Source organism: Neurospora crassa, linkage group V, assembly GCF_000182925.2.
Source record: "Neurospora crassa OR74A linkage group V, whole genome shotgun sequence".
NCBI lineage: Eukaryota > Fungi > Ascomycota > Sordariomycetes > Sordariales > Sordariaceae > Neurospora > Neurospora crassa.
The window spans coordinates 4,455,368-4,588,442 of record NC_026505.1 but is presented as its reverse complement, the minus strand read 5'-3'; the positions used below and the strand labels follow the sequence as shown (position 1 = coordinate 4,588,442).

General features: G+C 46.5%; 29 protein-coding genes and 3 non-coding genes across 33 annotated transcripts in view; 16 read left to right on the top strand and 16 right to left on the bottom strand.

Moving 5' to 3' along the window:
- Positions 1–358, bottom strand: part of NCU17016 (hypothetical protein) — a 1,346-nt gene extending 988 nt beyond the window's left edge. Inside the window, exon 1 of the mRNA XM_011396539.1 lies at positions 1–358. This exon is cut by the window's left edge and continues 988 nt beyond it. The gene's annotated coding sequence lies outside the window, so the exon portion shown is untranslated.
- A 4,040-nt stretch (positions 359–4,398) lies between these two features.
- On the bottom strand, positions 4,399–8,415 carry NCU09556 (hypothetical protein). The gene is made up of 4 exons (XM_953682.2): positions 6,723–8,415; positions 6,533–6,670; positions 5,774–6,477; positions 4,399–5,710 (listed from the first exon to the last, which is right to left on the bottom strand). The coding sequence occupies exons 1-4, from the start codon at positions 7,403–7,405 to the stop codon at positions 5,052–5,054; spliced, it is 2,184 nt and encodes a 727-aa protein (XP_958775.2). The 5' UTR covers positions 7,406–8,415; the 3' UTR covers positions 4,399–5,051.
- Positions 8,416–17,885: 9,470 nt separating this feature from the next.
- NCU10951 (hypothetical protein) lies at positions 17,886–18,897 on the bottom strand (the record flags this gene model as incomplete). Its single annotated transcript, XM_001728481.2, has 4 exons — positions 17,886–17,893; positions 18,026–18,119; positions 18,537–18,673; positions 18,822–18,897. 4 exons carry the CDS (start codon positions 18,895–18,897, stop codon positions 17,886–17,888), a joined length of 315 nt encoding a protein of 104 aa, XP_001728533.2.
- A 382-nt stretch (positions 18,898–19,279) lies between these two features.
- NCU09553 (3-hydroxybutyryl CoA dehydrogenase) lies at positions 19,280–21,109 on the bottom strand. Its single transcript, XM_953679.3, has 2 exons — positions 20,757–21,109; positions 19,280–20,681 (listed from the first exon to the last, which is right to left on the bottom strand). Exons 1-2 carry the CDS (start codon positions 20,871–20,873, stop codon positions 19,848–19,850), a joined length of 951 nt encoding a protein of 316 aa, XP_958772.1. The 5' UTR covers positions 20,874–21,109; the 3' UTR covers positions 19,280–19,847.
- Positions 21,110–21,491: 382 nt separating this feature from the next.
- Positions 21,492–25,647, top strand: NCU09552 (topoisomerase 1-associated factor 1). Its single transcript, XM_953678.2, has 2 exons — positions 21,492–21,735; positions 21,796–25,647. Exons 1-2 carry the CDS (start codon positions 21,661–21,663, stop codon positions 25,426–25,428), a joined length of 3,708 nt encoding a protein of 1,235 aa, XP_958771.1. The 5' UTR covers positions 21,492–21,660; the 3' UTR covers positions 25,429–25,647.
- A 473-nt stretch (positions 25,648–26,120) lies between these two features.
- NCU09551 (MFS multidrug transporter) lies at positions 26,121–28,567 on the top strand. The gene is made up of 3 exons (XM_953677.2): positions 26,121–26,288; positions 26,347–27,215; positions 27,275–28,567. Exons 1-3 carry the CDS (start codon positions 26,136–26,138, stop codon positions 28,371–28,373), a joined length of 2,121 nt encoding a protein of 706 aa, XP_958770.2. The 5' UTR covers positions 26,121–26,135; the 3' UTR covers positions 28,374–28,567.
- Positions 28,568–28,714: 147 nt separating this feature from the next.
- Positions 28,715–30,136, bottom strand: NCU09550 (hypothetical protein; the record flags this gene model as incomplete). Its single annotated transcript, XM_953676.1, has 1 exon — positions 28,715–30,136. The coding sequence occupies one exon, from the start codon at positions 30,134–30,136 to the stop codon at positions 28,715–28,717; it is 1,422 nt and encodes a 473-aa protein (XP_958769.1).
- A 452-nt stretch (positions 30,137–30,588) lies between these two features.
- On the top strand, positions 30,589–33,982 carry NCU09549 (C6 zinc finger domain-containing protein). Its single transcript, XM_953675.3, has 4 exons — positions 30,589–30,824; positions 30,896–31,508; positions 31,587–33,533; positions 33,599–33,982. The coding sequence occupies exons 1-4, from the start codon at positions 30,781–30,783 to the stop codon at positions 33,704–33,706; spliced, it is 2,712 nt and encodes a 903-aa protein (XP_958768.3). The 5' UTR covers positions 30,589–30,780; the 3' UTR covers positions 33,707–33,982.
- Positions 33,983–34,189: 207 nt separating this feature from the next.
- Positions 34,190–36,554, top strand: NCU09548 (platelet-activating factor acetylhydrolase). Its single transcript, XM_953674.3, has 2 exons — positions 34,190–34,801; positions 34,859–36,554. Exons 1-2 carry the CDS (start codon positions 34,515–34,517, stop codon positions 36,399–36,401), a joined length of 1,830 nt encoding a protein of 609 aa, XP_958767.1. The 5' UTR covers positions 34,190–34,514; the 3' UTR covers positions 36,402–36,554.
- A 298-nt stretch (positions 36,555–36,852) lies between these two features.
- Positions 36,853–39,029, top strand: NCU09547 (U4/U6.U5 tri-snRNP-associated protein 2). Its single transcript, XM_953673.3, has one exon. It carries the CDS (start codon positions 37,013–37,015, stop codon positions 38,693–38,695), a length of 1,683 nt encoding a protein of 560 aa, XP_958766.2. The 5' UTR covers positions 36,853–37,012; the 3' UTR covers positions 38,696–39,029.
- On the bottom strand, positions 38,762–41,422 carry NCU09546 (translation initiation factor eIF4E3). Its single transcript, XM_953672.3, has 3 exons — positions 40,722–41,422; positions 39,720–40,565; positions 38,762–39,654 (listed from the first exon to the last, which is right to left on the bottom strand). The coding sequence occupies exons 1-3, from the start codon at positions 40,751–40,753 to the stop codon at positions 39,465–39,467; spliced, it is 1,068 nt and encodes a 355-aa protein (XP_958765.2). The 5' UTR covers positions 40,754–41,422; the 3' UTR covers positions 38,762–39,464.
- A 502-nt stretch (positions 41,423–41,924) lies between these two features.
- On the top strand, positions 41,925–42,837 carry NCU14083. Its single transcript, XR_897914.1, has 2 exons — positions 41,925–42,224; positions 42,478–42,837. It is a non-coding gene; the product is annotated as a ncrg6 (non-coding RNA).
- A 349-nt stretch (positions 42,838–43,186) lies between these two features.
- NCU09545 (methylenetetrahydrofolate reductase 2) lies at positions 43,187–45,950 on the top strand. The gene has a single exon (XM_953671.2). It carries the CDS (start codon positions 43,632–43,634, stop codon positions 45,675–45,677), a length of 2,046 nt encoding a protein of 681 aa, XP_958764.1. The 5' UTR covers positions 43,187–43,631; the 3' UTR covers positions 45,678–45,950.
- Positions 45,951–46,061: 111 nt separating this feature from the next.
- Positions 46,062–50,128, bottom strand: pod-2. Of its 2 annotated transcripts, none has more exons than XM_011396463.1 (6): positions 50,063–50,128; positions 49,777–49,977; positions 49,287–49,334; positions 48,845–48,892; positions 48,691–48,791; positions 46,062–48,227 (listed from the first exon to the last, which is right to left on the bottom strand). In XM_011396463.1, exons 2-6 carry the CDS (start codon positions 49,785–49,787, stop codon positions 47,053–47,055), a joined length of 1,383 nt encoding a protein of 460 aa, XP_011394765.1. In that variant the 5' UTR covers positions 49,788–49,977; positions 50,063–50,128; the 3' UTR covers positions 46,062–47,052. The 2 variants fall into 2 exon arrangements, with proteins under 2 accessions (XP_011394765.1, XP_011394766.1); XM_011396464.1 differs by adding an exon at positions 48,363–48,506 and having other exon boundaries at positions 49,777–50,103.
- Positions 50,129–50,653: 525 nt separating this feature from the next.
- On the bottom strand, positions 50,654–52,175 carry NCU09543 (PQ loop repeat protein). The gene is made up of 3 exons (XM_953669.2): positions 51,585–52,175; positions 51,303–51,515; positions 50,654–51,243 (listed from the first exon to the last, which is right to left on the bottom strand). Exons 1-3 carry the CDS (start codon positions 51,749–51,751, stop codon positions 50,766–50,768), a joined length of 858 nt encoding a protein of 285 aa, XP_958762.1. The 5' UTR covers positions 51,752–52,175; the 3' UTR covers positions 50,654–50,765.
- Positions 52,176–52,684: 509 nt separating this feature from the next.
- On the top strand, positions 52,685–54,499 carry NCU09542 (impact family protein). The gene has a single exon (XM_953668.2). It carries the CDS (start codon positions 52,897–52,899, stop codon positions 53,794–53,796), a length of 900 nt encoding a protein of 299 aa, XP_958761.1. The 5' UTR covers positions 52,685–52,896; the 3' UTR covers positions 53,797–54,499.
- On the bottom strand, positions 52,797–56,371 carry NCU09541 (hypothetical protein). The gene is made up of 2 exons (XM_953667.2): positions 55,527–56,371; positions 52,797–55,438 (listed from the first exon to the last, which is right to left on the bottom strand). The coding sequence occupies exons 1-2, from the start codon at positions 55,548–55,550 to the stop codon at positions 54,149–54,151; spliced, it is 1,314 nt and encodes a 437-aa protein (XP_958760.1). The 5' UTR covers positions 55,551–56,371; the 3' UTR covers positions 52,797–54,148.
- A 1,062-nt stretch (positions 56,372–57,433) lies between these two features.
- NCU09540 (hypothetical protein) lies at positions 57,434–60,560 on the bottom strand. The gene has a single exon (XM_953666.2). It carries the CDS (start codon positions 60,490–60,492, stop codon positions 58,687–58,689), a length of 1,806 nt encoding a protein of 601 aa, XP_958759.1. The 5' UTR covers positions 60,493–60,560; the 3' UTR covers positions 57,434–58,686.
- Positions 60,561–60,696: 136 nt separating this feature from the next.
- Positions 60,697–61,829, top strand: NCU09539 (putative mitochondrial 37S ribosomal protein SWS2). The gene is made up of 3 exons (XM_953665.2): positions 60,697–60,858; positions 60,925–60,969; positions 61,054–61,829. The coding sequence occupies exons 1-3, from the start codon at positions 60,856–60,858 to the stop codon at positions 61,363–61,365; spliced, it is 360 nt and encodes a 119-aa protein (XP_958758.1). The 5' UTR covers positions 60,697–60,855; the 3' UTR covers positions 61,366–61,829.
- Positions 61,610–63,739, bottom strand: NCU09538 (microsomal dipeptidase). The gene is made up of 4 exons (XM_953664.3): positions 63,649–63,739; positions 63,140–63,599; positions 62,877–63,089; positions 61,610–62,793 (listed from the first exon to the last, which is right to left on the bottom strand). Exons 2-4 carry the CDS (start codon positions 63,381–63,383, stop codon positions 61,862–61,864), a joined length of 1,389 nt encoding a protein of 462 aa, XP_958757.1. The 5' UTR covers positions 63,384–63,599; positions 63,649–63,739; the 3' UTR covers positions 61,610–61,861.
- A 595-nt stretch (positions 63,740–64,334) lies between these two features.
- NCU09537 (rho-GTPase-activating protein 8) lies at positions 64,335–68,648 on the top strand. The gene is made up of 4 exons (XM_953663.2): positions 64,335–65,331; positions 65,400–65,581; positions 65,662–67,114; positions 67,178–68,648. The coding sequence occupies exons 1-4, from the start codon at positions 65,286–65,288 to the stop codon at positions 68,134–68,136; spliced, it is 2,640 nt and encodes an 879-aa protein (XP_958756.1). The 5' UTR covers positions 64,335–65,285; the 3' UTR covers positions 68,137–68,648.
- Positions 68,649–81,799: 13,151 nt separating this feature from the next.
- On the top strand, positions 81,800–85,398 carry NCU09536 (hypothetical protein). Its single transcript, XM_952828.2, has 2 exons — positions 81,800–82,371; positions 82,434–85,398. The coding sequence occupies exons 1-2, from the start codon at positions 82,231–82,233 to the stop codon at positions 85,170–85,172; spliced, it is 2,880 nt and encodes a 959-aa protein (XP_957921.2). The 5' UTR covers positions 81,800–82,230; the 3' UTR covers positions 85,173–85,398.
- NCU09535 (hypothetical protein) lies at positions 85,228–87,646 on the bottom strand. Its single transcript, XM_952827.2, has 3 exons — positions 87,033–87,646; positions 85,982–86,965; positions 85,228–85,841 (listed from the first exon to the last, which is right to left on the bottom strand). Exons 1-3 carry the CDS (start codon positions 87,175–87,177, stop codon positions 85,489–85,491), a joined length of 1,482 nt encoding a protein of 493 aa, XP_957920.2. The 5' UTR covers positions 87,178–87,646; the 3' UTR covers positions 85,228–85,488.
- Positions 87,647–88,513: 867 nt separating this feature from the next.
- On the top strand, positions 88,514–89,709 carry NCU09534 (peroxiredoxin HYR1). The gene is made up of 2 exons (XM_952826.3): positions 88,514–88,889; positions 88,975–89,709. Exons 1-2 carry the CDS (start codon positions 88,661–88,663, stop codon positions 89,433–89,435), a joined length of 690 nt encoding a protein of 229 aa, XP_957919.2. The 5' UTR covers positions 88,514–88,660; the 3' UTR covers positions 89,436–89,709.
- NCU09533 (NAD binding Rossmann fold oxidoreductase) lies at positions 89,606–91,430 on the bottom strand. Its single transcript, XM_952825.2, has 3 exons — positions 91,098–91,430; positions 90,880–91,042; positions 89,606–90,813 (listed from the first exon to the last, which is right to left on the bottom strand). Exons 1-3 carry the CDS (start codon positions 91,122–91,124, stop codon positions 89,750–89,752), a joined length of 1,254 nt encoding a protein of 417 aa, XP_957918.1. The 5' UTR covers positions 91,125–91,430; the 3' UTR covers positions 89,606–89,749.
- A 1,886-nt stretch (positions 91,431–93,316) lies between these two features.
- Positions 93,317–94,741, top strand: NCU09532 (L-threo-3-deoxy-hexulosonate aldolase). The gene has a single exon (XM_952745.2). The coding sequence runs from the start codon at positions 93,492–93,494 to the stop codon at positions 94,473–94,475; it is 984 nt and encodes a 327-aa protein (XP_957838.1). The 5' UTR covers positions 93,317–93,491; the 3' UTR covers positions 94,476–94,741.
- Positions 94,742–101,950: 7,209 nt separating this feature from the next.
- On the top strand, positions 101,951–102,354 carry NCU09530 (hypothetical protein). The gene has a single exon (XM_952962.2). The coding sequence runs from the start codon at positions 101,976–101,978 to the stop codon at positions 102,297–102,299; it is 324 nt and encodes a 107-aa protein (XP_958055.2). The 5' UTR covers positions 101,951–101,975; the 3' UTR covers positions 102,300–102,354.
- A 23-nt stretch (positions 102,355–102,377) lies between these two features.
- NCU14082 lies at positions 102,378–103,015 on the bottom strand. Its single transcript, XR_897913.1, has 2 exons — positions 102,764–103,015; positions 102,378–102,675 (listed from the first exon to the last, which is right to left on the bottom strand). It is a non-coding gene; the product is annotated as a ncrg5 (non-coding RNA).
- A 1,665-nt stretch (positions 103,016–104,680) lies between these two features.
- On the top strand, positions 104,681–109,018 carry NCU09529 (hypothetical protein). The gene is made up of 2 exons (XM_952961.3): positions 104,681–106,740; positions 106,799–109,018. Exons 1-2 carry the CDS (start codon positions 105,822–105,824, stop codon positions 108,478–108,480), a joined length of 2,601 nt encoding a protein of 866 aa, XP_958054.1. The 5' UTR covers positions 104,681–105,821; the 3' UTR covers positions 108,481–109,018.
- Positions 109,019–110,398: 1,380 nt separating this feature from the next.
- Positions 110,399–111,363, bottom strand: NCU14081. Its single transcript, XR_897912.1, has one exon. It is a non-coding gene; the product is annotated as a ncrg4 (non-coding RNA).
- A 360-nt stretch (positions 111,364–111,723) lies between these two features.
- NCU09528 (nucleolar protein 16) lies at positions 111,724–113,418 on the top strand. The gene is made up of 2 exons (XM_952960.2): positions 111,724–112,008; positions 112,090–113,418. The coding sequence occupies exons 1-2, from the start codon at positions 111,893–111,895 to the stop codon at positions 112,670–112,672; spliced, it is 699 nt and encodes a 232-aa protein (XP_958053.1). The 5' UTR covers positions 111,724–111,892; the 3' UTR covers positions 112,673–113,418.
- NCU09527 (hypothetical protein) lies at positions 113,246–115,831 on the bottom strand. The gene is made up of 3 exons (XM_952959.2): positions 114,852–115,831; positions 114,569–114,789; positions 113,246–114,496 (listed from the first exon to the last, which is right to left on the bottom strand). The coding sequence occupies exons 1-3, from the start codon at positions 115,017–115,019 to the stop codon at positions 113,767–113,769; spliced, it is 1,119 nt and encodes a 372-aa protein (XP_958052.1). The 5' UTR covers positions 115,020–115,831; the 3' UTR covers positions 113,246–113,766.
- Between the last annotated feature and the right edge of the window lie 17,244 nt (positions 115,832–133,075).

Below are 133,075 nucleotides of genomic sequence, written 5' to 3'. Positions count from 1 at the left end.
AGACTAGCACAGGACCCGACCCAAGGTTGAACCATGCGGACTTTGGATCCCATATTATCCATCATATGTATACCTCGACCTGCCTCAACTACCTATAACCGGTAGGTGGTTTTCGCCAAGCCAGGTACTCGGGTAGCGAGAGCGAGGCCGTCCACTGATTCGGGCTGTTTGTCGTCTGATTGCCGTTGACGTGACGTGGTCAGAGAATTGACGTCCGGATTCAGGTCAGTATCGTTGGAGATGCCACTGTTGCTAAGCAGTGCCTGAAACCGTGATGCAGTGGATGATGGAAGAACTGAATCGTTCATACCTAGCGAGATGCCATGCCGGTCAGGTTACGTACGGCAATTGCGTCCTGCCAAATGCGTGCCTGCTCTCGGCTGGAGAGTCCATGTGGGTCGCATCCCGTCAAACAAATGGACAAGTGGGGCCAGGCACATACACTAGTGTAGAAAGATATGGTCTGTGCGCATATAATGACTGTGGTCGTCTCGGGCTCTTTCCGTACGATCGGCCCCGGGCCGTCAGGGTTGAAGGAAGCGCAACCGTGACAAATGTCAACGACGGCCAACAACAAAGGGCAATGACTACCTGAAGTAACATGACAAGCGCCATCTTGAGCAACTTGAGGGCAGCGACAGCTCGGTTTTGCAGTGACCCTCTTTCCTCCTGTCTTCCATCGACTGCAGTGTCGTCCAGTCGAACCGTTGACTGCTTTCCGGCTTCCTTCCCAACATCATCACACTCGGCTCCCGTCGTCAATTTCGGTGCCGTGTGTTTGCATTGAGCAGTTCGTCCACTGTCATCTTGGCTTCCCACCCATTTCCTGTCGCCTTCCTCTTTGAGCCAGTCGGCATAATCCTCTTCCTGGACACTACGCTACGTTCAACAGCGGACATCGACGGCAAATTCACCTCGTCTCGTTCATTCCAGCCACACCGGGGCTCACGTAGTAGTCATGCTGCCCCGGCTGTTTCAATCGATCGGACCAGCGCAGCACGCCGGCATGGCCGCTGCGCACACGACCTTTTTCGCATGAGCATGCCACAGTAGCCACACGGCAGCCATGTCTACCACTGCCGTAGTAGGGTGGGAATGCGCTCATGGACTTCGGACATGATCTCCGCGCCAGAGCCCGACGACAGCCAGCACCGGCCGCATTCCACTGACCCTCATGAACCCAACAACCCTCCGAGCTCGTCGGCAACCGTTGCCGTCAAGCCATGCCGTCTTCAGCTCCTCACTCAGCGGCCGCGTCTCTTCAAGTACCGATAGGCGGTAGGTAGCTTTCGTACGGTCCGGATCCTCATTTCATATGCCCATACGGTACGACAGACTCCAGACTCTTCTGTTGTTGCACACCTGGCCCGCCACCTCGGAAGCCTCATCAGCCTCTACCCCTGAACGATAATCGCACCGCTTTCCTTGGAGTGGCAGCGGCAGTATGCGCTGGGTACGGCTACCCACTACGCCCATGTGCCGTCTCAGGCTTCGGTTTGGCATGCTCCTCGTTCCGCTCCTGGGCCCGGATTGCTCTTGGAGCTGGCCCTGCCATGTTGTGCAACCTGGACCCATCCTTTATGTCGGTCGTCCACAGTACTTCTCGCCATGTTACCCTTCCTGTTAGACATGGCTGAGCGTCGTCGAGTTTGGATGAGGAAACGGTGTAGCAGTGTAACAAGTCCTCCCGTGGGGACAATCTGGTTGACTACAGCGCCATTCTGGACCAATCGATTTTCACCACTCCCTTCTCTGCCGGATACCAGCGAGTGACCCCTTCACTTCGGCCCCATCCTTTTCGTCTTGCCAAACTTCATTCCGAGCGGTGACACGGCATACCCTTTGGTGCTTGCAAAGCCCACAGCGAGATGCAAGATAGGCCACACAAATGCCATGCCCATGCCATGTTTTCTGCAGCTTGTCACCTACAGGACACCACATCCATGGACCAGTCCCGTCCTGGTTACACGAATCAAGCCAACGGGCTTGCAGAGACGCCTTAGCTTTCTCAGCGAGCCAGTACGCACATGAGGATAGCCGTTTCTGTGTATCTCGACAACTCACAAAGCTGAAGAAATGGGCCCTGCTCAACAGTGGCCCGTCCGACAATCAGAGCTGGACAGTGGCTCTCCCGATTCTTCGGAGGGGACGACAAAAAGTAGACCAAAACTGGTCACGGTGGCCCACTGCCCCATCAACCTGACTTCGGGTCCAACCGCCCACGTCGCATTTGCGGTATCGGTTAACCCGTCCAAAATCTGAGAAGACCAGGAGATTTGCCACCTTCCCCGGATTCTCAATAAAACGACATGAACTACAACCCCGTAGCCTCAGTCAAGGACCAGCAGCTATGATGAAGAGCCGAACATAATCATATTGACCTAGGAGACATACATACAACCTTGTCTGTCCCGCACCGATGGAGTGAGCCAGCAGCCTGTGGTTGCAACAAGTCGTCGGTGCTGCAGTGACATACTCCGCAAAACCTTCTTTTGCAGAGTAACCTATCACTGATGAGTAATGTAATGGCTCTGATGTTTCATTCCGCTGTGCTCATACAAATGATCATAAAACTCCGATCAGGGCTGCCGCAACCCGCCAATGGGTGTTTAATCGTCGTCTACATGCCAGGCTTTCCGGAAAGCAATGACGATACAGCAACATGAAGTCGTCTGGAAATTCTAGCACCAGATTTAGGCATGCATTCCGCATCTTCCGCAGGCATCTATCCATAAGAGCACTGGAAGAATCGCGACACGAGAGATTCAATCACAATCAGCTGCGAACAGATGGCACAAGAGAGAGTGGTATCGCCAGGCATGCTGGCATGCTGTTTTCCGGAATGGAAGCTTTCCAAAGTCCGCGGGATGTCCCGCTTACTGTTTCCTTTTCTTCCTCGCGGCATGGCGACTACATCAAACCCAAGACCAGGTTTGCGCTGGTTGTAAGGGATGAAGCAAGAGCCCATGCCACCCGAACAGCTATGTACCCCAACTCCCAATCGTCGTGTGACATTTGTGACTCTTCCATTCTTCTTCCCTCCCTCCCTCCTCCCGGGTTTCCATCACACACACCCCAGACCCTTGACCTCTAGCAAGCTCTTAAGCACGTCAGATCCAACGCATATCTCCCCAGTCTAACTCCTGCCCTTGCTAGTGCAATGCTTGTTTGAGCTGAGAGGATACGGCGTGTACAATCCAGCCCTGGTTTGTTTGTTAGGCTGGCACAAAAGAGTCAAAGCGTTACTGGATATAGTATAGCCTTCGGCTTTTTATCAGGGAAAACGCTGTGAAATTGAGGTCTTGAAGTCTTGAAGGCCCCGAAGCAGACGGACAGAGGTATAAGAGCACACCCGTCAGAGACTTCTGTAGCGTTATAACTCTTCTTATTGTTCTACATCGCTTCAAACAGAGGACCCTCCCTCTTCTGGAAGGCCATGAAGAACTCCAAACCTACCCTGCTCGAACCAAAGTCACACACACCGAAAAAAAAAAAAAAAAAAAAAAAAGAAAAAAAAAAGAAATGGTAGAAGATCAGGTCATCAGGTTACCCAAGGTGCGGCAATGGAATGAAATCACGGCAGACAAGCCATCGTCAAATGGGACGGTTTGTCATCTGCCCGCACTGCCTCTGGATGTCTGTTCCTGCTCCTCTCAACCCCCCAAACATATCACTCGCTATCCAAACACACACACCGTTGGCCCGATGGCCCGTCGTGAACATAAGCTCTCATCCTCGAAGTCTGCTGTAGTTTGAACGGAAGGAAGCATCCGACTCCATTACCAAGAAAAAAGCAGAGTACCATCACTCATCACAAAGCCGTTCGTACCTGGCATGCATAGCCCTTGCATGATATGGAGGCCAAACGAAACGAAACAAAGAGGTTACATCGGCGAGCCATAACCGTATTTCGAGGAAGCCAGATTGGGTTCTTGACTTTGTTTGAAAATTTTCGCGCTGCTACCCCGGACGTTGTCACATTTCCTTACGACGTCAAAGGAAAGGAAAACAAAACGGAGGAGAACGCCGGCAGAGCAAATATCGTAGTGTGTTTGACCAAAAAAGAGAAAGAAAAAAAGGGAAAGAAGTGGAGATGATCAGATTCTCAATGTCCAGTTGGCTCCAGCCAGCGACATTGACCAAAACGGAAAAACATACAATCCTTTGAGCTGTTCAGTCTAGCTCATTGGTTTCAACGAGCGTTACCGGTATAATCGTTCGTTCATGTTTCGGCTTGTGTAGGGTGCCGAAGTAGATCGATCAAGGAAAAGAAGACAATCGTCGCATTAGTGGCGACCCCTAGATGCCGGTAAACCCCGTCACATCGTTTTGTCCCGGCCATGGGTGACTACAAACATTCTTGATACTAGTAAAAAAAAAGCAATCAAGGGCCCTAGTGGAAGTTAAACACTGGAATTTAGGCTTGCGTGGAAACCAGTGCAGTGCTTTGTGGGTTGAAACTAGTACAGTACCTGTAAGGCACAAGCCATTGAATACACTTACGCCGAGTTTTGAACCCTGCTGCTACCACCACCCCCAACCGCCCAAGATGCTACTGACTCCTCCATATGGATCACCTCAAAGGATAGCTCTTGAAAAAACTACCCTCTCGAGAAATCCACGGTAGTCGTAAACTTTGCCACCCCGCGAGGGCCCCTCAATACCAAGCTCATACATATTGCGAAAAATGGTAAATCCATGGAGAGAATCCAAAGGACAATATTAAAATAACAAAACAAGGGAACTAGAGTAATTCGTGAAAGCATCCAAAAATCCGCCGTGGTATATAAATAATGATGCCAGCGAGACATGGGACAAACAAGCCGAAGTGTCTTTTCAGTAACCGTGAATATCAAATGCCACGATTACAACAAACCAATCGTCAACATATTCCACGTACTACTCAAAAGCACATTGCCACCCGACTCTCTGGTCAAAAACAACAAAACCTCCAGCAGTGACCCACAAAGACTGACCCGATTTTAAAGTATATATGGTCGTCCACGTCGATTCGGAAGTAGAAAGGAAAAGTGTCTGCATGTCGTAAATATTTAAACCGCCGCCCCATATGCCCCGATTCTCTGTGCACCAGCGCCAGTAGGCGCCGTTCCCGAATATCTCCGCTTCCGCTTCATGCCTAGGGGGTCATTCACAGAATAGTCATCGGTGGTGCGGTGGTGGCTTGCCGGATTGTTATGACCATGACCGTGACCTAGCCCCAAGACACTCGCACCAAAATTATCTCTCAATGACTGCGTATCCCTCGAACTTCCTCCACCATTAGACATGCTGCTGGCCTGAAACGCTTGCGAGAAGTCGTTGGGAAGGGCAATTGGAGCGCTCATCTGCGGGATGGTATAGTCTGTGGCCCCTGCCGATGGTGGTGGCCTGTAAGGTGATGTTCGGGAAAGGGAGTAATCGGCGGGCGCGGAGAGGGGTGCGGAAGGAAAGCTCGACGCAGAGTAGTTTGAAGGGGCGCCGCCACTGCCTAGCTGAGCAGTAGACAATGCACGGGTAGAAGTTGGCGAATGTGCTGTTGACTGTAAGCTGTTGGCTCCTACAGCCGAGCGAAATTGCGTTCGTAGATCGAGACCAAAAGGCAGGGAGGCCGAGGAAGCACTCAAGCGCGAATTTCTGCGAGAGTTGTTTTGAAGACTAGATGACTGGTAGTTGGGATAACTCAAGTGAGTAGGCGACTGGGCGGTCGATCCTATGTGAAGCTGATCAGCCATTAGATATGAGAAGAGTAAGGCTCAATCGAATGACAGCTTACCCGCATAGTGAGTTGGATCATAGCTTCCCAAGTTAGATGTGGAGGTACTGTTCATATGATCCTGGTGGTACAGGTTTTGCGGCCTGCTGTTCATTGTGGGCGAAGTGTTGCTACCGTGATAGGTTGTATAATCAAGGGACTCGCCTTTCCATGACATACTAGTTCGTAGTGGAGACTGAAGTGTTTCGGCGCGAGACCTATTTGTGGTCTCTCGAAGTTGAAGAGGTTGTAATGTGCGTATTTGGTGTTGTGAATGATGATTATGCATATGTACGCTCGCGTCGAGTCCAGGTTGTCGTGCAAATGGATTTAACGACCGTGCTCCAGCACTCAACGACGCCGAGAGATGGTTACTGTATCCGTATCTATCGGTAGAAGGGGGCGACATTGGTGAAAGAGTGTCTGGGTTGTTGAGCGAGTTCGAGGGATTGAAGCCTATACTTCCGAACGCTGGGCTCATACCGGTCGATGAGAGATGGTCATTGGTATCAGATCGCCGCACGTCCACCATAAGCGGTCTCATCATGTGGTCTGCATAAGACGAGGCAGCAAAATCAACGGGCGAGGTCAAGGGTGTCCCGAGACCGTGAACCGCTCCGTAAGGGGCATGAAGTGCCTGGACATTGTCGAAGTCGTCGGGAACCGCCCTCATTTTCATGACACGGTCCCTTTCGTCCGCTGTCAAGCGCTTGATTTTTGCTCGCCTGGCAATTGGTTAACCCACGGACCGAGCTATTGGCTCTGTATCGAGAAACTTACCGATTCTGGAACCAGACTTGCACCTGACGAGGGCTCAAGCCGGGTATTTCTCGAGAAAGTCGTTCTCTATGCGCGGCATCAGGGTGGGGCTGTTTAGCAAACTCGCTCATTAAGAATCGTGTCTGCTGGTGGGTGAGCCTGCGCATGTCAGTATCTGGTTCTATGCCTTGCGAGTTGCAGTCTGGATTACCTGAACCGCTTCATCTTCCGGCGTTGTGCTGTTCTCTCCGCTGCTGTTTGCGGCTGTGCTTGCGCCTGAGGCTCTTCTTCCACATCGCCATCTATCATTTCTTCATCATCCAACACATCGTCATCTTCATCTTTGATCGTCGACTGAGCTTCATTCACTGACTGTGCTGTGGATAATTTTGGTTCGTGCGCGGCTGAAGAGACCGAGCTTAGTGGATGGGAGCCGAGCGAAATATTAGGTGTTTCTGTCGACATATGGGATCCTCCGTGTGCCGTCTCAGAAGCCTTTTGAGTGTACAACTCGCTGTGATCTCCTACCTGCTCAACACCTGGGGATGGCCGCTTCGGTTGCCGCAGACCTAGAGGATCGGCTCTGTGTCCTAATGGCGAAATAACCCGCTTGAGCGGTTCGACCTTTGGAGGACTGCCTGGGCCAACCACGGATCGCGGTTGAGCTTGGGAATTCGCATTGTCTGTCGAGCTTGAGACGTGTTCGTATGACTGCGAGAAGAGACTGTTGTCGCCTGGCGGAAGGAATGAATACTGGCTCTGCCAGTCCGACTGCGTCGCAGGGTCAAAGTTCGACATACGTAGACTGTCTGCCGACCTTAAATAAGGTGTTCCGAACTTGCTGATAGACCAAGGACTTTGCTCCGTAGCGCCTTGCCTGGACGTAACGAGCATTGGAATGACAAAATCTCCCGGAGTATGCGACAAATCTAGGGCTCTTTGGTGAGATCACTGCTGGTCCTTATTGTGCCACGGGAAGCACGATACGCTGACTTCTGTTTCTCGGAGAGCCTTAAACAAGGTTGATGTAGCGAGCGAAGCCAACGGTATTAGGCTGATAGTGCTGGTTTTAGAAGTTCCAAGCGTACGTCGATGTCTGCTTGCTTCGCGATGGCAACTGCTATCCTGAAGGTTCGATGTTGCTGGGGACTAGTGCTAAGCTGGGATGATTCAAGGACCAAGTGATCATGGGATTGTGTCGACAATCTTGGGATCCAAACCCGTGGTGCTAGGTTATTGCTGGTTTAAACGAGACAGAAAGCTCTGGGGAACGGGGTGAAGAAGTGCTCGTCGTGTGTACAGCGTTTGGGTAGGTGTGTTGTACCAAAACACTAGATTTGACCAGTCAAAATGAAGATCGAAACGAAGCAGTGGTATGAGTAAACCGGCTGGTGAGACGGTTACTAGTCCACCGATTTACTAGTAAATGCTCCAACAAACCCTTGTTGATGCTGTAGTCGGTTGGGCAATGATGGTCTCTCTTTGACAGATAAAGAGGGGGGTGTTGGCAAGAGTGTCTAAGAACGGTTGGCGTCAAAATCCTTCTAGGATACTGTTCATCGTCCTTGAAGACCCTCGTCAAGGACAGCCAGATCCAGAACGTTCAAAATATTGTGGGGTGTCCGTGAAAATAATAAGGCCTTCGCTTTGATGTCTGTTTGGCTGGTAGGACAGGTGTAGGATTAATACCGGCGAAGCCCCCGATTCACACGGAGAAGGGTCGAGGCAGGCTCCAAATACAGACAGGGTCCGCACGGGAAGCCACAACAAAATTGGCCAGAATTTGGGTATGGGGTATCAGAGGACCAGGTACCTGACTACGGTTACTCGGTAAGGCGAGCCCTTTGGGGGCGTGTTTGAAAGGATCCCTGAAATAGAGGCAAGCCGCAACTAATCGCCTCTGGTATGTATAATGGGGGACGGTCGACGACGGACGGCACAGCTGAGCCACACCGTTATATGCGCTGGCTCTGATTGTCGACCTGTAACGACAGGGCTATATTGATCTGTCTAAGATCATAGCAGTCTCGGCTGAATGGCTAATGCTGTGCCATTAAGGTGTTTGGACCACCCGTGGCATCCCTCCATGGTATCATCCGTGAGCAGGCTATAACGGAACAGAAGAAAAACCAACAACTTGAACGGCGAGTAGCAAGGGAAGCCATATGGGAAGAGTAGAAGTCTGCTTCAGCAGCGAGGAAACGGTATGGCAAGCGCCGTGGTGAGCCCAGAACAAGGTTGCAAGGGGACAAGGAGTGCATGGATACTGGCCGAGAAATATAGGCAAGGGCTTGTGGGCCAATGAGGCTGGCGCAAACATCCGACACTCGCGGAGGCAAGACAAGGTCGTTCAACCGTAGCCTGCAGGCAAGCACTTGCGAGGACGCCGGTAACGCACCTCAACTTGCGTTATGGGCAGAAAGTGATCTCACTGTCTCACAGAGGAGACGGAACATAACCCAGCGCGGTCAGCTGGAAACCCGTTACCATAGCTTTGTAGTATGGGATCGGGGGGTGATTGCAGAAAAGGCATAAATCCAGGCCGTGTGTAGTATCTTTGGTTCGATCAGAGTGGACGGCTGATTGACCTTCCGTGACTGAGTCCTTTGTCGATTCCACGGAAGCAGGCATGACCGTTACAGAGTCGCCTTTTCCCTTGGGCCAATGAAGAAGGTTAACGGCCCAGAGCAAGGGTTGCGAGGCCAGTATTTCTAGTTCTTTGGTCTGCGGGTAAGAGTGATGATGAGGAGGACCGGCCATGAAGGCATATAACAGAGGACGAACGCAGATCAGTTAAGTAATGAGAATAGGGTTAAAATGGAACTCTCCTTTCAGCAAACCACACTACACTGTAAGATTACGACATCAGTGCTGCTCGAAGCAGTCAGTTGAGCTGGGTATGGTGGTGCGGGAGGGAGGAGGGAGCATTCGGTGATGCTGGGGAATCGAAGCCATCCTTGTAACATGGCACTTCCGAGTACTTTATGGCCGCAAAGCAGGGGGGTCCGATAGGGAGAGAGATCATTGATGGGCAGATCTTTCCTGTTGATGCCCCATCTACATCCACAAAAGGCTTGACGACCTGGAGCACTGTTGGGTTCGATGTCGCCCTGCCAGCATCTGGACCTCTTTACGGGTCTCCCTCAACCAAATTCCCAGCTTTGCAGACGCTAAGGCCTGTAATGTAGCGGACCGGTCTGAACCGAGCGGCATTTGCGTTTCGTTTAGCAACAAAAATCGGGATTGAGGCATACAGTTGAGTTGTGTGACCCTTATCTGTCACGTTGATGACAAGTCAAGGTACGCCTAGCTCACACGGCGCTAGGCCAGTGTGCAAGCAGTGTGAGCTACATCTCTCGATGGGCAAAACACCACCATTCCTATCCGTCAGAACTTGCCGAGGAGACACAGTCCGAGCGGCTTCATGGGTAAGGGAGGAAGAGTGCTGGGTCAAGCTAAGCATGACACTTATCCTGGGCCGCTATATCAAGATCTCCACCCCTCTTCCAGATATGCTCCCCCACGGTAGTTGATGCCGGTGTGTGCGAGGGCTTTGACAGGCGAGTTGACTTCCACTTAATGGGGAGGAATCTCGCGAAGAGAAGACCCTAGTACAGAAAGGTTCGACGTATGGGAGCCCATGAGCGGCGTGAGCGAGTCAGGAGTCGAGGGAAAGTGCGCCGAATAAGCCGTAGGCTGATATGATGTGTGACCTCCCAGGAAGCTACAAAGGCCGGGTCCGGTGGGGTCTAGTGTAACTGTACGATAAAAAGGATAGGAGGGTCCCGGTACCTAGAGGAGATACTGTGGACTAGGTAAAGGCGAGAAGGAGAGGCGTCTTGCAGGCGGAGGGTGGTAGTGAGAAGCTCTGCAGTCTGCGGTCTGTGTTCTGCTCGAGTGTGGACGGTGGACGCGAGAAGACGGTCGTGTCGTTGTTAATGCTGTGCCAAGACGAAGAGGACAGACGCAGTTGGGCTAGAAAGGTGGCTCAACGGTCGAATCTTCTTCGGGGAACACACTCCGTGGGCGTGGACGCAGTCAAGACGCCAGATCTCAAGCCGGCGCATGCCATGGCTCCCATGGCTTCGAGAGGGTGTCCGTACAGGAGACAGGGGGCTGTATAGTAGACAAGGGTCATGTCCCGTTGCAGGGGCAACAAGGTAGCTGTATGGACAAGCGTAAAGGTAACGGCAGGGTAGCCAGGTGAGCCAGGCGAGCTAGGGGTGCAGCCCACCACCACCACCATTTCCCTGACAGCGAGAGCCACGGCTTGCACAGTTTCAATAGGGACTGGCATTTGTGAGACGCGACGGTGGCATCCAACAGCATGGGCGTGTTGCTGCCCGTACCATGCCGAAACGGACCAAGAACATGGACTGCTCGCCGACGGGGACCGTCAACGATCCCCCATCCGTTCTTCTGCCCTAGGAGCAGGGCCTGGCAGCCGTTGTGCTTGTCTGGGGGACCGGCATTCCAGCTTTATCCCGACAACTGGGCACAGTGTTCCTGAATCTTGCCTAATCCGGATCGCCAATTGTCGAGGTTTGTCCAGAGGGTTCCAAATACTTGCGACCTGGTTTCGAGTCAAGCAGTCAGCGAGTGACACAGCCAAAGGTGCATGATTCCGGTTAACCTACTTGGCTGCCCAGGATGAGGCCGTTCAGAGAAATCTACACTTGAACAAGGACCGGAAGTGATGGGAGAAATTGACCCGAATGCAGTGGGTTCGGGGTTCAGGAGGGAGAAAATGGTTTCTGTGCGTCCACGAGCTGGAGTTGAGATGATCGACGCTGGAAAATGGTTCCAAATTCCGTCCCGTCAGAATGAAGGAGTGGATCCAAGACTATGAGAAGATTCCATTGCAGTCACTCGACCGATGTTGTGTGAGTGAGGGAAGGTGCCTTTCTTTCACTTGTACTTACCTACCTACCTTACCTCCTTCCTTACCTTGATGCTCTTGGTTGCTACCTTCCCTTGGTGGGCACTTGCCATGTGAGTGTTCTGTTTTGAGACCTCACGCTTCAGCTTGAAGCACGCAGATCAGAAATGGAAGTTTCAGGAGATAAAGTGGACCAGACATCATCGTTGAGGTCGTCTTCAAATCATCTCGATTCAGTCAGTCACTTAAGTTTCCTTTTTGCGTTCCTGAAGGCCATGTGCGATCATTTGCGTTCTGTTGGGGAAAGAGGGGAAGTGGTTCATCGTAGCGAATCGGGCAGCCAAGATGCGCTCGAATTGGGAAGGTGGGTTGCGCCATCTGGGTCGATCCAGATTTCCCATCACTTTGCAGTACTACCTCTATCTATAGAGCATCAGAGCAGAGCGTCGTGATCCAGAAAGCCAACTTGAAGTGAGGTGAGAACCAGCAAGTACCCTCACTCCGGATCGTCTGAGACCGCGTGTACGACTTGTATTCTATATCGTTCATTAGCAGACGGTTTCATACCATGGAAGCGCTGCCGGAATATTTTCAAACCGTAACCTCTGTTTGGCATGGTTGACTTTGCACCAATATGCATAGGGTTGAGATGGAGGCACAGATGCGGCGGACGAGGCGGGCAAGGCGGGTAGCTGACAACTTAAGGTCAAGGTGTAGTATTCCTACCACTGCCTCTCGCCTTTTTCCACATGGCACACAATAGCAACTTGCTTGATTAAACGAACTTGAGGTGCGCAGAGGTATTCCTGCAGCTACCCCTCAGATTAAGGGCTGCAACGGAAAAAAAAAAAAAAACCCCCCATACACACAATGCCCCATGTGGTACTGTGTAGCAAGGCCCAAGTTTGTCTGCACGCAACCCCCTGGCCGGACCGAGTTTGCTAGGTCATGCTAACCACTCGCTGCTGGAGCATGATTCAGATCGTGAATACGAGGACAATGTGGAAATTTCAGGTCGCTGGTTGTGTCTGGACTCCCGAGCTCGGGTAGATCTGAAAAATGTCTGTACCTGCTGCTGCGTGTAGTTTCCAACCAGCTCATGATGGACGGATGTGACGGGTGTGACTGGATAACATTGTACAAGACTACTACCCGGAGGCAAAAGCATTCAGGCATCACCTCTGCTTCCGTCGCACGCCGTCGTCTCAATTGTAGCCGATTCTCGGCCCGTTCCATGCTCGATGGCTCCTTGGAGATAGTGCGTGACCCTAGAGTCGCTCAACACAATGCGAAGAGAGTTGTCTGGTTGGTCGATACCGCCCGTCTGCATCTCGGCTCGACATCCTGTGACTGACACTCAGTCTAGTACAAGGGCTCCTGGGTATATAGTAGGACCGACACAACTGTAAATATGAAGGCGGGCGTTTTGTTCACAACCTGACCAGCGGTACTGATTGTCCAGTCAAGCTTCTGTTACCAAGGACCAGGGCACCAAAGACAACACCAGATGTACGAATCGGTGCGATCCGGGATTATATGATTGTAATTTGTCGAGCCGAAACGGCGCAGCACCCGCTCAATCTTAGTAAGAACGGAAGGACAATGTCGGATGAGCCGTCTGAACATGAGGTGCTGGCTTGGCTGAGCCAGGACTATTCCCAAAATTGACGCGACGGTTCATCATCATCGTGATGTGGCCCGCTGGCACGGCTCTCACCGTAAGAGGTAGCACATGAAGACATGTCGAAAGAAGACGGAAAGCTTCTTTGTTTCAGCATCCGGCTTATTGATCCGATAGTAGCTGCGTTGGAAAGACGGGCGCGGCGTCAAACCAAACCAACCATAGTCGACAGTGAGATACCGGCATTGAGGAATGTTGAGGGAAGTTTGGGTCGCAGGCGTGATTGCCGAACTGTGCACTCACTTGGATCGATTGCCCAGATGCCCGCTGCGCCACATGTCGATGGCTTTAAGCTGGCAGCTGCAAAGGTGGCGCTTTGCAGCTGTAGCGGCAGATAGTTGACCCAGCTGTGCTAGCTAAGCTTTCATTGGTCAGCTATATTCAACGGGCAACTTCCCACAACTTGATACTCGCCAGGGGCAACTTCATCAAGTGAGGAAAGACGGGATGGGCAGGAGCGACTGGATACAGCACACAACTTCTTGCACGATACCTGCAGTTAGGAGGCTGACGACTGGAAGAACTGTTTCTTTTCTAATCAACGAATCGAAGCGGGACAAAAGCCACTCAGCTCTCCGTTCTCCCCCTACTCCCGTCCTCTCACACAAAGCATCCTACTGGCAATGCATATATGTCCGTGACTGAACCACCACAGCCGACTACGACGTCATCCTCCATAATGCCCGACGTGCTGCCGGCGCCGCTGTAACGGGCGCATATCTTCTCGGCTTTATTCTTGGGGCTTCTTCTCCAAGTCCGGGCCTCCATGCTGCCCGAGCCTGGACACCTTGTCACGCGATTCATTGCAACAGGACAATACATGGTGGTGTCAAGCAGAGTCTGGGCACGATAGTCCTGGCCGAGGAGTCCTCAGTAAGTACCTAGCGAGCTGAGGAGGTAAACAGACTAGTTCGGGTTTCACGAAGTCGAGGTCAGCTCTACAAGCTGCCTTTGCTGGCGTGAATGGTGTGGTGCGGACATGGCAGGTCTGTTTATCGACTGTGGTCTTCTCCCGTCTCTGATGTGTGTCGGTCCCGATAACGCTTCTTGACTTGCCATGCTCGCAGTTGCGGTTCCAGACAGGGGCCTCTTTATTCTACTTGCCCGCCGTTTCTGATACCCGGCCTGGCCATGATCTACCAACACCAACACGGTCTATTCGGTTCTGCTCCGTACCTGTCTCTACGCGAACCGTTGCCTTGGGTATGCGTTCTGCTGTATGGCCTGGTCCAAATTGCAGCTGAGACGGCACATGTCTGGATACCTCTCCCTCACTTGCCACCAAAGGTGCGTATAGATGATCCCCATTTATGTATACCTACTCTCTGACACCTAATCTCGACCCCGTCATTTCTTCGAATGCTGTCAACCTGGCACACGCCAGTAGGCATCATGTCAAGACGTCAGCCGCAAACGCTATGCATACCTGGAAGGCTTTGTCCGACTTGCACACCTTCTATCCACCGGTACCACATACATACGGTGGAAAGGAAGCCTCGGACGTACATGTCCTGCGGTTTTTTTTTTTGCCTGAATGTTCTTCTTGGAATTGACTGTCGCTGAGTATGCTAAACCGTCACGGGGAGAAGCCGCTTGACCGAGGCTTTCGCCGAGCTGGCCTTGCTGTGAGTCACCGTAACACAAACAAGACGTTGTCCTCGCACAATCTTCCGTCTCTCACTCAATACGTCCCTTGAGCGGCCAGCTTCTGCAGACCTTCGGCATGGAAACCTCTTGGTGTGAACATGCAGCAATCCGCAATATCGAGCCAATGGCTTGGAACCCTAGCCATAGTGCCCAACTCGTCACAAGTCAAACTCCGGACAAGGGAGAAGTCAATGGGAACCGCACAAACCTCTCACACTCTCGTTATTTGCTACATCATGGCCTTGACCGTTGGCGGCGTCGAAGCCATGTGTGTCGGCTGCATGCCTGCATGTGAAGCACGCGCTCCACTCGCGAAACCAAAATCCAGCCGGCAAGAGCATGGCGAGTTTGTTCTTACGATCCACGACTGCAATTTACGGGCATGTCAAGATGCTCTGAGAGTAGGCATTTTATCTGTGCTTCGATGATGCGGGCTATGGTTATAGCTCGGTCTCCTCTCATCTTCACATTTTCCAGTTCTGGGTTGACTCAGACTTTCCACTTGAAACATCATATCGTCTATCATGGGACAGGGGTGGAGTATAACCAGAAAGACATATCGTCAATCGTCCAATCCTCCAAAAAAGCTAGTATCCTTGGACAGACGATAACGATATCTGACCTTCTGGTTGCACATGTTTCGATTGGACCTTCTTGCGAAGTGATCTACGCCAACCATACCATACGCGGCTTTCCGACGTGTGACATCGTGCAGATGCAGTTGATGTGCTCCTCGCACGTGTAGAAAGCTAAAAAGTGGAAGTTCAGAATGTCCGCGAATGCGGTCCACCGTCAAACACGAGGCCGATTCTGTGGCGTCGGGGTTCACATCAAAGCGAATTACATGTCCACAATTCACGGCTCAACGGCTAAACTATTAGGATCGAGCACTCCGGTGCCCTGGAACGCAGTTTGAGCTGTATGTTGGTGGCAGTTGAGCATAGTTACCTCCCTAGGTGTAGGATGCTTATCATGACAATTACGACAAGGACAATATGTCTTTGTTCGCCATCATTACCACAGCCCAATATCAATTTGCGCCCCAACACAAGCGATGAAAGTTTATCCCGGCTTTTGTATCTTCATCAATGCCCCCAACCCTCGCGATGTTAAGCAGGTGAGTTGGGAAGCACCGGGGCTCGAAAGATGGAAGGATCCATTTACAAGGCCATCTTGATGAGAGAAGCACTTTGTGACCTCGGTTTATGTAGCTGGCTCGCGCATCAACACTCCCGTCGGCTTCAGTTACCACTGGTCCTATCGATCATTCAATCAGTGAGCATGGGTTGATGCACAACACTTGAGGTCCCGCCTGGTTGGAGGCAACAGAGCACACGTATCACAACAAGGCCCTGCGTTTTAGCAGTCCAGCAGCAACCCCTTCAGCTCCTTCTTTTGCCTTATTTCGATGACACAACTTCAGATGCCCTCAATATCAACAGAGCCCACATCTCGCCCGAGAAGTTGATGCGGATTGAAAAAGACAGCAAGTGGCAACTAATAGCATTTGACTGATGCTCGTCCTGGTCACAGATGATCCTGATGCTGTTGCCGCGGTGGCAATGCCATCTTGTCTTCATGATTGCCCTTTGTTCCGTGGCGGCTACATGTTTAGCCGCTGGATTACCACCCGCCATGCAGCAAGCTTTGATCCACCTTTTCCTCTACAGATTTTCGTCTTCGGATACGACCTGGCTGTGGAAGGGCGGTATTCACCATTGCAGATATTCGCGATTATGTGCCATCCAAACAGTTCGTGATACTTTTGTCTTGATCATGGGTTAACGCTGTCCAGATACCCACATACGTACCGTGTACATTTTATTTTACCCAAGGGGGTGGAAAACTTCAAGACTCAGCCGTGTAACAGTCACGCCCGAGATCAGAGCACTCTTCTGTCCGTCGGTCATCATTCTGTGGCAGGACGGCTTGCTTTGGCGTCTGTATGATGGTCGATGAGATTCGTCATTGAAAATTTTCGTCGTTCCTAGATGAATTTAACCACCGATCTTGCCATACATACACCTAAAATATACATATCTCATGCTTTCACCTGCAATACGGGGAGTAAACCCAGATAGGACACCTCGTTACTGGGAGCAGGAGACCAGCAGAGAGAATCACATCAATTGTCTGAGTAATTTCATACTTTGGGGCTCGTCCTCTCGATGTTCAAGCGCATCACATCACTTAGAAATTCACCCAGAATTATCACCCGGCTCATACCCTTTCAACATGTAGATTGCATTATTCCAACAGACCTAGCGTTGAGGGCTAACCTACAGTCAAGGGAAAGGGAATACCTCTAGTCTGATGCACTCTCGGCGCCGGTCCCGAACATCATGCAGTGCTGCTTATGTGTTGGCTGCTGAGTCTTAGCAGTTATCGACGAGGCCCATCGAGACTTTTGCTCATTTCTTGATCGGACAGGGATCATCACACCCACTATGCAAACCAAGGATGGTTTTGTTCGACAGATTTCTTGCCCTCCATAAGTGCGTAGAGGTAAGGACGGAATTTCAACCTATCGCCTCTCACACACCCCTTTTGCCCTTGTCTGCTTGGCCACGGCTCGCTTCTCGCTTCCGGCCCTCCATTTTCGTCACATTGCTTTTCCCCGGCATGCTTCCTCAACATCCAATCTCACGCCTGAAGAGAGGGAGAGGTGTGTAGACACTAAGCAACAACGTGGGGAGGGAGCGAGAGCACATGACAGACCTGAAAGCTCACCCAAGTGGGTGAAGAAGGCATGTCGTCTTGCAGTTACTGGTCTTTCCACTTGCATATGCTGGTGGTGATGGACTTGACATGACCTTTACAACTCCGGCCCCCTTCTCTTCGCCATTTTAAGGAGCCACTAGTCTTGCGAGTGGTCATTTTTTACATCCTGCCCGTTCTGGCAGTGGAACTTATCAACGTACCTAGTGACAAAGCCTCGGGTTGTTCCGTCCAAAGACATGGAAGAAAGTTGGTTGTGATGAGGAAGGGGTGGATGAGGTCAACGTCTTTAGTCTTAGGTTACCGTCTCGAAAACAAGATTGCGAGGTTGCTTTGACATGGCCGAAGTATCACCACCCTTACCCCGACAGTGTTGGGGCTGGCGCGCCATTTGTGAGATGATAGGACGTTATCTCACCCCCTCTTTGTTTTTGTTTTTTTTCGGTCCGTTAGACACCTGTGTACTATTAGTCACGAGCGAGTTGGAAGCTCCCAAAACGTCATCTGATTCGATAGAAGTAGGAAAGAGCGTCGTCTACCTCGTTGTTTCGTGACACGGTTGAGTCTTTGGGACAGAATAACTAGTTACACGCAGGATGAGCGAAGACAGAGAGACCGGCGGCCATGTGGATCTGATTGTATACATTCTGGGACGCATGCATGAGTGCCTTTGAGTTATGGACCTGATAGTTCGTCAGTTGTCAGACTTACCCTGGATAAAGCAAGTCTCGCTACAGCATAACCCGGTTTTGACATTTGACTGTGCACTAGAGGTAGGTTCCGGTCACCTGTCCTTGCTGAAGTCGACGGCTCATCGGAAAGTGTTTTTCGCGTCCGTCGTGTTGAATTTTCAATGACCGCTATTCCTGATTCCCTTTCCTCGATGGACACGGTGCCTCGTAAGAAGGCATCGGGCATTGGGCCAAGAGCAAGCTATACTGCCTACTACGGTAGTCAAAGAAGTACTCTCATCTCTTACCGCAATAGATACGTGAGGGAGGGTGACGGTATTTTTCTATGAGTTTACTACATACCCTACGTAGCGTAGCTTCCATCTACCAGGTACGTATGATACCAAAACCACTCGCAAACAAGCATACCTGAGCCAACTGGACATTGATAGATGCGAAACTTGTACGGCCAGGGGCATCCAAATCTTCATCATGAAGGTGAACACATCGGACGAAAGCATATCCGCCAGTCGCCGCGCTCCTTCCACTTACAATGTACTCATCCACTATCGAGCCACGTGAATTACCATTAGCAAAAGCCAGAAGTTGTTTATATACTAGGTTTTTCACCGTATCTCTTATCCCATCCAGATGATTCAATGATCAAGCGGTTCAATGAATCTTACCTACTTTCCATCGACAGGCCAGACTCACCGGTCCAGGCAACCCTGTGCGTTCGCTTTCCAGCGACGGCAATGGTTCCGACAAGAGTTTCCCATCCCTTCTCCATTGTACTCTTTCTCTCTTTCCATAGCACCTTGTCCTCTCCATTCTGTCATCGAACTTTCCACTATATAACCACAAACTAGGTACTGACGCTACCGCCCCGGACACCCCGACGGCGATAGAACGTTACGATGACGATTCGGCATACGGCGGCAGACTGATGAGGAGGTCTGGTGAGGGTTCTTGGGACGTCGCTTTACAAAAACCTCTTTCAATCTTTCTCATTTTTATTTTCTCAGTTTCTTTTTTGCTTGAAAAATTCCGTCTGCGTCATTCCCTTCTCACTTCCAATCTCTTTGTATCGTTTGGGCAGCGACCATTAGTACTTTACCTGTGATTGAAGTGATTACTTGAGAGTTACCGTTGCTTATCGTGAGATATTTGTTGTTATATTGGCCTATATCGCTGATCCGCGCTGAAAACAAGATTTGGAATGAGGATGAATATCGTTTTTTGTCGGCGAACAGCGATGCTGCGCTGCTTTGCGCACGCTTGGGATGGCGATCGCGAGCATTCATTAGTACGAGAGGCGACGACTGAGGGATCGCATTGCGGAAGCGACGAATGTTGCTTGATCCTTGGTGAAGGACCTTGGTAGGATTTGGCGATGCTGGAACAAGTATTGAAAATCTGACAAAAGTGATGCATTATCCTATCCAAATTGACGTGCTTTATATATCCCAACGTCTATCAGAACGCTCGTAGCTGAAACGCAGCCTCTTGCTGGTCAACTCTCGAGTGTCTCGAGTGAGCTTCTCTACCTGGTGCCGTTCCCGGTCCTGTTGTATTGTGTACATATGTCCTCGTTTGGCTGTGCGTGCTGACATCGCTTGGTATAGATGGTACCCATTCCCCGGAGTCCATCGAAGATGTTCAAAAAACACGCCTCTCTTCAATTCATGTCGCCCATTCCTTGCTAACACACACTCCCCTTCGCATATTCTCGTCAGACATCTATTGGTAGTCATAGAAGCCCTTGCCACTCTTCTTGCCCAACCAGCCAGCATCGACCATGTTGCGCAAGTGCACGCTCGGCCTATACTTGGAATCGCTCGTCTCCTCGTACAATACTTTCATAATAGCCAAACAGGTATCGAGACCGATAAAGTCAGCCAGCTGGAGGGGGCCCATAGGCACGTTGGTGCCGTTCTTCATAATAGCATCGATAGAGTCACGGTCGCCAACGCCAGTCTCCAGGCAGATAATGGCCTCATTGATGTAAGGCATCAAGATGCGGTTAGCCAAGAATCCCGGGCTGTCCTTGGAGATGGAAGGGATCTTGCCCAGCTTCTTGCAAAACTCGACGGCCGTGTCAAGCGTCTCCTGACTGGTCTGCAGACCGCTGATGATCTCGACTCCCTTCTGAACGGGCACGGGGTTCATGAAGTGCGTGGACACGACGCGCGAGCTGTTGGAGGTGTCGTTGGGGTCCTTGGTGGTTGAGGCGGCGATGCGCGTGATGGAGATGGAAGAGGTGTTGGTGGCTAAGATGGCGTGCTTAGGGCAGATCTCGGCCAGCTTGGAGAAGATGTCGAACTTGAGCTTGGGAATCTCAGGCACAGCTTCAATCACAAAATCGACGCTGTCCAGGTCCTCGAGGATGGTGGTGGGCTGGAGGAGCGCGCGGGCGGCGTCCGCCTCATCCTGAGTGATGCGTTGCTTGGCCACATCCTTGCTGAGGAGCTTGTCGGCGAATGCAAGGCCCTTGTCTAGAGACGTTTCAGAGGCATCCACAAGGGTGACGGGGACTCTGGCCTTGGTGGCGGCGACGAGGGCGATGCCCAGGCCCTAAAGGAGAAGGAGGACAAGTCAGCCGTTGCCGTTGTTGAAGACATGGGCATGAATGATATGGGCCGGACTCACCATCTGGCCGGCGCCAACGACACCGAGCCTCTTGACCTCGGCAGCGTTGCGGGCGCATGTCGAGCTGAAGGCGCGAGCGCCCATGGGCAGCTTCTGGACGAGGGTTCTAGCAAGCATTTTGCGAGATCGTCACGGCGAAAGTAAACAAAGCAGACACTGTGACTGAGAGAGACTGAAAGGAAAGGGACAGAAAAATCGGAAGACTACACCTAGGTAGGCAACCAGGGCACCTCTAGAGAATGCGAATGCGACGATGTGAAGTTGTCGGATTCGGTTAACCTCGGCCGTCCTCGTCTCCAACTCGACGTCACAAGCCCGACCCGGGCCACGGGGGGGACATAACATACTGCCGTACAGGAGCTACGGGCGGCTCTAGCCTTTTCTTAGGCGGGGAAAATGGGGTCGGTTTTAGCGCGTATGGAGTACTATGTACGCTACCTAGAGGTACAAGCATGTCGTTCAGGGGGGGCAATTGCGGGCATGATTCCCGCGCCAACTCAAGATCCTCGGCTGTCGTTGATTGCCCGTCCACAGGGGTAACTCCGCAGCTCTCCACGAGGTCGAAATCGGGGTGCACAGGTACTGCTGCAGAGGTATCTCTAGTAGGTAGCTAGGTACATTAGGTACCTACTTACCCAGGTATCTTAAAACAGTCCGACAAAACGCTTGGGGAGATAAGCAGGCCAAGACCAAGATACCACCAATTTCCATTAAAAAGTACGACACGGTCGGCGCGTCTCCCACCACCACAAACGCGTGTCCCGTCCCGACAAAGTGCGCCCGACCAATGCCACCATCCATGCGATAACAAAACGACCTCCAAGACAAGCTGAGAGTTGGGGAGAGTCTGTCTAGTACTCGTATGACTCCGTTCTGGTCTTGGACGCCGTGATTTCTGCGCAAAATGGAGGCCGCAGACATCAACGACGATGTCGTCCATCCGGAAGTGCGGGCGCACATCACCAACCTGGTTTCTGCGGTATGTCCACTTCTGGACTCGTTATATACACGGATGTACTGACTCTGGCGACCCGAATAGCTCGGTGGTTACAGCGCGGACGATGATGGAAGCTACAAGCTCGGTGACGAAGCGCTAGACGTCTTGCGCGACCTGAAGAAATGGATCCGATTCTACGATGAAAAGACCAATCGCATGGACGTCGCCAGATGTCTGGCTGAAGCGAACCTCGTCGGCGGCGATCTGCTCCAGATCCTGACATTATGGCCTCAAAGCGAAACCGACAGCAAGTACAAGGCCCGTATTGCTCTGGCGTGTTTCGAGGTCATGGTGCCCCTTACTTGGCCCATAGAGAAGGAGCGCGCCGAAATGACCATCAACCACCATCGTCACATGCCCGTTCTGCAGCTTGCCCAGCTTGGCTACAAGCGCGCCATCATAAACTTCGATGCGATACCCATCCTCAACACCGCCGTCAGGGTAGCCCTTCCCTCCATGGCCATGCCTATCGGCGAGCGGACACCCCGTGACCAGGCCATCATCAAGCTCATTCTCTTCTTTTTGAGGAACGTTGCCATGATCGCACCCCCGCAAGGTGTCAAATGCGAAGGCGACGAGACACAGGTATCCAGGTCGGCAACCATTGATGCCTTTTCGTATCAAGACATATTTCTCACTCTGCTGACCCTTGCCTCCAACATGGGCGAGGACTTCCGCACCGAAGATGTAGTTATCATGGAAATCATCTTTCATCTTGTAAAAAGAGTTGACCCCAGCTCGCTCTTCGTCAGTGAAAAGCAACTCAACAAAGCCAAGGGGCAAGAGCTGGCATCGGAGATGCGCAAGGAGGCTGCTATGCTAAAATCCTACAACAAAACCACCACCACTCGGCACAGTCGATTTGGGACCATGATCTGGGTGAAACGAGCAGATGGCAAGATGGTGACGGTATCTGGCCAAGAGGCTCTTTTGGACGCAAAAACGCGAGAGAGGAAGATGGATAACTCCAAAACATTCAGACCGCCAAGAAGAGCGAGGAAACCCGAGATGGAGCCCAAGGACCTTGGCCCTCCGGTGACGCTAGATGAAAGAGCTCGTCAGCAGCTGCGATCATTCGTCCAAGACTTCCTCGACTCCGGTTTCAACCCCTTGTTTCTGCACGTGAGGCAATCGATCGATCGGGAGGCATTGCATGCATTGAACCAGCATAAGAGCCAGTTCTTTTACCTTGTCGCCTGGTTCCTCGAAGCCGAGCGGATGCGGAGAAAGGCCAAGAGGGACGAGTCGAAGTCGACGTCCGCAGCCGGAGAGGAGGTGAACAGTTTTAACCTCGTTGCTGCTGTGCTCCAACAGGAAATGTTCGCTTCCATGAATCGTGCGCTTGACCGGTCCTATAGTGATAAGGATTGGCAACTGCTCACGTCCGTCATGCGCTGTTACACCCAGATCTTCCTCACAGTCCAGGAGATGTCAGAGTCTCCCAACGAGGAAGACCAGGAGATTGCCGAAAACACCCTGAGCCGTCTCTTTTACGAGGAGACAACCCACGACCTTATCGCGAATATTGCTCGAACATACAAGGATCAAGGCTTCGAATATCTTGATGCCGCGACCGAGCTTGTCCACACTTTCCTCCGCATTTTAGAAGGTTACTCTAAGCAAAATGTCGATTTGCAGGTGCGCTCACGGAAGCGAGCTCGCCGAAAGAAGAAGGCTGCCAAAGCTGCTGCTGCTGTTGCTGCAGCTAGAGCCGCCGGTGAGGAAGCAGAAGACGTTGGCGTTCCCGAGGACAATGATGCCGATGATTCTGGGGACGATGAGCAACATGCAGAGCGGGTCACTCAGGAGCGCAAGTTCGAGTTTGGGAAATTCGCCATTCGATTCGCTCCCCAGGGTGTTGTCGACACATTTGTCGCCTTCACCAAATTCTACCGGGATTTGAACGACGCACAGCTGAAGCGCGCTCATCGCTACTTCTACCGCGTTGCCTTCAAACTCGAGCTGAGCATCATGCTATTCCGACTAGACATCATCAATCTCTTTTACAACATGGTCCAAGGTCCCGAGCCCCTCGACAAAAGCTCGCCGATGTTCAAGGAATGGGAGGAGCTCTCCAAGCAGATCATTCGGAAATGTGTCAAAAAGCTTCAAGAGCGGCCTGCGTTGTTCACCGAGTTGCTCTTTTCCAAGATTGGCAGCACGACGCACTTCCTTGAGCACGGCTATGAGAAGCCTGTCACCACAACTACGCCACGACCTGGTGCCGAGCTGGAGTTCAAGCGAGCCACAGAGCGCGACGAGCAGATTGGCATTGCGGTCAGCGTACTCATCGACAAACAGCAAGTCGAGCATCTGCAGTGGCTCAAGGATCAGCTGACAAGTGCAATGAGTGAGCGGCAAGCATGGGAGAACGTAGACAAGGCCATGGCAGCCACTACCGAGGGGGCGGCTGATGGTGAAGCTGCCGACGAGAGATCCAACAAATCAGCACCACCACATATCACGATCCGCCCTGATACCGAGGCTCGCCGCACAGCCATGTTCAAGAACCCGCACCTCCGTCTTCTCATGCGTCTAGTCGGTATGGAGCGTCTCACGCCTACTCTCGACGAGACCCCCGACTCGACCTGGATTCTCCCAGGCAGCCACACCGCCGAGGCGATCCAAGATACCATCGACCTCATCAACAAGGCCGAGTTCTCCCCTCCCACCTTTGAGGACGGCGGCTCAGCCGAAGACCAGCTCCGGCGCAAGTCCGCCGCCGCTTCTCGCAGGACGCGTGCCGCATATGACGATGATGAGGAAGAAATTCGCGGATTCCTCGGTGACGATGACGACGAAGACTTTCTCTTTGCGCCCGGCGGTCCTACCGCTCGCAAGCCGGACGCTAGGCCGCAGAAGAAGCGTCAGCGCAAGCGCCGAAGAGAGGCTGGTAGTGGAGACGAGGAAGATGAGGGGGTGTCGGATGAAGTGTTGGCTGCGCGTGCGAAGAAGAGGAGGGAGAAGGAGCTGGAGAAGATTAGGAAGATCAAGAGTGAGATGTACGTGCACGCAAGCGACGATGAAACGGACGATGAGAGGGATCGGGAGTTCTTTGAGCGGGAGAGAAAGAGGCAGGAGACGAAGGATTCAAAGTTCGATAGCATGCTTGGGGCGTTGGGGTTGTCAGTGTTGTCGCAGGTGAATGGAGGGGAAAAGAGCGCGTGGGAGGCGGTGCTGGATGATGAGCCCGAGAGTGATGAGAGTGAGAATGAAGGGCGGAAGAATGCGAAGCGGAGGAAGAAGCAGGTCGCTTCTGGTTCCGAAGAAGAGCAAGAGGAGGAGGAGGAAGAGGAGGAAGAGGAGGACAGCGATGAAGAATTGCCAACGAAACAGGCCAAGAGTAAAACCTCGAAAAGGAAGGCGGCGGTACCGTCAAAACGACCGGCAAGGAGGCCTGGGACAGCCAAGAAAAGGGCTGTCGTGGAGCTCAGCGACAATGATGAAGATGAAGATGAGGAAGAGGATGCCATGGACGTAGATTCGGCAAACGAACGCACGACCAGAAATGAGGCACCCTTACCCTCTAGCCCTGGTGAGGGGCTAGGGAGGAGAATAGACAAGATGGCGATGGATGATGGAGACGAGGATGAGGATGATCAGCCGGTGGTCGCTGCTCGCCAACGGCCAAAAGCCAGGGGTGGATTCATCATTGACAGCAGCGATGAGGAGTAGATCAGGATGTGGTTGTGTCTGTGTATCGTTTGTTCTCCCAATGTACTACACCTATTGTTTGGTTGATAGGGGTATTTATGAGGAGCACAGCGTGTTTTGGGACTTGGGGGTCTGGTTTGGCTAAAGAGACCAGATGTATAAAGGACTGTACGAGATACCATGGGATTAAAAGCAGCCATCATCAATCATTTAGGTACATTAAACAGCAATATGTTTGACGATTCTGTCATTATGCGCGTGTTGTACACAGATCTTGCTGTGTGACACTGTACCGTATGTACTTGGCACAATGTTTGTTTATTTTACCCCTGAATTGCACGATCCCGCTCTCCAATTTACTTGGCGTCACTGTAGGTCTCTATCCAACCCTAACCCGTATTATGCTTCTTTGTCGGACCGCGTCATTGACAAGACTTGGGTAAACAACCGGCTTCAACGCGGTTTTCATCATTGACGAGTTTGGTGACCAACAGCTTGATGAGTATCCACAAGCTTACCTCTACACCGTGATGCCCTTCAACAAACAAACAAACAAACAGTGACTGACAGAATAGCTAATGTCCGAGACAAAGTCGTACTCAGTGAAACAGTTGAGGAAATTGCCCCACCCGACTTGCTCACCAATCCGGATATCGCACTAACTATTTACGGTCCACTGGAGCCGTGAACGGTATTGGCCGCCGGTATGTAACGCCATATCGGCTTGCATGTTGCGCGTCCGCATGTCTTCAGTTTTCATCTACACTCTCTTCTTGAATGACAAGAGAGGACGACCGACAACCTCCGTTACAAGAGAGAGTCGCACAACAGCACCTCCCGTCATCGATTGTCTCGGACTCGGGCCTTCCGGTGATACCAAGGTACATTGATATTCCCGAGCTTACACTGATGACCACATAGATACTAAATTTCACGCAGGAGATTGGTATTAGAGCTCAAGGTGTTGTGTCTCTGAGCTGTGCGCGGGATCCTCTCTCCCCCTCGCTTCCTTTTTTCCTTTTTACTTCGGATTTCTCTTCTATTCTCGGGCTTGACTCAAATTCATCGCTTGGAAGGGCAACATACACCATATTCCCGAGCATGACGGGCAAAATAACTGGCCCCGGCAGTGGGAATCGGGTCCTTGCCGCTCCCGGAAGCAGTCGTCACGTCCACGACGAGACAACACCACTACTGAGCGAATCCGCCCTCGAAGCCAACAAACCCACCGACGAGGCCGTCAGACACGGCGACGGTGTCGACATTTTTGATGATGGCGATACTACCGTCGTGGACGATGACTACAGCACCGGTGATGGCGAAATTTCTGTCGTGGCCGATGACGACAGCACCGGTGATGGCGAAATTACCGTCGTGGCCGATGAAATCTCTACCACTCGTCTGGTCGTAATCTTCGGCACAACCTGGGTGGGCGTCTTCCTCGGTGCCATTGACGCCAGCATCATCGCCACACTGTCGGCCCCCATCGCGAGCGAGTTTCAGTCCCTTAGCTTGTTGTCATGGATAGCTACTGCCTATCTCATTGCCAATGCAGCCTGCCAGCCCTTGTCCGGTCGTATGACTGACATCTTTGGACGGGGCCCTGGTTTGGTTTTTAGCAATGTTTTGTTCTCGATGGGCAACCTGATTTGCGGCGTGGCTAAGAATGAGCAGACGATGATTCTCGGTCGCGTCGTTGCGGGTATTGGTGGCGGAGGACTGATGAGCATCAGCACCTTTTTGGGATCGGATTTGGTTCCTTTGAGGAAGAGAGGTGTGGTCCAGGGGTTGGGTAATATTTTCTATGGGTACGTTGTCATTTCTTGCTGGCTCCCTAAAGATACTACTTACTGACACAATTCTGCAGAGCCGGTGCCATGCTAGGCGGTGTTTTTGGCGGCTTTCTTAACGACACCTCATCGTGGGGCTGGCGCCTTGCCTTCCTCGTCCAAGTCCCCGTCAGTCTCGTCTCGGCTGTGCTCGTCTACTTCCTCGTCAAGGTTCCTCCAAAAATCTCCAACAAGTCGCTCGTCTCGCGCATCGACTTTCTGGGCTCCTTTTATATCATCGCCTTCCTCATCCTCCTCCTTCTGGGTCTCAACGCCGGCGGCAACGTCGTGCCCTGGACGCACCCGCTTGTCCTGATCAGCATCCCTCTATCCCTCAACATGCTTGCCGGCTTCATCTACTGGGAGTCCCGCCCGCGCAACACCCAACCTGTCATCCCCGTCCGGCTGCTCACCCACCGCACCGTCTTGACCGCCTGCCTCACCAATTTCATGTGCACCATGGTTACCCTCATGCTCACCTTTTACATTCCCATGTACCTGATCGTCCTGGGTCACACCCCCACCCAAGCCGGGCTCCGTCTGCTCGCTTCCCCGCTGGCCATCTGCTTCACCAGCTTCGGTTCGGGCCTAGTCATGAAGTACACGGGCAAGTACAAGATGCTGGGCATCGCCCTCGTCTCAACTCTTGTTCTGGGAGTTGCCGCCCTCACCACTCTGGGCCAGAACTCTCCCGGCTGGATCGTCTTTGTTGCCCTGTTCATGATTGGAGGCGGCTACGGCGGCATGTTGACCGTCACCATGGTCGCCTGCATTGCGGCCGTGGATCACTCGCAACAGGCCGTGATCACCAGTGCTACGTACGCTTTCCGGTCTCTCGGTGCGACGGTAGGTATTACGGTTGCGTCGGCGGTGTACCAGAATATCCTAAAGACGGAACTGTGGGCTCGATTCGGTGATTGGCCGGGCGCGGCGGAGGAGATTGGCAGGATAAGAGACGATTTGGGCGAGCTGAACAGATTGCCTCTGGCGTGGAGAGAGGGCGTGATGGAGTCGTTCATGACGGCGTTTAGGGGCGTGTGGTTCACGGCGCTGGGGATGGCGGCAGTAGGGTTGGTAGCTGTTTCGTTAATGAGGCAGCATAAGCTGCATATGACGCTCACGAGACAGGAGGATTGAGGGAGTTTGGGAGTTCAGAGCTTTTCAGATCTAGGGAGTTGTCTTAGTGACGGGTATGGATGTGCTATGCTAGAACAGTTGATCGAGCTTGGGTGCGTGGGAACCTCGCTTGATAAGGAAAAAGTTGTTTGGCGTTGCTGATGCAGTTGGGTTTTCTTTTCCTGCCTATTTTTTTTTTTTTTTTTTTTTTTTTTTTTTTTTTTTTTTTTTTTGGCAACTCTACCTAACATCCACGAAGCTCATGACCGCGGTGCGTTTATGGTACAGGAATCGAAGGTGTTCTTGGCAACCAGTTTGGCCTTTCTTTCTTTCCGATTTGCAACTGCCTGCCTCCCGCTGTGTTACACTCTTCCGAAAATCCCCTGCGGCGTCATTATCTTGGTTGCAATTACAACCAGCCCACCGACAAGACACATGACGCCGCTGAAGATGGACAGCTCGAGATATCCTCCATACACATCAATAAGCTTGCCGTTGATCGGAGGTCCAATCAGCACAGCAATTGCTCCTAATGCCATTCCCATACCGATATATGATCCAAGATCTCTCGGGTCTCTCGGGCAGACTGTCAAAGCGGCAGATGCCCCCGAAATGATCATCCCAGAAGAAAACCCATAGAAGATCGAGTACACGATCAACCCAGCCGTCGAGACCGCCTTGTTGAAGCAGAGAATGCTGATCCCGCTCGCCACTCCACCCACCGCCAGCATATTCAGCTTTCCTACCCGATCAGCCAGAACGCCGGGGATGATGCGTCCAAAAGTCGACGCCGCATTGACAATGGCCAGCAAGTAACTAGCCAGCGTAGCATCGACCCCTCTGTAGACGGCATACGTCGGGATGAAAAACAGCGGCGTCAACATGCCCAGAAACAGAAAGAAAATGGCAAACACCAACATGACAAAGTCTTTTTGCTTCAACGCCTTGACCACAATGAAATCCGTCGTCCGTGGCGGCAGTCGCGGCTTGATCGCCAGACTCGCGAAAACCAGAAGGGGCAACATCATGAAGCCGATGATCCTGACCGACCAACCGAACCCCAGATGCCCACCACCGGCAGAACCACCATTCAGCATCCTGCCCAACGCAATCGGAACCACCACGCCCCCCACCGAACTCCCACTAACCGCCAGACCCAACGCCGCCGCCCTCTTCTTATCAAACCACTGCGCCACTGCCGCCATAGCAGGAAACATCAACAACCCCATAGCAACCCCGCCCAGAACCCCTTGCGCGAGCATCAGCTGCCAGTACTGCTTACACAAGCTAGTCATCATGATGGCAAACACAAAGATCAGGGCACCGGGGCGCACGGTGGCGACGGCGCCATACCGGTCGAAGAGGGGACCGGCGAAGAAGCCGGTGAAAAAGGTGAGGAAGGTTTGCAGGGAGCCAATCCAGGCTATCTTGGAGGAGGACAAGGCGGAGTGGGCGGAAGACGAGTGGAGGGGGGAAAAGGGGGAGGTGAGGTAGTATTGCTCGAAAACGCCAAAGGCGTTGGTGTAGCCGAGGGTGCAGAAGAAGGTGAAGGCGGCGGCGGCGGCGACGAGCCAGGCGCGGGGACCGCCGTCAGGCGCGGGGGAGATGGTGGTGGTGTCTTCGGGGTGAAGAACGTCTGGGTCGGACTCGGTGGCAATGGGGTTGGGGTCTTTGTCGGAGTTGTCGCCGGTATCGAGATCGGTTGAAGGTGGTGAGGAGGGGTATTTGTCTTTCAAGGCGATAGACTGCCGATGAGCTTTGGTGTGAGGAGATGGGTTCGACATGGTGAAGTTGATCTGGAAGGGTACTTGATAAGGTCTTGAGTGGGTATCAAAGGTAGAGTACACAACTTCTCATGAATCCTTCTGTTTTTGTTTTGACAATCGTATGACTTGGGGTTTCACACAATACATATATATATATATTACACTTCGATCTCGATATCCATCCACGGCAACTTGTATAGCAACCCTAATGGCTACTACGCAAAAGGTAGTTCGAAAGGATACCATACCATCACCAACATGCCCGACTCCGTTCCGTTGGTCTGAAGGACGGCGAACATTTCAGATATTCGGAGTTTGCCTCGAACTCGGAGCAGCGAGCCAATCAGACCCCGGTCATTTGGTGTAAGCCCGGAGTGTGGCGGGCGACAGGTACGAAGTGTGAAAATTTAGAGACTGCGACTTCGGACAGCTCGCTGGCAGTACTATACCCGTTCTTCAATACACTTTTACAATTCTTGTCTTCTCCCGAGATTCTTTTTTTTTCCTCCCCAGATTAACTCCCGAGAATTGGTGTCTCGCCCGAAAACCCCCAGCAGATCGAGCTACACCGAGATCGCTCCTTCGGCTTGGCGCTTTTCGGAGTGGGCCTGGACTACACGGAAACGACTTGCACGGCTTTCGGAGGACACCCCTTGCTGACTATGGCGGAGCCCGAACGTCGGACCCCGAGGCTACGGCCACAAGTGTAAGTGCTCCGCGGTATCCCCACTCATCGTTGAACGAACATGCGACACGCGACGAGACTAACTGATCCAGGTCGTGTGCTCTTTGCCGGAGGCGTAAAATCCGGTGCAATCGGGAGACACCCTGCAGCAACTGTATTCGCTCCAAGAACATCCACGGCTGTGTGTATCAGGTCCGCCAGCCTCCTCAACCCTTACCGCCGCATAGACCACGTCCGCTTGCTTGTGATACCCCCAAAGACCAAGCCCCGAGCCTTGTTCGAACGGGTCCAGTTGTCCGGTCGGCCCCAGTTCCGGATCCTCTCATCACAGCACTGCCGTTTTCTACCCCGTCAACAAGCGAAACTTTTACTGTTGTCTCGGGCCACTCCTCAAAAGCTTCATCCTGCGTTAGCTACCCTAGCTCAGCTCACTCGCCTGTCGCAACAAATCAGTTCACGACCTCAGTCTCTAGCTCGGATCCCGATGTCCTGAGAAGGAGAATTCGGGAGCTTGAGGAACAGTTGTCTAAAGAAGCACTTTCACGGTCCTCAAACCTAGAATCTTCTTCCAATCCAACAGCTACACACGAGTCCTCTCTCGCAGGAACCTTCGTTACTCAAACGGCCAGCACCTCCCGAACTGTCAATGTTTTCCACAAAAGCCGTCTGTTCGGCCAAAGTCATTGGTTCAATGGAGTCATCTTGGTGCGTACAAACCTCAATAGACATCCTTTTGTCCCTCCTAGCACTGTAAGCCCTTGTTGACCATATGCAACAACACAGCTGTTGGACACTTTCAAAATGTTCGAGCCCCTGGTCCGCAACGGCACCGCAAATAAGTCCGTGGCCGGCGTGGAAAAGTGCAAAGCCTTGGCTAGAGCCATCAAGGGTCAAAGGACTCCGCCATGGCCGACCATACCAACTCGTAACCTGCCCCCAAGGGAAATTGCCGACCAACTTGTCGACTGTTATCTCAGGACTTTTGAGTCCTTGTACAGGGTCCTGCACATCCCCACCTTCAAAAGAGACTATGAGGCGCTCTGGCAATCAGTGTCGGCGCAACCACATCCGAATCAACAGCTGCAGCATGTCGACATGGCCTTCCTGGTCCAAGTCAAGCTTGTGCTTGCCATTGGCGCTACCGTTTACGACCAAGAGTTTTCTCTCCGCCCCTCTGCCATCCGCTGGGTGTATGAGGCGCTCACATTCACCTCGGAACCAGAGTTCAAGTCCCGATTGAACATCAAGTCCCTACAAACCGATATCTTGCTATTGCTAGCACGTGAAACGGCCGGTCTGGGTGGAAATTTGACCTGGATCTCGGCGGGTTCCTTACTGAGGACGGCGGTGTACATGGGATTGCACAGAGACCCGGCGCACCTCCTTAGAGGGACAATCTTCGCCGCCGAAATGCACCGGCGGCTGTGGAATACCGTGCTCGAGCTAACAGTCTCATGTAGTATGAATGCCGGAGCACCGCCGCAGATATCGCTCGATGACTATGACACAGAGCCGCCGGGTAACTTCCACGATGAGCAGCTTGTGGAAACTCGTGCAGACGATGGAAGCGACCATTCACCCGCAGTTGCGCAACAGGAAACTGAGTTTACGCAAACGTCCGTTGCAATCGCCATGCGGAAGATTCTTCCCATCAGGCTTGCGATCGCCAGATTTCTGAACGACCTCGGATCGACTTGTCGCCAGGGTGATATGGCATCTGCATATCATGAATCATTGAGACTCGATGCGGATCTGAGAGCAGCGTATCGAACTCTCACTCGAACCTTTCAAGTGCTTTCTCGCAACTTGAACGAGGTTTGCTGGCCGGGGTCATCGTCATCCGCTCTGCTCTTCCCGTCTAAGTTCATCGATCTCGTCATCAACCGTGAACTCTCCGCCCTTCACATTCCCTTCTACAGCGCCGCCCTCCACGAAGCTGCCTACGCCTTCTCGCGAAAGGTCGTCGTGGAGTCCTGTTTCAAGATCTGGCGTGCCATCAACCCTTGGCCAACCTCCCCTTCCTCGTCAGATGCCACTAAGCAGGATACCAACCCCGAAGGAGCTGCCAACCAAGACATTTGCCGCCTGGCTTCCCACGGTGCCGGCTTCTGCCGGAACGCAGGGATTCAGGTAAGCATGCTCCTCCTCGGCGAGCTGCGCGCCCAGCTCAGAGAAGAAGCCGAAACAAGTCTTGCTCCAGTAAATCGATCACTGCTGCGACCGGACCTGCTCGCTATGGTGACCGAGGCCAAGGACTGGACCATGCGCAGCATCAAGGTGGGCGAGACCAACGTGAAGGGACACCTGTTTGCTAGTATGGTGTCGGCGCAGATTGAAGGCATGATGAAAGGCCTGGAAGGAGACGAAGCAATTGCGCAGGTACTGGTCAAGGCGGCTGATGAGGTTGTGGATAAGTGTGTGCCGCTTCTGGAGGAGATGTTGGAGAGAGAGACAAGGATAAGGATGGCGAGCGGTGGAGAAACCGATTCTGGGCAAAAGCACGGATTTGGATGGGGACAGGGAGAGGCAGAAGAGGGGATGGAATCACAACGACAACAACAACAACAACAACAACAACAACAACAACAACAACAACAACAACAACAACAACAACAACAACAACAACAACAACAACAACAACATAAACAACGGCAAATTGAAACAGACGGGGTATCAACCACATATGAAACAGAAACGCCGGTGTGGATAATGGATGACTGGGATATGTCGGTGAGTGTTCCATCCTTCACGGTCGTCTTGGTCGCTTTGCTGATAATTTGACGCCTGCACTGCAGCTGCTGGATGTTCAACACATTGGCGACTTTGGGAATATGCCCGAATTAATGAGTTGGGCGCTTGCCGGAGCCACATCTTGTGGTACAGGCGGCCCATTCGGATGGTAAAGCAAGTGCTTGTGATGAGATACGATGTTGAGACGAAGTTGTTGTTTGTTTGTGATCTTGGCTGATGGGACGGGAGACGGCCGCCAGACGTATGTATATTACTTATTGTACCCTAACCCTCAAAACTCCCACTTCTTTTCAGCAATCTTGCATCGAATCGGTTGTGTTCCTTCCAAAAATGGACACAGCCACTCTACCGCCCTGCCTGTTCCTGAGCAGGTTCCTTCCCTGCCCATTCAAATCAGATCACTGCGCCTTCAATGGAAAGGAAATGAGAGTACTTACGAAGAACGCCGCACGACGTGAACAAAACCGTTTGGAAATAGTCAGGTAAAAGCATTTCCTTGGTTGACGCGGTGGATGCCAAGACTTGACGATGAAGTGTACGTACCCGCTTTCCCAAAATGTTTGGATGACAGATGAATCTGGGCATCCAGAATGGGAACAACGACCGAGGCTCCATCGACAAAAGCTGTTCCTGTTCTTGCCATAAATTAGGCCGAGGCTCTTTTTCTAATCTGAGACCTCCGGAATCTCTTTTCACCGATATCCCTGGAAATTCACTGGGTTTATGCTCAACATCCTCCTGTCCTGTCCTGAGCATCTCAACATCAATATTTCCTAAATTCTTACCCCTGGACCACAGTCAGTCGGCGTTGTCTGTACGATATCAAAACCACTGCCGCCAACACCCAGAAACTACGCTGTTGACGGCATTATTAGATATTTGACGAGAAAACAATCCTTTTGATACAACGTCCCTTTGTCGCTTTGTTGCGACTGACCCGCTAGCCACTCTGCAGCAAAGATGGTCTTCTCTTTCCTGTCGAGCATTGTCCCGGCCTTTCCAGAGTATACGGGACCCTACAAAGTGGGCACTGTAGATGTCGAAATCCCAATATCGAAGATTGGCTCGGTGAGCGCAATGCCAAACGAAGCTGATCACATCCACACCATTCAGTTCAGGATATACTATCCCGCTACTCCTGACACAAACAAGGAGAGCATAACCTGGCTCCCGCCTCCTCAGCGTCTCGCTGTTTGGGCTTATAGCCAGTTTCTTGGCCTGAGTTCCCGAGTTGCATCCGTTCTATCGTCAGTATCCCATTACTCGTGTCACTAATAATCAGATTTAGCTGACTTCGTATCCAGATTCTTGCCAAGGCATCTTCATTACATCAAAATCCCGGTTCACGCAAATGCTACGCTGTTGTCTCCTCAGTCAGCCGGTAATCCGCAATCTCGATGGCCCACGATTCTCTTCTCTCACGGACTCGGCGGTAGTCGGAATGCTTATAGCCATATTGCCGGATCCCTAGCGTCTCATGGCATGGTGGTGTTCTGCCCCGAACATCGGGATGCCAGCGCAGCCATATCCATAATCCGCGATCCCAGTGACCCCAAGTCGTCGCATATCGTACGCTGTCTTCGCATCGAGCACAGCCATACCCCGGAGGTTTGGGCCAAGCGCGAGACACAAATCCGGATTCGCGCATGGGAAATAGGACTTCTCATGGAGGCGATCCACCATATTGACCTTGGCAACAACGACCTCATCAAGGCCAACCTCAGCACCCCGAGTCCCACCCCGTTGTCGGCTCTGTATCAGTTTACTGGACAACTTGATGTGCATGAGCCTGGCAAGATGGTCTTTGGGGGACACTCTTTCGGCTCTGCTACCATAGTTCAGGTGCTCAAGAGCACATACTATGCAGATCATCCGGACATCACCAAGTGGGATAATCCTCTGTTCAGGCCAGTGGAAAACTCCGCCATCCGTCGTCAGATCACCGAAAACACACCAACGTTCCTTCTCGACATGTGGTGTTTCCCTATCCTCTCGGCCGCCTCTGCCCCTCTCTTCAACTTGCCGCTTCCCGCTTATTCCCCTACCGCTGCCTCTCCTGTCGGTGGCAACGGCATCCTGGCCATTGAGTCGGAGGCGTTTTACAAGTGGAAGGAGAACATGCACAGCACAGCACGAATTGTGTCGCCGGATCCTTCGGCCAAGGTCGTTTCGCAGGCGGCGTTCGAGAGATTAAGTGGAAAGGAATCCACGAAGGGATCAGTGACAAAGCTGAGCGAGCCTGGCGTTTTCTATGTCCAAAACAGTGCCCATCTCAATCAGAGCGACTTTGGTGTGCTGTTTCCGTGGGCAGTGAAGAAAATCTTCAAAGGAGAGCAGCCGGAGCGCATTCTCCGGTTAAACACCCGCGCGATCCTGCAGTTCCTGAGAGAGAATGGGGTCAGCGCTGCGAGAACCTGGTATGGTGACCTAGTGGAAGGCGGAACAGAGGAAAACATTGACCTCAAGAAGGAGAAGAAGGGCGTCGATGGAGGTATACACGAAGATAAGGCCATACTTGAGAAGAAGCCTGCCAAAGAGAAGGAGGGAGACACCAAAAATGAAGAGAACGGGGAGAACGAATCCCTTTGGTCGATCGAGGCATGGAGGTGGATTGACATCATCGGCATGGGCGCAGAATCTGGTCCTAGTGAGGCTGGATTACAGTCCGGTGAGGCCACGGCCCAGGAGGCAGAAGAGGCCGAACGTGATGAGGAGGAAATGGAAGGACAGATGGAGCCAGGAATGAGCCATGATGATGTTGCGGAGCCTGCGTCGGCAGCAACCTTCCCTAGTGAGGGCATCACCAGGGATACTCGCGCGGCTGTGGACGACCGCATAACGGCTTAGGACTGCCTTGTGATGTGAAATTGGCTGGCCCAGCTGGAATAGAAAGGAAAAGGATAGACGTCGGCCCTTTTGGCACATACCAAAGGCTACTATACAATCCGTATCTGATTCGGTATGAGAACCTGTCTGGGCATTTCGAAGAATGTTGAACTCATGAAAACCATTCTCCTTAATAATGGTTCTGGTGCAGTGTATGGCCGGAATATGTGCTTGGAAGAGTGACACGGACTGGAGATGGAATAGGTTGAAGTTGGGGAAAGTGCGGTTGTGACGGCGGAGGTGGTCTGCAGCTGCCGGTTGGTTGCCGGAGCACGGTCTCACCCGGCAGGCAACTGGAGCTGTGGTGGGGCGGTTCCAGCGTCATTCACATCCATTCGCTAGTGCACTGCGTAGCAGCCCAGCCGGGATGCGCTTCGCTTCGTGTTGACGGTGTCGTGCCATTGATCAACTTGATCTCGAAACTTTCCCAAAATTCTGGCTGTACACCACACTTGAAACATCAACAGTACTATTAGGCCCACTCCCCACCTCCGACGGCAGCACGACGAGACGAAATACATTCAGCTACGAGCGGTAGTCACCCTCAACTTAACGATCATCAACCATTTACCATGTCGAACCTCAAACGCCCAGCGGAAGAGGCCTTCGACGCCGTGGAGGGCCTCTCGCCGTCTTCAAAGAAGTCAAGGATCGATGATTACGACAAAAGTCTCACTCCAGCAAGCGCAATCGCGAATGGTGCCGAAACACGGGAAGGGTCAAACGAGGAGAAGGCGGAACAGACCAATGGCGAAAACAACAGCAACGAAGTAAAGGACGAGGAGGATGACGACCTGGAGGCTGGCGAGGAGGTTGAGGTGAAGGCGCCAATCCGACAAGCCGCCCCAACAGAAGGCTACGACGATCTCTACCTCGACACAATCGACCGTAATGTTCTCGACTTCGACTTCGAGAAGCTATGTTCCATCAGTCTCTCAAACATCAACGTTTACGCCTGCCTCGTATGCGGCAAGTACTTCCAGGGTCGGGGTCCCAAGTCGCACGCCTACTTCCACGCGCTCGACGAAGGCCACCACGTGTACATTAACATGAGCACCCAAAAGGTCTACGTGCTGCCGGAGGGCTACGAAGTCAAGTCCAAGTCTCTCGACGACATCAAATACGTCTCGGACCCGCGCTACACGCGCCAGGAGGTTCTCGACCTGGACCGCAAGCCGCACGTGTCGCGCACGCTTCTAGGCAAAGAATACGTGCCGGGGTTCGTGGGTATGAACAACATAAAAGATAACGACTACCTGAACGTGATCGTACAGGCATTATCACACGTCTCCCCCCTCCGCAACTTTTTTCTCCTCGAAGACTTCTCCAATGCGCCCGAACTAGTTAAGCGTACTTCCATCCTCTTCCGCAAAATCTGGAACCCGCGCGCCTTCAAATCACACGTCTCGCCCCACGAACTGCTGCAGGAAATCTCCCTCCGCTCCAACAAGAAATTCACCCTAACGCAACAATCCGACCCGGTCGAGTTCCTCTCCTGGTTCCTTAACCACCTCCATCTGGGGCTCGGCGGCTCCAAAACCAAACCCCACTCCTCTGTCATCCAGCACATCTTCCAAGGGAAACTCAAGGTCGAATCGCAAGCCATCACCGCGCGCGCCGACCAAGTGCACGACCGACTACGCTTCGAAGAAGCCGCGGACGTACAGTCGTCCGTCTCCCGCTTCTTGCTTCTCACGCTCGACTTACCGCCGGCCCCCCTGTTCCAAGACGAACAAGAACGCAACATCATCCCCCAAGTGCCCCTAACCACGATCCTAGCAAAGTACAACGGCGTAACCGCCCAAGAACTCAACGCGCAGCGCAAGCGGTACCGACTTCAACACCCCCTGCCCCCCTTTCTGGTCTTCCACATCAAAAGGTTCAGCAAGAACAAGTTTGTCTCAGAAAGGAACCCTACGATTGTAACTTTTGACGCGCGCAACCTGGATGTTAGCCCTTACGTGGAGCCGGATCCGAATTCGCATCAACACGGGGAGCCGATCTGGTATGATTTGGTGGCCAACGTGGTGCACGAGGCGGTTAGGAACAAGGAGGACGTGGCGGATAGTGTCGGGGAGGAGCGAAAGACGTGGAAAGTGCAATTGCGGGATAAGGCGACGGATGAGTGGGTGGTGGCGCAGGATTTGTTTGTGGACAAGGTGCGGAGCGAGTTGTTGTACTTGAGCGAGAGTTATTTGCAGATTTGGGAGAGGAGGAGGGAACCTCCGCCGGGCAAGGGGAAGGGGAAGGCGTGAGGATTGAATCATGCGAGTGCGAGTGGGTAGGAAGAGGTCGAAAGGAGGACACTTGATGATTGAGCAGGGGGGTCTTGAATGGATAGTGTTAATGGAGGCCCGTACGAATGAAAAGGCATGTCCATACGCAAAGTCAAGACACCATGATAAGAGATTTTCTGACGTCCAATACTTGGGATCAAGCGTTCAACGAGATATCTGACATACCCCCTGCTTCACCCCCTTACAGTTTCGCATGCTCAAAGAACAATGGACCATGCCAGCAAGCATCATATGCATGCATGCACAGGTTATATATTTCCCTCCGCCTAATCCACGTCAAGATTCCATCCCATTTGATCCAGCCGTCCCGTCCGTTCATCCATCCGGCCTTTAACCCCGTTCCAAACCCGCCATGATCCCATCAAAATGATACGCCGTGCGGGTAAATGAAGTGCAAGTGAAAGAAGGCGCAGGAAGAGGAAGAGGAAAACAGCCGTTCCCAATCCGAAGACCACCTCTTTTCCGCTTCTACCAAAAAGGGTTGCCCAAAACTCAGGAACGCATGCTTGCTGCTGCTTTTTCTTGTGGATACTGTACATATCTCTTACTTTAAAGAAGTATGAGGGGTACGGAGGTAGCGCTTGATTTCAAAACGCTCTATGTCCGACGCGCGCTAAACACGTCCTGTAACGTTATTGCCTTCAGCATTGTAAATGGTGCGAATCACCGCACGATGGAAAACTGACGGAATATGCGTCACGTGGAACCTCGCCGAGGTGTTCAGATGCTACGGGCGGCTATCCGTCTGCTGCTGCTGTCTGTTGGTAGTCCGCTTATCGCCCTGGCTATGGTCGCGGTTGTTCGCCTTCTCGCGACGCGACTCCTCAATGGCAGTGCGCTGCTGAATGCTCGAGTCGTGACTCTTCCATTCCACCTTGGTCTCGGAGGGGAATGAGAGGGTCCGGCGCATCGTTTCACTGTTTAGCCAAAGTCAGCTCGAGATCTCCAAAGGGGCTATCCGGGCAAGTGAGTGAAAACATACCGAATCTTCAGGACCCGCTGGCCATTAGCCCGAGCCCAGATGCTGAGAATATCCTCGCCATTCCGAACACTGAGAACAATGCCGCAAACATCGTCGCTGGCATCGCCAAACTGATCACCGATCAGAGCCAGCAAAATGTCCTCCCAGTAGCGATCGGCAACACCCTTCCGCAGGCGCACAATCCACTTTCCTCCGTTCTTGTTCTCTTCGTCCTCCCATATTGGCCGAATTCCTTTCTTAAACAGATGATAGTCGGACACCAGCGGCAGACCCGAGGGGCGCTTGAGGTGCTGGTAGACAGCGAAGAACTGCTCAGCCGTCTCGCAGGTGGCGATAGGGTGCAGAGTCTTCTCGTACTCGATGAAGCCGTTAGCCTTCGAGATGGGGGGCCGATACCAGAAGACCCAGCTGTTGCGCAGCTGGTGATTTAGGCCCGAACTCGGGGAGTTGGACACTGCGCCCTGAGCCCTCTTGTTGGCATCGGCAAGAGAGGCGTTGGAGGCAGTCTTCCCAACGGTCTTGCCGCCCAGGCCGCCCTCCTTGCTAGATTTCTCAGCGGAGGGTGTCTTCGCGGAATGACCGATGAGGGTGGTCTCGAACGGGTTGCCGGTAGTCTTGGGAGTCTTGGCCGAACCGAACGAGGCGAAGGCGCCAGACCCAAGGCCAAAAGCGCTCGAAGCGCCGGCCGTGGGTGACACCAGCCCACCTGGGGTAGTTATAGAGTTGAAAGGGTTGGTCTTTCCGTGCGACGAGCTATCACCGCCGAATCGCTTGGAAAATGTGCGTGAAGACGAATTATCGACCTGGCCGCCGGATCCAGGTGTTGTCAATGAGAGCTTGCTCGAGCTATGGAGCAAACGAGGGTATGTCAGTCAGCGGTTCGGAATAAGTTGGCTTGGTTGCCGTTCATAGCCATGTGTGATCGACCTCGCGGTGGGGGAAGAAGGGGGGGGGTAGGTAGAGGGGAAGTGCTGGGGTAAAGGGCAAAGAGTTGACACTCACTTGGTACGGCGACTCCATAGGTTGGTATCCATGGAGAAGTCGGAAACCAAAAACTCGACGAACGAGAGAAAAGAAAGAAAAAGAAAATGGAAGAAATTGGTCACCGGAAGACTAATGCAACACAGTGAGCGGCGGCGCAAGCAATTCTTCAGATGCAGTACTGCAAGAAAAGCTAGCCTGTGATTATGCGGAAAGCCGGCGTGTATTGGTCGTTCGAGTTGTCGCGGGAGCAGGCACAGGGGCGGCAGCGACGACGAAAAAGGATGACGGAGTTGGTGGTAATAGTAGAACGGTAGTGCAAAGGATGTCAGGTAAGGATCTGGGGGCCGTAGCGGTGATAGACGGGGATTCGTGATGGAGTGAGACCTTTCGACCGTGAGGGCGGCGGGCAATATTTTGCAGTGACGACGATTACTAAGGTAGTCAATCCGTCTCGTCACTGTCTCAGTAGTATCTGGTGGTGGTGGTGGTGGTGGTGGTGGTGGTGGTGAGGTCTAACAGGGTATCGAGGACGGGGACAGGCGAATGCAGGTGCAGGCGTTTCCTGGATTGCAGAGGCGAGCAGGTCGATCCGGACGTGGACGGGAATATGGGTTTTGGGATAATAGATGGTGGTTGAATGGTAGGATTGGCTGGTGGGTGAGGTGGAATGACGAGTTTTGGTTTTGCTTGGGGCGTTGGATCAGATCGATGGAGTGGATGGAATTCGGAAATCGTGAAAAAGGAAGAACAAATCTTGACCTACGGGCAGCAGGTATGGACCGCAATGGCCCCGAGGCGAACAGTGGGCGCCCGCCGCCTGCGACCGACGGGACGACTGCTTGCCAAAAAAGTGGCCAGTGGCAGCGACCGAGGGCGAAATGGCCCGCGCAGTGGCGGGTCCACCATCCACTGTCACGGGCCTCTCTCCCTGCCCTGCCTGCCTGCCCGTTCCCCGAGAACATGGCCGCTGGATGGAAGCTCGGAAAGCCCCACCCTGCCAGATGCTGTCGGGATTCCATGGAACATGACTGGTCACTTTCTGGCAAAGGTGCACGCTGCAGGGCAGCAGCAACGTTATGGGCGGTGAGAAGTGGCAGTAAGTGCAGACCCGCCCGTGGAACAGGCAAGATTTCAACTCAAAATGGCGCGACAAATTTCGTTCCCCCTTCCTTTTCTTCTTCTTCTTCTTCTTCACAACCACGACCACATTTCCATAAAACACCGTTGGGCTGCACCTGATCGCTTCCGCGCAACCGACGATACGGATTGTGAAAGTCAAGAAGAACTCCTCTAAATTGCCCTTGTTTAAAACCATCATCACGAGAGCCCCATTTGCGCGGCGTCCATGATGCGATGATGACCTGAAGCAAGATCCGGACATTCCATATCCTTTCATCACTACAATATTTTGTCTGGCTCGCTGCTGGTAGTTGTAACAGTACTGCGTATCCTATGCTGCCAGGGTGAAACTGAGGGAATGAATGCCTAGCGCATGTTATGAATCCTCCTACTTACGAAATTGTAAGTTCCAGTGTGCCTCTCGTTTTCTGCGGCCCAATGCGCGTTCATGATGATACGAACATCATCCGGTAAACCGATTCAGCAATGACGGAACCCGTCCGTGTTGCTTTTGCGACATGTGCGCGGGTTCATCATCATGGGTTGAATCTGAGGAGTCATTATGGCATTCACAATCTGAATTGCGCGATACATGGAATTTCATCCCAACCCTGCGTGTATAAGTTGCTTGAGGCTAACTCGGCTGCTTTTCTAGATCCCTTAAGTCTCTAGAAACACGGTCACGTTTTTAAAGTGCCCAGACAGAATACTATGACCGGCCTGCTACTGATTTGGGGCGTAGCAAAGAACTGACTCGGATGAAACTGACATGAAGGGGCCTTGATCTCAAGGAAGGAGGAGGACGGCAGGCCACTGAATCCGTGTATCCTCCCGTGTAGCGAGTAGTCGACACAGGTAGGCAGATGCGTTCAGTGAGTTTTGTCATTTCGTTGCTGTCAAACATTTGGTTCTTTTCAGTAGAGGTATCAACTTCCGTCGGTCACTACGGATGGAACAGTGACTTACCTCTATGTGGTTAGAGGCGACAAGGTGTCGTCGCTACATAGTATATTTGACCTACTAGCCAGTTAGACCAGTGTACACACTATCTTGCTTTGATATCCCGATGTAATCAATGCCCGGGTCGGGTTGCCCCAGCAGCATCTCGGCGCAAACAGAACTGCCGTTCCCCACACCTGCGAGACGGAACGCACTGTCACCGCGACCATTGGCCGCTCAGAAGGGCCGCCTTACGTCAGGGAGCTAAAGAAGCCAAGGGTGATTCGACAAGCTACCCCACGCTGCAAGCTTCCCTGGAGTGGGGTAATGTCTTTCCCCCACCGGCTCAGTCAAGGTACGTACCATTTGGAGAAGGGATGGCAAAGAATTATTCGTCTCTTTTTTTTTTTTTTTTTTTCCTTCGTGGTGACCACCTGACCGGGGCATGGCAACTTATTTCTCATCTGCGTAGATCTCTCTAACCTCCTCCTGTGCTTTCATCCATTGCAATATCTATGTTTATACAGACGCACTGCCTTTGCAACTCAAAGGCGAGATAGACTATCAACTTATCAGTCAGTACTTACCTAGCTGTAGGTACCTCCGACTGCGGAGAAAGAAAGACCCCGCCATCCCAACAATCGCTGGAGACCCGAGACGGTCTGTACCTGCAACTCCTGCGGCAAGGGGGAATTGCCGTTTCTACAAAGACACCAACCAAACCACTCTTCAACACCACAACCAATTCTATCCCACTACACTCACAAACAACACATTACCGTTGAGGTTCAACACTCCACGGTCATTTTAACAACATACATACGCAGAACATCACCATACCGAATCCAATCACACACAGTACCGTACGCAATGGAGAAGATCACCGACAAGGTCGCGGCCTTGCCGCCCGACAGCAACTACTTCTCGCTCGAGTTTTTCCCTCCAAAGACCGCTATGGGCTTCGCAAACCTACGCGACCGTCTCGAACGTATGGCAAGAGGACTTAGGCCGCTTTTCGTCAACGTCACTTGGGGCGCCGGAGGTTCAACCGCCCAAAAGTCTCTCGAGCTTGCCGAAATCTGCCAGCGCGAGCTTGGCCTCACAACATGTCTTCATCTTACCTGCACAAACATGAGCCGTCGCCTGCTAGACAAGACCCTCGAGGACGCAAAGGTCCTTGGAATCCGCAACATCCTTGCCCTTAGAGGCGATCCCCCGAGGGCTGCCGAATACCACGATGAGAACGACCCCGAGCCGACCGATGACGAGGAATTCTCTTGGGCCGCCGACCTCGTCCGCTATATCAAGAAAACTCACGGCGACTACTTCTGCATTGGTGTTGCCGCTTATCCCGAGGGCCATGCAGAGGAGGCCCATCCTCGCGAGCAGAGCTTGGAGCATGATCTCCCTTATCTCGTTGAAAAAGTCCAGGCCGGTGCCGATTTCATCATGACACAACTCTTCTTCGACATTGACGCTTACGAGCATTTCGAGAATACTCTGCGAGACCACCCTAGCGGTGCCTTCAAGGACGTCATCATCATCCCCGGCCTTATGCCCATCCAGAGCTACCAGATGATCAAGAGAACGACGAAACTTAGCCACGCCAAGATCCCGCCGGCCCTCATGGCCCGCCTTGACGCTGTAAAGGGAGACGATGAGAAGGTCAAGATGGAGGGTGTCGCGATTGTCAGTGAGATGATTGAGCGCATCAAGGAGATCAAGAGCAGGACACCTGGCCCGCGAGGCTTCCACTTCTATACTTTGAACCTGGAGAAGGCCGTCGCATTCATCGCCGAACGCACGAATCTCATACCCCCTGGAACGCCCGATGAGGACGAGTCTGCCATCCTGCCAGACATCCCTCAACTCAGGATTAACGGATCTTCGGTCCCAACTCGATCGATTCAGGACCTGTCGACTAGAAAGGGCTCAATTGGCTCCGACCCGCGGGATCGGGTGATTGTCGCCAACCAGAGACCCTCGCATCCAGACTACGAGGCTTCGCCTTCGGAGGCCGGTCTTCCGGCAGAGCCCGTCAACACCAGAGCTAACACACTGGCGATCTCTGAAGGCGAGGGTGTCTTGGGCCGAGAAGCGACTTGGGACGATTTCCCCAACGGCAGATGGGGTGACGCCAGATCTCCGGCCTACGGTCAAATTGACGGCTACGGCGTCAGCCTGCACGTCACCGTCCCCCAGGCGCTCCAGCTGTGGGGCTCCCCCAAGACCACGGAGGATATCAACAAGATCTTTATCCGTCATTTGAAGGGCGAGCTTTCCGCCATCCCCTGGAGTGAAGAGGGTTTCAACGACGAGACGGAAGCCATCCGGGACAATCTGATTGAGCTCAATTCCAGGGGCTGGTGGTCGCTTGCCTCCCAGCCCGCCGTGAACGGCCTGCGATCGGACGACGGCACCTTTGGCTGGGGCCCCGAGAACGGCTTCGTCTTTCAAAAGGCCTTTGTCGAGTTTTTCATCCCCTCGGCCGACTGGCGGGTACTCGAAGCGAAACTGAAGCAGCCAGACATGAAGGACACCGTGTGCTTTTTCGCCACCAATGCCGCCGGGGACTTTGTCAGCACCGACACTATTAACTTTCGTGCGAGAATGGCCGCCGAAGCGGAGGGAACTGCTGAGGCCGACCACAGGCCGCATGAGCCTAGCACCAACGCGGTAACCTGGGGCGTGTTCCCCGGCAAGGAAATCCTGACGCCGACCATCATCGAGGAGGTCAGCTTCCGCGCGTGGAGTGAGGAGGCGTTTGGAATTTGGAGCGAGTGGGCCAAGATCTACGGAAAGGGATCCGACACCCAGAAGTTGTTGGAGGACTTGAAGGAGGATCTTTGGCTGGTTAATGTGATTCATCATGATTATCTTGAGAAGGACGGCCTTTGGAAGTTGTTGTCTCAGTAGATATGAGCGCCAACGAAGAAGAGTTGCGGTTTAGTGGGAGAAGTGGCACAGCATTGAAAGGAGTTTCACAATGATATGGGTTGAGATGCATCTAAGGCGGGTTGGATGGGACCAAGCATTACCATAGAAAGTGATGGGTTGTGGTGCTGTACGTTGAAGTAAAAGCCATGTGGGGTTGCGTTGCCTTTGACATTTCTGATAGACTTATAGGTGTAACTTGTAGTGACTAGATGTATGATGAGCGTAGAAGAAATACCAGCGGCTTAGTGGTCACGTTATAATCCTTATCTGGTCTTCGTGCCCTTTTCCCAAGTGTGATTCATCGTTGTAGGTATGAGGTTCGTTGACGAGAAAAACACCAAAAGCCGAGACTGCTCTTACACATCGGCGACAAATGTGCACATCAAATTGGGAGTAAGTGTGTCTAAAAGCCGAACCATTCGAAGTGCAGATTTACCTGGGTACGTACATGACTCTCTACAAACACTGAATCTCTTGAGGAATCGCAAAGATATCCCTCCCATCATGCACCATTCGCCATGCGCCATTCGCCGTTCACCATTCACCACCGCCCCCATGTTGGATGACTTAGTTGCATTCCCGTCCTCAACTAAAGCCCTTGAATACCAATGCAGGTTGACTTGGCCCGCGATGATTGCGTAGAACGGTATCTCTTGCGTGCTCATCATCTACTGCTGGAGGAACATACCTCTAGGTAGGTATCCTTCGCCGGAAAGTAGCTTTGATCTTCAGGTCCCTGAGGATGTCCGCGAGCAACCATACACCCCGAGACGCAAAGTTTCAACCACCAAGATCTATGTAGCGTGTCTTTGTCGAACCCGGCCCCGTAGATGGTAGGTCTCCTCGTTGCCGTAATCGTGGTTGAAATCCGGGCACCCTGCTGCTGACCTGGTACCACAACTGTGTAGAGGTAGACATGGTTCCTCATGAATCAAGACGAACTATCCTGCACCGCTCCATGCCATGAATGTTTTTTTTTTTTCTTGTGTTGTTGTTGCTTTGTAAAGAGTATGGAAGCAAGTTGTTATATCCCTCATTGTGAACCTGAATGTTGAATGGAAAAGAAAAAGAAAAAGAAAATGGGGGGAAAAAAAGAGAAAAGCAAGAAGGAAAGGGGCAAATGCAGATTTTGGGAGGATCCTATACCTCTAGAGACACCGATGCGCCGTTTTTCTCTCTCAGTACGTCGTTAAGCAGTGACCTTGGAGGTAGCTGTGCCGTCAATGTCTGCCCACCTCAAGTTTGCGACTGCGGGTGATCGATCGGGTGAGGAGGGTGAGGTGCCCCGCCTTTGCAAGACAGCACCAGGGAAGAGAGAGAGAGAGAGAGAGAGAGAGAAAAAGGCCAACTCCCTCTAGATCTCATATTGATCCTCATCCACGTAGAAGGAACCGATGTCACCATTACCACCACCACTACCGTCCCCGGTCATGGTGCTCGGCAAGCCCATGCCGCCCATGCCCGGAGTCGCAGTAAAAGCCTGGCTGAAATTTCCAGAGCTTCCGTGTCCTCCTCCTCCTCCTCCTCCTCCCAGGGGACGGACGGCAGCGCCAAAGAGACTCTGGGACTGCGTGTAATCATCTTCGTCGTCACTAACAATGTTGATGTACCCAGCAGAGTTGTTGTTGTTGTTATTGTTATTGTTGTTGCTGCTCTCTTGGGTGTTCTGTTGCTGGTGAAGGTATCCGCCGGTGGTGGTGGCGGTATATCCATTGTTACCGCCAAAGATGCTGGTGGTAGCGGAAGCAAAGCTGGTGGTCACTCCACCGTCGAAGGACATGCCGCCGTTGTTGTAGGAGAGGGCCTCCTGCTTGATGTTGAAGCCCTGGGACTGGGACTGGGACTGGCTCTGGCTTGTTTGTGCAGAGGCATTGGGGGGAAACTCTGGCGCAGGCGTGTGATACTCAGATGCGGCGCGCTCGTTTCGCGCCATACCGTTGGTGAAGAAGTCGTTATTACCACCAGTAGCAGTAGAAGGCAGCGGCGGCATCGGAGAGGGAGAAGGCAGCCTATCGCTGACCTCAAAGATCTCATCGAGGGCCTCGGTCTTGAAGACTGGCTGAGAGGGCGGCGCGGCAGCACCAGACATGCGTCTGGGCGGCAAAGCAGTCTTGATGGGCGTCGTACGCGTCTTCTTCGCCAAGTGGCCGGTGGGAGAGTCATCCAAGGCGTCGTAGTCGACAGACGCAGCCGACTCGTCCTTATCCGTAGTCGTTTGCGGCTCTACGTAATTCGCCTTCTTGGCTGTTGACCTCCGCGGCTTGGCGGTAGTGCTCGTGCTTTTGCCGGTAGCAGGAGTACCAGCTCCAGCGCGGCTTCTGCCGGAGGCTGGAGTACCGGCTGGACGGCCACGCTTGCGGCCTGAAGGCGTTTTGTTGGCTCCTGAGCCGGAGCCGACGTTGTTGAACGCTTCAATGGGATCTTCGCCGTTGTCGACTGCGTTCTTGATGGCTTCAGCGCCAGCTTTGATGCTACGGAATTGGAACTGGAGGCCGTCGGCGGTAGATTCGCCAAAGTATCTGGCAAGTTCTGGGGCGAAAACAATGTTAGCGATGTTCAGAAAAGCCACGATAATAATCTGAGACGAGAGTGAAATTGGAAAGCCCAGATAACAAAGTCTGATGACGAAGTGACAGGTGTTGATGTTGCCAAGATGCTTCATACCGCCGGTTTCGAGGATGTCAATCTCCTCCGGATCATCGCCCCTACTGACAGCAAGGCGCAAGCATTCCGCCTGTTTACGAACAGGGCGGAAGCGATGCTCAAGGGCGCTCATGGTTGCGGACTTGCCATAGTGCTGTGCGATTGCTGGAATCTCATCAGCATCTTGAGTTGTGACTCGACCACTGGAAGAGCTGAGACTGGTGATGCCGTCGTGACACGATCATGTCGGAGGCGCCGAGTAGGTGAGATAATGGAGAGCCATGGAGCAGAACAGGCACGTCGAAAGACGAAAGTGAGAGGAAAGGACACAAAAATCATGGGTTCTTACCCTTGTAGTTGAGCCTGAGCTCGGGATGAGCCGCGATCACTGCGGCCAAAAGGCGCGCCTGGGCCTCGTAGGTCTTGAAGTTTGCCGGCATTTTACTTCTACTGCAAATTGTTAGCCAGTATCGCGGCGCGAGTGTGATTGGGAGAGTACTAACTGATTGGTATGTCTTGAGAAATTCCACAAAATGCCGAAGTTCAGTCGGCTAGTTCCAGTTTTGGGAAAGTTAGCGCGATTTGTCCGAGAGGAGAGTGAGCTGTCGAAGACGGTATGAGAGTGTATATATATATATATTATATATATATATATATATATAACCCGGTTAACCAGTGAATGGCCTGCTGTCCTTGGTGATGTTCTTCCTCGGGATCGTGGATGGTGGAAAGAGGAGAGAGGATGTGAGAGTGAGGACAGTGGGGTGGAATGTAGAAGTCCAAACAGCGAGGACTTTATGCGAGAGAAGATTGAGAACGGGAGCCACAGGCAACAGGAGGGTTCACATCGGATAGTATTTTTCCGAAGACTTCTGTCATCCGATGTTCCTCGAGGTCGATAGATGACCACAAGTGGAAGGCCCAGAATTCGAAAAACCAACACACCTGCCGGTAAATTTGAATTGGTCCGACTCGAGGCCTGATAGGTAGCCACTGGTATGCATGGTTAGCACAAGTTCGTTTGTGAAGGTCCGATGAAAAAGGACAGAGCACAAGTTTTGGTGATCAGGAGCAAACAAATCCAAGGAGTGCAAATGGGGAGAGAAAAGCCCTATAACATGACTCTCAGACATATGGGTGGTTCTGACAATCTGGGTTGCATCAACTTGAGAGCTATATGAAGGCACTAAATGCAATTGAGAGATCTTGAAGGTATACAAGAAAAGTTTTGATCTTTAGAGGTGCCGGAAGAGCAGATTTCCATCTCAGATATGGTCCACAGAGGTAGGTATGTAGACATGCCCATATCTAATACCGAAGACGAAAATGCACATTTGGACATGGAACATTAGAAAGAAAGCGATATAGTAGAGCAACGCAAGGAAAGCGAATTCTTAGAAATACACAACTCAAGTTCAAATCGATCATGACTTACCTATAAGTCATCCAACACGCCAAGCGCGCATCCAGTCCAGCAAGTAGACACGATACTGGGGCCTGTCAACCGTCGAGGTGTTGCCCTACCGTAGATCCAACACCCAGCGCAGAAATTGTTGTTCGGAATTGAAAGGGGGCATGTAGAAGCCGTATTTGTTTGCTAGTGAGCCCGAAAGGTATTGACTGGCCCGCAGCCCCCCTTTTGGCGATATAAACAAAGAGGTATTGTGTCAGTGTTGTGTGATGTTGCCCGGAGCAATAAGCTTGGCCGCGGTTTTGTTTACTTTTTGTCAGCCCCCACACTTCGTCTCAGGGGAACTTTTTGGCTGCAATCGAATTCTGGAAAGAGGGGAGAATGGCTGAGGGTGAAATAAGTGGACTGCCCGCGCTCTTTTTGCACTCCACTCGGTGGTAGGAGTTGGTTCAAATTTGTTTGCCCGAGACTTGGACGGACAGATATCAAACGGTCATGCTAACATAATTCTGGGGGTTTCCTGGGAGTAAAGGTAGTTGAAAACCATAGCAATGCTAAAAATTAAATAGAACCTTTTCCAGAGCTGATTTTGGAGAGGTTGAAGTATCTCCAGTCGGAATTCCTGACGTGGCTGGGTGTTGTCCACTATCAGAGCTTCACCAGCCAAGGGGAAAAAAGACAAGGGTGAGCTGCCCATCCCTGACAATTTCGCGACCCAAGGCTTCGTCCAAATCCATGCAAACAAAAAAAAACCAAGATCCTGGGAGCATGATTGGTTGCACAGCTACTCTTGGAACAGCAACCAGACAATTCCCGAACAGGGCAGGCCATCAATCTGGTGCAGAGGGATGAGAGCAAGATTTGAGACGGAATGAAACGGACGGTCAAAGAGAAAATGCAAAGAATATTCAATTATAACCAGCTCTCCAAGCTGATGCTGACCAGAAGCAATCGAGGATCTTCTCGCAGCAGTTCTACAATGATAGAATACCAAACAGTCCATCTTCTATCCTCTACGATATCCTCTTGTCAGCGTTCGACGTCCGCCTCGCCGCAGCACCTTCACGGCTAGTGACCACGCTATGGCTCCCAGACACGGGGTAGTCATGGAGAGGATGATCCTTGATAGCGCTCGAGACCCCCTCGCCGCTTCCATACATCAGATACTGGACGCCAAGATACGAGTCGCAGCAGGCCTGGAAGATACCGCAGCTCTTGAAGGACCAGGGGATCTCGCTAGACGAAGTGAAGAACCAGAACATCTTCATGGCGTCACCGGCCAACCACATGGCCAAAACCGACAGGCGGAAACCCTTGCACGAGCGCGACTTGTGGTTGATGAGGATCTGGGGGATGGGAAGGGTCGCTTCGATGGAGAGACCAATGTAGCCGATCAGAGAGGAGTAGGACATGTAGAGGGACTCGAAGGGCGAGAAAAGGATCTGGCAGACGACAAGGCCGGCGAAGAGGTACAAGACGAATTGCCAGTACCTGTGTGTGTTAGCTTTTACGTCGTTATGCAAACGGACAGCAGCAACTGGTATACGTACGGCTTGGGCGACTTCCACTGCCAGAAGTTGTATGGGCGCTGGTACTCTTCGTCTTGCGCCTTCGCGAAGGGAACAGCGGCGTCACCTCCCCTGGAAGATGGGGCAGGGCGGTGGTCCAGCGCGATCTTGAGGAGCACGACCTGGACTCCGACCATAACGAGGGACTGGATGAGCAGGGCGGTGTCATACTTGGCGCCGGGATAGTAGAATATCCTGCGAATCACGGGTGTTAGCTAGCGTCGCAAGTCGCAATGCGGACCATGGGCTTGAGGCGCAACTAACCTGAGCAGAGAAGCAACAAGCATGATCAAGGGAATGTCCAAAGAGAAGCCGGCGCTGGACTTGGCCTTGTGCATGGAGTGCGCTTGGTCGCCATAGGAGAGGATGGGCGAGAGGACGAGGAAGAGGGGAGTGATGCTGCCCGAGAGGGCCGTGAGCCACCACCACATTGTGTAGAGGCGCGTGGTAGGCCGGATCGAGATGTGTATAGTTAGGCGTCAAAGATTATGTATCGTCGCGCTTCGCGTTGGTGTTGCGATATCCAAAACAAAAAAAAGACTTGCGACGAAGAAAAAGGGGGTTGAACGGGATCGTCACAACGGATTGGCGAGTGCTGAACTGGGCGCGTTTGGTAGTACACTACAGTGCGTAGATCTCGGGCCGTGTATCGTGGTACCGTCTCTGTACGCCCGTGGAAAAAAAAAAAAAAAAAAAAAAAAGATTAAAACAAGAATATCACCAAAGACAGGAAGGAATCAACCAGATGAGGTGGTGTTTAAAGATTTGTTGAGTTCCCTTGACGGTTCACCGATCCGCCGGACTCGAACTCGGCGTTGAAGAGGAACCTCAAGACCTGCAAGCCAGGTCCGGGTCCATGGCGGGAGTCCGAAACGTGGGGATTTTTTGGCCGCCTCCCCCCCTTGGAAGACAGGAAATGGAACCAATTGGCGTCGATCTCGGACGGGGACAGGCCCTGATGCCCCTGGAACGCGATTGGCGATGTGGACCCGTCATTGGAGGTGACGAATGCGACGATTGCTTCTATCGGTATATTTCAGGTACCTGACTGATTTGGGGTATGTATAGTCAACATCTTTCGTCACGATATTCGATGCGGTTGGGGTGTGAGCCGGTGAGGTTGAAAGGGGAATCCCCGGCCGTATAGGTAAGTAACCTTGACAACTAAAAGTCAACAGTTCACATCGCACTTACGCGGCATACCTACAGATCGGATGTACTGTCCATTCTTGGTCACAAGTCGAGGTACAAGGTACATGGAAAGCCGGATACATAAGGAAGGAAGTGGATCCGCACTTTAACGGGTACCTACCCCTCCACGCCATTGCATGTTCTGTCGGGTAGTGTAAATATCTCTGAACGGACTGGATCTCACTTGACAGGCCTCTGACATGATGGCGTTTACATCACGTCCTCAACAACTTTTTGCAGTACGGCGATATTGGGTCACTTGATACGAGTAGCGAGACAAAGTAACCTCAATGACCACCGCCTCACATTAAGTGAAAGCAGTTTACAGCCCAGGCAGCAAACAAAACGGACGGTGTGAAGCTCGGCGCTCACACGAGACATCACAATGTCCGAACAACTAGCCGACGAGCTCGAGGCCATCAACTCCATCTACGGCGACGGCACTCTCTCCCCATCCGACGACGACTCACCCGCCACTTACATCCTGACTCTCCCCGGCGACATCACCTCATCCACCCTGCGTCTGCAGTTCCCCCCAGCCTACCCCGATGAACCACCCGTCGTTCTCGGCACCCACTCCTCCGGCGAGCATGCTAAGCGCGGCGCCGCTGCTCGAGACCTGGCTCTCTTCCGCGACGCAGTCGGCGAGGTGTACGAGCCGGGCCAAGTCTGTCTGTTTGATGCCATTGAGCAAGTGAAGGAACTCATAGCCGCAGTCACCACGGCGGAGAAGGAGGATGAGGAGGAGGAGGAGGACGTGGAGGAAGGAAATGGAAAGAGGGTATCCTCATATGACGCAACAGCAGCAACTCATGATACACAGACAGGAGGAGGGGGGGGAGGAGATCTCCTTGGCCCCGAACCTCCCTGGACGCTCTCCCTTCCCATGATCGAACTCAAATCGACCTTCATCGCCCGCTGCGCGCCAGTTACCTCTCCGCAACAGGCGGCGCAGTACCTGCAACACCTGCTGGCGTCGGACAAGCGGGTCCGGGCGGCTACGCACAACATCACGGCGTGGCGGATCCGCGGGCCAAACGGCACGTCGTTCCAGGACTGCGACGACGACGGGGAGACGGCGGCGGGCGGCAGGCTGCTACATTTGATGCAGCTGATGGACCTGTGGGACACCATGGTCGTGGTGACGCGGTGGTATGGAGGCCAAAAGTTGGGGCCGAGGAGGTTCGCGCTGATTAACGGCGCGGCGAGGGATGCGTTTGTTAGGGCGGGGTTGGTGGACGAGGAGAACAAGCAGGAAGGGAAGAAGAAGAAGGGTGGGAAATGAGTTGGCTGGTAATAGTCTCGGGATTGCCCAGCTTTGATTGCTGACAGTAACTACCACAGCAAAAATAATGAGATAAAGATCTCAAAAGGCCTATTTTGCAGATACCAAGATGAATTCATTCGCTACATCGCAGCCAAAACACCACGCAGCTCCGTCCAACCATGCAACTTTCTCCAAAGATTACAGCCAACGCAAAATTATCCTCCGCCGCGCCGATTTTTGACACCACGATATGAAGGAGTCGAAATTGTACAAACTTTTGGGCCTTTTTCACCATGAACGATCATCCCCAAAGCCGGGCCAACGCAGCATGTCCTTCTCAGCCACGCATCACAATCGAAAACGGCGTCACTCACCCCTGGCTTTTCAGCAACGGTTCCAAAATTCCCAGAGCCGTCACGGCTTGCTCACAGGACAAGATCACAGCGCCGGCCCTCGCCGTCGACAAGTACGACAGCTCCACGCTCTCCGCCATGGGCATGTCCTTGACCAACCTCCCGGCAACCCCCGAAACGATGCCCGTTGCCTCGAACGGCAAGTTGACCAGGTCGAGAAAGATGGGCACCAGCGTGCCCTCCGTCGGTCCCACCAGCGAGTCGCCAAACATGTCCACCAGCGCCTTGTCCAGCAGCAGCGAAGGGGGGTCATCTTGCGCCAGGGTCACCGAGAGGAACCGCGGCTGCGACACCAGCGCCGAGATGATGCTCGTGTACAGCTTGGTGTCGACTGTGTCGATCCAGCTGTTCCTCCTTCTGCGCGGGTAGTAACCGGCGCCGCCATTTGCGCTACCATCCCCATCAATCTCACCGCCGTAGCCCGTCCCGTTGCCTCCACTATGTCCATGGCCACGTCCGCCCTCGCCGCCCCCGCCGCCGTGGATACTCGTCTTCTCCCTCCCCGAGCAATGCACCAGCCTCAAACCGGGTTCCACAAACGGCACCACGTTCCGCCTCTTGAGCGTCTCAAACGTCTTGAGCTGCAGTTCCCCTGCATCTGAAGGGGGCGGCGTGGTCGGCATCATTGGGGTCAACATCCCACTAAGCCCGCCATTTCCACTCGATGCGCTGGCATAATGATAACCCATCCCGGACGCCATAGTCACCGACCCCCTCCTCGATCCATACCCATCAAACCCGTTTTCATCTCCGCCCTCCTCCTCGACAAATACAAATCCGCCCTTGGCCCTCAACGTCTCCACCACCGCTCTCCTGTCTTTGGTCGGCACCAGGATGAAGTCCGAGTAATACGTCGTGATGAAGAAAATCGGGATCCCTGCCAAGGCAAGCGGGCAAGTCAAGTCGACGACGCGCGAGCCGGCGTCCATGCCGGCGCTGATGACGGAAAAAACGGCGTAGGCATCCTTGGAAACCGAAATCGTTTTTGCCTGGTCTTCTGGTAGGCGCGCGATGGCGGGCTCAAAGACGGCGCGGGCCCAAGAGGAGGGGCAGACGACGGAGCATTCGAGGGGGGTGATGGAGATGTTTAGAAAGGTTGTTTCATCTTGGTGGTGGAAGTTACCGACGGGTGGTGAGGGTGTTGCTGATGGTAATGGTTGGCTGGGTGGAAGAAGGATCTGGAGGATGGGTTGGAGGAAGGTCGAGTAGAGAGGGAGGGGAATGTGGATGAGACGCAGGGTTCCATCCTGTTATTTTGGTTTCCGAGACAAAGAATTAGTGATGATATTGTGGGGTGAGAATGGTATAAAAAATAAGGAAAAGGGGATGTCTTACCAGGAAAGTTATTTGTGCGTTCATAGCAGTGAATGTGTGAATTGATTGCTTCCCTTGATCTGGAGTTCTCTTTGATGGTTTTCCGTAAAATGCCCAAGGCACACCTTGGTGGTTTTAAGAAAGACAGCCAAGATGGAACCCTTGTCACTTCTATTTCCTGCGATGATTCTTCCCCTTTGGAAATAAAATAAAATAAAACAAAGATCAAATGAATGGCGTCGAAGGAGTGATGAGAAATGAGGTGATCAAGGTGTGACCTTGTGACGTCTCGAAAAAGAGGAGTTGAGCTTTAAACAGTTTTTGGAGTAACACCTGGGTAAGGCGAAAGTGAGGTGCGTTTTGAGGGGTCCACTGGATCGTTTGGGTAGGTGACTGTTCCGGACTCCCGATCTATTCCGTACAATCAAAGCGGAGTCCGTCGAACGTCACGTCACAAAATGTCAGTTCTTGGGTTGTCGATCTGAAAGATAGGAGATAGATAGGTGGATCAGCAAGTAGCTATGTGAAACAAAGTAGGCTCGGTCGGACTGATAGAGACGCGAGTCCAGTCACCGAGGACGCGAGATGGAAAGGGAACTCTATGGGTAGGTGGGGGAGTATCGTCAAAGTATACAAGATAGGAGATTGTGGAAGTGGAAAGGATGGATGAGTCAACGAAGAGAGCAAGGACCAGAAGGGCCAGGATACATGGAGCTATTAAAGAAATTTGGGATGGATAAGCGAAGGTTCAGAAAAACAAAAGAGGGAAAAAAGACATGGGGATATCGAAAACAAGTGGAAGTTCGTTCGTCAAAGTGATGAATGTAAGAGGAGTGAGCGCTTCTCCAGTTCACACTTCCTTCTTCAGTTCTCCATCTGCTGAGTACAGTATCTACTTGCTCTCTTTGTGACATTGTAAAGCTTGGCGGGACAGAGGATGAAGGGGACCCGACCCGAGATCGGGGGGAAGCGTCTGGGTCCGGGAGAAGAACTGATAAGGTAGAGGTACCTTACCTGCCCGTGATTGTGCTATAACCTAAGCCGGGGCCCTGGCCATCGTGTTGGAGAACCTCTTTCGAACCCCACGGTGGTAGAACCTAAAGACGAAGTCCGCCGGCATATAGTACTGATGCCTGCATGCGATGCAGTATTTAGTGCTATGGCGATCGATGCAAGTCCTCGATTCAAATATTTGGATAGATCACCAGGCTGCATACCCAGGGGTTGACGATAGGTGTAGTGTACCTCTATGTTAGTGTACGCATGGAGTAGAACCTTAGGTCCAGTGCAGGTGGTGGGGTAGGCGATGTGAAGAACAACAGTCCGGACACGCTTCCGTTATAGGTATCGAACCAGACCCAGTAAGGGTCCGAGAGCTTTCTATCACATGAGATCGCCTGTGGGGGTATCTATCGGTCGGTCAGGCGCCTTGCATAGGTAGCTACGTATGTGTGATAGAACTCGACAAAACATAAAAAGAAAATGTCAGAAGAAAAAAAAGGAGTGGAGGAAACCCGGTGAACAATGTCTTTCTAGTGTATCAGAACCAGGGGGGGCAGGTGTCTTCGGCACATCACTTCAAGTTATCCACCTCCATGCTCGCGCACCTGCAGGTAACCGCGGGCGCTTGTCATGTCAAGCACCTCGGGTGCATCTAGCGTTCTCGAAATACTGCAACCGATTCCCATCATCTCTGTCTCACTTTGCCTTCTTGATGATGGATGTTGATTCCAGCGTACAGATTGCGGTCTTTGCCGGACTGCACTAAGATTCAAGATCACTCCGATTCGAATCATTGCCAAGCACATCATGAGTGGAAGATGTCGTTAGGAGAGGTGTCTACTTCTTTCTGTTTTGCATCTCCAGCTCCACCACTCTGGGCAAACGCCAGTAAGACAGATGGGTTACAACGCATACCTCCCAATGTACCTACAATGCCGGCACTAAGCAATGTAGTGTACTATACATGTAAAGCAAAGTCAAAGGACGAAACGCAGGTACCTCACCTCTGCTTGCGCCCTCGAGGTTGCCTGCCTGTCAGCCATGGGTTCTTTCACAGCCTTTCAGTTTCACCTCATTGCTGGTGACCTGGCGCCACCGCAACAACAATTAACTCTCGCAAAAGAGTTATTGGTTCTTCTCTTTGGGCAGCAGAAAGTGTGGGGGAAGCCTCTCTTGTGGAGTGGCGCAAAAAAAGACAGATCAAATCCCGAGAAGTGAACCCCCCCTCTCCTTCTTTCCCCTCTATTCCTTTCTAGTAGTCAGCCTGGATTGGATCACTATAGCCAGGAGGAAGCACATGTCGACCATCTTCGGAAACAGCCAACTTCTCGAGCCTTCGCCAGCCTTCACCTGATAGTATCCCTTCCAGTTACACACCGGTCATGTCGAGAAAACGCGGCACGTCAGAAGCCACACCGAGAACTTGAACTTGCCTTTGTACAACAAGAGACAAGAGATAACGCAGAAAAGAACGCCTCTGTTTCAAAGCTTTGTTCGTTCCCGCATGATTGGTCAAAAAGGTTCAATTGTATGTTCCGGTTTGATCTGCTTCTGCTTGACAGGTCGCGGTACCCGAGCTTGTGCCACCTGGAAGAGAAGGTTTAGACACCGATCATCGGACCGAGTTCTGGCTTTCACTTTGTCTGGTGACAGCGTCTGTCCGGAAGCAAATTATCAAACACCATGCAAGTGACTAGGGGATCCGGCATACCAAAGACCATGCTTGATGATCATCGGAATGTCGAGTCTTCTTATTCGGCTCAACATGCAACGGCAAACTGCAAGAAGGCTAAGAGCTCTCCGATCTAGGGGTAATGCTGCTGCAGCGTGGGACAGATCGCTTCAACCTATTGCGACATGCTGAATGGCAGTTCCCCATCGAAGAAGGATGCGACCATTAGCCGAACCGAAGGCGTGCAGAAATTCGGAACGACAGTCCTGCAACTCTCTCCATTTGCGGAATAAAACCCCCGGGATAGGTAGACATAGGGTATAACCTGGACGGACACAAAAATAGATATATCAGGTCAACAAGTCAAATGTCTTACAACATCCCGCACAACCCCAGGGGTACAATATCCGAGAGATTGCTGTATAGGTAGGTATGCGTGAAAGACAAAGGTGGCTGGGGAAGAGGAGACAACTCATCCGACATCGTTTTATTTTCCTACACGTCTTCTTATTTCTTGATACCCACAACGACGAGATTTCGAGGGCTCTGGCCATAGTCAAATACTGTCTCCACCCAGCAGTCGCGAACAATATCGGAATGTTCCTTGAGGAACAGGTACCGGTCAGTCACGATAAGGGACTCAACAACGCACGCGCTAAAGGCCATCAGGCTCCAGACTGCGCTGAGCTCCCGCTTTCGGGGCAGGTACGCGGCCTCGTACTTGGCAATCTCCTCGTCGGTGATGTCACTTAGCTTCTCGCGTACAATCTGGCTGTACTGGCTAAAGTCCGAGTTGGTCGTTAGCTTCGTGATCGCTCCGCGGACGTAGGCGCTGAACGAGGTGTAGCATTGCTTCCTGAGTGAGCCGATCACGACGGGGTTGGTGCTGAAGTTGAACGGGCTCTCGTTGCCATCCTCGCCCTCGCCCTCGCCCTCGCTTGGCCCGTGGTAGACCTTGGAAATGACCCCCTTGTCGAGGAATATCCTTTGCAAGACGGCGCGGTAAAAGTGGCGGGTGAAGAAGGCATCGCTCTCCTTGTCGGTCCAGTTCCCGGGTGCTTGGCACGCCATCATACGCGCTGTAATGTTGAGTCGGATGCCTTGGTCATTGTAGGTGGAGAGTTTCTCACTCATGGGGAAACCCTGGGGATCTCGTCTCTCGGACTCCCTAACAACACGAGCATTCAATGGCTGAAGGGTTGGCCGACTGAAGCAAGGCTTGAAAGTCGGAGGACCCAGTTTTTCGGTGAGAAGGTTGTAGCAGCAACCCACGATTGCAACGGCGTGGATAGACGAGTTGAGGACCATGGACCGGATGCCGTAGTGAGAGAGGTTGCCACATGAGTGGATGGACACAGCCATCATGCTGAGATCATCCTCGCTGTGAGTTTCCGTGTACTCCAGCTGGGAGATCACAGGGGCCAAGTCGGCATCTCCCAACTTGGCAACGACGTACTCAATGCTGCCCTTTCCTTCCTCCCGCGCATAAGTGGCCTGAAGCTCCTTTCTCGATCGGAGATCAATGGTAGCAATATCTTCGTCTGTCACACCCAGTGCCTTTGCGGCGCGCTTCAGTGCCTCTTCATCGTTGGCTTCTGACGGATCTACACTTTCCATAATGCGGTGGTAGAGCTTCTTGTTGCGGATTCTCTTCTCCCGCTCAGCTAGACCGGACAAGATATCGAGATCCTTAGCGCCTGCTGTGTTGGCCTCCTTGCTCTCCACGGCAACAATATGCTTGTTGTACGGAGGACTCGCCAGAGCGCGGCCTAGATAATTCTGGCCACTGCCAAAGTCTACCAAGTGCGTCAGTTCCTGTCCCCTCACCCGAGCGACGTCCTCCGAGAGCCTGTCGATGTATCCGGAAAAGTGAGTGACTTCGTGAACTTTCTTGGTGTTCATTCCCAAAGCTACCTGCCGAGGAAGCACCGGTAGTTTTGGCTTGCTGGGCTGGAAGGAGCGTCGTAAAGAAAGTTTCCTGATATCCTTGACATATTGAACCAGCGTCTCGGGAGGCTGTCCCGGGCCAGTTTGCGCGGCAAGTGTGTCAAGATCATCTCTCATCAAGAAATCCAAAAGGACCATGGGCTCGGTCTGCACCAGGTACTCCTGCCATTCCTTGGGAACGGCAGAGACAAATAGGCCGGGCTCGCTGGTGAAGAAGTCAAGAATGTGGACACCACCACAGAGAAACTGGAAAAGGTGGGAATTGGTCGCAAAGTCCAGCAGACTGTCGACATATTGGTCTGCAGATGAAAAATCATCCGAGTATGGAAGAGGCTTTTCTGGCCTCGCAGTAAAGTCGATCGTCATGATGTGTATGGTGAGTGGTTGTTCATCTGCATTTTTGGCACATCGCCATGAAATTTTGGCTTTCTTTTCGCAAGACTCATACGGTAAAGTGTATGCATGAGGTACAATCGCATGTGTATAACCTTTATGGCGACAGCTGGCGGAGCATGGGATGCCAGCTGTCCCGCACCCCAAATGCTCCGCTGCGGATTTGCACCGGCCAATGCGGGCTCCCCCACGATCCGCCGCCTGCCCGGCAAGTCTGCACGCCCGGTTCCAAATCGCGGGTTGCGGGTTGCTGAGAGCTGAGAGTCGAGACTCCTCCGCGATTCCTGAACCGAGTTATGCCCATTGCGACAAGGTGACTTATCGTCGGCTAACAAGATGGTACCTACAACGGCCTCTGCGATTTCCGGGAATATTTGTCCAAAAGTTCTAACATTTTATTGCTAGGTGTTCATCCTGGGAGTCAACTTCAATGAGCACAAGCTCGTCCAGGTGCGCTCTCCTCCTCGTCCTCGTCCTCGTCCTCCTCTGCGCTCCAAGAATCACCCTGGTTAACCTTCCACTTGCGAACCACAGAAAGCTCTCGAGAGCTTCTACGGCCTAGGCCAGCAGGCCTCTGCCCGCATTCTCGCAAAGTATTCGATCCACCCGCGCGCGAAGATGGGCACCCTCCCGCCCAAGATCGTCACTGCCCTGACGGCCGAACTGTCGACCATGACAATCGAGAACGACGCCAGGAGGCTGGTGCTGGACAACATCAAGCGCCTCCGTGATATGGGTACCTACCGCGGTCGTCGCCATGCCATGGGTCTGCCCGTGCGCGGTCAGCAGACGAGGAACCAGATCGCCAACGCCAGGAAGCTCAACAAGATCGAGCGCCACGGTTGAGCGAGTCGATGACGGTAATGGTGACGGGAACCTTGGAGAATACCATGACGTCTGGATATTTCTGGAGCAATTCTGCTACGCGACATTTGCTTCGATAGCTGTCGGACCATGGGATCGAACGCATGGACAGAGAAGAAAGAGATGTGCCTGACGTGGCTCGGCTGGGTGTTGTCGAGCTTTTAGAGCAGGCAGGCAGGCAAAATCAGTGTACGATACGTCAAGCCAGAACGAAGACACGCTGGGACGCAAAAGGAATCAGGCGCGGCGTTGTAGAGCAATTCATCGGATCAAGTCAAAACACGGGCAACTTTTTGCTTATTGACTCGAATCACGACAGACATTTATGATACCCAATTCCCGAGTCTATATGCTAGCCAGATCTTGTGTCTTTATATAAGCAGCTTGCCATCTGCAGGCTCATCTTGGAGCTATCTACGCTGCCACAAAACTTTGCGGAAACACGGTAATTTTCTCTACGTGCCGCCCATTCAGATGTCTACTCCTCGGGCATCAAGTTAGGCAGATCATCCTCCAGAGCCGACTCACCAGCAGCTTGCATCGTAGCCGCCACGAGCTCAACATCCCTCCACACGCGGAGTATGTTACCGCCCACGACCTTGCTCACATCCTCATCACTAACACCCCGTCGAAGCAGCTCGGCCACCAAGTCCGGGTAGCGCGAGACATCTTCCAGTCCCTTCGGGACGACTGGAATCCCATCAAAGTCACTACCCAGACCGACATGATCATATCCAATCAGCTCGCCAATATGAATGATATGGTCAGCCACATGCTCCAGAGTCGCATTGGCCGGGTAAAAATCCGGCAGCCCATCGTCCCTGTCCGGCGCCGCCACGCACGAGATAAAGTCGGGTGAGAAGTTGACCATAACCAGCGAGTTGCGCTCCTTGACCAGACGAAGGACGTCATCCGGCACGTTGCGCGGGTGGGGGCACAGCGCGTAGGCGCTCGAGTGGCTGAAGATGACAGGGGCCCTGCTGCCATTCCAGTCCTTGCCCGAGCCACCCAAAACATCCTTCATCGTGTCGACGCTGGTGTGGGCCAGATCCACGATCATGCCGATGCGGTTCATCTCGTTGACTAGGGCTTCGCCGGCCGGGCTGACGCCGCCCCAGTGGGACGGGGCCTTGCGGAATGGGTTCTCCTGCAGGGCGGCGTCGGCGTACTTGTTGCCGCAGTTGTGGACCAAGGTCGCGTAGCGGACGCCCAGGGCGTGGTAGCGCCGCAGCGTGGCGGCCGAGTTGCCGATCTGGTGCAGGCCCTCGATGCCCATGGGCGAGATGAGCTGGTTGTGGTGCTTCCAGGCCTTGTAGGCGGCTTTGCTGGAGACTGCCGGCCCGAGGTCCTTGGGATAGGCGGCTTTGAGGCGGTCGACTAGGTCGATCTGTTGGAGGGTAGCCTGGACGGCTGTGTGGTTGGAAAGGGATAATGTCAGACTCTTTTTCTCTTGACGTGCTATGCAGTAAGGCTGCGTGAAAGGTTGAACCCACCGGGCAGATAGTTTTCATCAGAAAAGTCGGAGCCGTTGGCAGGGCAAGGCCAGAACAAGCTCCAGAAGGCCCCTCCGTTCATACCAGCTCTCAGGCGTGCAAGGTCGACATGACCGGGGAGCGTGCCGTCTTCCCAGCCGGTGGTAAAGTTCTTGTCATTGATGTGGTTCTTGAAAGCGGCTCGCAGCAGGATTGGCAAATCATTGTGTCCATCTATACTCTATGTCAGTATTTGGTGAATAATTATTGATTTGTGGTCGTACCGATCAATGGAGTGTGTGACAGGATACGCTTCACGCGTTTTTCAATGCTCTTCTCCCTCGGGTAGCTGGGCAGGCAACCCGACATGCCATAGCTGGCGGGTCGGACGAGAAGGTGAAGCAATAAAAGAGAGATGATCACGGCGGCCCAGAACTTGCGGCCGAATCCTCGCCGTTGACGGCGCGTGTTGGGGGCGGATAAACGCTCAACATCATCCCCGACATCGCGGGTCTTTTCTTCCTTCATCTTCTCAGGGACGACTGTTTCACCAACGTTATGGCCGAAAAAGCGATGAATGAGGGAAAAGGGAAAAGAGATGCGTAAGTAGAAACAGGGGAGCGTGTTTACGGTGTTGTCGTTGAAGGATTAGAAATCGCCTAAAGCTTAGCGGGGTTACTTCATCTTAGTTGATAGTCCGCGGCGTTGTCATGTCATTGATGATGCGACCTGGAAATGCATACACTTCTTGAGTTAGATGCAAAAGAAGCGTGTATACTTAGTGTAGACCTACCGGTGCGTCTCAAGCGACTACATCTAGAATCCGAGTCAAGGCACGAATAGGTAATGTCGAAAGGAGTCATGAACAGTTACTCCAACTGAGATCTACACGTCTACTGAGTGGTTCGTAGAGTGGGTATCTTGGCGTATATGTATAAAGTGCAGCATCCATAACTGACGGGACCACAGCCTTTGGGCCGTGCCAGTTCCTTCATCTCCCATCAAAGTACATGACGAGCCCGAAGCACAATACTACTCAAATGTTCATATTCTGTTGTATCTCATCGGCGACCTTAACTCTGCTGGCGGCGAAGCTGCCCGATGGTGATGCTTTGCTACACTTTGTGGTCTGGACATCCAACGAGAGAGCGGTCTTGGCATGGACATCCGAGGAGGGACAGTGGGGTTCACAGCCCAAGTCTCAGTCATTCAGTTCAGCACTAATCCGCAGACCATTCACCTTCAAGTAGTGTAGAAGTGTAAAACTACGTTTCCAGAAAGAAACAGACACGGGAACTTGAGTTTGATAGGCTCCATCCCGTCTCAAGACCCCTCGACCCCTACACGAGGAGGTTGAGGTTACCTATTTTAGGGCGTACTTGTACCTCACGTGTGGATCCTTCTGACGCTGCCCCTCCTCCAATGAAACTTGGAACTGAATGAGTGAGACTTGGCTGCCCGATGACAGCCAACCCACCATGACACTTCTCGGTGGACACCGTCCCTGCACCTCCACCACTTCCACTCGGCCTGCCCGTACCTACCTTACCAGACTTACCTACCTGCAAGCGCACCACATCCTGCCGTCCACCTCTTCTAGTGTAGGTAAAGGAAGTGCACCCATCTGCGTGCTGTACTTGAAGAAGTTTGAGTGTGTGTTGCCCCTGTTTCACGAATGCCCGTTCGTCCCTTGTGCTCACTGACTGCTATTTCTGACTGCGACATCGACAACGACTGGACTTTTGCCTTGTGTCTTTCCAATTTGGCTGCCGGTGCTTCTCCTTCCCCTCCCCTGAAGCCCCCCCCCCAGCGTTTCTTCAACTTCACTTCTTTTTACTTTGACACTTTAGCAGGCCACTGCATTTTGCTCTTGTTGTTCCTTCCTAGTTCCGTCGGCGATCACCGCCAACTTCATGCTCATCACCCAGGTACCTAGTCGACTATCCAGGTAGTGATTTGGTCCCATATCCGGATAGTTGGATCCCACGACAAGGAGACCGGCATTGAGCTCCGTTGAAAGAGACCCCCGCTGCTATCACGGTGCCTGCGTCGTCTCCATCCCCAGGCCACTCGGCGGCGCTGCGCCCCCCCTTTAATCCCAGACCCGCCAGACTTACCCACCTTCCCGCCGCCTAGTTCAACTGGCTCTTCGAGAAACGACACTGACGGGATCAACCACCCCGGACCCCGACTTGGACTACCCTGACGGATCGTATACCGTATTCACCGGCCTCTCCTCAATCAGACCTAGGCGAGGATTATCAGCTGGGATCCTGCTTGCCTCAGCCTCACTCCAGCGTCGCGCGCCGACCAAAAACTCTCGCTGCCCCTGCTGCCACAAGTTTTCCCACAGTTAATTCATCCCAAACATCATCGTCTCTGCTACATACCACCGACTCATCCTATCGAGCGATAGCCCTCCTTACCACAATGCCGGGCTTCGCGGACTCCTTCTGGTCCAACGACTACGCCGCAGGTAAGTAGTTTGGCTGTCGCCAGTAGATCCGCTGTCGTTGTCGGCCGTGCTGACGCACACGTGCTCAGGCCTCGGGGTCCTGTTTGGCAAGCTCCAGCAAGGCGTGGTCGAAAACCGCCAACTCCTGACCATCGCTCGCATGCGCGCCGAAGCCGAGGACGTGTATGGTCAGCGTCTATCCGAAATCGCCCCTGCCGTTGACAAGATCCCGAACGGCTTCAACCGCGACGATGGCGCAAGTGTGCGCAAGGTACGAATCACATGCCAGCAAAGCCAGACCAGGCTTCATCTTGGCCGAGACAGCGTTGACTGACTTGTCTCCCCCGCCAGGCTTATGAGGGTGTGCGGACCGAGATGGAAGACGCCTCCAAGAACCACAAGAAAATTGCGCAAAACATCCGAGATCTAGTTGTGAACCCCTTTACGCGCTGGTGCGACGCCCACGAATCTCGGCTACAAAATTCGCAGGAAGAGCTCCAGGCAAAGATCAAGGCCCACGACAAACAAGCCGAACTCGTCAAGAAGCTGCGCAGCAACTATTTCAACAAGTGCCGCCTGGTAGAGGATCTCGAAGAAGAAAACAAGTTGGCCTTCCAAGACCCCGAATCGGCAGCGAGCCCGAAACCCAAGCAGCCAATTCCCGAAATCAAGGTTGAGCCCGAGGAGGAGGAAGATGACGAGCCGTACGAGATTGGCGATGAGACCTATTCGCCTGACCAGATCAAGAAGATCCTCGCCCACATGCTCAACAACATCAAGATGGGCGAGACCAAGGTCCCGATCCTGGGAACGTACCAGAACACATCGGCTGGTACGGATATTGTCGAATACTTGCAGCGGCATATGGGCACTACGAGCATCAGTTATGCTGAGAGAATCGGCCAGGATCTCATCACCCACGGCTTCCTGCGTCTGATCGGTAATGTCGGAAACACTTTCGCCAACAGTTCCAGGATGTCCTACCAATGGCGCCCTCAGGCGTTCAAGCTGGCTGGTGTTCCGGAAAAGAAGGCTCCCGTTGGCCGAACATTCTCGATGCCCCTATCCAACGGATCCGAAGGGAACGACTCGCCAGTTGTCGGTGTCGTGAGCGAGTACCTTGCCAACTGGAACATCCCCGGTGTCAACAATGGACGCCCCAACGAGACTCCGTCTGAGCGCATGCGCCGTGAGGCCAGAGAAGCTGATGAGAAGTACAAGGCTGCCGTCCAGAAGCTGGATGAGATGCGGTGTGAGCTGGAGGAGGCCATCTTTCTGCACCTCAAGTTCCTCGAGCGTTGCGAGCTTGACAGGCTCAAGGCTATCAAGACCGTGGTGTTGGACTTTTCTGGTACCATCAGCAACGTCATTCCCAGTCTGCAATCTACTGTAGACAACATGATGCTTTACCAGGAGACGGTCCAGCCATTGGGCGACCTCCGTTACCTGCTGGAGAACTATCGGACTGGCAGCTTTGTGCCCAAGGTTGTGACCTACGAAAACTACTACAACAAGGTTGATGAGCAAACATTTGGTGTAGATCTCGAGGCCCGTGCTCGGGCGGATAAGAAGCGTGTGCCGATCATTGTCACTACTCTGCTAACGTACCTGGATCACCACTACCCGGATCTAGAGGGCGATGAGGCTCGACGTGGGGTATGGCTTCATGAAGTCTCCCTCAAGGACACCCACAAGCTGCGCGCCAAGGTCAACAATGGAAAGCCTCCCTCGTTGGAAGTCTTTGCCGAGTTTGATGTTCCCACCGTCGCCAGTCTGTTGAAACTCTACCTACTCGAACTTCCTGGTATGCTCTCACCAAACCCCCCACTGGAATATTGGTATTGCTTTACTGACACGGATATTTTAGACTCTCTGGTATCCTCTCATGTCTACGAAATCATCCGGACCATCTACAACACAACACAAGATAGCAGCGAAGACGCCCGCATCCCTGTTCTCCAACAGACTCTGTCGCAGCTACGGCTCACCAACATTGCTACCCTCGATGCTTGCATGAACCACTTCACCCGATTGATCGAGCTCACTTCTGCCGACGAGGAGTATGTGGCCAAGCTGGCAACTACCTTGGCCCCATGCATTCTCCGCCCACGTACCGAAACATCACTCACCATGGAAGAGAAGCACGCCTACCGCTTGATTCGCGATCTGTTCGCGCATAAGGATGCCATCTTCAGTGAATTGAAGCGCATGTCCACTCTTGGCGCCTCTGCGACCATTTCGGGAAACAACAACCGTCCACGCGCAATTTCCACCGACGAGAGCAACCGCAGGGCGAACATGGAAGAGCGAAACCGATTGATTCTGGAGAAGGCCAATGGTGGCAGAAGCAGAGCTACATCGCCGGCACCGGGACCACGCGCTCACCGTCGCGACAGGAGCGTTGGCGGACCTGAGACCCGATTCCCCATTTCCCCCAGCGGTATTACGAGCCCTACTTCTAGCCAGCAGCATGGCAAGAGGCCAAGCCTGGGCCCTGTATTGCCCAAGAGGTCCAGTCTCGAGGTTCCGGAAGAGGCTGGTTCAGCCATAAGCCACCCAGCCGATGGAAATTCGAATGGCGCTGCCCCTGCTGAGGCCGGGACGCCTAAGTCCGAAACGGCTGACCCCTTGGCGGATAAGCGTAGCAGCTTAGTAGAGAAGCGCAACAGCCTGGGTCGGAGTGGTGCACGCATCTCGGTTGGCCGTCGCATCCCTGTGGTTGCCTCGACGACAGCCGCCTCTCAACAGCCAAGCGGAACCGAAAAGGAGAACTTGAGTGGCGGCCACGCGCCAGTGACGCTTGTGGACGCTCCAATGGATGACTAGAGGCGAGTGGTTGGAGCTAGATAGAGGTGGTCGGTTTGGTTGGGTAGCATTGGAAAAGATGGAAACTTGGTAATTACGAATCGAATGATAAACTATGACATTTTTATCCATACCGTTTCTACACTCCCCTTTCGTTGCTTTAAATATCAAAACGTGTAGAATCAGAGCAGGCCATGAAATGGAAAGTCCGGCTGGGAAGGTGACGCCAAGATCATCGGCTATTCTGTTGTCGATGAGAAGCCGCCGTGGACGCATTCACTTGCCTCGAGCGAGAGAGTAAGACTGACAAGACCGAGAAGATACTGAACATACACACAATGACGACTGAGCACTACCTTCCTAGCCTATGAATAAAAATCTCGTACAAGTGAGATCTTTCCCAAGAGTGTAGGTATTGAAGGGAAGGTTAGGTTTTCAATCCTTGTAAAGTGGAAAGGTCCACTCGGCGAGGAATATGATAAGACGCTGTGTTGGACTAGCGAGATTGGAGAGATGTGTGTAGATTGGAGAACTATCTATACAAGGGAGAGATCCCTGCTAAATACTAGTGGTTTGGATATGGAAGGTAGTGTGGGTTATCTAGGCACAGGCCACCCTTCCTACACACCCCCACAAACCAACCAGCTAACTAACTACTACTATAAAATCTCGTAATACTTTGCTTAGTGTTTATACATTTTACTCTTTCTTATTTGACTAGGGGATATCCTTCTTAATTATACCTAGTATTTTAATAAATTTAGTATACTTATCTACTTTTAAACCCTTAGTAAGACCGTCGGTAGCTATATTCTTACCCTTAATATAGATGATATTAAATTCCTTCTATTTAATTTATTCTATAATTTATTTATATCGAATATTGATATAACGGTTCCTTATAGCGCCTAAACCGGTTATTACAATATCCTTCGTATTAGTACTATTTATAAAAAGAATTTTAAGAGGGGGTTAGGGATAGCTAAATTTATTAAATATAGTAGAGAGTTATTAATTAGTCTTAGTTGCTAGGATAAGATTAGTAAACTCTACCTCTATTATATTCAATGTAATAAAAGTTTACTTCTTTAATTTCCAATAAATTAGACTACCGGCTAGGAAGGCCATATATCCAACCGTACTATACTTCGTATTGATATCGTTAACGAAAGACGCGTCTATATATATACGAAGTTGGAGATCGCTAGAGAGACTAACTTTACCTCCCAAAAATATACCTAAATCGGGGGTCTCAATAAAGTAATAAAATAAATACTTTATTACTATTTTATAAAAATCTATCGATTTAGCATTACCCTTATATAGTTTATTAACTGTAAAAGTAATATCTAATCTTATACCGGTTAAAATATAATTAAAAGAATTAATCTTCTTAATAAATATCTTTTATTTATAGGGTTGTTCAATACCCCTATAGATTTTAAAGTCTAGTATCTATAGAGTCTTAACGCCGTAGAAACTATAATAATTAAACTTCTTAATAATAGATTTAATATATTATAATTATAAAAGAAATACTATTTTTTAATTTCTATCCCTTACAATATTATAACTTAAGAAAGTCCTAACTAGCCTAAAGTATTTCAATTTAAAATAAAATTCAAATTATTACTTAATATTAAATATAATTATTTTAATAGGGGTAGTAATTAAAAAATTATCGATGTAAAGTATAATAAGGGTATTAATATAGTTGTTAATAAAAAGGTAAATATTAGAGGATATTAGGATAAATCCTATATCCTTCAAAATAGGTAGTAGAATCTAAAACTAATACAAAGGACTCTTCTTCAAACCATATAAAGCTCTATATGGAATATAGACTCTATATTTATCTTTCTCGAAGCTAATTAATTATTTAATATAAATAACCTCGTCTTTAAGGATTATTATATTTAAAAATACTATACAGAAATCAAATTACTTACACTCTAAATTGTTAATAGCTATAATAACTAGAAATATCTTTATGCTTATAGTATATACGATTACTGTATAAAGGTTTTGAATATTCTAATTATTTTATTTAAAATTACTATAAATAACCTATCTAATACGGGTAAAGGTCTACTTATTAATATAATTAACTTTCTCGTCATATACCTATTTACCTAGCAAAACCTCTATATTAAGCGTACGAGGTATAAGAGAATAGACTTACTATTATTCGAAAGCTTTAATTTAACGTTTTATAACTGGTAATTAATATAATTAATAACGAAGGTCTTTTCTAATTTAATAATAGTTCTTAAGGATTAATATAATTCTTATTTTAAAATCGTATTGAACTTTCATTACTATAAAGCAAAATAGGTAATCTTTAGGAACTCTATCTCTTTCTATAAAACCAAATAGAAAATTACCAACTCTTTTTACTATATTTATTTCGTTAAAATAGCCTAGTACGGTTATTAATCTTAACTGTAGAAAGTAATGTACTAGCGCTGGAGAATTTAATAGCGGTATAATAACTACTATAATTACTTTATTAAATTCTTATTTAACTTCTATAAAAAGGTTATTTTTAAATAAGATTAGTTCTTCTTCTATTAAATCTTTAATATTAACAAACTTATCTTCGGAATCTCCAACATATTATAAAACTTCATTATTTTACTCTAGGGCTTAATTATTTTATTATAGGGTCTCATCAACAAATTTATCGAGTAGGATATCTTTATTAATAGGATTGTTAAATAGTAGTATACTTTATTCGATTATAGGGATAATTATTTCCTAGGGATTTAATTATATAATTAATTCAAATAAAGAGGTTTAAATTTATAGAATTAAATCTAATAGTACTATTAAAGTAGCTAGAGTCGGGTAAAAGACTAGATCTACTTACTTTAGTAATAGCGCTAATTCTAATATACTACTTAATAAAGATTCTTCTTAATAGGTATTAATACTAATTATAGTAATCCAATACTAATTACTGCTATCAAACACATTAGCGACTTCTTAAATAAATTAATTTAAAAAATAAATACTGTATTAAATACCCTCCTCGTTTTTTATTAGATACTTATCCTCTTTTTTAATAAATTTAATTATATTAACCTTTACAATAGCGCTAATCTCTAAATCCTAAATAGTATAAATACGACTATAAAGATTATTGTACGCGATAAATCGACCTTTTCGAACGTAGGGGATAAATTTATCGCCTTAGACTCTCTTTTATAACTTTACAAAGTAATATACAACGTAGAAATATAATTGTAGATATTTAATAAAAGGTTTAATTAATAGTTTAAGAAGGTTAATTGTTACGAGCGACGTAGTCACGAGAGACAAGCTAAACACGTTGATTCTAGGTCTATTGTAGAATTATAAGATAAGTAAGAAAAGAAAAAATAGTATAAAGGTGCGCGCGGGATCTAGGGTTTTAACCTAAAATCCCAGTGCCTTATACGTTATACCAGTCGTAAATACAACTATACTGTCCTAGTACCTACCCAGCAGGCACTACCGCTAGTACTATAATATTACCCCCCCCGGTAGAAAAAGACTCGTTCCAAATTGTATAAAGATATAGAAAGAACTATTATATATATAAAGTAAGTCCCCGGCCTAATCCCTCCAATTAAAAACCGGTAAAAAAGTCGTTGTTACTTTAATTCGAATATAATTGCTTTCTAAATAGAGGGGGGGTATCCTTAGGATTCTAATTAGTTAATTAGTTTTAGGCCCCTGCACTATTACTAACTACGCTAACTATCTTCTATAGTATATTAAAAAGACGTCCCTCAACCCTACTTAAATTAGCTAATGCTGTTTAAGTTACTTTCTTATACTAATATATTATTTTATTATTTGTATCCCTTTCCCTACGGTTATATTATTGTCCTTATAATTTTAATTGATATTTTCCGTCTCTATTGCTTTTAATTAGTTGTTGAGCTTCTTCGGGGGTCCTAATTAATTTGGGTATTAGGAGTAGAAATTGTAAAGAAGGGTAGGCGAATTTTTAAAATTCCGTACGTTATAGTACTTCGGATCCGGATTATAGCCCCGCTAATTTATTCGGTACTATAATCGGCCCTAATATATTCTAGCTATTAAGATTTCTCTAATTTCTTATTTAATATTGTTATTTATATATTCCCTTACTAATTCCTTTAAATATTATTCTAGTAAAGGGTTATTTAAGTATTTCTTAAAATAATCTATATAGAAGATATTGGAGCCTTTCTAACTTTCTAATACTTTAAAATAATATAAGTAGCTGTATTTCTCTTTAATTTGGAAATACTAATTTATTACTGGAAAATCTAATTTATAGTTCGGTTAGTCTAATAATTTACTCTTCTTAATAATAACGACCTTATCCTTTATACCGAAATTTAGAATCCGGCGGTATTAATTAACCTATTTTATTATTTATATTTATACAACTATAATAAATTCCCTTACCTTTTTAATATAGCTGTAGATTCTTTTTATTAATTTTTAGGCTTCGCTTCGGTTAAACTGCTTTTTTACTATTAGGCGGGTTAGGTTGGAATACGATTCCTAATTTAAAGTACTTAATATCGGAAATCCCCTTAAAATTTTATACGGCTATATATTTCCTAAATTATTGTATAATATTCCTATTTAGACGGTATTTATAGTTAGTATTATATCCGATTAATTATTTTAAAAGTAATTTATAAAAGGACGCAATCTTTAATCGAAGTATTTATTTATAATTTTAGCTTAGCTAACTATCTAACTATATCCCGACGAAGCTAATTTTTATTTAATATTTAATATTTTTATTAATTCGTTTGTAAAATCGGTAATAAATTATAATCCCCAATCCGAGACTATTTCCTTAAGTAAGCTATATATGTAATAGGGACCCTTATAGTATATTTGGGCTGCATTTTAAATAATTATATTAATATAGTAAGGTATTATTTAAGTTACTTTACTCAAACGGTTGATTATTACTAATATATTATTAAAACTTTAATAATCCTTAGGTATAAATTTAAAATCTATTATAAAATATTACTATATTTAATCTATTAGGGATAGTAGGTATAGTTTGCTAAGAGTTTTATTATAAAGAACCTTCGAGGTATAGTATATTAAATAGTTCGCTATATAACGGTCTATATCTCTAATTATACTAGGCTACTAATATTAAATTAAGATTAATTATTGTATTTTATTGTAACTTAGGTATATAGTTATAATCTTTACGTACAACTCATATATCACCTAGGCCTGTAATATTCCTAGTAGGACTACTAACTTACTATATTATATTAAGATTTTATTATATGTAACGAATTGGTATTTATTTTCCCTCTAACGAATTATATTCCGATAGATTTCGAATTTAATATTCGTCTTATTCTCTAGGATTAAATAATTTAAGAGGATATACCCTTCTAGGCAATCCTCTAATGAGGGTGTAGTACCGACTATTTTAGGATTTAATTCTATAATAGTAGTATTAATAATTATAATAGTATATAATAGTAATGTATTAATAATTGTTATTAAAGTAGTATTTATTTTTAAATAGACTATAGAACTATTTTTTAAGATTTTAAAGATACGCATAGTATAGTAAGCTTCCTACTTCGCTTTCTAAATCTTTAAATCCTTAAATTTTCTAAAAAGTACGTCCGTAATACTATTCTCCCTATTTAGCTAATAAAAAATAACGAAGTAGTACTATATTAAAAACTCTACCTACCCCGTTTAATATAAATTTAATAACTACTTTATACTAAAATATTTTAAGGCCTCGTAGTTAGTAATAATTAGAAATAGTATCTACAACCCTACGAATTCTACCCTCTAATATTATAGGGCGTAGATAATGGCTATTAATTCCTTATTGTAAATAGAATAATTATATTTAATTCTGTATATAGTTTCTAAGAAGAAGGCTACTAGTTTCTAATTGCCTTCTACCTCCTATAAAAGTATACTAGTAACTATATTATTAAAAGTATCCGTTTCAACCCTAATTAGCCTATTATATTTAAAGTGCCCTAGGATAGGCATACTTAATAACCGCTATTTAAAATCCTCGAACGTATTCTAATAATCTTTATTCTAAGTATATTCCTCCCCCTTCTTAATTAAAAATATTAAAAGTTTTACTATATAATTATAATTTTTTACAAATTTATAGTAAAAGTTATAAAATCCGAAGAAGGATTATACCCCTCTTATATTCTTAAGGACCTACTAATCTTTAACTATAATAATTTTTTAGGGGTCTACGGCTATACTATCCTTCCTAATAATAAATCCTAAGAATTTTATCTTCTCGATATAGAATTCGTATTTATCGAAATCGGCTTATAAACCGGCTACTTCTAATTGAATTAAAACCTTTTTTATATAAATTTTATACTCCTCCAAACTATTCGAAAAAATAAGGATATTATTAATATAAGCGCTATAAAAATTATTTAAATAGCTTATTAAAATATTATTAATATATTATTAGAAAGTAGAAGGCCCGTTTGTAAAGCTAAATAGTAAGACCTTATATTTATAAGCGCTATACTAAATATAGAAGGTAATTAATTCTTTATTGTCCGGATATATACGAATATAGTAAAAAGCCTACCTAATATCGATTTTTATAAAAATCTTAACCTAGCTAATCCGGGCAATAATCTCTTTAATTAACAATAAAAGATATCGGTCCTTCTTAGTAATAGTATTAAACTTTTAGTAATTAACGCAGAATTGTAGTCCTCTATTCGCTTTAAGTATAAAAAGAATTAGTACTACCTAAGGCGCTAAATTACTCTTAATAAATCCCTTTACAAAAATTTTATTAATATATTTTTAATAAACTTCTAATTTATTGATTATTATTTTATAGAGTAGACTATAATCTAAATCTTCTAAGTAGGTACCTCCTTCCAACTCTATTTTATAATTATTAAAACGGTATTTAAGGAGGGTATCCGATTATTTCTTACTAAATATATTAAAATATTAATAAATATATTTAGGCACCTCCCTTCTAGCCCTCTCTCGGAATTCCTACTTATTTTCTACTATTAATTAATCTTTTCGCTATTAATCTTTAATAAAATAATCCAATTTATAAAGATTAATTACTTCTATATATTCTCATTCAATAAATTTAAGAAAAGCTTCTACTCCAACGATAGTAAAATTATTGTAATACTTATACTAACCAATCCTATTTCGTTTTAATTAATATTAACTATATAAATCTTCGCCTTAGTAAGGATCTTATTCTTATTTATAATTAAATATAGTTATATATTTATAATAAATAGGTAGTTACTTATCTTCTTCCTTTAAGGAGGTTAATTAATTATATAATTTATACTCTATTTTAATTAGCTCCTCCTTTTCTCTGTATTTCGTAGGCCAAATCTTCAACTCTTCGAAGAGTTCCGTAGGGCGGACCTAAATAGTAGGAATTTCTATTTTTAATTTTAATTATAGTAATTATTAATTCTCTAATTCTATAATATAATGGTTAATTTCTACTAAAATCTTAATTTCAACCAACTCGACCTTCTCTATCGCTAGTTCTTCTTCCTTAATTTTAAGGAAAATAAAACGTTAGTTACAAATATCTACCAAAATGCTATAATACTACATTTAATATTTTCCGAAAATAAATTCGTACCCCGAATTTACTACTATTATAATTTTATTGGGTAGGATCCGATTTTAGATCTATAATATACCTCGCAAATATAGGTTAATAGTTTTACTATACTAGCCGTTATACCCTCCTACAATATATAATTTAAACCTATAGATTTATTCGATAAGTAGATTAATAAGACGATTAACGAACTTTCAATTTATAAAGATATTTCTATTTATTCCCAAATTAATAAATATATTAAATATAAATAATAATTTACTATTGCAAGCTATAGTATAGTAAATAAGTAATACCTCTCTACTAAAATAATTTTTTAAAAAATCCTTATCTACTTTAATTTCTACTACTTCCCTAATAACTACCTCTTTTAAATCTTTTAAATAGGTATTTATTAATTTATCCCCTAGGAAGGAATTTATAATTCCTAGGGTAATTAATTTCCCTACTCCGCTTTCTCTACTTCCTTATAAGCGGATTATTTAATGAGCTTATTAATGCAGTAGGAGTTATTGTACTAATTTAAGCACTCTCGGAAGTAGTAACCGGTTTATTTATAAATAAAATATTTATTCTCCTTTAAAAGCTTATAAGCTTTATTTCTAAATATATTAGGAGGATAGCAGCTACTATCCGAACCTTTAACTCCGAATAATAATAATAAAGTAGAATTGGAAGACCCCCTAGCCTTATTAAACAAATTTAAAAAGGAGGTTAATAAAGAAGAGTTTTTATTTTTACCCTTATCCTTTTACTTAAACTTCTACAATTTCTAATTATTCTCTACTACCTTCTTAATTATATAAATAAAAGTAATAAAATTAATTATATCCTTACTATATTCGAATAATAATATATTTTAAATATTAATAGGAAACTTCTAATTAAACTCCTATTTCTAAATATCGGCCGGTCTATTATACTCGCCAACTAAATATACAAAGGTATTATAGAATTCTTAAAAGTCCTAGCTCATTTTATATTAAAGTTTATTGAATTTAAAGATAGTTTTCTCCTTATAATTATAATTGTAGTACTCGTTTTTTAAATAGTCTAGTAGCTCTTAGAAGGTCTTAATATAATACGGACTATTTCTAAAGTAGGGCTCCAAATCCTAAGCAACTTTACTTACTATATAGTTCTTAATATATATTTTTTTAACCTTATTATCCGAAAAGTAATTAATATTCAACTTCAATTTATTTTAAATATAATAGTACTAAATATTAAAGGATACTATATCCTTATCCTTCTTATTATAGAAGTATAGGAGCTCCTTCTCCTTAGTTAATAATCGACTAAAGTTGCCGGTTGAAGTATTAATATTAGAAGTGCCTTTATAGACGAAGTTAGTCTTATCTTCCGAATCGTTTGTGTATTTGCAATAATATTAAATTAGGTTCTAAGAGGTAACGTTCTAAAGGACGGGGTCAATAGTAACCTTCTTCTTAAATTTACGAAGGTTTATATTTTCCCTAGTGAGGCAAGTAATTACTATATTCCGATCGACAATCTTACCCTCCTTTAATATAACTTCTATTCCTAATTCCTCGGCCTAAACTATTATAATAATTAAGGAATCCTATATTTTATTTAATTCGTATTAAGTTTAGAATAAGTTATTTTAAACTTTATTTATTTTAATTAATAACTTTATATAATTATAATATTCTATTAATGGGATAATAGATTCTTCGTACTTAGGGTTCTCCTTACTATTATCGCTCCGACTATTAAATGGACCTTAATAATTAAAATAAAAATCTTTGTTACGAAGCGCCTTATAATTATTTTTGTCGTCTAATTGTCTATTTTCAATTCGGATTTAACTTCTTATTATAATATTTAACTTCGCTATATTGAAAATAACTTCTTCTTATAAATTGTAATTCTTTTTATATAAAGCGGTATTCTCTTAATGTAAATGAATTAATTCCTCGGTATCGTCTAACAAAATTATCGGGTTGCGTTTGGAATTGATAATAATATTTTCGAATACTATTATTTTATTCTTAAGTTCGAAATTCTCATCCTCGGCTACCTTCTAGTAATTTAGGAAATTTAAGGCATATTCGTATATTTTATTTAAATTAGTATTTAAATTAATAGTAATAATTTAGTAACCCTACTATTAGGTTAAAATAGCTTCGGCTAAAATCGTCCGTAATTTAATTTCTTAGAATATAGCCTCTATATTAGCTTTATCGCCTCTATAAATATTTTTAAAGATAATAAAGTTAATAAAAAGGGGACCGGTATATAATTTATTATATTAAAGATAATAGGATTAATAAATTTAGCTAGCCTTCGTAAGAGGTTTAAAGGCGAAAGTAGGGCCGTTTCCCTTCTTCGAATAGTATTTTGCAATTGCGCTAATCTTCGTATATAGGAATATATACAAATCTTCCTTTTTAAAGGTATAGCGAACGTTAACTATCTTAATAGTAACTTCCTAATTAAAAAATGTAATAGCTTTATTAATATTATTTAGGGCGTCCTTATCTTCGAAGTTAAATATATTAAGGGTACGAGACTAGGTATTCTATTTATTTTTAATAGTAATAATATTAATCGATTGATGGCGGAAGGTATTGTCCTACTCTATTACCGATTCTAAGGTAATAGGTATATTATTGATTTCGAAGGTAACCTATTCAACGGCAACCTTATCTTTCTAGGCTCTAATAGCCTACTTCTAAGCCTTACTAGCTTGAGTACTTACAGTAGCAATCACTTTTAATGTAGACTATGAAGTAGACGGTTATCCCTATTTCTTCGGCGAGGCCTTACTTACCTTTTCTTCTATAGTATACGCCATCGCGGGGTAGTTAATCGGCGATTATTCACGATACAATACGATACGCTTTTCTAGGTAGTAATGGGATGTTTGGCTTCCTCTTTGGAAGTATATAAATTAATTTTATAATTATTATAAGCGATGTAGTTACGAGAGATAAGCTAAATACGTTGATTCCAGGTCTATTGTAGAATTATAAAATAAAGAAGAAAAGAAGAAATAGTGTAAAGGTGCGCGCGGGATCTGGGGTTTTGACCTAGAGTCCCGGTGCCCTGTGCGTCGTACCGGTCGCGGGCACGGCTGTGCTGTCCCAGTGCCTGCCCGGCAGGCACCACCGCCAGTGCCGTGACATTAATTATCTGTAAGAACATTTTATAAGGACTTTAACTATCGGGATTTACTTTACTAAGAAGCAAATTCTATACTCTTACAATTGTAGTAACTATAAAAGTCCAGAGGTAGGGTAGGATTTTAAGCTTAATAATAATAGTTCTTAATCTTTTAATAAGGGTACAATTAATTCTCTCGAGTACGCTGTTTATCTATAGAGAGTAGGCTATTATCTTAAATATTTTAATACCCTTTTAATAAGACTATTTAACGAATTTACTATTTTAAAAATCTTTAATTAATAAATTAAATTCTAGACCGCTATCGAATTTAATAACTTTAATTTTAAAACTTATTTATAATTCGATAAATATCTTAAATTCTTTAATTTAATTAAAAGCATTACCTTTTTCCCTATAAAATCGAACCCAATAGAAATAAATAATAATATATATAAAATAAACGATATACTTATTACCTATATAACCGGGGATATTATAAGAAATAACGTTAACCTTAATAAATTCAAGCGGTTGAGTAGCAACGGGAGAAATTATTAATTTAAGGATAATATTGGTTAATTTACTTAAAATATAAACTTTATAAAATATATTATCGGTCCCTTAAAGTATAATACCTACGTCTTTACACGCTTTAAATACTTACTCTTTACCAACATATATAAAATAATAATATATTATTAAATAGTTAATTAATACTAATATATAATAAATTAGGGTAATTTAAGTTTAATTGAAGTTTAGTAGTAGCGAGATTAGTAGTACTAAAATATTAGAAACGAAATTGTATTAGATTTATTATCGATTATTGAGAGTAATATAATTTAATTTCATTAACTACTCTATACTAATATCGAAAAGACCTCTCGTTAATAGTAGATTTACTAATATAGTAGAATAATAATATACATCTTTAATTTAGATTCTTTTAATTATACTATTAATAGTCGGTATAGTAAATTCAATAGTACCGCAATAATAAGTATAATTAAAATTATTATCGCTATAAACATAAATATTAAGTGTAATAAAGGGATAAAATTCTATAAACTATTTTATATAATTAAAAATATTATCGGCGGCTCCTAAATTGAATAATACTAAATTTATTGTAAAATATACTTTAAGAGCCTATTAGACTTCGATTAAATTTATAAGGCTATTATAATATTTAATTATAGGCTCTACCAAAAACCCTCCCTCTTAATATAAATAAGGTTAAAGTTAGTAATACCGTAGATTAAATTACTACGTAGGGTAGAACCGGTAGTAAGATTACTAAAGTTACTAGAATTACTAGTACTAAAGGTAGCGGCAAGGGTATTAGTATTAATATTAGTCTTAAGGTTAACTTCCGCCTTTACTTTATTCTTCTATATACTAAACGCCTTATCAAGATAATAATACTAGCAATCTTTTATAGTTGGAATACAATAATAATTGTAAAGGAAATAAACCTAAACGTTAAGGATATTCTTACTACAAATCGGGTAAGAAATATAATTATACTTCTACTTACCTCTACCTTTCTTATTAGTCGGAGTTAAAATTATATTATTTAATTATAAAAATACTATAATATTAAACTTAAGTATATTCTTTTCAATATTAATAATAATAGCCAACCTACCTAAAAGCTTTTTGGTATTGAAGTCTTTATTAGCGAGATCGTTAGCCTAAATTATTAATTTAGTAGGATACAAGCGCTTAATAGCGTTAAAGAGGATTAATATTTCAACCTTATTGTTAATGTCGATACCGAAATCTTTAATACAATAATGCAATAGATTGTAGTATTAAATAAATAAATTTATAGAGTTAAAATTAGAACGCCTTAATAAAATGTACTCCTCCCAAACGTTAGCGATAGCTTCCGGAGTAATATAGGTAATTAATAAGAGAATAAAGTCGTAAAGAACCTTAGGATTATTCTCTTCTTAGTCCCAACCGTAAATAAAAAGAATAGTTTAAACGTTCTTATCTTAAATAATTAAACTAATAATATATAATACTTTAGTTCTATTAATTCGCTACTCCTTATACTCCTTAATACCCTTAGTTAGCTTCGTAATATTATTATTAATATACTTAAAGAAATTATTAATATTAAATACATAACAAAGGTTGAACTTCTAAGAATTAAGGTTCTAGTCTCCTTTAAGAGATTCAAGGTTAGTAGGGAAGTCTATTATAATTTTAATTAACTTAGGTTTAATAAAGGAAAGGTTATTATTAATTATTAATGTAATGCGCTTCGCCTTACGATAATGTGGGGTTAAGGTTTTAAGGTTTAAATTGCTTAATTAAATTGCTTTCAATACCTAAAAGTCGATAGATTTTAACGTAGACTAATTCAAAAAACCTCTAGAATCGTCAAAATAATAAAGGAGATAATACTTTAATAGCCTTAATAATGTTGAGGGCTTATAACCTATTAGACTAGCGAGATTGGAGAGATGTGTGTGGATTGGAGAACTATCTGTGCAAGGGAGAGATCCCTGCTAAATGCTAGTGGTTTGGATGTGGAAGGTGGTGTGGGTCATCTGGGCACAGGCCACCCTTCCTACACGCTGGCTTGGCTTTCGGCGAGCCCATTCAGTTTCAGCTTGTACCTAGTCTATAGTCGTCCGATACTGGTTGGATTGTTAGCTCGAGACCTCGGGTCAAGTTCCATAGGCGTTTTCGTATTGTCAATACTTATGCTTTGTCCAATATCGAAACACCGTATCAGGTCTTGTGAATGCCTATAGATGTCTATGTAGTTCTGTAAAAGGTTACACTCCAGTAGTTAGTAGATTGCATGGCACACTACGTACACAGTGATTTGGGACATTTGGAGCACTGTGGCCGTTTTTGCAGCTCCTGACTTTCCAACACAACGCAAATGTCAGCAAAAACTGAAGCAAATGAACCAAAAGTGATACCATGCGTGACTGCAGTATGTCGGTCAACCCCATCGCGATGTTCTGGCTGCTCTTTCATTAACTCATATGCTTGACGACGCAAACACGTTGGACGAGGAAACTGGAAGCAGGTAAGGGTTACGCACCCGACGGGCAAGTCTGGCCGGTTGACTCACCAGTCACCACTGTGTGTACTGCAAAGCAAACCTGCCCGCCTAGTACGCCAACTCGCCGGTCCCAAATCAGAAGGTAGCTAGACCTCTTCATTAAGTTCGCCGTTGACTGAGGTGGTATTAGTCTTTCGCCGTGGTGTTGGCGCTGCTTGCAGGATGGCTGTAGTTTCCCAAGTTGCCTCGCGTCAGGAAACGCTCCTTCAACATGAGAGAAAACACAAACTCTCCTCGTTTGTGGCAGTGACAGACGGGAAGCATGCGATACCTCTTCAGTAGAGTACATAAGGGCGGCCGCCCTCCGCTTCGTCTTCCATCTTTTCTGGTCCAGACACATTCAGCCGCAACTCCTCTTTTTTGGTTACCCACTGATCGCCAGTATCGAGCTCAATCGTCACCAGTAAGTGGATAAACAACGCGGAAAGTTTATCCCCACTGGCAAAAGCTTACCACTTGTCACAGTCAATTCTCTCTACATCATATCAAAGTCAGCATACACGCTTCTTCGGATCAACACCCGCAAACATGGCCGCCTCTTCAGAAGTCCTCTCCCAGACCCTCTCCTCCATCACCTCCATCAAGCTGGACCAGCTCCAAAAGCAAAAGGATGCATACGAGTCGGCCAAAGACGCTCTGCTCTCCGCTGCCGACAAGGAGGCCGACGTCCGCAAGCGTGCAGAGACTCTTCTTGATGGTCGCGAGAAGCTGCCATCCATCAGAAGAGCTGACAACCCGATGCTGTCGGCCGACAACATGAAGCGGTTCGTCGAACAGGCGGCTTTCGATCCGTCCGTGTCGAAGGATCTTCTGCGCGAGTATGAGGAGACGGTGAAGAAGGAGTTGGACATGACAAGCAACAAGTACAGATTTGCCAGCATGTACGGCCGGATGGTCAGGGAGTGGACCGCTGCGTCTGGGCAGGATAAGAAGATGTCGGTCACTGAAGGGGGTGACAAGGCTGATAAGGACGACTTTGTCCCCGTTGGGAGGAAAGAGATGCATGAACAGAGGAAGACGTGGGAAGAATTTGTTTTTACCCCCAAGGAGACCGACAAAGACGCCATCAAGCGGTATCTGGAGGACGTCTTTGCCGGGTCGTCGAAGGACTGCAAGCGCGCTTTGGCGGAGCTGAGAAAGAGTTTTGAGGAACTTCAGGACAACAAGCATGCGAACTGGTCACACCCCTTCACCGTGTTACAGGTCAAGGTATGCATCCAGAGCATCCTGCGAAGCAACAACATTACGGGTGAGAAGCGCAGCACCCTTCGCGACTTCCTGAACAACTCGGTCGTCCTGCAGGAGATCGCAGATGTGCTGAACATGCGTATGGATGCGCGCGCGTCTTGGACATGGGAGGCGCCTGTGGTGGTCGAGCAGCGTCGGGCTCTGAATGGGAAGTACAGATTCTTCCTAGACGAGGACCTGCTGCATTCGCTGCTTCTCGAGTACATTTTTCGCCGATGGGCAGTATTGATTTCACAACACTTCGGGAGATTCACCGCAACCGCAGGCGTGTGGAAGCCTGACACGAAACCCATGTCAAAGCAGGATGCGAGACGTCGACAGTTTTTTCTGGATGAAAAGAACCCCCTCTCCAAGGTCGATAGCGTCGCCCATGAGCGCGAGGATTATTTCCATGACAAGATTCTGCTGGATCATCTCCCCGAATGGATGTCGGAGGTCCGCGGCGGGTATGATTCATCAGAAGCGGACAGCAAAGAGGACACAAGAGACTCGCCTCTGAGAGTTGTACAGGGTCTCATGCACCGGCTTGAAGCTGACATTCTCGTCCAGACGCACATGGGTAACGAACTAACCGTGCTTCGGTCTGATTTTCGATGGTTTGGTCCTGGACTGCCGCACTCGAGCATCTTCGCCGTGATGGAGTTCTTTGGCTTCAACGAAGAATGGCTTGACTTCTTCAAGCGTGTGCTAGAGGCCCCTCTTCGGTTCAAAGGCGACCCCAACCCCGACACTCCCTTTGGCACCCGCAAGCGTGGCACCCCGATAAGCAGCACAATCTCCGATGTCGTGGGCGAGTCCCTGCTGTTTTGCCTGGACTTTGCGGTCAACCAGAAGGCCGATGGAACGCTTCTCTACCGGCTTCACGACGACATGTGGCTTTGGGGTACCACAGAGAAGTGCTCCAAGGCATGGAAGGTAGTGACGGAGTTCAGCGAGGTCATGGGACTGAGCCTCAATGAGGAGAAGACCGGATCAGCGACTATTCATCCCAAGAACAAAAAGGTGGGCTTGGAGTCAACCAAGGAAGAGGAGACTGCCAAAATCAGTCACAACCTTCCGACCGGCCCAGTTACCTGGGGTTTACTTAAGCTTAACGCCTCAACGGGTCACTTCGAAATCGACGAGTCGAAGGTTGACGAGCATATCGACGAACTCCGCCGCCAGCTGGGTGCTTGCCAATCGGTATTTGACTGGGTGCAAGCCTGGAATATCTACGGCGACCGCTTTTTTACCAACTATTTTGGCCGCCCCGCCACCTGCAGTGGCCGTGCCCATGTTGACAGCATGCTTGCCATGTTTGCGCGGATCCAGCAGAAGCTCTTCCCTGACCACGCCGGCGGGGTGGGCGCCTACGTCAAGGATATGATCGCCTCACGCTTCGGCATCTCATCCATCCCGGATGGGTACCTATTTTTCCCCACTTCAATGGGCGGTCTCGGTCTGCGCAATCCGTTCGTCTCGCTCTTCCTGATTCGCGATGACCTGGAAAAGACGCCCGAGGAGATGCTGGCCGACTACGAAGAGGAGGAAGAGCGTGCGTACCGGAGAGCGAAGGAGAGGTTTGAGACCTACGAGATGGAGCGCGCCGTGAACAAGACGGCTGGTGGCTCGACCAGAGGACAAGACTCATTTAAGGACCTTGAGGGAGAACCTTTCATGAGTTATGAGGAGTTCACACGGTACAGGGAGCTGACGTCGCCGCGGCTTAAGGCGTTTTACCAAAACCTATTGATGGAGCCGAAGACGAAAAACGTGGAGCTCAAGGGCGATATCAAGGCGGCGCTGGAGGACGAGGATGATTGGGAGGACATGAGCAGCTACGACAAGTGGGTGGTGCAACTGTTCCATCGGGAGGTGGTGGACATGTTTGGTGGACTGACGGTCGTTGATAAGGCGGCGCTGCCCATTGGGTTGATAACCATGCTGAGACAAAGCCGGTTCCATTGGCAGGGCTAAGTGGGTGATGACCTAGGTTACTAGTGGTGGCAGACGGGCGACGAGGAAGGATTGTGGTGGATAATGTATGATTATGACTGTATAAACCAGGAGAATGCGGATGACGAGGAACGAGTAGGATATTATAGTCATGTATGCTCGCCGCTCTGAACATTATTAGGATAGGTTTAGCAATTTTGAAAGCAGTGAAGCATTGCCTTAGTATATGGTAATGTTGTAAGCCGTGTCCATTACTTCATGTCTAATGCTCGCATCACCGCTCCGCTCGTTACCTTGCCATATGTGACACCCCACCCTCATAGTCCTTATGAACTCTTTAAACCTTGAACTTCTTGGGATCCAGCTTGTCAATGTCCGCACTCTTGGTCTGTCCATCAAAAATCAGTTCAGACATCAACAAGCCGGTGGCTGGTCCGTTCTGAATCCCCCAGCACGTATGTCCGGCCGCAATCCACAAGCCAGGCGTAGAAGTTTGGCCTATAAGCGGACCCCTCTCCTCTCCGAACCGGACATGCTGAGGGAGGTAGCAAGCCTGCTTGGCCCTGACGGGGGCAGACGCAAGAATCGGGCTGACGGTAGCGATGTAGGATATCAGGTCGTTGCATTGGTCTTCGTCGCATTGAACTTGGTCTGCTGTTTCGGGGAGAGGAATGGTTTTGTCTGGTTCGCCTGTTCATTTTGATTTGTTAGTCATACCCATATCAAGTCGTACAGACTTGTTGCCAGGAAATGGAATGAAATCAGAAACGAGAGGAGGAAAAATGAGATCAAGGATAGAAAGAAAGAAAGAAAAAAGACCATTCACATACCACAAGCGTAAACCTCCCCAAATGGCCTCGCATAAATCTCGGGATCCACATGTCCCCTATGCTTTCTCTTTTGCCCCTTTACCCGCCGATGCTCCGGCGTCCAGTCGCTCGGCAGCTCAATATCCGTAAACACCGCGTACGGACTGACTTCCGCCTCGTACACCACGCTGTGAGCGCGCAACCCCTCGATCTTGGACCGAGGCAAGATGTTACCCGTCCAAGGGCCGGCGGTCACAATCACGTCTGTTACTCCCGTAATGGAGTTGATTTCGTCGTTGTTGTTACGGTCCTGGTATTCGACTGTGTCTACCCTGCCGTTAGGGGCTGAAGAAGAAGAAGTGATGTTGGTCACCTTGGCGCCCAATCGAATGTCCACGCCCTTGGCGGCGGCTAGATCCGCCATGGCGTTGGTGAAGTGGAAGGGATGTGCTTGCGCCGTCTCGGTCTCCCCGCGTCGGCCCATGACATCCCATGAGCGTACGAGCGAGCCGTCAACCCAGTCAAGATCCGGGGGCAGGACGGATTTGGAGAGGAGGGAGGTTGCGGCTACGTCTTGCTTGGGGAGTTTCTCCCAATCTTTAGAGGTTTTTTCGTCTTCGGCCTGGATGGGGAGGTGGGCGTTGGGGGCTGCTGCCGTGGTGTCGTTCGGCTCCTTCAAGTCGGATGTCGTCGAGGCTGATGTTCCCTGGCCGCGAGCCTTGAGGTCGGCATTCTTGACGACCGCACCGATGGATCCGCAGCCGACCTGGCGGTAGCCCCAGCGCTCGGCACCGTTGTGCTCATCGGCGAGTTCCCGGTGCAGGCGGTAGGAGAGGGGAACAAGACATTCGGGATAAGCCCAGAGGGCGAGGAGACCGCCGGCTTTTCCAGATGCGCCGGCGGCGATGGAGCTGGCCTCGAGAAGAGTGATGGTGTGCTGGGCCGGGTCGAACTTGGGATGGCGGGTGAGGAAGTAGGCGGTTGTGCAACCGATGATGCCGCCACCTGGTGATGATGTTGTGTTAGTTGAGAGCTGTCGTATGCGGGGAATGGAAGTAATCCCTGAACCTACCGACAATGACAATGTTTCTCTTTTGTTGCTGGGCAGCCATGATGACGAGCTGGTTACAAAGCGAAAGGTTCATCAACTTCAGTTTGGAAGCTTCGACGCCAGTGTTGAATGTGTTGATGCTTCGTTCTGCAAGTGAGGAAATCATGTTTTCCAGGTTTGAACGACGTCAACTCCAACTGGGGTGGCTATCAACGGCCCACCCCATCCCACCCACGAGCTACCCGTTAGGTCCCCCACGCTTTCATTGCTGCGGTTTCTTTTCTGTGCGGGAATGTCGATTTTCAAAGAGACCGTGATTCAATGCCCCGCACTTGACCCATGTCTTGATGTGTCCTCTGCTACCATCCTTCGTTGAAGCTTCACAGATCATACATTCAAACGGTTGTTCAAACTGTATTGTTTGGGTTCGCAAAGACAGATGCAAATTCATAATCACTCGCTAATGCAATGATGATGTCAAAGCCAAGGATCTGTGTTCCCCGCCATCAATGGTGGTTCGTTCATGTTGGTGTACCCACCGGCTTGCCGGACAACCGAAAAGAATGAGCGTCGCAGAATTCTCGAATCCGATGGCGTGATGGGACCGTTCGGGTGCCTTTTCACCGTGGCTGGAGTTCATTCATATGAAGAGTTTCAAGAGTTCGCTCCCGATCTTCAGAACATTTCTGCGTAGCGGGGCAGTCGTCAGCGATCGGAAAATAGGCGGCGCATGTCAACGCCGACGCGGACTTTAGCGCTCGGTTGGGGTTCCCTGAACACATCACGGTCCCTGCCGAGGTCCCTGCCGAGGTACCTGACTTGCTGCTTAGTAATTATCGCAGCATATCACAACACCAAGCAAGGGTGCCGAGTACCTATCACCATGAATCGGCCGTAACAAACCGAAGACTGATATGGTGCAGAGAGTTGAGATACGCGTAGTTGTTTGTCTGAACCACAAAACTACAAGCACTGGATGAAACATGAGGACGGGATTGGAAACTCGACGGGGTTGATGCTGAGGTGAAGTTCAACCGGACATGTGCCACTGTCGTGATGGAATGGAACCACCAAGAAGGGGACCGCTGTAGCCAATGACCCCACGCGGGAATCACTCCGTCGGAACCACGCTGCTCGGGAACTTCCAGACCCGCGCCGGGGGTTTTATGTCAGTCCAGTGCTGGTTTGTCTGTTAGCTCGAGACCTCGTTTTAACCTTCCTGTGTGTTTTGATAGCTAATCAACGCGTGATACTACTTGGAAAACACCATTTCTGATAATCAATATATCTAATTAACTCTCGCCATCCAATGCCTTTGTAATTCGTACTCAGCCGTTTTGACTTGTCTTGGTTTGTGAGCTTTGAGACTATTCGGGATAGATTTCGTCTAGTGTACACTGCCAGAAGTGCCTAGAGGTACCTACCTCTAGTGTACCGAGGTAACAAACTAACTAGCATCGGACTGTACACTAGTGTAGTGTACCTGTCTCACCTCACGATCCTTGTTCTCTCCGAGCGAGCTAGGACCTTTTCAAACGTCGGACGGAATTCTCGCCGCCAGTGCCCATTCAAATATCAAGACCACCTTTCGCCTCTCATTCGTGTCATTCTCGGCTCCTTTGATTTTTGTCCTTGCTTGCACATACCATATGATACCCCGCTACCATCATCGCTCAGTAGCTACACTTGCTCGCACCTCACTCACCACTCGTCATTTGAAACTATCACCGATTCTACCTCAACAACAACAACAACAACCTCGACTGCCAGTTTCCAAACCAGCATTCCGTTGCCAGCCAGCCATTTCCAGACGCTTCGCAACAACCACACTTAACATGTCTTCTGCCACTACTATCTACGACTTTAAGCCCCTTGACAGTAAGCAGCCCTCGCCCTTCTTTATCTTAGTCTCTCACCACCACATCATCATCATTATCACCACCCATACTAACCAAACCCACAGAGAAGGGCTCCGAACTCCCCCTCTCCACCTACCAAGGCAAGGTAGTCCTGATCGTCAACGTTGCCTCCAAATGCGGTTTCACGCCTCAATACGCCGGCCTGGAAAAGGTCTACAAGGAGATCAAGGAGAAGTACCCGGACGATTTTGAGATCCTCGCTTTCCCTTGCAACCAGTTCGGCGGACAGGAGCCGGGCACCGAGGAGGAGATCCAGTCGTTCTGCCAGCTCAACTATGGCGTTTCCTTCCCCATCATGAAGAAGGTGGAGGTCAACGGCGACAATGCTGATCCCCTCTATGAATGGATGAAGAATGAGAAGCCTGGCCTGATGGGATTGAAGAGAATCAAGTGGAACTTTGAAAAGTTCTTGATTGGAAAGGATGGAAAGGTCAAGGGACGGTGGGCGAGCACTACGAAGCCTGAGTCTCTGAAGGAGGCTATCCTTAAGGAGTTGGGCGAGTAAACTCCTGTTCTGTCTGTGAAGGTTTGAAACGGATGGAAGGTGGCTAAGTCGCCCAAGGATTGTAGGGATGGGGGCTTGCTAAACTCCAAGTATGGGATGGTTGAGTGCATGATGGTGTGATGCTGTCCTGGGATAAGATTGTCTGGGCCGCGGGAAATGCAAGTTTATACCCCAAGCCATACGTGCTTAATCATCTGTCATTAATGCGATGGGCAAGATTTGATGACCAGTTATGTGAATGTTAATGCACAGCACTAATTTTTGTGAAAGTGAGGCAAAAAGGACCAAAACTAATACTCGACAACTAGGTATCATCAAACAAGCCTCCATTGCCCATCCTTCCTCTCAATTTTCACTTCCCTGTTCTCATCTATACTCCTTCTCCCCGCCTCCAAGATAGCCGTAGTAGCAATGGTGTTCCTCAGCGTCGGCAGTCCCTTGGCATCCAAATCCCTGGGTGTCAACGTACCCGCATTTACAGCACGACACCCATCGACAAACTTCTCTATCGACACATAGCCATACCCAGACTGTCCGGCAAAGTTCCCGTCCTCATCGGGCGCATACTTCATATAAAACGGGTTGTACCACATCAACTGGCCGGCCGCGTCCTCCGCGACGTCGTACCCGCGCTTGGCCTGGTCGATGCGGATCTCGCCGCCCTGCGCCAGGTAGTGGAAGTACTGATTAGAGTGCACGCCGGCCTTCTGGGGCGCCGTCCACGAGGCCGTGTACACGCCCGTGGCGTGCTTGGTTGGGTCGTCTTCCTTCTGCCAGTGCACAAGCAGGCTGATGGTGTCCTCGGTCTTCTCGTGACACCCTAGGCTGACGGCGACGCCGGTGGAGGCCGAAGCCGACACTTTGACGGGCACGTACCCCAGCTGGGACACCATCGAGTCGCAAATGTCGACGTGGTGGCTGTTTAGGTAGTACGAAATGTCCGAGTCGATACCGGCCCAGGCGGCGAACGTCTGCAGCTGGCTTTTCGGTTGCGACATGTAGCTGTAGAAGTAGTTGAAGTCGCCCAGCTTCTTGGCCCGGTGCTTGGCGTCCGCGTAGGCTGGGTCGAAGCGCTTGTGGTGCTCAATGTAGACGTACACGCCATGCTTCTCGGCGGCCTCGAGGAGGGCGATGTGGTGCGCAAGCTCCTTGACGGCTGGCTTGGTGATCATGACGTGGATCTTGCGCTCAATGGCGTACAGGGCGATGGGGTAGTGGGTGGTGTCGGGGGTGAAGATGGTGATGGCGTCACCGGGCTGGAGGGCGTCGATGGCGGCCTTGTAGGATTCCGGGTCTTTGGCATTGTCGGCGGGGAAGGACTCGAACGAGGTGTCAAGGTTGTTGTAGACTTGAGTAATGTTCTTGTTGAGATGCTCCCCTGGAGGTTTGGCAATGGTCAGTATGTATACTGGATCCGCACTTCCTGCCTAAGGGGGGGACTCACGAATTGCTGGAAACTTTGTGCCATTGACGCCAACCATGCCGAGCTTGCCGACCTTGCCTCTCCGACGCAGATCAAACATTGACAGTCCAACAACACCAACCTTCTTGTCCGAGCCTGAGGCACCGCCGCCGACAAAACCGGTGGTGTACTCACCAGTACCAACCTAACCAAGTAAGACAGTGATTGTGCCAGTCAGGATCTGGATATGGCGAACTTACCATCAACACATTGAGAGGAGAGGCCATGTTGGGCGATTTGACAGTGACAATTGGAAGAGAACGGAGTTCACAGGAAAAAATGGCAGTCAGTTTTTGTCTTCCCAAGGTGAAGCTGGTTGCTGGATGCTTGTTTGTATATAGATGGAGCTCAACGGGAAGAGCTTAGCCGGGGTTGGATGGACCGACAGAGCAACTGCATTTCTCGTGGTCGGAATAATTATCGTGACACGACTTTCAACCTAATACACATCGGGCCGTTTGTTGAGTCTCTGACCAAGTGACCGTCAAGAATGGTCTTCCACTACGATGTATAGAGCCATCCAAGTCATCTCGAACTTGGCTTTTCGGGAAACTGATGTCCATACTTTAGTGCTCCTCGGAAGAATTGATATCATTGGAGCGCATAGAAGGAATTGCTCAATACACGGTCTACAAATGGGATGGATTCTGTCGATCGGGTCCCGCGAAACGGGTTGTGTACCTTGATGGCCTCGCGATCTTGTGAATCCATATTCAGTGTCCTTGAACTTTCACTACATTGCCAACTTCATTCCGAGGTGGCAGACCTGTAGTTGCTTAATTTGTCCCGTGTAATACCAGAAGATTCCAGGGGATTTACTTGTAGACATTGCCATGGCTTTGGTGGCTTGCGGGCTTCATGAAAAGATTATAAAAAAAATAAAAAAAAATAAAAAAAAAATAGAGCTGTCATGGTCACGGTACGGACCTCGAACGCGGGGAAGCTTTCATTGGCGGGGTCGTGGCTCGTGAGGGGATGGGGAGGGTGTGCGAATCTAGTGTAGTGGACAGAAGGTGGGGTGCAACCCCCCCAGCACCCAGCACTCAGCACCCCTGGCCGACCCGCTCCTTCCCCCACGTCAACTTTTGGGGTTGCCTTTTCCCCGCAATTCACCCCCCCCCACCAGAGTTCGCATCTTTCCACTTCCTCCCTTCCACATTTTGGTCATCGAATTACTTCTCTCGACCGTCCATGCTTTCAGGCCTAAACTGAGTGCCCTTCTACTCCTCGGACAGGACCGCACTGCATCTTCCAAAAACTACCCCATTTTCACCGAGTCAGCCTCTTTTCTTGCCTGGTTGGAGATACTCCATACCTAATCTGATGGTGGGGGTGTGCATCATCATCCTTGCCGTTGACTTTTATGAGGCCATCTTCATTGGAGGAAATATTCGTTCCGTCTCGTGGTCGACGACACCAGAAGGCGACTACATACCTAGCTAGCAGGCCTCCCCAGGCTACTTGGCACATGTGAGCCTTCACTTGACGTTCTCGCCGCCATCGGATACATAGCGCATAGCTAGTGTACGTCTAAAGCCATGATGCCAGAGTCAAACAGCCACGCTCGCACCATCTCCCCTACAATGCACGGTATTTGGCGAAGTGACATCAGCTCAGCAGACTCCCTAGGCGGCGGGAGGCGTCTTCGTGTGCAAAACATCTACTTAACCTCCAAGAGCAAACATATTGGTGACAAGCCGTTAACCAACAGATCGCATGCGAAGTTGGCATTTTATGCACTTATGTCCGCAGATCTCCAGACCATATTGCTGGGTATCAAATTGACGAGGTCACTCCGAACCCTTCACTCCCAGTATCCTACACTTACAAAAGACATTTCAAAACAAGTGTTTTTGGACTTGAGCGGTCTACGAGAATATCACCCCAAAAGTTTCTGGATATATCTCTTGGCGAGGCCCAATGACCCGGCATCCTCAACTTCCACCACCACCGGATAAGCCGCCGCCATTCCCCATTAACCCCATCCTTTTCCCGCTCGCCGCCATACTAAACCAAGTCAAGGCGGCGTTTTGGACAAAAATGAGGTGAATGCGTGATTTGTTCCCCATAATCCCCAGTCCCCCCGTCCGGCTGTAAATGTCCTTGGGGTAAACCCCTCCATTACATCTCCTCCATCTTCCTCCCCCTTCCCCCCCCCCCCCCCCAAAATCCGGGTCCATCTAATGGTCCGCTTCATGAATAAGCCGCTGTCTATTTGCCTTGCCCTCTGTTTTTACCGACTTTCGTCTTCATCCAACAGGAACCGCGTTGGCTAGTGCCTTTGGTTGGCCGCCTCGGACCAATGTCCGAGCGAACTGCTCCTGGTTTCTGAACATTTTGCTTCCACGGCACGCCATGACACCCCACAGTTGGGGTACCGAGTCGGGCAATGCTGGACTGTATGTTACCGTGAACCTTTCTTTCTCAGATAAGTAAACGGCGTTCCCTCACTTGCTTACGCCTACTCCTTCTGCCCATTGCCTCCTTTTTTTCTGATTCCTCTGCCGCTACTTCCGTGCATCACGCCTGTTCAAAGCCTCAAGCTTCAACCACCTGAGTTAGCACATATCATTTTGCCCATATACACATCCATCATGACTGTGTCCAGTGGTGCCACGAACGGCCAGCAGGCCCCGGGAAGACCTCTTCCATGCGGCATCTACGCCCCAACCATGACCTTCTTCGATGCTGAGACCGAAGACCTCGACATTCCCACCATCAAGAAACATGCCGCACGTTTGGTCAAGGATGGACTTGCTGGTCTGGTAACTATGGGCTCCAATGGAGAGGCTATCCACTGTACACGAGAGGAAAAGGCAACGGTAACCCGCGCCACCAGGGAAGCGTTGGATGAGGCTGGTTTCAGGGACACCCCCATTATTGTTGGCGCAACGGAGGGCAGTGTTAGAGGAACAATCGAGTTGTGCAGAATCGCCCAGGAAGCTGGCGGCGATTACGTGCTACTCCTCCCTCCCTCATACTTCCGTTTCCTCATGGACGAGCAAGCAATTCACGACTACTTCATCGCCGTGGCTGACGAGAGCCCTCTGCCGCTCATTCTGTATAACTATCCCGGGGCTGTTGCTGGTATCGACATGGACTCAGATCTGCTGATCAAGCTCGCCGCGCATCCCAACATTGTGGGCACCAAGTTCACCTGCGGAAACACCGGCAAGCTCACACGAGTGGCCCAGGCAACTAATGCCAAGACTCCCTGGGCCGAGGGATCTGGCTACATGGCATTCGGTGGAATGTGCGACTTCACTGTCCAGACCTTGGCCAGCGGCGGCAGCGGTATCATTGCCGGAGGAGCCAACGTGATGCCCAAGGTGTGCGTCAAGGTGTGGAACTTGTATGTGGAGGGCAAGATTGATGAAGCAATTGCGCTTCAGAAGACTCTTGCAAAGGGCGACTGGTACTTGACGAAGGCTGCCATTGCCGGCACCAAGCAGGCTATTCAGAGCTACTTTGGATATGGCGGGTACCCGAGGCGACCGCTCAAGAGGCTGGAAAAGGCCCGGGTGGCCACCATTGAGGAGGGAATCAAGGAGGTGATGGATATTGAGAACTCTCTATAGCCGAGAGGTGGGTGGATGGAAGACAGAAGACGATGGCACTGAGCGGCCTTGGAAGAGGAGGGCTTCAAAACTAAAAGGCAGCAGGGTTTTTACGTCTCAATGATCTAACTAATGCATTCGTGTCATAGTCAATGGCGGAAAGGATTAAGAGGGACAATTGCTGTATGCACAATCACGCATGTAATAATACACAAAACGGCCGACTTACAAACAACTCTCATCAAGTTTCGAGAGAGAGCACAATGTCCTTTATTCACAACGCAGCCTATCTAGCTTGGCAGTCAACGGTCGCTATTGTTTGCCTTCCACTTTCGTTGAGGGTCTTCCTACGCTACACTTTTTGAGCTCGATACTTGTCGGTCTTTCCAGACCATGGGCCATCCCACGCCTAAGTATATATATAACATCTAAAGAAAGAATTATAAAACAAAAAAGAAATAAAAAAAGAGAGAAAGAGAGACAGAGAAAGAAGAGAGGTGTCAGCTCCAGGCTTCTCGATGGAAAAGTTCCAGTGAGTTAATGTTCTGTTCTCTACGGAGCTTGATTGCCATGTATAACTGGAAGTGCAGTTGACGATTCAATCAACCTCCTTTTTGTTCCATCCACTACTTTCCTTTCTTCGGTCTCCCTTGATATAGACCCACTGTCTTCAGGACTCAGCCAGGATTCCGAAAAGTATTTTGACGACACATGAGCAGACAGACTGCCTTATTGGATCCTATGGATCTTGGTCCCGTTGTCATGCATCACTATCTGAAATGCTGGACGCATAGAAGTTGCGCCCTTACCCACCGAAAACTACCAAGCATATGAACTTGATGTGGAAGTATTTAACCAAACCTTGCCCAGTCACCCGCTCACCGTACCTCTCATATTTTGTATCGAACATCGATTCTGTCCTCAACTCCCAGGAGCATGTGAGATGTGTATAGGTGCCCATGCAAGGCCATCGTCCTCAGCGTTTCAGGCTGTTCAGAGACACCTGGGGGGGGGGGGGGGGGGGGGGGTCGGTCTTCTCTTGTTCCTTACTTGCCGTCATGATCCTATCCGCTACCTGACTACTTCTAGATAAATAAATCAATACGGCAGAGATGACGAAGGCTGCAGGTGACCTTTGGAGCGTAGAACGGAATGAGGTGGTGGCTTCATGTTTGAAAGTTGGAAACCTGGGAACTGAAGAGAACTGCGAAAGAGAAACCTCGCAGAGGAGGTTCAATGTTTGGAACGGAGATGTGCAACAAGAAGATATTTCGCTCCTTCCAATGTACATACAATTGTGTGTCATTTATAGAGAGAAGGAACTTTTTCGATTTTTCGCTCTTTCCAACTTGCTCTCTATGGCTCCTTCTTACATACCCTCCAGCCGCCAATTTGAAGGTACGACCTGACGGCCTAGATCCTGCAGTCGGCTCTGTTCCGGTCCAACTTCTTGTCATAGTTTGTGGCTTCCGTGAATGAGTACTGTAGTATGCGCGTGGTAAGTACCAGTACTTCACTTACACCCGTCAAAACTTGTAATGACAACTTGGTCAGAATTCATGAGATGACGGGAAAATAAGCGATGAGCAGAGGTACGCATATGGCAAGTACTCATCTTTATTACAATTCATTTTAACGAGAACTTCATGACTCACCTCCACCCGCCACTCACATATACTGTCGGCATCGCTACAGGTAAGTTGACACCCGTCAAAACGGGTATTTAGGGCTATGTTCGAGGGCCGAAAAGGCACGACAATCTCGATTTCAAACCCCTATTTCATTCCCAGGTCAATCAACTTGTTCAGCTTCAATCTTTCAGTGACTTGCATGAAGATCAGCTGGCTGAATCATCAGCAATGTTATCGCAAATCTCTGTCTTTTTTTGCCCATCGTCGATTTTAACCCATAGTTTCTCGGAAGGCATCCAGATGTATACTGGCAACGAAACTCCTAGCGGGACGTATGTAAACCCTAAGCTCACCAAAAACAGACCCCATCCTATATCATAGTACTTCAAGCTACTCCTATCAAGGTCCTTCTTTGACATATGCTCGTTCAGTGGTGTTGGAAAACACTTATGGGGCAGAGTCTGGGTACAGCGAGCGAGTTCCCAGCCTCGCGGGTTGGGAATTCAAGGTCAAATTGGAGCCAGAGCGTGCTCCGGTTGACTGTTCGATTTGATCTGTAATCGACAAATGAAGATGCTAGGATAAACCCTTTTTAACTGTATCTCGCGAAAGGATGGGGTGTTGTACTTGTTTGAGTCTTCAGAGAACCTTAAAGCAAGGACCGCTAAATAATAGGTACTCGATGGCACGAATGAACAGAGACCTCAGACCAGTAAGAAATGCCCACTCAAGAGCTTGGCCATCATGACACGGTTTGTTACACATGGAGTACTTCCCGCCCGAGCTCAGCCTCAGAGTTTGAAGTTCGATACTTGACATTACAAATACTCAAGATGTCCAAAGAAAAGGGGCCCTTGGTCAACAACAGACGAATCGCCTAGGCAGCAAATCAGACCCCAAGGTATCAGGTTCGCCTGAGGCCGCCACCTTGCCGCTGAGCGCCAGGCACTCCTCGCATCTACAGCTCACACCCGTACTATTATATGTGCAACACAGGGCGCTTGTATTGAATCATGATACGTAGCACTGAGCTGAGACGATCAGCTGTGGATTCTGAAGATGGAAATACACAAGGCAGTTGCCCGCAGTTGTTCGAAGTTCCAGAACTACTGGTCAAGGAGAGAGGCCAGAGAGATGGCCTCGAACCTCGAACAGAGTGAGAAAGCCAACTCCGAGGTTGAAGAGTGGCGATCCTTCGGGAGCGGAGAGAGCTGTGCCTCCCCCTCAGTGAAGGTTGTCCCCGGAACCCCGTCAGCTTGTACTGTGTATGTATTTCCAGTGGTTGGTACCAAGGCGATGTTGCTGACAACGTAACTTTGCAAGTGAAAGTGAGGATAGCAACTCGGACGAGTGTACTATGCAGTATCTCGTTCGCGTAGTTGTCTTTGTCGATCATGACCCGGAAGCGCCCTTTCTGCAAGCATTGCAAAGCTAATGACACAGCTGTGGAGGAAAAAAGATGGTGGCATCAGTACCCGCCCGTGCCGTTTTAGCCCCCCCGTGATCTCAGCCGTACTGTAGATGATCTATGGAGAGCACCAGGTCTTCAAAGAGTCCACTTCGCCAGCAATGATGAAATAATCGGATGTCGGAAAGCAGCTAGGTACGGCACGAGAAACAAAAAAAAAAAAAACGAAAAAAGTAGAAAAAAAGAGTTTCAAAAGAATATCATGACATCCCGGTTGCCCAGGCCGATGTCGCTGCTCGCTTCGAGCAGAGTCAAATGCCGAGGCGGGAACAGCCTCGGTGACAAGGTGAGAAGATGCGATTCCGGGGAGACTATACACACTAGGTTACAATGAGGAGAGCGGAGCGCATGGTCTAGGAAGTATCTGGTTGCCCAGGCATTTGAGGTGTGAAGAACTGGAATCCCGTCGACAGGGCCCTTGGCTGCGCGAATCAGCAAGGCTCGAGCAAGGCTCGCGTGCTGCTGTCCAGGATTACAACGTTCCATCGAAGTGGGAACAAGCCAATGGGTGGCCGAGACTTATTCAATCTGGATACGGCGGGCTCCGAAGTCCAGCTGATGATATTACACTACACTAGTCGAGTGTGGATTGGCGCCCCTTCGGAAACCAAAATGGTTGGCTTTGCATTCGATATCTGAAATCTTAAAAAGATAACATGGTACACAGAAGATTGTCATCAGTTGTGCGGTGATATTATAGTGACAAGGGCATGTTTTGTGCCGCGCGATAGTGCCAACTTCATGACCAATATGCTTACGGCGTCGTTTCGGATGCTGTATCAGAGGAGGACTCGCCTGGTTGGAGATAATCTCTCCATCTGCTATGGTGTTTGTTTTTGGTCGAAATTTAAGGATCCAAGCGCTAGCTAAAGGTGAACCACTAGGCCACTACCTACACTACTAGGAAGGTAAAAATCGGGCAGACTCACGACCACGGGCATTCCGAGCCACAGCCACATCAGTGAGCCAAGTAAAGGAACGCTCCGAGAAATGGCCGACAGCCAAGCCACAGGCCTATCTGGACGACGGAGGGCGGGAGTCTTCGGAACGGAAAGTGGGGGAGAAGCCTGAAAGTGAAATTGAGGTTGGGGTACCGACGACGGGGGCGAGGTGGAGTTATAGCGAAACAATGCCGCGGGCCTGCGAGACTTGTCAGATGTATTTAAGTACTGGATACCATCTCATCCACCAATCAGAAACCAGATAAATTCCAGATTAGGCTAGCGGTTTGTGACCTGCCCCATCTGGGACTTTTTGATATCTCAGAACTTTGGAAAGAGCTTCGCCCACGCAGAGGCAGCTGGTATAGAAAGGTCAAACCCTAATGATGCGCGTGGAGGAATGAAGCATCGCATTTTTCAAGTACGTGGCCATCGACGGAAAAGACGGTTCGACCAACCCACAGAGAAATTAACAAACGGCTGACATGGACGATTAACAAAAAAAAAAAAAAAAAAAAAAAAAAAAAAAACCATTACCCTCATGTCGTGTAAGAGGATGACTGCAGTGGCATGCGAAAAGGAGCGTTGAAGATGAATAACTGGCAAGAACTTGTGGGCAAAGAGATCACGCGGTCATTTCAAGCCAATTGCACGCGGTCTTTACACAGTAGATGTCGAACGGAGGAGTGCTGTTCTGGTGTTGAAATCACGCAGAGGGAAAAAAGAAAAGATGAAAAAACAGGATGGGCACAACTTCCCCGCATCATTGTCGTCCACCGGCGCCCACGAGTTTTAGGTGCGATTCTGGTCTCAGCAGGCTAGACTCGTTGTGGACAAGGATCGGCAGGGCCAGTGTGAGGTGGTGATGAACGGTGATAGTACACTAGCGGACAGCGAGGGCGCCATGTAGTGTACACTATCATCTTGTGGACAGCGTGACGGCATTTGAAAATTGAAGGGAGATGCTTCCTTTCACGTTCTAGCGGCCAGGTACCGGGTCCGCTGAGGTTGAAGTGGGTGTTCGACTATCCTCTACGTAGTCATACATCTCAGCTCACCTTCAAGACTTTTTGCTGATTTTGCCCTCAGTTTGTTGCATTCTCCCATGTGCCTCTCATCTCGACGTCAAATCGTCTTATAGGGTAATGTACACACTTCAGTGGACCTCCTTCTGACGCCTTCTCGTTAGTGCTGCTACATAGCGTGTTTTCGGTGGTCTGAACGAACATGGGGTGGTGAAGGAGCCAATGAAGTCAGCAGAGGAAGTCGTTCGGACGCTCGGGCAGTGAACCGAACATCATTCCCACTTCTGTGGAGGCGGCCGTTGTTGATGGAGAACGAAGAGAGACCTTGGCGATTTGATTACTTCTTTGAGATAACTTTATGCAAATTCGTGATGGCGCAAACTACGGGTCGCCGACCTACCAGGGCTCAAGTGTATGACGGAACCTTGGCATGTGAAGGAAAAGAAAGGCAAAGATTCGGGAGCTTTGCGCATGGGTGGACCGTTGGAAGGCACGGATGCTTCAGTTCTCCACCGATACAGTGAACAACAAACCTACCGCTAGCGGGCTGTTTAGCACGCGACATGCTACCTACAATAAGGTGTCTATGCCATAGCTCTTTGGCGGTGTCAGTCGCAAGAACTACCATGTAAGAAGCATCAACATAATTCTTTCAGTTACCTTCCGAGAGATAGCAAAATAATGATTCAGCGTACCTGTGCCAGCTTTGGGATGCGACAGCTTATCCACATCTCATGAGAGCTTCAACCGTTGTGTCTTCTCAGATACACGACCTCTGGCTTTCTCGGAAGACCCTCGGGCCCACCATTTGACCAAATTCACGGAAAAGTTAGAAAAGAAAGGGACCCCCACACATTCACAAATGGTGCCAGCACGCGATGCCGTGCCGTAGTATTCGCTTGAACAGACCTAGAACGGAGCTGTTTACCATGACAGGCTAGACCAGCCGCTCAACTCATGTCGCGAAGCTCAAGGGAACAAGCCCAACGGCCAGGCAGTTAGGAAGAAGGCTTGAGGATTGAACGGTACGCTGGGCGTTACCTACGGGTCTTCCAACGGCCAAGGAGGCCAAGCGTGCAGGGTCTTTTCCAGACGCAACTGAAGGAACGCCTGGTAGGCGAGCCGCAGTGTCGTGTAAAGTAGGTAGAACAGTCGTCAGAGGCTTGACTGTGGCTAACAAACGGGAAGGGCGACGAATGAAGCAAGTTTCTGCCTCTATCATGATGTAAAGGTGTGAAAACTTCCCTGTGGCGCTGCGGGCTTTTCAATTTAGTCTCGTCAGTTGGTGGGAAGGAACGAACACCTCCATCATTACCTGCACATCAGCAGAATCTCAAGTTCAGCGAGGGGAAGGATGAGGGGGGCGGGGGGCGGGGGCCGCAAGTGGACGCAAACCGCCCTGAAAAGAGATGCCTCGTCTGCCGTCTTTTGTCATCCACTTTGCTCACTGCCGGGCTGTTAACACATGGCTCTTTAAGAATCTTTGTAGGAGAGGGTCCTGCCGTCATTGCTGTCCTGGAAGTGCAACGATGAACTGGATTTTGGGTTTCCACAGATAGATCTACCTGAATCCCATTCTCAGATCTGTCTCCACAGCCGCCGGGGCCCATGGGCCGCCGGGGCAGGAGGTAATGTGTACACTATATGCTATGTATACCGGCCCCGGTACAGTACTTGGAACGAAAGACAGCACTCACATGGGGCTCACGGAGTGGAGAGTCAATGGTACGGACGGGAAAGTTAAAGCCTCTAGACATCACCGGCGCGTGATCTGAGATATTTCGGTCCGAACCTAAGTTGTGTTTTTTTCTAGCCCGAGGTGTAAAGTGGTTTCGGAGACAAAGGACTCCAAAGATCACCACACCTCGTGGGCACTGCCGAGATCTTCTTCCCGGAGGACCTTTCACGAGAAAGGCCAGACCTTGCGAGCTTGACCATGAGAAATATTATAGAGGGGTATCCCTGCAAAGGATATCCACCGCTTGAGGTTGAACGGTTGGGCGCTGCGCGGAACATGAAAGGGGAAACGTTGAAAGAGTCGCAGTGCAAGGGTTCAATTTTGCATCTGCGAATGGAACCCTTCAGTTTGATGGCGGAATAATATTTTTTTTTTTTTTTCCTTTCCCGGGAGTTCCACTGTAGGGCCCAGGGCAGCGCTTCGACGTGGAAGGCGCGCGTATTTTTTGCGCGAAGAAGATGTGGGCGAGTTGCCCCTGGAGGAAGCATCCAGACGTCACATCGTGTCCATTGATAAGGCGGCATTTTATCTTCCCTTCCTTCCCCCCTTTCTTCCATCGATGACACCTGTGTGGTATCAAGTCGTACAATCGTTGCTACGTAATGCCAAGCTTTTGTGTACAAACCTGACCCAGCAACTTACACCACCATATAAGTCTCACTGTTGTCCCTGTCGATAGGTCTGTTTGAATTTCTGCGGTGTTGAGTGGTTGTCTCTGATGCTAGTGATGTCAATTACTGCTTTTGCCCGCCGCGTAACACACCATCTTCACTATCTCTCACCCACGCTCGCTTTAGCAGTCTGCCACGTTGATCCGGCCTTACTACCACCACAGATATCGGGGTTGGCCGATAAAATTGGGGACATGTTCTGGTTCGCTCGCCCGGCCAAGGTCACCCGCATGGAAGCCCGCCAGAAGGCGGGAAGTCAGGAAAAGGCTGGGATTATCATGCCCGGGATGCAGTTGAAAGAGACAAGTCGCATGGACTTACGCCGGTTTGGGGAGGTGAAAGACATCTTGATCGGCGCCATGCAGTACTAACCTAACCTCGCGTGAGGTGGACGTGTGGTACTGCGTCTGAACTGATATAGGCGATCACACAGAGTTGCCAGGCGGTTTGGATTAATGGTATTCTTTCATGGCCTTCAATATCCGCAAGGCCATCGACATGTGTAGGTACCTTGAAGCTGGGTTGGCCGTCTTCTGCTAGAGGCAGTCGCGGCAGTGAATGAAGTACACACCAAAAAGACAGTCATGCTCTGCAATGCTCTGGCCCCAGAACCAAAGAATTGTCTTGCGACGGAGATTGAAAGGCTCACAGATATATTGAACACAGGCAACACTATAGATGGCCCCGGCGTATGGCGACCATAGCGAACTCCCCCCCACTCACTGGCTTTGCGAGATCCCACACTGACTAGAGGTAGGTGGAGTCAGCTCACTAACCGGTTGAGCGGGATGGCATATCTAGGTTGCATGCCTGTGATGAAGACCGGATATCATACTGTCCTTGAGCCACCATGAAGTACCACCACAGCCAAGCGGTGTGAGAACAGTAAATGAGGACTGTTATAGGTGCTACATTCACTGTCTTTGCGTGTTCAGACATCAAATGTGAGACGTCTCTGCTTCGTTGGGCCCGCGAGGCTGCGCCGACGTCGATATGAGCTCCCTGGTCGATAGCATTATCGTATTACAGCTAGGAGATTCGAATTGCGGTCCAAATGGAGCACTGACTGTAGAGGACTGAGGTGTGCCGTACGTGAGTTGAAAAATAAAGGTCTTGTGACGTGGTGCTGGAAGATGGGGGTTCGTTTCCATAGCGGTTGCATCAGACGGATATTAGCGATCAATGAAGACTTCAATCAGTCGAGTGTAACTACCTTGTCTTGAGCATACCGCGCCATGGTCCTAAAGTATCGCGCAAGAGAAGGAGGTCGCCATATGTAATTGACAGCAGAGAGTAATGTTACCTAGGGTATGTACGAGTCACTGGCCTTGATGCTATTCACTGGCTTGGCCACATGTGGATCTTGTCAGGTACCACCGCTACGTGTGTACGTACCTACTTTTTGTATTTACTCCCCCAGAGTTCTTTTTCCTAACATGGCGCAATCACACACTTCTTGTGCCCACAAGTCCAAGAGGTACAGATGAGGTCATGGTGTTGCTTCTTAACCATGAGCATGGGCTGACGGGAGCTGATGGTAGATAACACACGATATTGTTGCAACACCTTTTGAAAGAAGCCTTCTAGACTTCTTAGAGCAGAGGTCTTGCACTCTCGCAGAGGAGGAAAGACGCTGACAGAATTGCAATTGCGCCAAGCCCTACGCAAAAAGGCCGAGGTTAAAAGTCTTTGCTGATTGGGTTCCGAGGCTGCCCCCCGCGCAATATCCCGTCATGAGCGGGAGCCAGGAAAAAGCCAATGGATGGACTGCTTATCAGCAACTTTCCCCTGTCCGTCCTTTCGCTCCTCTCGCTTGTCGTCCGTCGCAACCTCGCAACCACACAGTTCGTGCTCGCCCACCATCCCAACGCCATTCTTTCGACCACCCTGCCAGCCAACCGTTATTCGACAATGCAAGTCAACTGCCCTGGAACCCTCCCAGGCGGGCAGGCCAGGTCCTTGTGAGCCCTCTTCCTCAGTGTCCCCTCAAAGAAGCTTGTTATGGGCTGATGCTACGTCGTTTATCTGGGCTGGGCATTGCACCATCCAGCCCACACATAGGTTAGAAAGCAGCACCCTGAAGTCATCCAGATACATATCCGAAAAACCGGACGCTCGAAAGCCCGTCGCGATCTCGTCGACTTCCCGAGTCCTAGTCTCTCCACCACTATGGGCATTCGCCGTCTACACTACGGCTGAGAGATCTGACGCATCTAAATTGTCTCGGAGAAAAATCCAAGAACCACTTGGCGAGCCGTGTGCGAAAATTGGTGCCAAGCTGGGGAAGCGGATTCGGGAATTCACTGAATCACTGATTCCTGTTCCTGCAATCACAGCACCAAAAGCTACTCCCAGGGGTCCCTATCAAAGCCCTTCGGTCCCTGCACATTGACAATACACTACATACCCTGCTTCGCAGGGCCTGGGGATCCATGTCCAGTGAGCCAGCGTTCGTCTTGATCCCACAACATTGAGCAACCAATAGTGTACTGTGAGACGACACCGAGATGTCTTCCAACTAGCCAACCTCTGATTAGATACTGGCAGCATGACTGTGGCGTCCTTACAGTACTAATACCTCTTCAGCGCTTGCTTTCTTCGCAGAAGGCATCCCGTCTTCCCAGTGCTCAGGGACAACATCCCCGACAAAGCGTCAGTGGTTCGTCAGTGGCTGAACTGGTTGCCCGGAGGCAAGACATATCTACGTATACATGTTCATCCCCAAGTCGGCCGCCTCTCGGCTCTTTGGTTCGAAGAGAGAAGATGAATGACAGCAAACCACCTAGCTGTTGGTGATCGAACCGACCCGAAGCTGAGCCGGACATGGGATTGCCATGTGCCGAGTCGCCCGGGAGGCTTGAGACTTTGGTCACTCGAGGAGAGGCTGCGCCGTACAGTCAATTGTTCGACTACACAACCAAACATCCATCTTGGGATGCCTCTCGTTCTTGACGAAATGGTACTCTCTCAAATCACGGTCTAACATGTCGCTTTGCTGCGTACACGGTGCTCTGGCCTCGGCGATTTCACCATTTCTGCTGCTGTTTTGCCTATTAGTAGGGCTACCTAGTCATCATTCGCAGCAGTCTCGAGCGGGTTACCCTTTCAAGAACCATCTCCACCTAGCAACCAGAATGGAGCCTGCTGCTACTTGCAGGGTGTTGCGACCAAGACACCCTCCTCCACTCTCACCACCCCTTGTCGCTCTTGTGCTCTCGGGTCTTCTCATTTGTTATGCACCGGCCGTTGCATCCACTCCAGGGCCTCTCTTCCGCCCCCGGCACAGAGGGCGCAACACTGGAGACTCGAGAGTCGAAAGGAAAAGCCTCGAGCTAAAGATGGCCCCCTTTGTATTTTCGTGTATGTAGTGTACACTACACTATACATGTACACTACACGTCTACCCCATCAATATCAAGGGGGTTCGGATACGCTAGCGGGCTACACTAAGGACTAAGCAGTGCGCTAGGTGACTGGTCAAGCGGGCGAATTGCTGTTTGGTTGCTGGCTGGCCATGCTGCATGCAAGACAAGCCTCGATGTCTCCCGCGGCCTCGTTAGATGGACTCTCTCACTCACTCTTCGTAGCTGTCGCTGGGGTTTTCAGTTAAAGACTGGCCATCGACCAGAGATCGCATCGCTGGACGCCACCCCTTCCTTCTGCCTTTTTATTCTTTCCCACTTCCCAGGTCTATTCGCCTCCCTGCTATGGGCCAAGTCTATCCACACTAAACGCCCATTTATCCATACCACTCAACTTCCGTCCTCGACAGTCCTGACCGGTGTCTTGGCCAAGCTTACCTGCCGACTGTTTGGACAGCTTCTCCTTATGATATCTCTGAGACTCGATACCTGCAGCATACTCAACCATCACGGCCCGCAGTCGTCACCACCATGACTGCCCCCATCAACGCCCCACCTGCTGCGACGGCCAAAGATGCTGCCTCCGCGAGGAAGCGTAGGAGAAGGGCGCCCGCTGGCGGAGCTGCCGACGACTGCTTTACCTGCGCCAAGAGAAATGTTAAGTGCGACCGGAGGAGACCGTATTGTTCGCAATGTCTCGAAATTGGAAATGAGTGCTCGGGATACAAGACCCAGTTGACTTGGGGTGTCGGTGTTGCCAGTCGAGGCAAGCTTCGAGGCCTATCGCTACCCATCGCCAAGTCACCACCCGTGAACCCCGGAAAAGGAGTGACGGCATTGAAGTCGCCAACAACGAGGCAACGCACTAGTTCGGTCGCATCCGTCAGCCAGTACTCGGAAACAGAGGATCGTGTTAAACGTGAGGAGACAGAGCAGCCGTCGTCTGTGGATCTTCACTCACCTCTTCACTCACCACTGTCTGGTCCGCCTTTTCATCACTTCGATATGTCTCACATGTCCCCCGTGACGGAAGCCCCACCACCCGGCTGGACTCACATCCCGTTTACTTCACCCATGTCTCCTCACGACGGCTCTGGATATCCAGGAAGGAGCATGTCGCTTTCCATGGCATCCCACATGGACTCTATAAGCGAAACTGACTACATGTCTCCCATCGCTCACTCGTTCCCGAGAGACGATGTTTCTTACATCCACAGTCCCCTTCAGAGCCCGACCGCTGTCTACGATAGCTATCCCGGCCATGGCACATCTGTCCAGCATACCCATCCATCCGCCGTGATGATCGAGTCCCACAGGCCTCCGACCTCGTGTCCCAGCCTCGGTTACTCGCCCTCAGAGCCTACTGCTAGTCTCCCTCTGCGAGTATCTCCTGTGGACAGCTTAGAAGCCCAGCTGAGTCGCAAGATGGTGCAAGAATGTGATGTCTTCGGTGAGCCACTTTACTTTCGGCGGTCATGTTATCCATACTAACGACAGCGCCGTTCAAGTGCCGAGAACACCATCCGACTTGGAGACATTTAGTACCAGCGTCCAATCTCACGGCCCGTTCTGGGCACCATCCAATGCAGACGACGAATCACTTTCGCAAAGTGTCCACGAGCATAATCAGCTACCGTGGCCGACTTCGTTTCCTTCGCAATCACCCTCCCCGATCCTGCGAGTAAGCCCTGATCTCATCCATAAGATGCCTTTCTTCATGGACTATTACGAGAAGACCATTTGTCCCCGCATGGTCTTTATCGACAACCCCAGCAACCCGTTCAGGGAACACATCTTGCAGCTCGGTACCACTAGCAGGAGCTTGCAGCATGCCATCTGTGCACTCGCCGCATGCAACCTCAGGATTAAGCGACGGCTGAGTCTTGGACAGCACATGCGCGACGTTGGAGAAAAGCGATTGGATGCAAGCCCATTCGACGGTTACTCGGATACACAGCCAGAGGACCAGTCCCTCTCCGAGGAGTATCAACACAGGAACCTGGCTGTTCATCTGCTGAATGAGCAGCTTAATGACCCGGAGAAGTCGACTCATGATTCAGTCCTGGCCACCATCCTCATACTTTGCCACTACCGGATGGCTGAGTCCGGCGTCGCCAAGTTTCAAACCCAGTTTGCAGGAGTTAAGAAGATACTAGGGTTACGTCGAATGTCTTCCTATCCTGCATCAAGAGACTCGGCATGGATGGAGGCGCTATTCACATACTTTGATGCTATCACTGCGAGCGTCAACGATCGGGAAGCTCAGCTCAACACATCCTTCTATGGCCTTCTTCCTGACTCGCAACTTCTTCCACCTGGTACGGAAAATCTCGTAGGCTGTGATCGTGAGCTATTCAAGACGATTGTCAAGCTAGGTCGTTTGAACTTGCTTTCCCAGCATCGACCGGTACAAAACCTTCTGGCCAACGCCCAGCGTGCACGCGCCAACAGCCTATGCGGCACCCCTTCGCCTCTTGGTGGTGGCGGCTTCAAGTCATCCCCGTCTGAGCACCATCACTTGTTCGGAAGCTTCCAGCCGATGAGATTCGAGGGCAGCGGACTCGGCTCGACCATGGAGGACGACGAAATGACGGGTATAGGTCACACATCCATGGGATACGACGATCACGGCAGCACATTCTGGCGCGAGTGGAAGGACGCGCGCACTGCCCTGCAGAGCTGGGAGTTTGACGCGTCGAGGGTCGTGGCCTCATTGGCGCCAACGTTGTCGCCGCCGCCTACAGGCTCACAGGTGCGCGATCTGGGCTCGTTGAGCGAAGCATTCCGGTATGCGGCGCTTCTGTACACGGAACGCCTGGCCAGTCCCAACCTCCCTAGCTCTCATAGTCACTTCCGGGATCTGGTCAGCCAGGTTGTTTACTATGCCACCAGCCTGGAAGCAGGCAGCAGTGCGGAGAAGTTCCTGCTCTGGCCTCTGTTTGTGGCTGGAAGCGAATGCGTCAACGTGTTACAGCAGAACATTGTCAGGTCCAAATGCCGCGATATTATGGCTCGCAGCGGCTACATGAACAACATGGCTGCCTTGGACGTTTTGGAACGCCTGTGGGCAGAGGATGTAAAGGAAAATGGTCCCGGTGCCAAAATGAGGGGCATGATGCGCAGCGGACCATTCAACTGGTCGAGGTGCATTGGGGGACCTGGTGTGGATGTGGAATGGATCATGTTCTGATATTCAAACAGGTGACAGGGGGGTTGGTTGGTTGCTTTGGTTACTGCTGCTATTACTAGGTACTTACTGGTGTTTTGTCCATCTTTTGGGAGCGGGATCTCTCTGTTTTCGGATCACATGTTTGGCTTTGGGTCTGGTCACGGCGCTTAGGCACACACAAAAATTAGCCTTCCTTTACATGTACTACTACTATATGCATATATGACCGGGGATGAATAGGATGACGGGTTGGGAAGCATACGGGGAAGGTTGTGGTTTTATTCAGCTTCGAATAGGAAGAGAATTGAAGCTGCTTAGGTACCGAGGCATCTAATCTACCTAGTCTTGCCCGTCGAGAGAAATGAACAGACATACTGCTGCACATCAATCCGGACTGAGGTATCTATGGTGGTGGCACGTCGGTTCGGAAAGCCGCGTCTTCTCTCGGTTCAGTTCCTTTCCATCTCGTTCACTGTTCCTATCCGTCATATCGGGGTTTCTCCCATACATACCTACCTAGGTACCGACATACATTGGAAGGTAGAAGCTACATGCATTGCCAAGGTTACCACGGCGGTGGTATCATTGTCGGTACCTCTTGGCTCCTTACTTGGCTTTGGGGCACCGCGCATGAATGGTAATCAAGAGCTGTTACCGAGAGAGCGCAAGATGGCACTGTAGCTATATAGATAGCTACCTAATTGGGTCCATTGACAAAAACATGGGAGAGGCACGTACCAATCTATGTAGGTAGATGCCCAATGCACCAATCTCATATCTGAATACTACCTGCCTCTAAAGTGCTTGATTTTGGGGGTCTCGTGCTTTGGGGGAGGGGGTTGTGTGGTATGCAAAATAAATGCTGGACTTCAGTCCTGTCGTTGCCGCCGGTACTCATGACTTATAGGGAACTAGTATGGACTTGATGCTGACAACAACACAATAAAGCGGATGGACAAAATGCCGTGGGAAGGAGACGATCGTGGTTCTAGAAAAACCGTGGGCTGAGAAACTGTGCGTGTGAATGGCGAATATGCAAGGTGGTGGTGGGTGGACGAATGATACTATGTATGGTGGTGAGGGTGGTGCAAAGGCAGTCAGTCAGTTACAGATTGGCTGTCCAGTACTGACTGCATCGACAAATCCAAGAGAAATTGGTCAAAGGGGCACATCAATTAGATATGAGTTTATGGAAGAAGTTTTCAGAAGACGAAGTTCGGTTGGAGATGACACTGGTTTGAATTTCAAAGGTCGGCCATAGATGCCCATTTTCGACGATCAACTGTGACAGTCGAAGCCCAGAGGAGAAAGATCGTACACTCCCTAACACACTACACTACAAGTAGAGTCTGGTATGACTTCTCTCGGGCTACAGACGACTGCGCAGCCACTCTCATTCTCAACCCATATGTATGGCATGGCATAGGTCAAAACGTGACATGTTCCTTGGTCTGACTGTGTGTATACAGTAACCCAACTCTAAGACCTCGAGTTGAAATCTTGGATTGATTCGGTAGTCCTCCTCACCTTATTACGTACGTACATCTTCAAAATCCGGGGTAGCGCCTAGCCTAGACCCTTCACGGCATCAGATGCAGTAGGTCGTGAAATTCCCCGGAAGACTAAGGAGAGGGGCAAAGAAGAAAATACTACACTACAGAAACTACATGGAAACCAAAATCCGAAGAAGTAATAGTTCCACGTTCTGTTGGAGGCTCAAGACATTCTTGAGGAGGGGAAAAGAGGTCGATATGAGCGTGTAAGACGGGTGAATACCTACCTTTGCGCATCCGTTCCGTCTAAAGCCGAATTGCCCCTCCCATCCTTCTCGAGTGGTCGTCGACGGATACCCATCGTAGATTATGGGATTGAATGGCAATAACAGACAGAGTGATTGAGTTAAGCCCAGAAAGCATCTTGCCCACAGCTTACAGTCTATCTCAAAGCATCTTTTTGAAGCAGGGGGTGATGCTAATCAAAGATGTTTCCTTGTCAACTCGTTGCCATAAATCGTGTGTCCAAGTAGTACGTACATAAGTACTGAGAGGTATACCTCCTCGCCGCTACCACTCCCCACATCCCGCTCGACATGTATCCAACTACCCCCTCATTTCGACTAAACCTCATGGCTAACGAAGTCTACGCCTAGACTTAACAGGAAGGTGACTATCCCAAGCATGGCCCCCCTCATCAAGTTCTGAATATCTCCATGTTGCATTGAGGTTGGATGGGGTTGAAGAAGGAGGGGGAGGTGGGTAAGATGTTGAGTTCTGCTGCGAACTATGGGCTGGGCGTTTGAAGAGAGAGGAGTTGGGGAAGAAAAAGCAAGACCTCGGTCGCTGTCTAGGTACTTGTATAGGCAAACGTCTAGAACACCATGAAAGACAATTGGCTGGCCACTACAGTACACCTATGTATGTCGAACGGCTTCCCATTCTGCGCAGTGTTCTTCCGGGCTCTGATGGGCATTGGCCGGCATGTAGCAGGGTGATGATGACCGAGGCACTTGAAATGAACATGTCAACAGTTAGGTCGCATACTACCGAATGTCTTTGGAAGTACAAGGCTGACATTTGAAGGCGGGTTGGATTTGAATAAAAAAGAAATGAAATTTCAGGCATGACCCGCGTGCCTGCGTCGAATGGATAGTGGCGGGGGCCATGGAGGGTGTTTTGGGGATGGGATGAGACGGGAATCAAGTTGCCCTACCGGAAAACTTGCAAAGTGCGTAGCTAGTTATTTAGCAATGATTACAAGTCTGTTCATATCTCCAATGGGTAATGATCATGGTGACAATGGTGAGGTGGTGACTGGCGCGGCCGCTGGCGCCTCACCAGTTGCGAGCAGAACAAGAAGCCGCGGCTATGATGGCCGTGAAAGTTAGGGTCCAATTCCGAGGAAATAGTCGTTAGGTAAGTTGCCATCATCACCCTTGGGAGAAGGATTGTTGATGAACGAACTGGTGACGGCAATAAAGGCAAGCAAGATACAAGAGGATTAGAAACGGAACCTGAGGAAGCGGTATTTATGTACGTGCTTACATACAATACACCACTTACACTACCTAGGTACACACTTACGCAGTAGGGACTGTATCTTTATTACGGCCCTCTTGCCAGCTGGCGACTGGACTGAGGGAACGTACCCAAGCTTGCCAAGTAACGAACAACCTGTAAGGTCGATAAGGGACAACAGCCCCACTATAATTCTCTTATCGGACAGGAGCCATTGCAGTTCCAGTTCAATCGAGTTCTCTGGGGTGGTTTCCCCCGAAATTTTGGTCAACTTCCGCCTTCGTTGTTGTTGTCGCCGTCATCGTTCTTTGCTGGTTTACTCCCATTTCGCCTTCTTCTTCCCAGCATCTTTTGGCAGTCGAACTCCTGTCCTTTCAGCAACACCACATAGTACCTACTTCCCGAAAACCACAGCAACAATGGGCAGAGAACTTCAGAAGCGCAAGAAGCGCTCGTCTCGCGCCAAGGTCCAGACGCATACCATCAAGAAGAAGGTCTTGAACCCCCAGGGCAGCGGCATCGTTGCCAAGGCCTGGTAAGTACCTTTCTCTTCTTTTTGTTGCCAGATATTCGAGAGGAGATTCAGTACTGACATGCAAAAATTGATGTACTACAGGAACAAGAAGGAGACCCTCTCACAAAACTACTCCCGCTTCGGTCTCGTCGCCAAGCTCGGCACCGCCGCCGGCGGCATGGCCAAGAAGTCCGCCGCCGCCAACTACGCCGGCATCACCAAGGATGATCCTTTGGCCGTCAAGTCGGCCGATCGCGGCCTGTTCGAGGTCCGCGAGGTCAAGGTCGAGCGTGACGCCTCGGGCAAGATCGTCAAGGTCCTGCGCTCGGACAACCCGCTCAACGACCCGCTCAACGAGATCGAGTCCGACTCCGAATCCGAGGAACCCAAGCCCAAGAACCCAACCCATGATATCGAATGGCACGGCATCAGCGACGACCGCCAGGAGATGATTGCCCAGAGCAGCCGGCCCGAGGTGGTCCGGATGCTCGAGGAGGAGGCGTCGCGCCCTGTGGAGAAGACGGTGCGCTACCAGAGCGAGCGCGAGCTAGAATGGCTGCAGCGACTAGTGGCTAAGCACGGCGACGATGTAGCTGCCATGGTGCGCGACATCAAGTTAAACCCGATGCAGCAGACCAAGGGCGACATTACCAAGCGGTTGAGGAAGGCTGGCTTGTTGCAGTAAAGAAGCGGACGAAGAAACGAGGGAGGGGAAGAAGGGGGCAAATTGCATGCGCGAGTGTGATGTGAACTTCATCATCACTGGAATGTGACTGCTTCTTGCAAGGGGATGTTCTTGGGATCACCGGTGAGCTCGGTTTGTGGTCTGAAGATAAGGGTAGAGATGAGGGAGCCTGGCGACAAATGCCCGGACCCATGTCCAGTCTCGTCCTGTAAGCTGGGCTACGAGAGTCGGCGGGAGGGAGAAAGAGCGACCCAACACGGCTGATCCTTCAGCCGAGATGGCTCTGCTCGACAGGTCTCGAAAGAAGAGAGCAACGGATTTTGTCTTTCTCTCTTTGTCTCTCTTTCTCTCTCAGACTGGTATAATGCCAGTTAGACTCTCCCCGCTGTCGCCTCATCATACTTCGCTTCAGGGGGCGACCCTCTCGTGGAATGGGGAACTGGCAAAGAAACAGGTGACGGAGCTACTTCGGCTCGCGCTCCCTTGCTCAACGGTAATGAGCAAAAGCAAAACGGATGATGGGACGGGAACCAGGATTTCTTGTGCAGCATACATACTATTCATTAAGGCCACGGGCGTTTTAGGCGTTTCTCAAAGTACATGAAAAGAATTAGGGCCATTGAGCCATCCACATATATCGTATCATATCTTGTTTGTCACCTAGAATCATGTTCTACGTAGATCTCCACAAATATGGGAGAGTTTAATAAGAATGACACAGATACAAAGCATTCCATGAAGCCGATATGAGAGCTTTGTGATTCATTGTTGATGCACGAAGATATCTCTCTCGTTTCTATGCATGATAAACCAACAAGGACCTGTGACGCCTCGCCAACGACACCCCATAAAACAAAGCCTACACACATACATACACAAGAAAAAGCCCAAAATGTTTCGTCTAGTGCCAGCCAGCCCCCAATAACAAAAAAAAAGAAAGCAGGTAGCCAAGACACTTTGTACATGACCTAAGCATGCTGCAGCGTATAGCTACCCGGTATTGCATCCGCTTCCAGATCCAAAGTCGATCAGTCCAGCTCATCCATATCCCTTGACTTGAATTCTCGACCCTTCTGTTTTTTTTAATCCCATTCTTACACATTCCCCCGTTCGATTCCTACTCGGCCGTAGGGCGCAGTGGGAAACCTTGCCGATGGCTCATCCTCGTAGTCCCCATCATGCACACTAGGCGGCGCGTACCTGCTGCCGCCGCCGACGGAGGATTGATAATCGTTATCGTTGTCAAACGGGTTATCCTGTCTGAACGGGTTCTCGGACGGCGCCACCGAGCTAGCGCCGTACCGACTGGTTTGGCTTCCCAGGTAGCTCGGCGTCACGCCGCGGTTGTATGGATCAGCAGATAAATCGGTCGAGGGCGTGGCGCCGCGGTATGGGTCGGGCGTGCGGGCCGTATTCATGCTCAGAGGGGTATGGCCGCGGTACGGATCGGGGGTCATGTTGCTCAGGGGCGTGTGGCCACGGTACGGGTCGACCGAGAGGCTGCTAGCCGTCGGGGCGCCGTAGGGGTCTGAGTAGTCGGAGCGTCCACCGCCGCCAACCTGGCCGCCGAGGTGCGTGTTGGTGTCGTCGTAGTCGGAGTGGCCGCCGATGCCGCCGCCAATCTGGCTGTGCTCGTCGTCCCGGTCGTTCATGTTGACGGGCGCGTAGGCTTCTTCGTCGTGCGGGGCGAGCGAAAAGGCAGCCTTGTCGGGGTCGATGTTCTGGGTGCGGGCGTGCAGGTTTTCATAACCGGGGAGGCGGTTGTTCCACTTGTAGTACATGAGGGTGTAGATGCTCAGGAACGTGGTGACACAGAAGAAGAGGCTGGATATCAGAAAGACTTGTTGTTAGTGAGTGGCTCGAGGGGAGGGGATTCTTTGCACCGGTGGGACATACAAAACAAAGAAGCCGAGACCGACGATGGCCTTGCTAATGCCGCATACAGACATGCAAGATCCAGCAGTGTTGAATGCAGCCTGGGTGGAAAAGGCAGAAAGCCAAATGATGGCGAATGTGGCGTCAACGGCGACCATGGCATGCGGCTGCGCGAGCTTGCGTGTCCGAGGAAATCGCGGGGCCATGCCTAGGTAGATCCAGGCCGGTATCGAAATGAAGAACTGTAGTTCGGCATCGTCAGTCTATATTTCTTCTCTATAGGAAAGACGTAAGTGGGACGTACCACTGCGAAGGTCCAGCCATTTTGGCCGTTGATGGGCACATCATCAGCTTTGAAAACGGCAATCTCCAAACACCACACTACAAATGCCAGAACGATCTGGGCAACGTGGAAGATCAATTTGAAGAGAGGGATCTTCTCCGGGTCGAGCTCCCAAGCTTGCCAGCCCATTGTTGCCAATCTGTGATGACGAGTCGGGGCGTGTTGATATGTCCTGGTTGTCAAGTTTGGCGGGTTGTTTGTTTCAGCTGGCGACACCGCGGTGTGGCGCTGAGAGGGGGTTGGTTGGTTCCTCGATGGAACAACGGTCGTCGAAATAAGCTTCTTGAGACTCGGTGCGCCTAGGCTTAGGTTCTGCTAGGCGGGTTTCGAAGTTGGGATGACAGTCGGCAGGTACGTAGCCCTGGGTAGGGTAGGGTTGGAATCAGGCCAATGTGCGACAGCCTCGTGATAGAGCAAACCGAAGTGCTTCCAGTTGACGACAGTACAGACTGTTGGAAGTCGGATGGAACAGGTCAAGTCAGAAACACAACAGTAGCCGATATTCTGAAGGGTGGGTAAGACGCTGGAAAACAGCTATCAGTTCGGCTTGTCGAATGGAAGTAAGAGGGAGGTTGGCGATGGTCAAGGTTGTCGGTGCAAGACGTTGTGGTTTGAGAGCGGCGGCGTCTTCGTCTGAATCTTGTCTTGTCGCAAGTCAAAACCCCCCCGAAGGAAGGTGGGTCACCGACCAGGGTGCCCGCCTGTCGTGCAGTGCACTTGAAGGAGGGACTGGACCCGGATGACGGAGGCGCAGCCCGAACCCGGGCCCATGGCAGCCTTCATCCCCACTCTGGCACTGGCCCAGCCACCGCGAAAACTGCGGAGCAGGATTCAACATGCAATGAATGCCCTTTGCCGGCCAGCTTCTGGGACACTGATCATGGACCGACCATATATCTATGCATAGTGTATATAAATATTGGTTGTACGCTACACAGGGCAGACAGACAGCGATAAAGAAAAGAAAAAGCGGCTGGATGAATACCTGATATCGAGATATTGTATTCCAGTCGACAAGGGCCCCACGCCCTGATATTCAGGTTCGCGCTCGGTGCGGGGACGGTGAATAGGGGCATTAGAAAATATGGGTCCGATCACGTGCCAAGTCGCTTTTGGTACCTTCTTTGTATAGACAGATCGATAAACCTGTAAACTGCTGTGAATAGCTGCTATTTTAGTAAATTACACTTGCGTATTAGCTAAGTTCTTCCAATATATTTTATGCAACGCAATAACATATAATTTTCATATGTCACAACAAAAAAACCAACTGTAATACGATACTATATTAAGGAATATTATATAAATAAGAAGAATAAGTATATATATACTAGTAAGTAGGTAAGTAATTAATTATTTAGCTAGCGGTAGAAGGAATAAGCCCCCTTATACTATTACTAACAAACCTAATATCTTCTATAATATAAAGTAATAAAATTAAACTAAATTAATTTTAATAAGGTAATTCAAACTATTATAATTTATAAGAAACTATAGTACTTATTGAATATAAGAATTCTATTTATAAATATAAACTTATATATATCCGAAAAGAGAATATCGCCTATCGGTATAATAAATATTAATATATATAATATATATAAGAAGAACCTAGATAGAAACCTACTAGACGGTAGAAATTTATTAATATCGATATTTATATCTATAAATTTAATTATATTTATACTTTTTATTCTTCCTAAATTAAGAGGAGTAATTAACTACCTATACTACGGCTCGCTTTAATTTTATAGGGCGAATAATAGAAGGGGTAGTATCCTATACCAACCAGTATAAATTCAATATATATACTTAAATAAATCGAAAATAGGAAATCTAACTTACTTTTTAAAAGGAAAGGGGTTCCGGTTCTTTTCTGCTAAATTCTCAGTTTAACAACTCTATTATATCCTTAGTAATATCCAACAATTTATTACTATAATCCTATTAAAAAGTTAAACATAAATTCTACATATATATAATAGGATGCACCGTACTTAACTTACTAATTATTTATTAATATTTATAAAGTCTAAAATTATAAATTAATTGGGAGGAGGAACTATAGTAATTAATACCTTAATATAATCTATTAAATTATTAAATAAAGTAGGTGAATTTAAAGGCGAGATTATAGGAGGTCTATTAGGCTCTAGGTTCTAATTTACTATATTACTCTAATTAATAGCGGCGTCTAGTATAGTAAGTATAAGGTTATTATCCTATACTAAATTAATATATATTTAAAATATATTAAAGAGAAGATATTTAATTTACCCTTTTATTTGGAAGAGAAGTAGGAGTAGGTAATAACGAAGGGGGTACGATAGGTAGTAAGTCGTTTGGTACGGTAAGTGTAAAGTTATTATCCTATATTAAGTTAATATATATTTAGGATATATCGGAGAAGATATTTAATTTACCCCTTTATTCGGAAGAGAGGTAGGAGTATATAATAGCGAAGGGGGTATAACGGGTAGTAAATTATTTAGTACGTACTTTTATTATTTATACGGGATACTTCTGAAAAGGTTTGCTTCGATTTACTTAATTAAAGTAATAGTACTATCTTCGGCTTTCGTAAAATATACCTCCTATTCCTTCCTATCCTTATTTATCTCTTTCTTAAACGTTCTAAATAATCTATCCCCTACGCAAATAATTAATATAAAATCGCAAAAGGCGGCCCTTATCTCTCTTTTAATTATATAGAGGTTGGGCTGAATATATAATTAGTATATATTGGTATATAATCTATTTATATTATTTACCGAGCATATCTACTAATTAGGAAGGTTATTTATATTTAATTATTATAGAGTAGGAGTATAGCCGACGAATATTTATAAGTTCCAATCAAATTCTAAATATATAAGTAAGGGGGTTCCTTCTATAATATATTTTAATTTATTATTACTATAAGGGTATTGTCTATTAAACTATATATTATTAGTATATATAGTGTATATAAATAGAATTTATATAATAATATACTAAATAGTAGAAATAATTACTATATTTATCCGTAAATATATTATTAGTAACCTTAAATAATTATATTAAATAATTTATTAAATTAAAACCTATTTAAGCATACTTACAATACGTATTTATAAACTTCGGTAATAGCGTTAAATAATCTTACTTTATCTTTTAAAATACTTAAAAAGCAAGCGAAACGCCACCGTCGGGATAGGACATATTAAATAAGCGCACTAAATATAGAATAAAGTGAATTTTATATATATATATTAAATAAAAAGTTAATTAATTACCTTCTCGCAACCTTTATTTCTATACGCAATAGATTGCCTACAATAGAGTCGATATTAATATCGGAAGAATACTTTGAATTAAAATATCTAATATATAATTATAAAATTATAAAAATATAGCTACATTATAAACTATTTACAATATCCACCTTATAATTAGCAATTTAAATTAGTATATTTAAATAGGGTTATAAAAAGAAAAGAATTATAATTTACATCCTAATATTATACTTTAATAAAGTAATTATACGATTAAATAGTATTAGACTGTAGAAATACCTATATTCTAAATTAGGGTTATTTATATCGAAGGTTATTTTAGCTAGGATCTTAACTTTATCCAGCCCACTTGCCTATACCAATTCTAAATCTATAGCGACTACTTTAATATATTTAAATTAATATATACGTAATATATCCAATTATTCTCAATAATAATCAGAATCGCACTTACCGCAATACTATAATTCTATATTATTAAGTTACGAGGTATAAAATAATAGAAGTAAATATTAATAATATAAAGTAGGGGTAATAATACGAAGCGAGGGAAAGATATATTTGAAGGTTATATTATACTTCGCTTAAGCTACTTTTATATTGAATATAATATAAAACTAAAATAGTAGTACTTTATATATAGCTATTAATAAATATAAGACGTAGGAGTAAAAGGATTAATATATAAGTCTTATATATTAAATTAACTGGAGTTTAGTACTTTAATAAAATAAAAGGGAAGGAGAAGGAGAGAAATAAATTTACTTTTATACGAGAAGGAGTATAATATTTTAGGCTATTTACTATCCAACTTCGTTTAAACTTTCAAATCACCTACTTATTATTCTATTTAATTAATTTAATTTTACTTTATCAACATCAAACTACATACTTCATCTTAACTTATAACAATCTATCTATTTAGAGCCTCGGGGTATTATTATTTATATATACACTTTATTAAAATATTTAACTCGATTTATATCTTAACACTCTCTCGTCTTATAAATATAATATTTATATATAAATATATATATCTAAGGTATATTTAAACTTAATAACTCTTTTTAATAATTAAAATTATTTAATAATAAATATTAAATAACCGTACGCTATAAATTACCTTTAATTAAACCCAAATTAACGTAGCTTCGAAGTATTCCTCGGCCTAAATATAATAGTCCTTACCGAGGAGAACCCGGGCGAATAGGAATATTTTTATAATATATATATTTAATATAAAGCTCGGTATTACATTCTAATATATACTTATACCTATATAAACCCAATCCCCTACAATAATACTAGATAGGTACCTCCTAATAAATCTTATATTAAATTATTTAGGTTTTTTAATTTATAGTTAATATTTAAATTTCAAAGGCAACGAACGGAGAAGGAAATTAGTATCCCTACTCGAAACTATTAATATCCGATATATATTGTATATAAGATATATATCAATTTAATTTGAAATATTAATTAAGTTAATTAATAACCCTAATCTCAATAATTACTATATCAAACAATATACACCCCCCCAACCCGGCCATTTAAATCTCTACAATAAACAACCTCGTATAAATATATTTACAAAATAAACAAATATATAAGTACGGTTACTAACTTTATAAATTTAGTTACTTTATTAGCGAGGATATAACTTATATATATAATTATATAGCTTCTAGCCAGCGGGAAGTATATTCGATACCTATATTACCAATCATATATAGAATATATATTAACAGGTATTATATAGTTTTGTAAATATTTTCGTAATAGTTATACTAGGGTAGGTAAACCTACCTATTTTTAATTTACTAAATAATTAATTTATACTTACTCAAACGTAGTAATTCTCAACCGTATTCGTACTTAGATTAAGCCGTACACCTTCGAACGTAGCGCTAGGGAAGCGTAAATTTATATATCTAATTTAGGAATAAGGTTTAAATATTAAAAGCACTACAATATATTAAAACGCTAAATATTATTTCGTAGCTAGAAGTACGCCCGGTTCTTAACCGAACCTAAATAAATACTAGAATAGCCACATATATAACTCATATATAACAAGGAAACTACTAATATTATATAATTATATTAATAATAATTCTAAACTCTAATTCTATATAGAATAATTAAAAGAGATTGTATAAATATACAATTATTATATAATAATTATTTTTATTATATAACTAATTAAATTTAATACTATATAGCTATAAGTCTTTAGAATTTATAAGCGCTTAGGGAACTAAATTCTATTGTATATATAATACTCTATTTACTATATTCCGAATATATATTAATAGTACTAAGCTTCGTTTAAAGAATTATTAGCCGATAATACTATTCTACTATTCCCTATTATTAAGAAGGAAATAATAACGTTAAACAAACCTAAAACGGCGCCCCCTACAATAAAAGATGCCTATCTTACAAATATATTAATATTTAGGCTAATTAAAATATTAGGAGGCGGATTTAACTAAATTCTAAGAATTAACTCTAATTTAGGTAAGTCCTATTTATTCTTCCTTCCCCTATCATCTATAAAGGTAATATTAATAATTATAATATAGGCCCTTTATTTATCTACCCTTAAGAAAAAGCGTACTAATACTTAAAGCTTATTATATATAAATAATATATAAGAGTATATTAGTATATATTGGGCAACTTTTTCTATAGCGGATAATATAAAAATTACTAAGTATTCCGAAGTAAATTTGTAAATTAATTTTAATTTATAAAATATATATAATAATTTACTAATTATAATTATTAAATATATATATATAGGATAAATAGAATTATTAACCCTAATTCTATTATTTTAGCTTATTTTATAGCGCTTCAAATTCTTCTATCCTTAAGAAATTCAATCCACTCTCCGGATTATAAAGTTTCCTAAATAATAATAGGAACGAATTTATATTAAAACGCTGGGAAAAACCACTTATTAAATTAGAGCCTAATACTTTTAAACTATCGTATACTACTACTACTTCCGTTTACCGAACTTATAAATTTAAACCTAATATAGTACTTTCTTTATATATATAATTTATATATAAAAGTATTTATTCTCTTAGTATATTTAGGTCTGCTATAGTACGCCCCTATTTCTAACGCTTCTAATCTTAATACTTATCCTATATATTTACCTAGTACTTTTAATACTATTTTAATACAAATTCTTAACTCTTATAGTATAAATTATATTAATTCTCGCTAAATTCGTTAGAACGAAAATTATTCTTAAATAAATACTTATTATTAATAATTACAAAATTAAATAATATCCAATTAACTACAATCTTAAACCTTATTTTATAGAAGTCCTTAAATAAATTGTAATTAAACGTAATATTAGGGTATTCTATAAAATAATTATAGTTAGCCCGGATAGTAATATCGAGAGAACCCTTAGCCTCTTTATTTAAATCCTTGTAATTTAAAATAATAATTAAATAATTATATATTCTTAATATATTAATTTTAAATATAAGTATAGAACTGCAATTTAAATTATAGTTTAGACTTAGAAAAAGAGTAGCTTTCCGCTTACTTAGCGCTAATTTATAATCGGAAGGTACGGATTCTATATCTTCGATCTTTATTATATAAGAATTAAATTATATATTTAGAGGAGTTCTATTATTCTTAATAGTACTATCTTACCTATTATCTTCGTCGTTAGTAATTATAATAAGGTCGATTATAATACTCTTTACTTTCGTAGATAATTATAAAATACTAGATATATATTATATATATAGTAAAGCGGCAGCCTTATTTTTATTATTTAGTTTAATTCGTAGAAAAGGATAAATATTAGTATAGCCGGTCCTTTTAATTTTAAAGATCTACTTTAGTTTAGTAGGCGGGCTAGGGTTTTTTGTATCTATTTAACTTCGGAAAGTCCGAACTTCGTTATTAATAATATTTTAATAATTCGTAATAATATTAATATTTTCTATATTTATTATCGGCCGTAGGGTACTAAATATATATCCCTTATATATTATAGTAATATTTAATTATATATTAGGGATATTCTTTATATCAATTAGGGATACTTCGTATATTAGTCGCTATTTATTATTAACCTATCCGCTAATTTATTTCCCTAGTACGAACCTAGTCCCCTAATTAATTAAATATCGGCTTTAGTAGGATTAACCTTCGTTACCGGTATTAATTTCTAGAACCTCCTTTTCCTTTCCCTTCCTAAATAGTCGGCTTAGGGTTAACTAGCCCTTATCGCCCGAATTAGGGAATTCAACTACCTTCCTTTCTTTACCTTTCCTAAATAGCCGGCTCGGAATTAACTAACCTTTATCGCCCGAATTAAAAAACTCAATTATCTCCCTCTTCTTTCCTTTATTAAATAATAATTAAATATTTAATATATATTAATTATATATTAGTATTATAATTAAAAACCTACTAGTACTAGTATAAACCTTATAAATATTAAGAATTGGAGAAGACGGATATAATAAGCCGAAGATACTATCCTCCTTAGTATTCCGAAGGTTTAGTAAAATATTAGAGTATTTAAATTTAACCGGCGCGCTATTAGATATATATAGAGTATATATAATTATTGGATTTATATTGAGAATAGGCATTCTATTTATATTAATAACCGGTATATTATTACTAAATATATTATAAATATTAATAATCCTTAGGGAAAATAAATTTTTAGGGTTATACTAGGGCCTTTTTTGTTAAGTATAGTTCTAATATTACTTCTAATCCTTAAACTCTTTAAATTTAAAACTCTCCTTTAATCTTTACTTCTAAAAAGAGGGCGACGTATATATATTACTTATATAAATTTACTTAATTCTAAACCCTTAGAATTTTAAGAATATATATTAATGAAGCCTAAGTATATAAAAAGGTAATTTAATATATTTTAACGAAAGTTAGAAAAGAGTATCTTTACCCTAGTATAGCGTAAAATAGAGTTAGGTTTCTATTAATAATATTATTCTCCTCAAAGTAGGAAGATTCTATTATATTAATATTTAATAAAGTCTAATTCTAATACAATTTTTTAACCTTCAATTCTACTTTATAGAAACCCGAAACTATCTAAGGGCAATTTTATTTATTCTTAAACCAAGATACTAACTCTAAATATACTATATATATATAGTTAATCCGAACCTAGTACTCCGATTTATTCAATATATCCTATATAATATAGATTTCGTATATTATATTATTTAACTTAGGGTACTTCTTACGAAAGTTCCTATTAACATACACCTTACAGAAGATAAAAATATATTATAAATACTCCTACTAATTAAAATTGTAAATATCGGCAAATTCTTCTTAGAGGTATTAACTAAGGCCTACTTATATTAGTATTAATACTATTAAAAGAAGAATATAAATAATTCAAATATATTTATAGCTTACTTAGAATCTATATTAGCGAGGATATATTAAATTATACATAGGGTTATATAAATATAATACCACTCTATTATTCGGCTAGTAACTTCTATAAATATATTGAATATTATCTTAAATAGTAATTTATACCCCTAAATAGAATCTATCGTAGTAAATATATATATATAAAATTTAATACCTAAGTATAAATATATTAATACCTCTATATATATTAAATATATACAAGTAGATTAATTTACTTATATTCCTTATCCTCTATCTACCTAATAATAGAAAAGAAGTTAATTAATTCCTTTACTATTTTAAAAGATAAATTAATCTCTAAGAAACTTTAATTATAGAAGCAATTAGCCTATTCCTATAAATAATAAATGATTATAAAATCGTCTAGGTTATTAATTATTATTGTAAGTACCTGGACGATTTTATAAATAAACTATTCTTCCTTCTTTTTAAAATAGAAGTCTATCCTATACTCCTACTCTATACTTAAAATTTAATTAATATTTTATCGAACTAAAGGGGTTAACTAATATAAGTAGGATATATATATAATTAAATACTTATTAATAAAATAATAATTAAATGGATATTATAATATTCGTTCGTATTAAATAAGTATTTTGATTTTATTTTATATTTGGAATTAAGATCGTAATCCTACTTACTAATTAATTAACCTCTACTTAGCAACGAGTTTTTAGAAGTTTAGGTATATAATAAAGCGCTTTAGGAAGGGATTATAATTAGTATATAATTAATATATAAAAATATAATATAAGGCGTTTTATTAGGGGTTAGCGTATTTATATTCTAAAATTCCTAAATAGTACCTTAAATATCATCCGCTATATTTTCTATAGTCCTAAATAGAGGAGGAGGGTAGTATAAATACTACCCTCGCCTAATAATAAGGAAGAAAGGGTACCGACCAATATTTTACGGGATATATATATTATATTTTACTTTATAAATAAAATATTAATACTTAGGCAATATCGAAGTATTATATAGGCCCCCTAATAATAGAAGTATAAATATATATTTTACTTATAAATATATATATAAATAAGTCTAAATTTACTATATAGCCTCCGATTCTACTTAATATAATCGACCTACCGATATATTACTAGTGTAGGTATCGTACCTCTTTCGTAAATCGACCGTAAATAATAAATATCCAATCTTTAAGAATTAGGGTTAATATTAGCCGTATAATACTATTCTATATTTATAGACCGTTTTGGGCAGCCTATATACTAAAAATAGTACTAGAGTTAATATATAGTACATATATATATAGATTATTAATATATTTACTAGGTACTTATAATAAAAAAAGACTTACAGCTATTCTCTATAGTAAATCTCTTATTATTCCAAATTAAAATATCTATTACAATTAAAATTAGGGCGGCTATTCTATCTTTCTATAAACGTAGTATAGTACGCCTCTATTATAGTACGTAAATACCTTTGTAAATTATTTATATAAACCTGTAACGAGACGGGCTATAAATATAAAAGAAACCGTCCAATATTAGCTATCTTTAGGTAATTAAAAGACCGGTTCTAGGTCGTTAATACTGGATTAAGGTTTACGTATATATTTATACCGCTATAATTATTATTTGTTTTCTAGATTTTATTATACTGCCCGTTGTTACTATAGTTGAAGTTAGTATATAAATAATATATATTAGACTAGGACAATTCAATAATATAGATATAATTTATAATAGAAACTTTAATATAATTTACGTAATTTAATAATACGCTTTACTATTAATTTTCCTAAGACCGAAGGCAATTATACTTTAAATCTTCTTTATTACTACTTTAATACCTACTTTATTTATAGTACTATTACGAAATCTATTCTAATTTTATAGGATATACTAACTAATATAATATACGAAGTTTAAAATACCTTACTTAAACGTCCATAAATATACTAGGAATATTTAATAGTCCTTAACCTCGGTAACTATAATACAATAGGCACTATTACTACTAATAATAAATTTACTATTAATAATTTATAATTAGGGTACTATTAATATATATTATATATATATATAATACTTATTAAATATATATATTACATACCGACTAAAAACCTATATCTACTAACTATTCCCCTATATAAAATAGTAGATTATTAGTATCGTCGTCCAAATTATCTATAAAGGTAATATCGGTAGGCGTATTACTAATATTAGAATTAGTAGTTATATATTTAGAAGAGGAAGGGGAGGAATAAGATAATGAAGGAGTAGTTTATATAGGGAGTAAATTAAGCGTATATAAAGTCCTACGACTATAAAATTACTTTGGATTTATAATTAAAGAATTAGTAATTTTATAGGATAGAATAAGTAATATAAGGGTATATAGAAGGGAGGAAGGTTAAGAGTAAAAAGTATTATATAAAATAAATTTAAGAATAAAAAGAAAAGGTATTGGGTTTCTATTATATAGTAAGAGAAGTACCCTTTAATAAAGTAGGCCGTTATTAGGTAGAAAAGAAGGAAAAAGGCAAACGTATATACTATAAATTTACTTATTTGTAGGATACGCTAGCTAATTTCGAGTTGGTATTTGAATAATATAAATATATTTATATACTAAATATATATTACTATATATCCTTAGTATAATCGGCTATTATTAAGTAGAAAGGAAGAAAAAAAGTAAATATATATGCTATAAGTTTACCCGTTTGTAGGATACGCTAGCTAATTTCGAGTTGGTGTTTGAATAGTATAAATATATTTATATATTAAATATATATTACTATATATCCGATTGGAAGTTAATTGAAGCATATAAATATTTTAGGGAATAACCCTAATTAGGGCTAAGAACTTTTAAATAGGGTCGGATGAGGCGTATATAATGCCTATATATAAATAAACTTCGAAAAGAATATATTAATTTACTATTCTAATAGTTTATTTAATAATATAATTAAAAGAAATGAAATATAAGAGGAATATTAAACGTTAGGAATTCCTATATCTTTTCTTTATATTATTACTTCGTTATTTAATTTAAATCGTTTACCGCAATCGCGCTTTTCTTAAACTTTATACTCCAGAAAATCCCACTATCGTATTATATAACAAATATATATAAATACTATTAATTATAAATACTATTATAGTAATAATTCATCCTTATAATAATACCCTTCAATACTTCTACCCCGCCAATTAATATTAAAATAAATACAACTAAGGTTGTAGCCGCCGTAGCCGAGGAAGGGGTGTCTACGTAATTTATAATATTTAATATTAATACCCTATTCCCTTTGGGGACGAGTAGTGCTAATTCCTTTATAAATTCTAAAACTAATATATTCCTTACCCCCTTATCCGACCTTGAATTAATTAATATTACTTATAATACTAAGTATATTATTAGATTCCTTAAAATCCGGATATAAGAGAATATTAAAGTAAGGTTTAGGGACGAAAGGGAGAAAGTTATTAAAATTATTAGAATTAAAACGAAGAAAGTTATTGAAAACGTTAGGGCCGAAATAAAGAAAGTTTTTAAAGACGTTAAGGTTGAAATAAAAAAAGCCTTTAAAGACGAAGTTGAAGGTATTATTTAAAAAGTTTTAAATATTTCTATAATAAAAGGGGGGGGTAGGATAAATAACTAAAGAATAGTTTTAAAAAAGCGAAAGCTCGCTAGCAACGAGGTTCGGAATCTGATTTAAATTACAAATAAAGTGCCGGAGCGTACGAAGGAAAGAGAAATATATTAATCGATATATATTATTTCCGGATAGCGTTAGACGGTTGCTATGTTTTTAAGTAGATTAATGGAAGTTAGATTATAATAGTCTAGATTGTAATCCCTAATAATATTTGTAATAATATTTAGAAGAAGGTATTAAAATTAAATACCTAATATATACTTATATAATATATATATATATAAATAGAATAGGTCAATATATATATAACTAAGGTAGATATAAAGTAGGAATATTAAATATTTATATATAAAATATATATAAAATTCGAAAGAAGAATATAAAAAACTAAATATAAATAATAAAGGGTATATTTATATTACTATTATTCTTCGCATATAGCCTATACTACTTAATTAATACAACCTACCTAAATATAAGTATATAACCCCTCATCCCTACCTATATATTCGGGTCTCTCTATTCTAGAGCTTTATATCTTTAATTTCCCTAATTCCTTATAGGTTAAATTTAACAATTTTAAATACGGAAGTAATAGCGAGGGCTTGTATCTGGTAGCGTTTTTAAACGAAATAATAAAGGCAAAGAAGAGCTTATCTATTGTAATCTTTATATTTAAATAAATAAAGTATCTCCGGATACGGATATAATTATATTTAAATTTATTATTATAATATAACCGGATAAACTATTTATTTAAATTCTATAGGCTAACCGACGCGCTAGCTACTTATTACTATAGCTATATATCCGACCTATATATATTACTTTAGAATAGTATAAATACTATTAGAATAGTAAACCGGAATTAAAAATATTCTAAGAAGTAATATAAAACCGTTCCCGTAGTCTTACTACCTAGTACCGTAAATCCTACAAATAAATATAATACGGGCGCCGTAGCCCGACAGCTTTTAATATATATAGTAAACAAATTAATAAGTAGAATATATATTAGGCTAATATTATAAATTAAAACAGAAGAAGTAAGCGTTTAACGTATATTTATAATTATTATTCTAATTTAAGTAGTATTTAAATATTGCGAGGATATAGTCCGAAGAAAAGAATATATATAGTAGAACCGACTTATTAATTGTAATTATAAGGAAATTTCCTTAATAAATACTATAAATTAATAATTTTAAATGAATTACACTATTTACTATACGGCTTATTATCCTACAAATTATAATACTCGTATTTTTAACGGATATATTCATAAGGATACTTCTACCAAAACTACCCTTATACTACATCCCACGCGCATATAATTAGCTAATTATTCTATAATAATTCTGCTAGCCGATTAGCTATAAAGCTGTATATAAACTAAATTAGGGCTAGGCCTAAACTAATAGTAATTTTTTTTAAAAGTAATTTATTAAATAAGTAATTAATTAAAGTTAAAAAAATATTAGGGAAGGGAGTAAATAATATAAATAAAATATATATAGAATATATACTAATTCCCTTATTACGTATTACATTTCGTACGTATTTAAATAGCTAATTAGTTTATAATAATTCCGTTAGCCGATTAATTATATTACTATATTTAAATTAAATAAAACTTAAGCTAATAATAATTCTTATTAAGAGCAATTTATTAAAGGGCATCTATCAAACTATATATATAATAGGTCTGTTAAAATATTATATAGTAAGCAATTGTATATAGTTGAAATACTATATTTAATAAAGAGAGTAAAAGAGAAGATTATATTAGAAGGGTATAGTTGAAAGAAGGTTTTATAGTTAGGCGTATAGGTTACGCAAATATATAAATCCAACTAATTAAGAGGCTTATATCCTTATTAATATAGCCTATTCCGTTTTAATAGACTTAGTAAAGCCGAATCTTAATCTAAAGCGCTAGCCCTATAGATTTAATAATATAAATAATTAATTAAAATCGAATAGGCTTAGTAAAATATATTTTGTAAGAACGGAATTAATAGTATAGACCTAATATATATAGAATATATACAATTACCCCTATTACTCCGTGTTTAAATTAAGTTAAATTTAAGTTAATAATACCTATTTTCCGATATAATCTATTAAAGGGCATCTAATACCGTTGAGAGGGTATTTGAACGTTGTGATAATAATATGTGTCTGATTGAATATGTCTAAGATGATGCTCTGGAAAAGAATCCAGAGCAGGGAGCTTGCGTACGGTCGATTGACTTTAAGGATGCACGCAAGCCTTATCTAATTTATAGGACCCACATAAGTAGGTAGGCTCCCGTGGGAGCGGTTTATTTAATTAAATAAACCCGACCGACTGGACTGCGTCATCTAGTCAGGTGACCTAACATGTAATAACGCCAGCGATACCGTTCCGGTATTAAATGCCGGCTATAAAAACGAACTACTACTATCCTTAGTAATATACTTAATTTATATATATAAATACCCTCACTTCCTTCTTGGCCTTAAGTTCCTACTATAGGTCGGGGCCTCGTTTTATTCCTTAAAATAAACCTTCCTTCCTTTTTTAGCCTTGCTCTTTTGTAGACCGTCTAAGCGTTCTTAGTATTCCGACACTAATTCTTAAGCATTGCCCATTTCCTTCTTAGAAAGCCACTTATTTCGATAATGACCGTAACTAGTCCATTTTACTAGATATTTCCATCCTCTATACTTCTTATCCTCTGCGTAATTTAGGATTATATTTATTTTGTATTCCTTATTATCCTTATTATTAGAATCCTTCTAATTATTCTTAACGGGACCTAGTAGCGGTTGGGTTCTATTAAAAGGGTTTGTACCTTAGGGAACCAGCTTTAGGTAGGTTATAGAAATAATTGGATGGATTATTATTTCGGGAGGTAAATTTAGTTAGTATATTAATTCGCCGATTCGTTTAATAATTGTAAATAGTCCTACGCGCTATTGAGAAAACTTTCGGGAAGGTCGTTCTAGTAAATAATATCCTTTATATAATTTAAGGAATATTTAATCGCTTATATTGAAAGTGCGTTATTAATAATAATTATTATATTTCTTCTTTACCTTAATTACTACGAAAACTATAATTAATTACGTATCTTCTTTTAAGCCGTTTTGTAAAGCGGGGTAGCTCTAAACTATATCGGGCGTATTTTTATTAGCGATTAAATTTAATAGACCGAACGGTTTAAAGTTAAAGAGTTGTTTGTAAGGGGACGATTTAATCGGGTTTAAGTACGCACTATTTATATTTTATTAAAGGCTTAATAGGATTTTTACTTAGTTAGACTTAGGGTATATAAAATAATAGAAATAAATAGCGATCTTAACGTCTTAATTACATTATTCGGCTATACTATTGTTTTAAGGGTAATAAGTAATTATTATTAATAGTTTCGTTCCTATAATAGTTTATATTCCTTTTTAGAGTTAGGAGGTAAATTTCCGGTCCCAATCCGAGATAATCCCTTAGGGGAAGCCCTAATTGTTTAATAGTAAATCCTTCGCTAATATTCTTCCTTAATCCTTAGTAATATAAGTAGAATATCCTAGTATTAATTTAAATCTCTTAAATAAATAGTAGAAGACTAGTATTAAAGTATTAAAGAAATTATAATTAAATAAATACTAAGGGGTACCGGATATTAATACTTTGGGTAAGTCCGTAATAAAATTTATAGCGATAGTTCTTATAAGTAATATATATTCCAGATTAATTAGTTAATAATTACCAATAGTTGCCTCCCTATCGGTGTAGTTGAATTGGTATACTAGATAATATTTGAAGTATTTTTTAATCTTATAAATCTTTTTAATTATTATATAGTCTTTAAGGTTATAGATTATATAGTCTCTACCGAAGTAATACTTCTCATTATACACAATATTTAGTATTATATAAATTATATTTTTAAAAATATATAGTCGCTTCTTTTTATCGGTTGGATTAATATTATATATTAATTTATCTATAATCTTAAAAAGGTAGCCGGTATAGGAAATAATACTATTAACCTTAGTAGTACTTACGTAGCCTTTCAATTCTATTATAATAGCGCCGAATTTAGTATCTTTATTATAGGCCTCTTAGAATTATACCTTAGTACTCGCGTCCATTTACGCCTCGGTTTTTACAAAATAGGCTTCTTCCTTTATAAACCAAATATTATCTAAGACGGGCGTTTCGTTTAAACGGCCTCCTTTATCTTCTTTAGATAGTAATCGGCTTAAGGTATCCGGTACGAAATTAAATTTTCTAGTAATATAGTATACTTAAAGGTTGTATTATAAAAAATATATAGAAGCGTTAATTAGCCGATAATTTCCTCTATCCGTAGACGATATATCGAAAATAGTCTATTCGCAAATACCTTTAGTAGTAATATAATTTGTAAGTACGATAACGGGCTAGTTGTATAAGTAAATTAATATACGTAGTCGCTTAATTACTTAAATTAAGTAAGCGACTTCTATTTTAGAAGGCCTATATTTTATCTCGGTTCTATTTAGAATTTTATTAAGGAATATTATAGGGAGGATTTAATTCGTTAGAATTATAGTTTCTAATATTTATATATATCTATCTTTTAAATAGTATAATATAACCTTATATTCCTTCTCTAATAAATTATTAATTTGTAGGAAAGTTTATTTATCTAGGTCTAAATAATATAGTTTTATATCCTTGTAGATAGCTTTTTATACGGCTTTAAATAATTATTTTTTAATATTAGAAGGTACGAAAGTAGTCTTTATATAATAGTTAATTTGTTTAGTTAAGTTACTTATAATTATTGTTCCCGATTTGTAACCTTCGGTTAATAATATAACCTTTTTTACTTATAAGGGTTCAATAAGGCTAGTATAGTATAGAATAAAGTAGCGAATAAATTTTAATACGTTTATATATTGCTTTAGCGACTTTAAGGTATTTAGAAATTCTAGGTTCTGAAAAACTACTATTTTTTCGTTAATTATTAATAATTTTAATATATCTATTTTAAAATTAAGTAATTCTATATTGGGGTAGGCAATAAACGATTTCTTCGGGGATAAAGCGATATTTTTAGAAGTAAAGAAATTAAATATTTACTTTAAGTATTGTAAATGGTCTTTTATTATATTAAAGAAAATAATAATATTGTTGATAAATGTGTAATAGAAAGTAGAGAAGGCTGTAAGTAGTTAATTTATAAATCTCTATATATATACTAGTGAGTTTTAGTAGCCTATTAAGGCGATGTTTAATTATTCTAATTTATATAGGTTAATTAAAGTAAATTTATTTTAGTATTATAGCTATACGCTAAATTAGTAGAAGAAGGCCGTAGCGTTAATAATAGTAATATACCTTTTACTTCTAAATAAAGTAATAACTTTGGATTAGAGGGGCAATAGGTAATTGTCCGGAACTATAATTTTATTAAATATTTGGAGGTCTATTATAACGCAGCCTTTTTACTATCCTTTAACTATTCTCTAGACTATAAATACTAGGTAGATAAAAAGGGTAATCTAATTAACCTAATTTATCTTTCTTTACTTATATAATAAGCCGAATATTTAGTCCAATACCTTTCGGTCCTTCTTATTTAAAAGGTAAGATTGAATTCGAATGCGTTGGTTTTATTACCCTTCTACTAATAGTATACGTATTATATTGTCTTCTTTTATTAAGATAACGCCCCCTTCTTCCTATAGCGAAGGGTATTTATTAATAATATATTCGATTTTTCGGACTAGTAATAAGTTTTACGTATATATATAGATGCCCCTAT

Excerpts from the sequence above, each read along its gene's own strand:
- NCU09546 (XM_953672.3), bottom strand. The coding sequence starts at position 40,753 with ATGGATACCAACCTATGGAGTCGCCGTACCAA. Across the intron at positions 40,566-40,721 it reads CTATGGAGTCGCCGTACCAA|CTCGAGCAAGCTCTCATTGA; the intron begins GTGAGTGTCAAC and ends TTTGCTCCATAG. Across the intron at positions 39,655-39,719 it reads CAGCGGGTCCTGAAGATTCG|TGAAACGATGCGCCGGACCC; the intron begins GTATGTTTTCAC and ends TTGGCTAAACAG.
- NCU09548 (XM_953674.3), top strand. The coding sequence starts at position 34,515 with ATGGTCTTCTCTTTCCTGTCGAGCATTGTCCCGGCCTTTCCAGAGTAT. Across the intron at positions 34,802-34,858 it reads CGAGTTGCATCCGTTCTATC|ATTCTTGCCAAGGCATCTTC; the intron begins GTCAGTATCCCA and ends CTTCGTATCCAG.
- NCU09556 (XM_953682.2), bottom strand. The coding sequence starts at position 7,405 with ATGCTCGTTACGTCCAGGCAAGGCGCTACGGAGCAAAGTCCTTGGTCT. Across the intron at positions 6,478-6,532 it reads CAAGTCTGGTTCCAGAATCG|GCGAGCAAAAATCAAGCGCT; the intron begins GTAAGTTTCTCG and ends ACCAATTGCCAG. Across the intron at positions 5,711-5,773 it reads TGATCCAACTCACTATGCGG|GATCGACCGCCCAGTCGCCT; the intron begins GTAAGCTGTCAT and ends AGCTTCACATAG.
- NCU09539 (XM_953665.2), top strand. Across the intron at positions 60,970-61,053 it reads ATGAGCACAAGCTCGTCCAG|AAAGCTCTCGAGAGCTTCTA; the intron begins GTGCGCTCTCCT and ends TGCGAACCACAG.
- NCU09543 (XM_953669.2), bottom strand. The coding sequence starts at position 51,751 with ATGTGGTGGTGGCTCACGGCCCTCTCGGGCAGCATCACTCCCCTCTTC. Across the intron at positions 51,516-51,584 it reads CTTGTTGCTTCTCTGCTCAG|GATATTCTACTATCCCGGCG; the intron begins GTTAGTTGCGCC and ends CGTGATTCGCAG. Across the intron at positions 51,244-51,302 it reads CAGTGGAAGTCGCCCAAGCC|GTACTGGCAATTCGTCTTGT; the intron begins GTACGTATACCA and ends TAACACACACAG.
- NCU09536 (XM_952828.2), top strand. The coding sequence starts at position 82,231 with ATGCGATACCTCTTCAGTAGAGTACATAAGGGCGGCCGCCCTCCGCTT. Across the intron at positions 82,372-82,433 it reads ATCGAGCTCAATCGTCACCA|TCAATTCTCTCTACATCATA; the intron begins GTAAGTGGATAA and ends CACTTGTCACAG.
- NCU09535 (XM_952827.2), bottom strand. The coding sequence starts at position 87,177 with ATGATTTCCTCACTTGCAGAACGAAGCATCAACACATTCAACACTGGC. Across the intron at positions 86,966-87,032 it reads GAGAAACATTGTCATTGTCG|GTGGCGGCATCATCGGTTGC; the intron begins GTAGGTTCAGGG and ends CATCATCACCAG. Across the intron at positions 85,842-85,981 it reads TGGGGAGGTTTACGCTTGTG|GCGAACCAGACAAAACCATT; the intron begins GTATGTGAATGG and ends CAAAATGAACAG.
- NCU09529 (XM_952961.3), top strand. The coding sequence starts at position 105,822 with ATGACTGCCCCCATCAACGCCCCACCTGCTGCGACGGCCAAAGATGCT. Across the intron at positions 106,741-106,798 it reads GCAAGAATGTGATGTCTTCG|TGCCGAGAACACCATCCGAC; the intron begins GTGAGCCACTTT and ends GCGCCGTTCAAG.
- NCU09533 (XM_952825.2), bottom strand. The coding sequence starts at position 91,124 with ATGGCCTCTCCTCTCAATGTGTTGATG. Across the intron at positions 91,043-91,097 it reads CTCCTCTCAATGTGTTGATG|GTTGGTACTGGTGAGTACAC; the intron begins GTAAGTTCGCCA and ends TTACTTGGTTAG. Across the intron at positions 90,814-90,879 it reads CACAAAGTTTCCAGCAATTC|GGGAGCATCTCAACAAGAAC; the intron begins GTGAGTCCCCCC and ends CCAAACCTCCAG.
- NCU09542 (XM_953668.2), top strand. The coding sequence starts at position 52,897 with ATGTCCGAACAACTAGCCGACGAGCTCGAGGCCATCAACTCCATCTAC.
- NCU09538 (XM_953664.3), bottom strand. The coding sequence starts at position 63,383 with ATGAAGGAAGAAAAGACCCGCGATGTCGGGGATGATGTTGAGCGTTTA. Across the intron at positions 63,090-63,139 it reads GTCACACACTCCATTGATCG|ATGGACACAATGATTTGCCA; the intron begins GTACGACCACAA and ends CATAGAGTATAG. Across the intron at positions 62,794-62,876 it reads TGATGAAAACTATCTGCCCG|CCGTCCAGGCTACCCTCCAA; the intron begins GTGGGTTCAACC and ends CCAACCACACAG.
- NCU09545 (XM_953671.2), top strand. The coding sequence starts at position 43,632 with ATGGAGAAGATCACCGACAAGGTCGCGGCCTTGCCGCCCGACAGCAAC.
- NCU09540 (XM_953666.2), bottom strand. The coding sequence starts at position 60,492 with ATGACGATCGACTTTACTGCGAGGCCAGAAAAGCCTCTTCCATACTCG.
- NCU09534 (XM_952826.3), top strand. The coding sequence starts at position 88,661 with ATGATACCCCGCTACCATCATCGCTCAGTAGCTACACTTGCTCGCACC. Across the intron at positions 88,890-88,974 it reads CGACTTTAAGCCCCTTGACA|AGAAGGGCTCCGAACTCCCC; the intron begins GTAAGCAGCCCT and ends CCAAACCCACAG.
- NCU09552 (XM_953678.2), top strand. The coding sequence starts at position 21,661 with ATGGAGGCCGCAGACATCAACGACGATGTCGTCCATCCGGAAGTGCGG. Across the intron at positions 21,736-21,795 it reads TCACCAACCTGGTTTCTGCG|CTCGGTGGTTACAGCGCGGA; the intron begins GTATGTCCACTT and ends CGACCCGAATAG.
- NCU09547 (XM_953673.3), top strand. The coding sequence starts at position 37,013 with ATGTCGAACCTCAAACGCCCAGCGGAAGAGGCCTTCGACGCCGTGGAG.
- NCU09537 (XM_953663.2), top strand. The coding sequence starts at position 65,286 with ATGCCGGGCTTCGCGGACTCCTTCTGGTCCAACGACTACGCCGCAG. Across the intron at positions 65,332-65,399 it reads GTCCAACGACTACGCCGCAG|GCCTCGGGGTCCTGTTTGGC; the intron begins GTAAGTAGTTTG and ends ACACGTGCTCAG. Across the intron at positions 67,115-67,177 it reads CTACCTACTCGAACTTCCTG|ACTCTCTGGTATCCTCTCAT; the intron begins GTATGCTCTCAC and ends CGGATATTTTAG.
- NCU09553 (XM_953679.3), bottom strand. The coding sequence starts at position 20,873 with ATGCTTGCTAGAACCCTCGTCCAGAAGCTGCCCATGGGCGCTCGCGCC. Across the intron at positions 20,682-20,756 it reads TCGTTGGCGCCGGCCAGATG|GGCCTGGGCATCGCCCTCGT; the intron begins GTGAGTCCGGCC and ends CTTCTCCTTTAG.
- NCU09527 (XM_952959.2), bottom strand. The coding sequence starts at position 115,019 with ATGGGCTGGCAAGCTTGGGAGCTCGACCCGGAGAAGATCCCTCTCTTC. Across the intron at positions 114,790-114,851 it reads ATGGCTGGACCTTCGCAGTG|TTCTTCATTTCGATACCGGC; the intron begins GTACGTCCCACT and ends GCCGAACTACAG. Across the intron at positions 114,497-114,568 it reads GGTCTCGGCTTCTTTGTTTT|CCTCTTCTTCTGTGTCACCA; the intron begins GTATGTCCCACC and ends TCTGATATCCAG.
- NCU09530 (XM_952962.2), top strand. The coding sequence starts at position 101,976 with ATGCTAGTGATGTCAATTACTGCTTTTGCCCGCCGCGTAACACACCAT.
- NCU09541 (XM_953667.2), bottom strand. The coding sequence starts at position 55,550 with ATGAACGCACAAATAACTTTCCTG. Across the intron at positions 55,439-55,526 it reads ACGCACAAATAACTTTCCTG|GATGGAACCCTGCGTCTCAT; the intron begins GTAAGACATCCC and ends CCAAAATAACAG.
- pod-2 (XM_011396464.1), bottom strand. Across the intron at positions 48,507-48,690 it reads GCTCAGGCTCAACTACAAGG|CAATCGCACAGCACTATGGC; the intron begins GTAAGAACCCAT and ends ATGAGATTCCAG. Across the intron at positions 48,228-48,362 it reads TGACATCCTCGAAACCGGCG|AACTTGCCAGATACTTTGGC; the intron begins GTATGAAGCATC and ends TTTTCGCCCCAG.
- NCU09551 (XM_953677.2), top strand. The coding sequence starts at position 26,136 with ATGTTGCGCGTCCGCATGTCTTCAGTTTTCATCTACACTCTCTTCTTG. Across the intron at positions 26,289-26,346 it reads GGCCTTCCGGTGATACCAAG|GAGATTGGTATTAGAGCTCA; the intron begins GTACATTGATAT and ends AATTTCACGCAG. Across the intron at positions 27,216-27,274 it reads TTGGGTAATATTTTCTATGG|AGCCGGTGCCATGCTAGGCG; the intron begins GTACGTTGTCAT and ends ACAATTCTGCAG.
- NCU09549 (XM_953675.3), top strand. The coding sequence starts at position 30,781 with ATGGCGGAGCCCGAACGTCGGACCCCGAGGCTACGGCCACAAGT. Across the intron at positions 30,825-30,895 it reads CCGAGGCTACGGCCACAAGT|GTCGTGTGCTCTTTGCCGGA; the intron begins GTAAGTGCTCCG and ends TAACTGATCCAG. Across the intron at positions 31,509-31,586 it reads GGTTCAATGGAGTCATCTTG|CTGTTGGACACTTTCAAAAT; the intron begins GTGCGTACAAAC and ends GCAACAACACAG.
- NCU09528 (XM_952960.2), top strand. The coding sequence starts at position 111,893 with ATGGGCAGAGAACTTCAGAAGCGCAAGAAGCGCTCGTCTCGCGCCAAG. Across the intron at positions 112,009-112,089 it reads GGCATCGTTGCCAAGGCCTG|GAACAAGAAGGAGACCCTCT; the intron begins GTAAGTACCTTT and ends GATGTACTACAG.
- NCU09532 (XM_952745.2), top strand. The coding sequence starts at position 93,492 with ATGACTGTGTCCAGTGGTGCCACGAACGGCCAGCAGGCCCCGGGAAGA.